The 106,683-nt window shown below is 45.4% G+C and overlaps 3 protein-coding genes across 6 annotated transcripts; 2 read left to right on the forward strand and 1 right to left on the reverse strand.

Annotated features, from left to right (window-relative positions):
- Nucleotides 1-8,169: 8,169 nt before the first annotated feature.
- Nucleotides 8,170-50,193, forward strand: GPR89B (G protein-coupled receptor 89B). Its single transcript, XM_075909471.1, has 14 exons — nucleotides 8,170-8,331; nucleotides 13,459-13,518; nucleotides 15,510-15,613; nucleotides 18,741-18,847; nucleotides 19,701-19,802; nucleotides 23,053-23,173; nucleotides 23,459-23,539; nucleotides 32,066-32,175; nucleotides 32,977-33,065; nucleotides 35,788-35,880; nucleotides 36,255-36,350; nucleotides 48,007-48,096; nucleotides 49,351-49,416; nucleotides 49,523-50,193. The coding sequence occupies exons 1-14, from the start codon at nucleotides 8,290-8,292 to the stop codon at nucleotides 49,727-49,729; spliced, it is 1,368 nt and encodes a 455-aa protein (XP_075765586.1). The 5' UTR covers nucleotides 8,170-8,289; the 3' UTR covers nucleotides 49,730-50,193.
- A 176-nt stretch (nucleotides 50,194-50,369) lies between these two features.
- On the reverse strand, nucleotides 50,370-65,354 carry PDZK1 (PDZ domain containing 1). Its single transcript, XM_006124248.4, has 9 exons — nucleotides 65,213-65,354; nucleotides 61,324-61,535; nucleotides 60,742-60,982; nucleotides 59,711-59,847; nucleotides 57,512-57,707; nucleotides 56,515-56,711; nucleotides 53,999-54,190; nucleotides 52,971-53,270; nucleotides 50,370-51,448 (listed from the first exon to the last, which is right to left on the reverse strand). The coding sequence occupies exons 2-9, from the start codon at nucleotides 61,531-61,533 to the stop codon at nucleotides 51,365-51,367; spliced, it is 1,557 nt and encodes a 518-aa protein (XP_006124310.2). The 5' UTR covers nucleotides 61,534-61,535; nucleotides 65,213-65,354; the 3' UTR covers nucleotides 50,370-51,364.
- Nucleotides 65,355-76,716: 11,362 nt separating this feature from the next.
- Nucleotides 76,717-85,389, forward strand: LOC106732098 (uncharacterized). Of its 4 annotated transcripts, none has more exons than XM_025185245.2 (4): nucleotides 76,717-79,204; nucleotides 79,940-80,275; nucleotides 83,153-83,298; nucleotides 83,965-85,389. In XM_025185245.2, exons 1-3 carry the CDS (start codon nucleotides 79,039-79,041, stop codon nucleotides 83,293-83,295), a joined length of 645 nt encoding a protein of 214 aa, XP_025041030.1. In that variant the 5' UTR covers nucleotides 76,717-79,038; the 3' UTR covers nucleotides 83,296-83,298; nucleotides 83,965-85,389. The 4 variants fall into 4 exon arrangements, with proteins under 4 accessions (XP_025041030.1, XP_075765604.1, XP_025041031.1 ...); XM_075909489.1 differs by having other exon boundaries at nucleotides 84,311-85,389; XM_025185246.2 differs by having other exon boundaries at nucleotides 83,192-83,298.
- The last annotated feature ends 21,294 nt before the right edge of the window (nucleotides 85,390-106,683 follow it).

A 106,683-nucleotide genomic window follows, 5' to 3' on the forward strand; every position in this document is an offset into this window, starting at 1 on the left:
TAGTGTCCTGTTAAATGAACTTCAGGGGGTAGCTGAGTTAGTCTGTTACAGAAAAAAACAACGAATGGTCTGGTAGCACTTTATAGACTAACAAAACATGTAGATGGCATCATGAGCTTTCATGGGCACAGCCCACTTCTTCAGATGAGCAGAATTATGAGTTTGGGATATGAAAACTCAAAATAAATAGGAGAGGGGAAGGGGAGAGGGGAGAGAAAGAAAAAGGGAGGAGGTGGGAGACAGGGCATCATTAAGTATCTGGAGAATGGGTACTTAAACCTAAGCAGATAAAAATTAAAGTCAATAGATAGATTCCTAAGACAGGAAGGATACCACTCAGAGAGCTGTTAGCACCTTCAGTGGTTATTAAGTAGGTAGTGTCACAATTGAGTCCATTCCCATGTGAACTGAATTCACGGATGAACTGTGATTCCAGGGCCTCCTCATTGTTTTTTTCTATTAAATGAAGGTTCTCCCTCTTAGAACAAGGATCACGCTGACCTGGGTTGAAGTAGAACTGGGAAGAAATGGTGATTTCAAGGTTATTTTGGAAGACATGAGAAAGAAGAATGATGTGTGTTGACTTTCACTAGTACAATGTTTACATTTCCTAAATCCAGAACTGTTTGGTTGAAGGAAACCAGACCATTTTTCTGGTTAGCACATTGGGAAAGGTTGTATGGCATTGGGAGTTAAGAGTGGACTACCAGCAAGATGGTAAGTCAATGTCATGAAGGTTTGTGGCAAGGAAATAGTTTAGTAGAATCACAAAATTGAAAAGTCTGTTGAAAGCTCCTTTCCTTGGGTCTTCCTGCAAATTAGGAGAATGAAACTGAGCGGAAAGTAAAAAGAACAGCAGGTTACAAGTGAGCACAAAAATATTAGATTGCACAAACCCACCAAGCAGATATCAGATTGCAGATGGGCACCTGTACATATCAGCTAGCATCAGATGGATGGTGGGTTCCAGAGCAACACAGCAAATAAGTATAAGAATGCAGGGGAAGACTGAGGCTAGGTTGTGGCTGAAATCACCAGTACATTACCCAGGTAAGAGGTATGAACAAAGGAAGGGGAAAGGAACTTTAGCCTTTACTGAATTCATTAATTGCATTGAACCCAAGCTTTTCTGAGGTTTTAAAAAGTTCAGAAACCATTTTAAAGCATATATATATATATATATAAGATGCATACACCTCTTCTGGATTTTCCGATTTTGGCAAAATTAAGAAACAAAACGAACATGAGGAAGGCTATTCTTGATGTCATTACAGCCTAGCTGATGTTCAGAAGAACTAGAACAAAGATGTTCAGAAACGTTTGGATAAACGTATACAATTTTCAGTACTTATCTGGGTGAGTCCATAAATAAACTTTGGAAGGTTCCCCAGTAGCTAGTAAGAGCCAGTTTGCAGTTATACCCTAAGCTGGCACCAAATGAATTTAGAAGAGTTCAGAAATCATACCAATGTCTGATTCTTCCAAACTTCAGATATCTTAATCTTGAGATGCACTGGAGAGAAAATGAAAGAAAATAGTCAATTGCCAGCTAAGCCTAAATTTAATTAATATGTCCTGTAGACATTTGCCAATATACGAGCTATATTGACACATTCTCTTGGCTTATAGATTGTATAATGCTAGTTTTCTGTAGGTCATTCATTCTGCTCCATCTCCTTCCTTTGCTTGGTGGTCTTGTTATCATCAAAGTATCATGTAACCATCCTCTACCACTTGAGTTGGAGTATCTCCATTACCAGGTACAATTATGGGCTCTGTATTCCAGCCACTACAGAGGCATATTAGTGTGACATAAATTGACATAGTGAGCTACAACTGCACTGGTTCTTTTTCTATCCAAGATTCATTTTTCAAAAATTAAAATAAAAGTGATACGAAAAGGTATATCACTGAGAAGGTAAGAAGATTTCAGCCCTCTTTAGAAAAAAACACCAGACATTATGAGTCACGACTGTGTTTCTATAAACAGTTATTTTTATTTGCACCTTCATTATCAGCACATTTCAAATGATTTCTTCTGTCATCCATCTAATAACATAATAATGACAATGGGGCAGGTGGACTTCTAGTTTTTGTAACAAAAAGAGAAAACGCAAAAATACTCAATGCTGCTACCTTACAGTTGTCTTGTTTATTTTGCAGAAACAAATGATTATTTTGCTTCTCTGTGGATGACCACAGGATCTTTTCTGAAATGATGTTAAGTAGTTGCCCAGTTTTATTGGGTTCCAAGTGATCAAGAAAGGTTTGGACTCCTGGAGTAGCAAGGAAAAAAATGAGTGGCTATAATGTAGATTCCACAGAGTCTTAGTCTGCTTTCATTTACCCCTGGTCTATGCTAGGGGATAAGTTTGAATTAAGATACGCAATTTCAGCTACATTAATTGTGTAGCTTAAGTCAAAGTATCTTAACTTGAATTTTGGTGCCGTCCACATTGCAGGAAGTCGAAGGGAGCACACTCTCCTTCGACTTCCCTTACTCCTCGTAGAAACAACACTACTGGCATCAACGGGAACACCCTCTCAGTTTGAATTAGCATGTCTCCATTAGACCTGCTAATTTGAATCCCAGAAGATCAGCTGCGACTGCTTCAATCTTGTCTGTAGTGTAGACGTGGCCTTACAGTATAGCCAGTATATTTAACATTTGTCTAGTCAATATGCACTGAACTGAGAGACAAGAGATGTGAGTACTTTTCCTGGCTCTGCAGAGGACATGATGACCTTGAACAAGTCATTTTGCTCCCTATCCCTCAGTTTTCCCATATATAAAATGGGGATAATGACACTCACTTCCTTTGAAAGGTGCTTTGAGATCTACAGATGAAAAAAATTAGGGATTATTAGGTCTGTATTTTGGCATTGTTATCAGAGCATCCAAAATTCTCCAAATCAGAAGGGCTACAGATGATCATCACCTCTGAAATCAGGTCACTTATTTAGTAGCCTCAGCATGCACTTAGATATTTACCTTTAGACAGCCAAATTGGAAAAAAAAAACCTCCATATCTTATGTACATAGACTGAATCCTGCACTTACTGAAATCAATGGCAAAATTCCCATTCATATTTCAGGTGAAGGATCAGACTCCTATTTCATGTTAAAGCTTTAAATGTGAATGGGAAAAACAGCAGCAAAAGCCACGTGGATGTGGTACCACTTGCAGGACTCTTAACAAGAATTCAGAGGTCAGCAAATTCCAATAAGATAGACCTTATGTGGTAATCGTCATACTGGAAATCCAGTGTGTTTTGTGTCAAGTTCTTCCTTAAAAACAATACAATTCTTGGGTTAGTTTCCCACCACTATCAGTCCACCCAGCTTTCATCACTTAGCTCAGATCCTTTAATTTAGCTCCCATTACAAACTAAACATAAAGGGCTCGTCTACACTGGCCCCTTTTCCGGAAGGGGCATGTTAATTTCAGAGATCATAATAGGGAAATCCGCGGGGGATTTAAATATCCCCCGCGGCATTTAAATAAAAATGTCCGCCGCTTTTTTCGGCTTTTAGAAAAGCCGGAAAAGAGCGTCTACACTGGCCCCGATCCTCCGGAAAAAGCGCCCTTTTCCGGAGGATCTTATTTCAAAGTAGACTTTGAAGTAGGAATAAGATCCTCCGGAAAAGGGCGCTTTTTCCGGAGGATCGGGGCCAGTGTAGACGCTCTTTTCCGGCTTTTCTAAAAGCCGGAAAAAAGCGGCGGACATTTTTATTTAAATGCCGCGGGGGATATTTAAATCCCCCGCGGATTTCCCTATTACGATCTCTGAAATTAACATGCCCCTTCCGGAAAAGGGGCCAGTGTAGACGAGCCCAAAGGCTGTGTCTACACTGGCCACATATTCCAGAAAAGCAGTTGCTTTTCCGGAATAACTTGCCAGCTGTCTACACTGGCCGCTTGCTTTTCCGGAAAAGCAATGACGATCTACTGTAAAATTGTCAGTGTTTTTCCCGAAAAACTATGCTGCTCCCGTTCGGGCAAAAGTCATTTTCTGGAAAAACTGTTCCTGAAAAGGGCCAGTGTAGACAGCACAGTAGTCTTTTCCACAAAAAAGCCCCGATCGCAAAAATGACGATCGGGGCTTTTTTCCGGAAAAGCGTGTCTACATTGGCCACGGACGCTTTTCCGGAAAAAGTGCTTTTCCGGAAAAGCATCCTGCCAATGTAGACGTGCTTTTTCCAGAAATACTTATAACGGAAAACTGTTCCGTTTTAAGCATTTCCGGAAAAAGATGCCAGTGTAGACGTAGCCAAACAGTTTGAGTTTTTTAATTTAAAACATGGAACTATTAAGAAGCATGTTCAATCACTTCATTTTTATCTTATACCCTTCTTTGTACAACTCTTCCCACCAGCTCCATGCATGTTCTGTTCATCAAGATTGTAATCCCTTCAAGGCTGGGAACTTGTCTTCTTAAATATCTGTGAAACAGCATGGATACAACTGGTGCTATATAAATAATATTATCGAATAAATATCCTACCTTCTTTTTGCCCTCTTTTTTCATCTCCCACAGCTCTTTTGGAGAAGGTATGAGTTTGAGGTCTTACTTAAAAAAACCATCTTTTCCCCTGTGGCTGTGTCTACATTGGCATGATTTTGCACCAAAGCTGCTGCTTTTGCACAAAAACATGCTGCCTGTCTACACTGGCGGGGAGTTCTTGCGCAAGAACACTGACGTTCTAATGTGTAAAATCAGTGCTTCTTGCGCAAGAACTATGATGCTCCTGCTCAGGAATAAGCCCTCTTGAGCAACTGTTCTTGCGCAAGAGGCCAGTGTAGACAGGCAACATGAATTTCTTGCACAAGAAAGCCTGATGGCTAAAATGGTCATCGGAGCTTTCTTGCGCAAGAGAGTGTCTACACTGGCACGGATGCTCTTGCGCAAAGGCACATGCCAGTGTAGGCGCTCTCTTGCGCAAATACTTTAATGCAAGAACTCTTGCGTTAAAGAGTATTTGCGCAAGATCATGCCAATGTAGACGTAGTCACTGTGTATCTTCCATTGCTCAGGTATCAGCCATTTAAAGCAAAGGACAAACACTTCAAAGATTTTCATAAACACATACAATAACAGAACAATTAAAAATCAAGTGCCAAATTCTGCTCTGAGTCATCTCTATGGGTACATCCAGGGCTCGACAAATAATGCAATCTACTTGCCCGTGGCAAGTAGATTGCAAACCGGAAGAGCCGGGTTCGGACAATATGTGCATGCGCAGTACGATCTACGCATGCGCAGATCGCCGGACAGCGTGGCTGGTGAGCAGGGCTCGCTGTGGTTCAGTGAGCCCTGGGTACGTCTATATTGTGGTGCTATTTCAGGATACTTCTAGTATCCCAAAATAGCTATTCTGTGTCTTGACAGCGTGCTCGTTATTTCAAAATATCTTTCAAAATAATGGTTGTGCTATTCCGACATCCCTGTAAAACTCATTCCATGAGGATTAAGGGACATTTTGGAATAGCGTTTTATTTCAAAATTTAGTGCTGTGTAGACTGTACCAAATTATGAAATAAGCTATTTTGAAATACACTCAAAAGCTATGCAATTTGCGTAGCTCAAATTGCATAGCTTATTTCCATTTAAGGATGCAGTGGAGACACACCATATGGGTGTGTCTAGACTGGCAAGATTTTGCACAAAAGCAGCCACTTTTGCGCAAAAATTTGCCACCTGTCTACACTGGCCGCTTGAATTTGTGCAAGAACACTGACTTTGTAATGTACAAAATCAGTGCTTCTTGTGCAAATACTTTCACGCTCCCGCTCGGGAAAAAGCCTTCTTGTGCAAGAATACTTGCGCAAGAGGGCCAGTGTAGACAGGGAAGAACTGTTTTACGCAAAAAACCACCATGGTTAAAATGGCGATCAGGGCTTTCTTGCGCAAAATCACGTCTAGACTGACTATGGATGCTTTTGCGCAAAAGCATCTGTGCCAATCTAGACCCGCTTTTACGGAAATACTTTTAACGGAAAAACTTTTCCGTTAAAAGTATTTCCGCAAAATCATGCCAGTCTAGACGCAGACTATGTGTTTATGTCAGTAGGATGTGACCAAGAGCAGAATTTTACCTTGTATAATGGTCATTTCTAATATAAAATATCAAATCCAACACTTCCATGGAATTAGTGAGGATGTGTTTTTAAGTATAAGTACATAGAGAAAGAAGTTGGAAAACTCAGACATCAACCTTACAGTTGATAATAGCAGTATCAGAACCAGATTTTGAGCAGTGACAGAGCCAGAGAGGGTCATGGGTCACTGCTATTAAACCAGTCTACCTATTGGCTTGAAAAGGTACTGACATACACCTAAAGGTGGCTGGGCAGGTGGGGCAGTCATACCTTTACCCTTACACTTCAGTCAGCTCTACCACTGGATGGTAGTAGGTTTCATTATAAGAAAGGACTCAGATCCTGTAATCTCCTATGTTAATTTCCCCACTAGAAGTGACATTTTGCTTCTTCACAATGTAATGGAAAAGGGAAAAAAATCAAAGCAAGAAGATTTGCAACGTGAATTCCCAAATGGAGTGAGACTTTAAGATCTATCTGGTGACTCAATAGCACACAATGGAGATTAATTTTAATAATAAAATACACTGTAATTAATAAATGTCCCTGACTTTCAAACAGCAGTATGCTGTGCTTTGTCCAACTCCAAAACCATTAGCCTCTTTGTTTACAGTTATTTTTTAAATTTCTGACTAAAGATGGCTTGGCCCAGATTTTTGAGAGACCAATAAATAATACTATTAAATACAAATAAGTGCATGATCATAATATAATGGGCTGACCCTCAAACTGATCAATCCCAGGAAATTCCATGGCTGAACTTTCACTTCCCTTTTGTGCTATTTATACTAGACTTATGGGAAAAATTCCATCACTCCAGTTTACAATCTGGATTTTTTTAAAAATATGTAGTTAATAGGATCTTGTATGGGAACTTATTATTTGCAGTGGAATTTGTTCCCCTTATGTAGGATGATGTCCCTGGATCACTCAGATGATGTATGATGCACTCAGAACTTGTGTGATAATGTAACTGGAATAGAGGAATCAAAACAGGGAAAAAGCAATGGGACTCTACTCATGCCTCTTATTGATCTCCTGTCCTTTGGTTTGCTGGCCCTTTCCTTTTGCTGCCTCCTGTACACATTCTGTGGTCATATATTCCCTATCAGTTGCTGGTCTCATTGCTTGGCATTAGTTAGGAAACTGAATTAAGCTTCCTCAATGTTCCTTATGAGCACTCTAAAAACAACTATAAAGTCTAGCATTCAGATCCTCTACTCAACATTTAACTCATTGTCAGCAATAATAGTGCTACTAGCTCCTAATAGCCCTACTCTAATGGCCAGAAACTTAATTTTTCTGAAATGGAAAGGTATGTTAGGAAAAAAATATTTCCGGTAGTGTTCTGGATGGTTATTTTTTTTATACACTAAGATGTTTACTTTAAAAATAGTGCCATTTAAATAGGTGGGCATACAGAATGGAATTTCAAAAAATAAACCATGTAAATATAGGGTGTTTTTCAGCTTTCCCTAACTTTTGCACAGCATGAACCACAACTCATGGAGAATCACGATCCTTTCTCTTCATAATAGCACTTGCCTCCCCTCCCATTCCCAGTAACATGTCAACTACATGGAAAAAGTGAAACTGGGAACGTGTTTACTGTGTTTTCAGTTAATGCAGCTGAGCTGCTAGAAATAAAGACAAACTGTGCTCAGTTAACTGCCGGCCCAGACACTGGCACAAATAATAAGTAGGTGAGTTGCCGGGTTTATGTATTCTCTTAAATCCAACAAGATTTTATGAAGGCCTTTGTGCTTTAAGACCAAAGTTTGCCACCACAAAATGCTCCCTAAGTCATAGCATCAAACGCTTCCACTAAGGGGGTGGCTGGCTTGCAATGAAGATGCTCCCAAAAATGAGGCAAATACCACGCGCTAGAAGGATAAAGACTTTGTTACGATGCCCCAGCTCCCGCCACACCCCTGCCTGCAGAGCTGCCCTGCCCAATGGCCACGCCCCCGCAGAACTCCCAGGCCCCGCCCTTTTTTGCCTGGCCCCGCCCCTCCCCTCAGATTCTCGGGCCTCGCCCACAGCTGCGCAGCCACCGCCCCTTGCCCTCTGGCCCCACCTCGCGCAGACGCCGAAGCGGAGGGGGGCGGAGCCACGCCGGGCCGACGGCGCGCGCTGGGAGTCGGAGCAGCCGTTGGTGGGTCCGGGTAGCGCCCCCCTCCCCCCCACCATGAGCTTCCTGATCGACTCCGGCATCATGGTCACCTCCCAGGTACCGCTCGGCGCGCGCCCGCCCCTCCCCCTTGCTGTGTGACCCCGCGCGGCCCCCCAGCGCTGCCCCACGGGGGGGGCCCGGCTCCTCCAAACAGCTGCGGCCCCGGCCGGCTCGAGGCGCTCGGGGGCGCAGGGAGCGTGGGGCGGGGGGGGGCTGCTGCGAGCCATGGACCCGGCAGCCAGGCACGGAGGCAGCCCCCGCCTGGGCGCGCACTGGGGCCCCAAATGTCTCCGCACGGCCCGGTCCTTGGGCTAATCCCTCACGCTGCGTGGCCTGTGGCGGGCTCACTGAGCTCCCCGAGGTTATGAGGGGGAAGGGGCTGCACACGGGGAAGGGGTGTCCCAGTGTGAGAGCAGCTCCACTGCTGCCTGCCCTGTCGCTTGCGCTTATAGTTCCTGAGCTCTTCATGTAACGATTCACTGCTTCACTGGGGGGGGGGGGGGGGAATCAGGGCTTTCCAGAGTGTAAAGCCGCCCAGGATCTTTTGGTGATTCCTCTTGAGAACCTGGTGAAGTTGGCATCAGAATAAAATTACCCAAAAATCTCAAGATGAATCTGGATCTTTTCATTACTAAACCGGTATTCAACTGAATAGAATAATCTCAGGATTGTCATCGCAAGGTGGATGGTGTGACTGATTGCTGAGACTTGAATTCCTATAACCCATCATAATTGGTAGAAATCCAGATTTGCCATGTGTGGCAGCCCATGGAGAAAGTTCAGCCGGCTGTCCTTCGAACTGGCTGTCTTGGCTCTGTCAGTGTCCAGAGCACTAGTTACTCATGGCCACTGCCTCCTGTTTAGCACTGAGACATTTATAGCAATTTCACTTTCCAAGTTTGAAAAATTTTAATCTATTTCTATTACGTGTTTTCTTGACAAATAGAGCTCAGACACATCATTATCCTTTCAGCCACCTGCAACCTACACAGCTGGCCTTACCATGAAGCAAACTGAGGCTGCTACCTCAGGTGCCAGACTGGGGGGGGAGGAAGGCCCAATAGGACCCAGAGTGTAGAAAATTGTCTGCTGATGGTGTAGTCTCTCTGCTCTAGATGCACAGAGATGGTGGAGTGCTGTGCTGGAGGAAGGAGGGCATAAGAAAGGAGGGCATAAGAGACATAACAGGCAGGAAAGAGAAAAGGTGACATGGAGGTGTCATTTGAGCTCCCTGCCTCAGGTGCCAAAATGTTGTGGGCTGGCCCTGGCAACCTAGGACCATCTGTATCACTTTCATTTCCTCCAGTCATCTTTTATAATAGCCATATTCTCACGTGGAGTTCTTCCAGTTAAAATGGATCATTGCCCTGTTACAACTAGGAATATTAAAAATCATGTAATAGGGTAACCCTGTAACCTTTGAAAATCTCAGTGGTTACATTACCTGTACAGCAGGCTCTGCAGTATAAAGCTTAGTTTATACCTCTGCGCCTCCGTGGCTTTGCTCGGGTCTCCCTGGTCTGCTGTGGGGGGAAGGGGTGTAGCTAGCTGTGGGGACCTACCGGGCAGTGCCCCAGCTGTTCTGTCCCAGGAGTCCAGATTCAGCCGCTGTTGAAACTGATCAGCGGCTGATTCCAGGAAGCCGGGGGCAGAGCAACTCTGCCTAGGGCTTCCTGTAGTCAGCCGCTGATCAGTTTCAGCAGCGGCTGAATCTGGAGCCAGTTCCGACTTCCATACAAATTCAACTTAAGAACAAACCTATAGTCCCTATCTTGTACGTAACCCGGGGATGCCTGTATTTCTTTCTCTTCTAAGCCCTTTATATTAATACTCGTAACATCTTAAATTAGACCATGAACTCTTCAGATTGTGTCTTCCTGAGTGTTTGTCCAATGTAAGTATCAAATGAGTCCTAATCTTTATGACATTAGGTAAAAATTCATCTGTGTTCATAGTTTTCTAGTATGTATTTCTCTGTTCCCTCTGTACTTGTTCCTTGTCAGCCTCAACATTGGAATAAACACTTTATGTTGGTAACACCTATAATACTTTCTTAACTCACCCTCAGACAGAAGGCTTAGAGAATAAGTCATACCCCTTTCTTACCCTTTTGCTATCGGTTGCTTCAATGAACACATTTTTTTGTCACATTTTCTCTGATTGCTTTCAATCACTCTCTTCAATTCAAATGTTAATTTGCTTTCCAGGCAAAAATGTTTGGTGTTCCTTGACTCATTCTTTCCATGTCTTCCTTATCTCTGACTGTCGTTCTTCCATTTTGGGAGTCTAGACAGAATTTGTCCTCTTAGTGCTCATTTACTGTTTGTTACTATTTATTTATTTGTTCCTCCTCAGTCACTGCTCTGTCTGCCATAATGCTATTACATTTTTAATGTGTTCTGGGGATAAGAGTAGTCAGTAGGTGGACCATGGGCAGGGCCGGCCCACAACATTTTGGCACCTGAGGTGGGGAGCTCAAATGATACCCCCATACCCTCTCACTGCACCAGCAGCAGACACAATTTTCTACTCTCCAGGTCCTAGTGGCGCCCTCCCCTCCCCCCCAGTCTGGTACCTGAGGTGGTTGTCTCAGTTCGCCTTATGGTAAGACCAGCCCTGACCATAGGTCAAATCCAGACCACGGAAACTTTTGCATGGACCTTGAAATCTTTTCATTTACATATTATTTATTATTTATTATTACTACTATTTTCTTCTCTCTTCTCTCTCTCCTCTGGAGTTTGGACCCTGCCTATACTTTGGCCAAGAAATTTGGACTTTGACAAAAAACAGGCTACCCCTTATTTTAGGAAATGATGCAGTATCACTGTCATCCGGTTTGGCTTTCGGATTTTGTCATCTCATCAAATTATCCTTTTAAGATAACATGGAAGATTTTTTTTAAAAAATTTCTTTGTGTTCATCTTCTCTTAACTTATACCCACCTATTTTTCAGACTGATGATTTTGTGCCATTTGAGAAACAGATGTGAGATCCTGTGGCTAGAGGAGGGTATTGGCAGTCAGGTTTCTAGATTCCTATTTTAAGTTCTGCAATTTACTTACTCAATTTTGAACAAGTCATCTAACCCCTGTACACCTTAGTTTATCCATCTCCTAAAAGGATATGGTATTCTGTCTTCCAAAAACTGAAGCCTAGCTAATGTAAAGTAATAAAGTGTTTCGCTTTGAGAATCTCTGATGACAAGTGCCATGTAAGTGAAAAGCATTATTGGACCGGATCTGTCTTCACTCTGTAATTTGTTTATAGATGAGGATCTGGCTTTCATACACTCTGCCTTACTTGTAACTCTTTCCCTACCTTTAAGCTGCCTCTCACCTTATATTTTTTCATTTAAACCTCTTTCTAAAACATGGATTCCCAAACTGGGGATGTGCCCCCTGGGGGGGGGAAGGGGCTGCGAGGCAACCTAGCCTCCATCTCCCCATCAAATTTTGCTGCCCTGCTCAGTTCCTTTTTTTCCCCCTCAACAAGTTTTGCTGTTTGTGTTTGTGTTTTTTTTTTTTTGGCAGGGGGCATGAGGGTTTTTTCAAAAATCAAGAAGGGGGGTGCGTGATGCCAAAAAGTTTGGGAATCTCTGTTCTAAAATATTGTGATAGTGTGTTAAGGCAGCTATATAAAAATAAAATTTATTCTAGGTCTTCATTAGTCTAATGAAAGATGATTTCGTTAGTAGGGATGTTAAAAAGCGGGTAATTGTGTAACCACTGAAAAGCTCAGTGGTTACACAGTTACGTGCACCTGCAGTGGCAATCCGTTTCCCTGGCAGCAGTCCTGCACTGCTGCCTCTGAAAGCCGGCTTCTGGCATGCACCAGCTCCTGCCCCATGCTGCTGCCTCTGTATCAGGCAGCAGTGTGGGGCAACAGCCAGTTCCCAGAGCGTACCAGCTCCTTCTTTCAGCCCCACTCCTGGGGAGCTGGCTGCTGCTTCTGCGCAGCTGCCTTGTAATATAGAGGCAGCAGTGTGGGAGCCGCAGCCAGCTCCCAAGGAGTGGGGCGAGTGCCTATGTGTAACCATGAATGTTAACTGATAACCCCAGGCTTATTGGTAAACCATTTCCACCATTATGTATTCATATCCCTATTCATAATGTCTGCTTATAATTAGAAGAAGCATGGATTGTGGAAGCCAAGATGCTTGTTTTGCCTCTGCTTCCTCTCATTGTAAAGTTGTGCATTACTGGGTCTGCAGTAAGACAGTGAAACTGTGTGTATTATATTTCATCTCACTTTAATATTTCCCTCTCCCAACATTAATAGCCATTTTGGACCTCCTAGGTCAGTGGTCCCCAACCTTTAGAGGCTGCCGGGCGCCCCCATAGCCGCGTGCTGGGGGGCCCCCCCCTGCAAGGGCCGCGCTCCCGGGGCCGGCGCCCCCCCCGCCAAGCGCCGCGCTCCCGGGGCCGGCGCCCCCCCCGCCAAGCGCCGCGCTCCCGGGGCCGGCGCCCCCCCCCGCCAAGCGCCGCGCTCCCGGGGCCGGCGCCCCCCCCCGCCAAGCGCCGCGCTCCCGGGGCCGGCGCCCCCCCCCCGCCAAGCGCCGCGCTCCCGGGGCCGGCGCCCCCCCCCGCCAAGCGCCGCGCTCCCGGGGCCGGCGCCCCCCCCCGCCAAGCGCCGCGCTCCCGGGGCCGGCGCCCCCCCCCGCCAAGCGCCGCGCGCCCGGGGCCGGCGCCCCCCCCCCCCGCCAAGCGCCGCGCGCCCGGGGCCGGCGCCCCCCCCCCGCCAAGCGCCGCGCGCCCGGGGCCGGCGCCCCCCCCCCCGCCAAGCGCCGCGCGCCCGGGGCCGGCGCCCCCCCCCCCGCCAAGCGCCGCGCGCCCGGGGCCGGCGCCCCCCCCCCCCGCCAAGCGCCGCGCGCCCGGGGCCGGCGCCCCCCCCGCCAAGCGCCGCGCGCCCGGGGCCGGCGCTCCCCCCCCCTCACCCTCCAAGCGCCGTGCGCCCGGGGCCGGCGCTCCCCCCCTTCACCCTCCAAGCGCCGCGCGCCCGGGGCACGAGCGGCCAATTCGCGCTCCCACGGGCACCGTGTTGGGGACTACTGTCCTAGGTTATTGCATACTTAGGAACTGCTTTCTGTGATTTGTCTGGTATAGTGTTAACAACAAGTTTGGGACTTACCATTTTGGACGTTTCTTCTTAGCTAATACCTGCGGATTGTCCTTTCTCTTACAGGTACTCTTCTTTGGATTTGGATGGCTGTTCTTCATGCGCCGGCTATTCAAGGATTATGAGGTGAGCGGGAGCGTTTCATTCAAATTGTTACTCTTTACGTCTTGAAATGAAGCTGTCACCTTGAAATAAAATGAGCAAAAAGCAGTTTGGAATACAGGCAGTCCCCAGGTTACGTACAAGATAAGGACTGTAGGTTTGTTCTTAAGTTGAATTTGAATGTAAGTCAGAACTGGTACATATTGTAAGGGAAACTCTAGCCAAACATTTCTCCAGAGCTCAATTTTATTCTCCCACACCTCACTTCCCTCAGTCCTTTATTCTCAAGCTGAGGTGTCTGCTGAGAAAAGCTGCTCTGCGTCTCCCTGGTCTGCTGGGGGGGGAAGCAGCTAGTGCGGGGTTGCCTCACCCCGTTTGTAAGTAGGGATCCGATGTAAGTTGGATCCATGTAACCCGGGGACTGCCTGTATTTCCTTTGGGTTCACCTTCTTTTGTGTTCTCCCAGCTGTATTTTTGTGGTTTTACAGTTACATTTTCCTGTTTTTTAAAAAGATTACTTTTCCTCTCCTGTTGCTCTTTGACAACAACTAGACAACAGAGGAAATGGACTATTCCAGGAAAACTAGTGAAAATTACCATACACAGTGCTGTTAAATATAAACAAATTGAAAATGTAGAAAATGCTTGTCATGTTTATATATATTTAATATTATATGTAATATTTATTCCTCATCTCTTTGGGTTATATTCATCTTTGGTCTTCCTCATAATAGTAGTATGTATAAAATTTTCAGACAAAAGACAATATTTTTGAGTTGATAGCGTCCCTTGATTTTAAATTTTAGAAAGGTGTTTAAAAGGACAGTGTGACTTGACTGTTAGGAAAAAGATGATACAGGATAAAACTGTGACAGTGTAGCAAAATGAGAGAGAGATTGTGTAGACTGGGAATGGTCAAACTGCAGGCCAAATGCAGTCCCAGAGAGCATTGCAGTGCAAGCCATGACTTCCCATGTCTAGAATTTAGAGTTTGGACTAGCTAAGACTACAGGAGTCAGCAAGTGATGTACCATCTTGATTCACATGGCCTGGCTGCAGCATGTAGTCCAGGGGTGGGGAACCTCTTTTGGGTTGGGGGCCACTAATCCACAGAAAAATCAGTCAGGGGCACACAAGCGAGAACCAAAAAAACCCCACAAACAAACCAAGTCTCACTGATGTGGCCCCCATATGAGGAGAAAGACACTTGCACACCAGAGCCCAGGAGGGCCCAAGCTAGGAGACTTTATGTGCTCAAGCCCCATGGTGGGGTGGCGGGGAGTGCCCGGTAGAGAGAGGGAGGCTGGAGCACCAGGGCAGGCTCCCCAGTGCTGAGGGTGGAGCTCTCAGCCCCGGGGGCTGGATTTGGCCCCCAGGCCTTAGGTTCCGAACCACCCCTGATATAATTTCTCTGACTATGTCTGCACTGGCACAATCTTGCACCAGAGCTATGTAAATGAGGCTGTGTGGACTATCTAATGAGCTGCCATTTTTGCGGAAGAGGCTCTTGCGCAAGAAGGAGCTGTCTACACTGCCCCTTCTTGCACAAGAAGAACCCTTTTGCAGAATGCTGTTACGCTGATTATTTTCAGGAATAACGGCATTGCGCAAGAGGGTTTTTCTTGTGCAAGAAGGGGCAGGGTAGACAGCTCCTTCTTGCGCAAGAGTCTCTTCCGCAAAATGGCGACTCATTAGATATGCAAATGAGGCTCGGCGATATTCCACACTTAGCCTCATTTGCATAGCTCTGGCGCAAGATCGCGCCAGTATAGACATACCTCTGTGTACTGTACCTCTGTCTTAAGTACAAAGGTAACTGCAGTCAGCTTAAAGTTGTACAAATTCTGTGTAATCCTCTGACTCCTTGCAAACTGACCTTTTTTTGGCAAGGTCCAGGCATCTCAAGTTTTGACCTTTTTATGCTGAGGCTGGTTTCCCCTGTCTGAACTATACATAGCCGGTACCCTGTGAAGATGGAAGTGATTCTTGTCTCTGACTTGTTTCCTCCATCTCAGGTGCGACAGTATGTTGTGCAGGTGGTCTTCTCTGTGACTTTCGCCTTCTGCTGCACCATGTTTGAACTCATCATCTTTGAGATCCTAGGGGTGCTAAATAGCAGGTAGGTGTGGGGGCTGCCAGCCCATGCTTTCCTAGATAAAGGCCTAGCTTTTCTCTTATTCTCTATCTGCTTGGGTACAATTTCTGAGTTAAATGTCCACATATCAAGGTGTAAGCAACAATGTGAATAACTCAGTGAAGACATCTGAGCAGTAGGATCATGCATGATTGAGCACAAGATTGGAAGCCAGGAGTTCCCATCCAGTTTCTGCTATCATCTTGCTCAGGGTGGTAAATAGAGATGTAAAATCCCATTTAATCAGTAACCGGTTAAATATTAGTTTTATCTAGTTAACCTATTAAGTGGGATCTTGGGTAGAGGTTTGCTCCAGCCTAGCTGAAGCAACCCCCAGCCCTCACAGGTTTTCTGGTTTGCTGGCCCTGCATTGGACTCCCAGCTTCTGCCCGAGTCTGCAGTGTGTTAGGCCCAAGTGGGGGGCTGCTCCTGGGCACCAGTTAACCGTTATCTAGGGATGTTACATTTTGATTAATCAGCTAAACGAGTAGTCAATGGAATTTCCATCGACTACTCATTTAGTTGATAAGGGGGGAGGGGACGCTTGCTATATCCCTGTGCCTCTTCCTTTGAAATGTACAAGAGCTGCCCACATCTCTTGTACATTTCAAAGGGACAGAGGCAGCGGGAACCCATGCCATCGGGGACTGATGCAGCAGTCCCCACTGGCACAGGTTCCCCTCTGTGCCTCTTCATTTGAAATGTACAAGAGCTGCAGGCGGATTTTGTACATTTAAAAGGGAGAGGAGCAGCAGATGGATCAGCAGGAGTGGGACTGTTTCAATTCCCGCTCGCACTGTTTCCACTGCCCTCTTCTTCCTTTGCCCCCTGCAGAGATGGTGCATGGGGGAGCTGACTTGTGCTCCCCAACCTTTCTGCCTCTTTGATAGAGGCGGCAAGGGGGGAAAAGCAACTGGTTGAGTTCCTACTCAACTACCTGCTTATATCCCTACTGTTATCTGGTAAGCATCACTTGATAAGGGTGGTGTTTACTGGGTACAGTAAACTTCCGATAATCCGGCACCTTTAGAACCCAGGGGGTGCCGAATTATCAGATATGCCGGACTATCAGAAGGGGGGCTATGAGGGGTCTGAGGTGGGGTGGGGGGATGCTACCCCAGACCCCCTCATAGCCCTCCCTTCTGATAGTCCGGCTCTGCCCCAGGAGTCCCTGATTCAGCCACTGCTGGTCAGTTTCAGCAGCGGCTGAATCGGGGCCGCCTGCAGCAGAGCAGCTGGAGTGCTGCCCGGTTGGTCCAGTAGCGCCGGCCCTTGGCGCCGCGAGACCAACCTGTCAGCACCCCAGCTGCTCTTGGGGACGCCTGGGGCAGAGCAGCTGGAGTGCTGACGTGTTGGTCCCACAGCGCCGCTCCTCGGCGCTACTGGACCAACCCGGCAGCACCCCAGCTTCTCTGCCCCAGGTGTCCCCAAGTCAGCTGCTGCAGAAACTGATCAGCGGCTGACTCCAGAAAGCCAGAGGCAGAGCTGCTCTGTCTCAGGCTTCCTGGAGTCAGCCGCTGGTCAGTTTCGGCAGTGGCTGAATCCGGGACAGCTGGGGTGCTGCCGGGTGGTCCCGCAGCCCCGAGGGGCAGCGCTACTGGACCTACCCGGCAGCACTCCAGCTGTTCTGTCCCCTGCTTCCCGGATTCAGCGCTGGTCAGTTTTAGCAGCGGTTTAATCGGGGAAGCTGGGGGCAGAGCAGCTCCAATGGTCCGGCTGCCCGGAGCACTTCCGGGTTCCTGATGGTGCCGGACCATCAGATGCCGGACCATCGGAGTTTTACTGTAATTGGTTAAGTCCCGTACCTCCCTCTCAGTTTGTCCATCTACAAAATGATGATTCTGTTTATGCTGTTTCCCTCAGACAATGTTTGCAAAGTGGTCTGTAATTATAAAAGCTGCAGAGAGTATTTGCTCAGTGTTTTGTGGTGATGAAAGTAGCAAATAAGATGTTATGTTTGCTGAAGAGTAAGAATGATATGGCAGTAAGTTTTAAATTGATGATACATTCTCATCTTGTAATCACTATTGCTTGACTAATCTAAAATGACTGAAGACATGGAGTGATGACTTCCATAGAAAAACAGAGTTCAACATATCAGGTCTTCAAAAAACGGTAGAAAAAGGGGAGATTAAACAGAAATATAAAGACTGGCAACTGGATGCTCTTACTTACCTCTTTCCATGGTACAAGAATAAGAGTGCACACATCTAGGCTGTCTGCACTGCAAGGTTTTTGTGCAAAAACCCATGGAGCGTCCACACCTCAAATGCGCTTTTGCGCAAGGAAATCAAGAGTAAAATGGCAGAAGAGAGGCCTTTTTCCACCGTAGGTAAACCTCCTTTTATGAGGCATGACTCCCGTTTGTGCAAGAATTCTTGCACAAGAATTTGTGCAAGAATTCACAGAATGGCTATCAGAGCTTTCTTGCGCAAGAGCGTCCATGCAGTGAGGACGCTTTCTTGTGCAAAAGCACATCACTTTTGCAGTGTGCTTTGATGTGTGGGCGTGCTCTTGTGCAAGAAGTTTTTGTGCAAAAACTCTTGCATAAAAGGCTTCTTGCTCAAAAAGCCTGTAGTGTAGACGTAGCCTTAAGGAAATGAAAAGGCAATACATTTAAAATGGATATACTGAAATCTACTTCTCCCAATACAAGTTCCAGAGACGAAGAATACACTTAAGTGAGAGAGATATTTCCACATAAGTACTACTGTCAAATAAGAACATATATAATTAAAGTGGTTAGGAAAAATTGACAGGCGTTCTCAGATTTTCCTGCTTTGGGACATACATTGATTGTTAGCTAGAATTAGGATTTTTTTTTTTTTTTGCTTTACTGCTCAGTTAGGTGCTCAATTATGGAGTTGCATTGACCATTGTGGACATAGGGTACTTGATTAGCTAGCCCCTTGCTGTGTTTTGGTATGCTAATTCCTTACCTTGCACATTTGTGACCTCTAGAGTAAGATACAGTATGGGGTGTCCCAGAGTGCTGCTTTCAGGGCAGGTGCTACCTAGCTATGTAAAAGTGTGAAGGAGGGGGATGAGTTATGTTCAGCTTTAATCCTTTGATTATGATCAGGCCCTGACTAGTCTTCTGATTTCTTTTCAGCTCCCGGTATTTTCACTGGAAACTGAACCTGTGTGTGATTTTGCTTGTGCTTGTCTTCATGGTGCCTTTTTACATTGGCTATTTTGTTGTGAGCAATATTCGACTATGTGAGTATGCAGATTTACTGAAGTGAGATTGATTAGTCTGAGAATTATGCCTCAGTGTGGGACAGGCCCTTTTCTCTTTGAAGGATACCTCCCATTTTTCCTCCTACTGTGTCAGTTCTGATTGGGTAACTCCTCATCTCAGAAAGTTTTCAGGGTTTCCAATGTGACAAGACTGTTCAGTCTGAAAGTAATTTAATTAACCATTGTGGAGGATCCTTAATATTTAGCAACATGTTTCCTTATTTGTTTGGGAGCTCACTCTCAACTTCCACAAAGGGACATCACTGCATGACTCCTTACTCTTGATTGTGCCTGTCAGGTGACTGAGCCATTTTTATGATTGGTCAGTTTCCTAATCAGTAAAGTACTAGATCAGGGGTGGTCAACCCATTTAACAAAGAGAGCCAAAACAGCGGTGGAAGACATGCGAAGAGCCACACCAGAATTGTCAAGCTTCTCTCCCCCCCCCCCCCCCAAAAAAATTAAAAAGGAGGCTGCCCCGTTAAGACAGCCGCCATCTTGGGCACCATTTTTAAAACCCTGCAGCCCTGACCTGATAAGCACAGGGAAACCTGGAGGAGCCAGCAGGGAGCGGGGGCCACTGAGGGATGTGGGGACGCAGGAGCATCTTCGTGAGCTGCACTTTTGGGGGGCAAGAGACTCATGCAGCTCGCGAGCTGTGGATTGACCACGGCTGTACTAGATACTGCTAGCATTGTAGCAGTGCCAGATTGCTCTCGTTTTGTATCTGTATGCAGCACAGTTTTGGGACCAATGCAGTGATTCTGCAGCCTTTCATGAAGCCTAGACCGAGGAACTTCCTAATACTGCCTTTTTTTCTTTCTTTTCTCAGTGCATAGACAAAGATTGCTCTTTTCCTGTGTTGTTTGGTTGACGTTCATGTATTTCTTCTGGAAACTAGGAGATCCATTTCCTATCCTCAGCCCAAAACATGGTGAGTTTCATATGCATATATTCTCCTCCTCCTTTGCAGAGATAGTGCTTCAGCATTTCACTGTCTGGCTCCTGGCAACTCTGTGAACCAAAGTACATTTCATAGCTGGTTGCTTACTCCTGAGGATAAGCTCTGACAGTCAGGAAACCCCCATGAACCTTTAGTGTCACCGCAACACAGGTTCAAACTGGACTGCTTGATTCATCAGGATTGTTTTCCTTCCTGAAAACAGCAAAAATCTAGCAGGCCAGGAAGTGATGGGCAAATCTGGATTCCAGAGGAACTTAACATACTTTTCCTGCTTATTTGGGAGTACTGAAAATGTAAGCCTTAAATGTTGATCACCATATTTACTCTTTCTTTTCTTGTGGATGCTAAAGTAAGTCCATGTTAGAAAAAAACTTAGAAAAATCAACAGCCATTACTGAATAGTCAGTACTGAATTCTTGAGGCCTGATATTTATCATTGTGTTCTCCAGCTTCTATTGAAACGAGAGAATTCTGTGCACAAGAATGTCTGCAGAATCCTTCCTTCAATGCTTAATGGATGAATTCTCCCTCATTGGTGAGCCCCATCCTTGAAAGGACCAAAGAAAAAAGGGAAAATTAACAGTGCGGTCTGACCTTATAATAGCTGAGGGTATGTCTACACTAGCCCCCTACTTTGAACTAGGGAGGCTAATGTAGGCATTTGAAGTTGCAAATGAATGGAACGAGGTGTACCGGTAGTTCGAATTAGAGATCCTAATTCGAACTACCTACTCTGTGCCGCGGGCGCGGAGTTCGGACTAAGGGACATTTAAAAATGGCAGCGCCCGGGAAGATGCAAATGAAGCCTGGGATATTTAAATCCCGGGCTTCATTTGCAACTTCGAATGCCTACATTAGCCTCCCTAGTTTGAACTAGGGGGCTAGTGTAGACATACCCTGAGATACTTGACCCATGATTCCAAAACATTTTTTTATCTCTGTGAAATAGTGCCTGATTATTTCACATCCCACTGAAATCTACTTTTCTTTGGGTTTGAATATAGTAGCTTTTCAGTAGTGTAGAGCAACATTGCACAACAATTTAAGGAGTAGGGGGAAAGTAGTTTAAAACTACAGGAGGAGCTCGGTTTGGCAGATTGTAGCCATCCAACTGGAATTTGGCCAGGATGTTTTATGTGCAAAAGTGCCATTAAATCTTTGACCATTAGAAATTTCAAGGATCTCATTTTTAACGTTTAGTCTTAAACACAGCACTTTCAGTCACATAGTGCCCCGTAGCATTATATGCAGGCCTTGGCTCAAAGAAACTATGAGAGAAGAGTGCCTTCTGCTGCATCACCAGTGTGATAATATATACTTTTAATTAGTTTTCCACTAAAATTTTTGTTTCTCCCATTCTGGCTTTATAAAATGAATATTGTGTATGTCTCCTCTCTGATCAGAAGAGGAGAAATGCTAGGAAAAGCTAGGGATATCTTGCTTTAAGCAATTTAACATGTCATTTTTAAAGGCATCTGTTTTTTACTTGCTAGTATATAACAACATGTGGGGCAAAAGGCCAGTGTATTGTTCTCTAATTGGTGTAAATCTGCATTGGCTGCACATGACTCTGTGGTCTCAGCCCCTTTTTGTTAAAGCCCTTTCGTATTGTTTTCATCATTTATTTCCCTTCTCTGAAGCATGAAATGTGGCCTGGCTGTCAGCCACCTCGGCTTCACATTCATATAAACTTCAAACCTGCAATGTGTGGCTGCTGCTTTATAACCCATTTCCCAAAGGTGAGCAGTGTTTACGAGTCTATGGTACTAGATACCTATGAAAACCTGGTGTGTGCTTGTGACAGGCAAGAGAAAATTGGGAAGGACAATTGAAACTTAATCCCATTTTTTGATAAAATATTAATATTAAAATATTAAACAGCATTGGCTGCAATGCAGAGCTTAAGTCTGTGTATTTTTATTGAAGTAGTATTTTTAGTGTGAAATTAGCAGTAATATAAAATGTCAGTGACTCACACTTCATGGCAACTGCACCTGTATTCCTCCTCTGTGGTCCCTTGAGGGCACCCATGACTGCAAAGGTGGGCAATAGGGCATGTCTAGACTGCCTGTGACTTTCAAAAGAAGATATGCAAATTCAGTACATTTTCTGATCCCGTTTTCAGAACAGTTTTTTGGCGGGGGGAAAAAAAGTAGTCTAGACACGGTTCTTTCGGGGGGGGGGACTTTTTTCAAAAGAACCCCTCTTCCAAAAAAAAAAAAAAGAAGAGGTGTACAGGGTTCTTTCGAAAAAGTGGGTTTTTTCAGAAGAACCACATCTAGACGGCTTTTTGTGTGTGTGAAAAACTCTTCTGAAAATGATCTCAGAAGAAGATATGCAAATTCACGCCGAATTTACATATCTTCTTTTGAAAGCAGTGCACAGTGTAGACATGCCGCAAGCAGCCTGCAGGAAGTTCGCCAGGACTAGCCCCTGGTGGGCCGCTGGACACTTTATTTACCAGGTGTTTTAGTTTCTTGAGGAGCTGAGGGAGTCCTGTTCCATGTAGTAGAACTCGACATAGTTATTCAGATGAAACAATGGATCTCAAAAGTACTGCTCGAGGCTGTAATATTTGTCATCTCTCCCTCAAATCCTTGCTCACAATAATATGTAAATGTAATTCCATAAGATCTTCCATAAGAGGTACCACAGTACCTCTGATAATGTGTATCTATAAGTTGGCTATAGCAGAGCCAGCAGCAGCGTAAGCATCTCCCTGTCCATATCAGATCTGACACATGGGTGTAGGAGAGCTCACTTCTGCAAGTGAGGGGCCAGTTTTGATCTTAGAAGTTTCATCAGTTCTTGGCCATTTTGCTGAGAATGATACCCTTTGTTGCCATATAGTGCTAGTTGTGAGAGTGGACTTGGTAACATGGACAGATGTCTGCTAGAAAATGAAGCCCAACAGCCATCGTGTGACTAAAACTAGTCACTTCTGGGCCAGTGATTTAGTCTCCTACAGACTCTTTTTAGCTTTAGTTTCCTGTCCTATTTTAAAACCTGAGTTTTCCATGTGCTTCCCTGGGAGATCATTCTCTTCCTCTTCTCCCTACCACCTGCCTCATACGTTTTGAAATACCTCTGACACCTGGACTCTGAAACAGTTAGTTTGGCTAAGTAATCAAATAATTGCTGTATTATTTCATGAGGATACCAAAGTATAAAGCAATGCAGTAAAAATAATCCCTTACTGACATTGTTTTGTGTGTCTCAGGAATCCTGTCCATAGAGCAGCTCATCAGCCGTGTGGGTGTGATTGGAGTGACACTCATGGCTCTGCTTTCTGGATTTGGTGCTGTCAACTGTCCATACACGTACATGTCCTACTTTCTCAGGTAACCACAGCCTCTTGGAATTTTATTCTGTACATTCCTTGAGATTTTTCTATCTTCCCATATCTGTTCCCCTAGGCCTTTGCACAGGTTTCGTTCTGGTCCTTCCTTTCCTAAACCCAAGCCTGCTGATTCTAGCTGTCCCAGCTACAATGCAAGACCCTTTCCATCACTGGTGTATGCTCTCTTAACGTAGGCTCTTCAGTTCCAATTTGTTGTCCGACACGCTTGTCCTTATTCACATTTTTTTTTGAGTGGAGTACCAAGGATATTGTTTGTAAATTTCAGGAATGTGACAGATGCAGATATTTTAGCCCTGGAACGTCGTCTGCTCCAAACCATAGACATGATCATCAGTAAGAAGAAAAGGTGAGTGTGACATTATGCCCCCGTATTTTTTTATGAAAATGTAGCCTGGGATATGAACATGCATAATTCAAATATGCTTTTTGCAAAATGGGGCAAGTAACCTATCGTTCAGGAATATCTATATTTATGTGTATGGATTATTCTTGTACGTGAAGTTAGAAATATAAAGTGTAAACCTGTTTATTAATATAGGTCTTCTAGTGAAAGCCATTAGAGGCGCTTTAGGAACGTAATGGTTCGGTTCTGAAGACAATGATCTGTAAATACTTTTGTTTTATCCCATAAGCCCAAACTGTGATTGGTTCTACAAAGACATGTGACCATGCCACCTGGTGTTGGAATCCATCTTGAATTTCGTATTCTTCTGGTAGGGGAGTGGCGGGGAGAGAATTGAACAAAGGATTCCTGCCCTTGGGAAATTCTGTTTAAGGGATGAGGAGCAAACAATTATTATCTTCAGCTGGTTTTTTAAACCGTTTCCCCACGATAAGAGGATACACAAGAATACCTGGAAAAACTACTTTTTTCCTACTTTTTATACTTCACTTTCATTTATTATTAAACCCAGCGTAAATAATTGATACTGGAGAGGAAGACAGCGGTTGTGCATATCTCTTTCATTGATAACAAGAGCGAAGTTTGAGCTTGCTCTGTGTAAAACTTTGATACAAAGACCGATTTATTTGCGGTTTTTGTCCCATTTGGGACTGTGCTCCTGGATGCTTACAAGTCCCTGTAACTAAGTCTTCCTAGAGCTGAGTTGCTCAGTGCCTATGTTGCATGCTAGGGGGCTGTTACCACAACTCTGTACCTTTGTTGGGGGAGACCAGAGTTTCTGGCCCAGCAGGACAGAGCGGTGGGCAATGTTCCCTCTAATCTTTTCCATACACATGAAGAACAATTTTTTTTATGTACGCTGAGGCATGTGTCAATGTGCACCACCAATAGAAACTCAAAACCTAGTTGTGGGTGCTCTGCTAATCATCTGGGTGGTGTGTTAATTTCTCCTGAGTGGCCTCACAAGCACATAGCTTACAAGGAACACTAGGAAGTAGTTGCATAATTGTATCAGATAAGATTCCTTGCGCTAGTGCAGTAGTTCCCAACTTGTATTAAACTGTGGACCGGCAAACCCATTCATAAACTTTTTGTAGACCAGTAACATTTTATTTGCATATTCATTATTCATTATTGATTATGTGTTATATTCATTATTCACTAACTGCTAAGGATTCATGTCCCCCCCCCCAGCAAAATCCCTCAGCCCCCCCCCTTGGCTAGTTTTCGGCCAAGAGGCACTGAGAAATTTTGTGGAAATCAGGGTCAACGAATGAAGCCTCTTCACTCCCCCGCTCCCTCCTTCCCTCCCTGTGCTGGAGCAGAGCCACGTGAAGCAGCCTGCCCAGCTCATAGACAGGGAGCTCATCTTAGGTACCTGCAGAACTGCTGGCTGGGAGCCGCCCAAGTGTGTGCCTCCCAGCCAGAGCCTTCCTATGGCATCCCAACCCTTCCCTCCCCTCAACTCCCTGGCCCAGGTCATCACCGAAATCCTCTGTATCCCCTCTCCCCACCTCTTCTAGGTCACAACCCCCTCCTAGACCCTGCACCTTCTCCTAGAAACCTCCCTCAGGCCAGAATCCTCTTCTGCATCCATAACCCTTCCTGGATCCTGCACCCCAAGTCCCTGTCCCAGATCACAACCCCCTCATTCAATCTCCCTCTCAGAACCCACACTCCCTCCTGCACCTCAGTCCTCTATCTCAAGCTCCCTTCTGTACCCCAGCCGCCATCCCAGGCTCCGTGTCCTCTCCACAGAAGTGCTCCACTTACCAAAATCTTGGAGTGGCCCTCCATTAAAATTATTGCCACCCCTGTATTACCCACTAGCTAACATCCCTAATATAGATCTGGCTGTAGCCATTCTGCAGATTTACAGGGGACCTCACTCTCCTAGACTGTCAACCTGGCACCAAATTTGCACAGCAAAGAAATGGGAGTAACCTTCCCTCCCCTCACCCCCCACCCCAAATAACTGCTTTTGGAACACATTATAATAGTGTTATAATATATCTGCTGCACAAGGGCTTCTAGTTTACTGCTGGCTGATTCACTGACGTGGCTGATTAACTCCCCTTCAAATTCTAGATCTGATTTAAATTGTAAAGGGAGAAGATGGAGAAATTCCAAAACCTGTTAGTGAACTAAAGTTCAGTCAGTAATTGCAGAGACATTTTAGCAGACAGTAAGTGGGAAGAGACTTAATCAAACCCAAAACCCAGTGGTTTAATGTGGATTGACTGTTACACAACACAGTTAATAGCTGCTCTCATAGTATAGAAGAGTGGCCTTCATAGTTTACATACAATGCTGCATCTTGATCCAAGTATCTTAGCTGCGAAGTACAGTGCTTTGGGACCTCTAGTCACTGGTTGCCATGTTGCTGTCAGGGTTGGTAGAGATGGTTGGGACTTGCTGCTGCCAGATCAGGCCTGCTTTTTACCAGTAAGAAAACATTCTGGATACAGAGCCACCCGTAGACTATTAGGAAATGGCATCTGTAGTGTGGTAAACACCTGATATTTAAATCTCTTGCCTGTCATATAAAATGCAAATTGCTATGATCATACAGTAAGATTATACTGAGATTTTGTTTGTTTTTCCAGACAGATGTCCAATCACATAATTGGACTTGATGTGTATATAAGGAAAAGCTTAAAACAGAGTTCTGTTAATCTGAGCATAGTGTTGTTTGGTAGAACTGGAGGGAAAAATTGCAATTTGTTCTCTACAGTCGCTAGTCCCAGCAGCTTCTCTGCTTTGTTACTAACCGTTATTAATGGCCTCTTTCTGTTCAGATATAGAAGAGTATTGCAAATAGGTTTCCCACTGTTTGTTTTGCTCAAAAATTGTTCTCTAATGTGCTGCTCTTCTTAGGCCCAGTCATACAGACTAATCAGACCCCAGCCTCAAGGCATACAAGAGGATATCATTTAGAGGCAAATCTTTCATGATGGAAGCACCTTGGGTTTGAATTGCATAGATTCTCTAAAACTATAGTTAAAATTATGAATAGGTAGGGGCAGCTCAGCCCTTCTTCCTTCCAAAGTAGATGCATTGGGTTCCATGCAGATTGGGTCTGGTTTTCAGTACAGGCAGTCCCCGACTTACGCGGATCCGACTTATGTCGGATCCGCACTTACGAACGGGGCTTTCTCGCCCCGGAAGTCGGGGCGAGAAAGCCCCGTTCGTAAGCTGCTCCGGTGCCCCTGGTCTGCTGGAGACCGTCTCCAGCAGACCAGGGGCACCGGGCGGGTTCCCGCGCTTCTGAGGCTTTGCCAGAGCAAAGCCTCGGAAGCGCGGGAACCGCTGCTGCTGCCACTTGGGTGCCGGTGCCTGTGGTCTGCTGGGGACCGTCCCCAGCAGACCACAGGCACCGGGACCCAAGCGGCAGCAGCGGGCGGGTTCCTGCGCTTCTGAGGCTTTGCCAGAGCAAAGCCTCGGAAGCGCGGGAACCGCTGCTGCTGCCACTTGGGTGCCGGTGCCTGTGGTCTGCTGGGGACCGTCCAGAGCAAAGCCTCAGAAGCGCGGGAACCCCCGCTGCTGCCGCATGAGACCCGGTGCCTGTGGTCTGCTGGGGACGGTCCCCAGCAGACCACAGGCACCCGGACTGAAGCCGCAGCCGCGGGGGGGTCCCGCGCCTCTGAGGCTTTGCCAGCGCAAAGCCTCAGAGGCGCGGGGAACCGCCGCTGCTGCCGCTTCAGTCAAAGCGGCAGCAGCGGCGGTTCCCCGCGCCTCTGAGGCTTTGCGCTGGCAAAGCCTCAGAGGCGCGGGACCCCCCCGCGGCTGCGGCTTCAGTCCGGGTGCCTGTGGTCTGCTGGGGACCGTCCCCAGCAGACCACAGGCACCGGGTCTCATGCGGCAGCAGCGGGGGTTCCCGCGCTTCTGAGGCTTTGCAAGCGCAGGAACCCGCCCGCTGCTGCCGCTTGGGTCCCGGTGCCTGTGGTCTGCTGGGGACGGGCCCCAGCAGACCACAGGCACCCTGACTGAAGCCGCAGCCGCGGGGGGTCCCGCGCCTCAGAGGCTTTGCCAGAGCAAAGCCTCAGAGGCGCGGCACCCCGCTGCCGCTGCGGCTCTGCTCCCCGTGTCCCTGGTCTGCTGGGGGAAGGGGGCGCAGCTAGTGTGCTCCCCCCTCCCCCAGCAGACCAGGCTTTTGTTTTGGACTCTGGGGCAGAGCAGCTGGGGCGCTGCCGATTGGTCCTGCAGCGCCCGTGGGCACTATTGGACCAACCCGGCAGCACCCCAGCTGCTCTGCCCCAGGTCCTGATTCAGCCGCTGCTGGTCAGTTTCAGCAGCGGCTGAATCAGGACGTCTGGGGCAGAGCAGATGGGGTGCTGCTGGGTTGGTCCAGTAGCACCCCAGCTGCTCTGCCCCAGGCGTCCCCAAGTCAGCTTCTGCTGAAACTGACCAGCGCTGACTACAGGAAGCCCCAGGCAGAGCTGCTCTGCCCCGGGCTTCCTGGAATCAGCTGCTGATCAGTTTCAGCAGCAGCTGACTTGGGGACGCCTGGGGTTCTTAAGTTGATTCTGTATGTAAGTCAGAACTGGCCAGTTCCGACTTACATACAGATTCAACTTAAGAACAAACCTACAGTCCCTATCTTGTACGTAACCCGGGGACTGCCTGTATTTCGTCTTACAATTTGAGTTCCTACCTTTTCTTTGTAGGCATTAAATAGCCCACTTTTTATGAGTTGGGATTTGCCTTTGTATTGTGGACCACATGTTTCCTTACTTCCCGTGTTGCTGTACAGAATGTTGTGTGCTGGTTGCACTTTACCCCAGAAGTGGCTGCATTTCACTTTAGCACAGTATAGCATCTAGACACTAAAGAAATTGGAGATTATTTGGGATTAAATGTGTTGTACACCTGTCAATGTTAGAGGTGAGTGGAAGAGAGCTTGATGAAAACACCCTGATTGTTCTTTCTTAGGGGCATTGTCCTGCTCTAATTGACACTGATGAGGCCCCAGCTGGAGTATTATGTCCAGTTCTGGTTACCACACATTAGGAAAGATGTGTATAAATTAGAGAGAGTCCAAAGGAGAGCAGAAAAAAAGAAAAGATTTATAAAAAAGTATGAGGGCCAGGTTAAAAATCTGGATATGCTTAGTCTTAAGTAAAGATGACCAAGCTGGGGACATAAGTCTTCAGCAACGTTGAGGACTGTTATAAAGAAGATAGCAAGCAATTGTTCTCCATGTCCATTGAAGGAACAGGGTTAATGTTCAGCAAGGGAGATATAAGTTAAATATTAGGAAAAACTTTCTTACTTTAAGGGTAGTTAAACTCTGGAAAAGGCTTCCAAGGGAACAAGAAAAATTGGACAAATGCATGTTAGGGGTTGTCTAAGTCAGTGGTCTCCAACCTTTTTACACCCAAGATCACTTTTTAAATCTCAGAACAGGTGAAGATCTACCGCCCCGCCCCATCCTTGAAGCCCCGCCCCTTCCTTGAAGCCCCACCCTCTCTATTCTCCTCCTGTCCATCACTTGCTATCCCCAGCCCTTACTTACACACTCTGATAAACAGTTTATTTTTAAATTATGAGATACATACAATTAAAATCACGTGTTTATAGTTATGAAATAAATGGTCTGTTTTTTATTCATGCTATTTAAATCTAAAATGAAGCATTTATAATTATACATTTTGTGGGCACAGAGTACTGCGGCTGGGGGTAGGGGAGAGGGAACAGGAGGGCAGAGGACAGAGTTCTGCAGCAGGGGACAGAGTGCCAGTGGGGACAGGTTTCTGCAGCTGGAGACAGGGTGCCAGTGGGGATGGGAATGGGGACAGAGTTCTGTAACTGGGGACAGGGGAGTGGAGACAGAGTTCGGGGAGTAGGGACAGGAATGGGAACAGAGTTCTGTGGCTGGGGCCAGGGGAGTGGGGACGGGAGTGGGGACAGCGTTGTGTAGCTGAGGACAGGGGAGTGGGGACAGCGTTCTGTGGCTCGGGAGTGGGGTGCCAGTGGGGGCAGAGAGTCCCCTTCATCTCCCTCGTCCCAGCATTCTCCTCTTGCCCCACCCCCCAGGAAAACCAGTGCGTGCCTGCCCAGGGGGCCGACCCCCCCCACCCGCGCAGGGAAGCCCCGCGCACGCGCCTGCCCCGGGGCCAACCTCCCCCCCCCCCCCGCGTGCCGGGAAATCCCCTGCGCGCCTCCCGCGGGGCTGACTCACCCGTCCTGTGCGGTGCAGGGGGCCGGCAGAGCAGCTAGTGCACTTCTGGAATTGCCGGAAGTGGCGCTAAGCTGCGGGACTTCTGAAGCCGACACTACCTCCGTTTTCTCTTGAGGTAGGTAGTGGGGCTTCTGAGGGGTGGGAGGGAAATGGGGGCGGGGCGGACAGGATGCCTCGCGAGCGACTGGTCAAGGCCTCGAGATCGACCAGTAGCTCGCGATCGACCCGTTGGTGACCACAGGTCTAAGTTTTACTTGGTGCTGCCTCAGCACAAAGGCTGGGCTTGATGACTTTTCAGGTCCTTTCCAGCCATATATTTTTGTGATAGGGAGGAATTAGATAGTTATAAGTTCTCTGTTTTTGGAGAACTTCTCCTCTGTGCTGTGCTAGGTGTCATAAGGCTCCATATTTTGAGTTGGGAGGGTGGGCTGCTTTAGCTTAATAATTATCAAGCCCTTAAAAAGGGCATGATGCCAAATGTGGCAGTACTGGCTGCGGATACAAAAAAGGGGACCAGTAAACACAGTGGAATCATAGATTGCATCGGCAGTGCTAAGAATAGGTTTCAACTTAAGTCTGGATAAGTGGTTCTCACATTTCAGTGTAGCAAAATGTTGAAGTAATGAGGGTGGGTGACAGCAGTGATTATAGGGATTATGTTGTAGTCTAAATAGGAGCATGAAGCACAGTATACAGCAGCTGATTTTGTATTTGATCCAGTTCTTGAAGTCTTGTATAGATGGGCTAGACTAGAGCAGGGCTACTCAACTTTGGAAGCCCCAGGTGCCACAATGATACTCACAGCACATGCTGAGGGCCTCAACTTAAGTATATTTGCATGTATATGCAACTAAATATGCAAGTATATGCAAATAGCTTCTTTCACATAAAGCACCTCCTTCCTGGGGCTAGAAAAGCCGACATCCTGTTCCCATCTGTTCCAGCCAGCCCATCCACATGTGTTTTTCAGTGCTCACTCCACCTGGGAGATGCCTTGCCGTTGTGGAGTGTGTTCCCAGTAGAGGCCATGTTCAAGGAACCACTTGTTGAGCCCCACATAAACACAAACCGGATCACAGGCTGCAAACAAATGGGCAGTGGGTCGCATGTTGAGTAGCCCTGGTCTACAGCATTAAACAGTCTAGTCCTATAATGGCTTTATATGATTCTGCTTTATGAAAGCTTGTCTCACAGCCCAGTAATGATATTCAGTCCAGTCCTTATAGCTCTGGGGAGAAGACAGTTATATAGTGACTGAGGTTCCATGGAAAAGAGGCATTTGATCGGTTGTGGGGTCACGGAAAGTCACATGATCTGGAAGAAGACATGGAAAGCTGACAAGTCACATGATTGAGACACCATTTGAATCTTTATTTTTAATTGGTGTGAAATCCATTCTGTGTTGTTGAAATATGAATAGCTTGGCAGCTTGTTTAATTAGGTTTGGATTTCGTTCCTGAGCTGAGTGACATGTCTGTTTTGGAGCAGGATTGGTGGTTGGGTGGATGATTGGGACGTCTCTCTGCCCTGAGTAAGTTTTACAAATGGCTGCAGCAGAATGCATCTTATTCTGCGAGTCAGAGGTGACAGTAAGTTGGAACACCCCCATGCACTGCTCTGGCAAGAAAGAGCCATCTGGGTGGGGCACTCGCTGCAGGAGGAGGCATGGCATGCTCCCAGCTGAGCTCCAGTGGCTTTCTACTAAACTGCAGGCAGTCAGACAGCTTAAAGGGGCTGTCTGGAAACCTATTCTTCCACTGGTCTGGGCCTGCTCAAGCCCCAGCTCCCAAGAACACCATTTAGGGAGTGCAGGGGAGGCTGAAACCCACTCCCACCGAGAGTCATACAGGAATGTTGCTTGCTGTTCCTCTTCCCATCTGGGAGAAAGAAGAAAGCACACAGCATGCCTGCATTCCTCTCACTCCTGGCTGGGGAGTGAAGGGGGCAGAGGAGTGAATGACCCATGCTGTGAGATTCCCTCTCGCTCCCCAAGAGTGAAAGAGAATAACAAGCAGCATCCTGGTATGAATCTTCAGCCCCCCTAAATAACACCCTTGCCCCTCTACACTGCCCTGACTCCTGCACCTCCCAACACTTGACCTGAGGCTCCCACACTCCATTCCACCTTTAATATTTCTTACAGGTGCTGTTGTATCGCAACCCCCCCCCCATCTCATGTTCTGAGCATCCCCCCCCCCACTGGGGTGTGTGCACGCAATACAACGGTACCTGTAAGAAATTTCAATTGCTTTCACCTCTGCTGAGAACTGAATCTTTTCTCTTTTCAGGATGGCAATGGCCCACAGGATCATGTTTCAAAGAGGGGAAGTGCACAACAAACCCACTGGCTTCTGGGGAATGATAAAAAGTGTTACATCATCGGCCCCTGGCAGTGAAAGTATCCTTTCTCATGTCCATGTGGCTCCAGGCTATTTCCTGCTGAGAAGAAATGGTATTTAATTAGGAAAAAGGATGGGGAGGCCAGTTGTTAAGCATGAATATATCACATAGCTCATCACAAAGCAAAGGAACATTTTCTGCCCCAAAGTGCTCACAGTAGAGCACAACAAAAATATTGAACATCTGCTCAGGTAAGGGTTGGTGTAGAGAGAGGGTTGATGAGAACAGGGTAGAAAGAAATCCTCTTGAGTTTTGGGTGGATTTGGCAAACAGTGGGAATTACAGAAACCTATTGCTAACCTATCTATGCTGAGCTTTCAGATTCAAATCTCCCAAACTGCTTCAGGGGGGCAGGGAATGTTGCTTAGAGCCATATGGGTAAGGTCCTGGGCCATCAGAAAGGTGTATAAGGGTATTGGATGGTGTGGAAGTATATTCAAATGAATTGGTAACCAGTCTGTAACTCTCAGCAGAAGTCCTGTAGATGATGATGGAGGGCCAGTTGCACAAGGAAGATTTAGTGGAGATTAAAGAATGGAGATGTTATAAAACAAAGCAGTTTTTTTAGAGACTTGGTAGTGTGTATTCATTTGATTGTTATACAGAGAACAGTTATCTTTCCCTGCTGAAGGGAGTATGCTACCCAGTGTGGTTATAATGGAGTGCTTTGAAATGTATCACATGAGGGGGTTTGGTTCAATTTAAACTGAAGTTGTGTCTGTGTAGGGAGCCCCAGAATGGAGGAACCTCAGGATGTTTGTTTTGCAGGATTCTACCCTTGACTCTTTTGGTTTCCCAGATCTATCCCTTATCCAGCAAGAAGTGGATGCATTGGAAGAGTTGAGTCGGCAGCTTTTCCTGGAAACTGCTGACCTGCATGCAACCAAGGTACAGCTCAAAGCGCCAGTACAGATGTCTGATGGACAGATTGATAGTCTGGGAGAGGATGAATCAGAGTAGGCCAAACATAAAAACGACCATACTGGGTCAGACCAAACATCCATCTAGCCCAGTATTATGTCTTCCCACAGTGGCCAATGCCCAGACACCCCAAAGGGAGTGAGCAGAACAGGAAGTCATCAAGTTATCTCTCTTCTGTTATCCATTTCTAGCCCCTGACAAACACAGGCTAGGGACACCATTCCTACCCATGCTGGCTAATAAATACCGATGGACCTACCTCCATGAATTTATCTAGTTCTTTTTTGAACCCTGCTAAAGTCCTGGTCTTCACAACCTCCTCTGGCAAGGAGTTCTGCAGGTTGACTGTATGCTGTGTGAAGAAAAACTTCCTTTTGTTTGTTTTAAACCTGCTACCTATTAATGTCATTTGGTGACCCCTCGTTCTTATGTTATGGGAACAAGTAAATAACTTTTCCTTATTTACTTTCTCCATATATGTCATGATTTTAGAGACCTCTATCATGTCTTCCCCCTTAGTCTTCTCTTTTCTAAGCTGAGAAGTCCCAGTCCTTTTAATGTTTCTTTATATGGTGCCTGTTCCAAACCCCTAATCTTTTTTGTTGCCCTTTTCTGAACCTTTTAAAATGCTAATATATCTTTTTTTGAGATGAGGCGACCACATCTGTACACAATATTCAAGATGTGGGTGTACCATGGTTTTATATAGAGACAATATCTTATTGTCTATCCCTTTTTTAATGATTCCTAGCATTCTGTTTGCTTTTTTTTGACCTCTGCTGCACATTGAGTGGAAGTTTTCAGAGAAGTAATTTTAAAGCCATTCAGCTGTTGTCAACAAAAACAGCAGCTGGTTTCTCAGATTTAACACAATACAGGCAGTCCCCGGGTTACGTACAAGATAGGGACTGTAGGTTTGTTCTTAAGTTGAATCTGTATGTAAGTCGGAACTGGCATCCAGATTCAGCCGCTGAATCTGGACACCAGTTCTGACTTACATACAGCTTCAACTTAAGAACCCCAGGCTCCCCAAGTCAGCTGCTGCTGAAACTGATCAGCAGCTGATTCCAGGAAGCCCGGGGCAGAGCAACTCTGCCTCGGGCTTCCTGTAGTCAGCCGCTGGTCAGTTTCAGCAGCGGCTAACTTGGGGACGCCTGGGGCAGAGCAGCTCGGGTGCTGCTGGGTTGGTCCAGTAGCGCCAAGGAGCGGTGCTGTGGGACCAACCGGCAGTGCCCCACCTGCTCTACCACAGGCCCCGGGCTTTGCTCCACATCTCCCTGGTCTGCTGAGGGGGGCACTGGCTGCGTCCCCCCCCCCCAGCAGACCAAAGAGACGCGGAGCAAAGTGGTGGAGGACCCGGGCCGGACCCGCTGCGCTTCCAGATCAGCTGGAAGCGCCGCGTTCCGGCCCGGGTCCTGCGCTGCTTTGCTCAGCGTCTCCCTGGTCTGCAGAGCAGGGAGATGCTGAACAAAGCGGCGGAGGACCCGGGGCCGGACCTGCGGCCGCTTCCAGATCAGCTGGAAGCGCCGAGTCCAGCCGGGTCCTCCGCGGCTTTGCTCAGCGTCTCCCTGCTCTGCAGACCAGGGAGACGCTGAGCAAAGCGGCGCAGGACCCGGGCCGGAACGCGGCGCTTCCAGCTGATCTGGAAGCGCAGCGGGTCCGGCCCGGGTCCTCCGCCACTTTGCTCCCCGTCTCCCTGGTCTGCTGGCTCCCGCAGCAGACCAGGGAGACGGGGAACAGCTTTTCTCGCCCCGGAGGAGGCGGGCGGCGGGACCAGGCGTCCTGCCGTTCCAGTCCTCTGGGGCGAGAAAATCCCCGTTCGTATCTGCGGATCCGACATAAGTCGGATCCGCGTAACTCGTGGACTGCCTGTATTGGGAGAGTTTGTTTCTTAGATATTTAAGGTCAGATAGCAAACACTTTTCCCCAGTTCAGATGTGCAGTGGTACATGTACCTTGTCTCGGGCCAGAAATCCCTAACTGTTTTGGGAGAGGGGAGTGAGTAACCTAAGGGCCTCTGCTCAGTTCCCTTGTTAATAAGGCCCTAAGCTAGTCTTTTCTTCTGTGGATTGGCCTCACAATGTACTGAGGTGATGAGTTCTTATGTTCTATAAAAGTTCATATATTTTTAATACACATCAATGCTAAAATGTAAGGATGTGGCATTCGGATGTAAGAGTGTAACTGTTCAAATGGATTAGTTTCTATTATGCTGGCTCCCGGCCCTGCTCCTGGGGAGCTGGCTGGCACCCCACGCTGCGGGCTATGCAGTATAAACTTTATATTGCAGAGCCTGCAGCATGTGTAACCACAAAGATTTTTAATGGTTATGTGGTTACCTTTTTAACCATTTTTTTTAACATCTCTAATGTGGCATGGCTTTATAGAGACAAGGTATTTTCTTTCCAGATCTTTATTAGCTATGACACCATGGCACTTAATTAGTCACTGCTTCAATTTCCCCATTATAATAAGAGGAGCTACAGTTACAGTCTCACACATGGGACTTGAGGTAAATTTATAAATGTAAAGTGTTTGTAAATACTTGAGTGGCAAGAGCTGTAGAAGGACAAAGTCATTGCTGTTTTTACTGGTAATTGCTAAAACGTATACATTTGAATTTTATTTAAACCTGAAAATATTAAACGTGTGGATTGTTTTTTTTTTTTTTTTTTCGATTCCCTTTCAGGAGAGAATAGAATACTCCAAAACTTTCCAGGGGAAATACTTTAATTTCCTGGGTTACTTTTTCTCCATCTATTGTGTCTGGAAAATCTTCATGGTAAGTAAATATTGTATATTGTTGTCTATAAACATTTTGCTTGGAGGCTTCCACCTTGTTTAGATTGTGTTTGACACACATGGATAGTGAGACTTTATACACAGATTCTTGCCTGCTCCTGAAGAGTATTCTTCCAGATTGCTTTCAAATGTCCTGCTCCTGGAAATAAGTCTTTGAACGAAATTGACATCTCTTTGGGATAACTCTGTTTTTTACTGCATTGTGTGCTTTCATATAATTTGTAAACTGTCAATTAACTCTATGGGACTGTTCTATGATGAAATACAGAACAAAGGCCATGTATGTGTGTCATAGATACAGTTGTGCTGTGTATCACATTCCTTAGTGCTGATGCACTGCTCTCTCTCCTGTAGGCAACCATTAATATCGTATTTGATCGAGTTGGGAAGACTGATCCAGTCACAAGAGGAATTGAGATCACTGTAAATTATCTGGGAATCCAGTTTGATGTGAGAACCATTTAAAACCCCACTTCCATCAGTAATTTCTATTTTTATCTATTACTAACTGAACTGATATTGTGGGAGCAGCTGGTGGGATTATCAGTGCTGTGAGAAGGTTCTTAGATTTCTCCATCAGTTTCTAATGTGGGAAATACAATGTGGACAAAATAGAGTGAACAATATCACTGATTTAGATGAGAGAGTACACTTGAAGTTTGTGGATGACATCAAGCTGGGAGGGGTTGTAAGTGGGAGGATAGGGTTAAAATTCAGAATTATCTGGAGAAACTGGAGAGAAAGTTGGAAATAATTTGAATGAAATTCAGTAAGAACAAATGCAAAGTACTCTAGGAAGAAACAAATACAAAATGGGAAATGACTGCCTATGAAGTAGTACTGCAGAAAGGAATCTGGGAGTCCTAGTGAATCACAAGCTAATATGAGTCAGCCGTATAACACTTGCAAAAAAGTGAACACCATTCTGGGATGTATTTGCAGAAGTGTAAGCAAAACATGGAAAGAAATTCTTCCATTACATTCCATGCTGATAAGGCCACAGCTGGGCTATTGTGTTCAATTCTGAGTGCCACATTACAGGAATATGTGGACAAATTGGCAAAAGTACAGAGAAGAGCAACAAAGATGATTAAAGGTCTAGAAACTTGATGTGTGAGGGAAGATTGAAAAAAAATTGTTGTTTAGTCTGGAAAAGAGAAAATCGAGAGGGGACATGTTAACTCTTTTCAAGTATTTAAAGGTTATAACAAGGAAGAGGGAGAAACATTTGTTCTTTACCTCTGAGGATAGAACAAGAAGCAATAGGCATAATTTGCAGCAAGGGAGGTTTAAGTTGTTCATCTCAGGGTAGTTAAGCACTGGAGTAAATTGCTAAGGGAGATTTTGGAATCTCCATCATTGGAGATTTTTAGGAGTAGGTTAGACAACACCTGTCAGTCTAGATAATATTTAGTCTTGTCATGGGTGTAGAAGAGGACTGGATTAGATATCCTCTCAAGGTCCCTTCCAGTCCTGTGATTCTATGATTAACGTTGTTAGCACATTAGCAAATGTAATGGACACTCCATTCGCTGTAAACTTATGACTTGTCTGTGCAAGTATCTTTTATGATATCCCAAGTCTACACCTATCCCCTTTCTAGAGATGGATATAATGCAGCATTATCCTCTGGGTATCACCTCAAGAAAGCACATCATTTTAACCATGTTTCTAGTTAAGTTAATGCTGGAGGAAATCTACTGTCCACAGAACAGAGCTAGCACATGCTAGTAGCGCTCTCTGCTGCATTCCCTGTCTTAGAGGAAGGAGAGGGTCTTTTGAGCTTTAATGTCTGAGCTTCATAAGGTGTGAGCATTCCATTCGCCCCATCTTAATGGAGTTATTACCATATGTGGTGGTTTATAACACTGAAGTAGAAATTCATGGTTTGAGCAGAGAACTGGAAGTCAGGAGAGTTGGATTTTTGTTTGTGACTTTGCCATTGACTTGTGTCCTTGGAGAGATTGCTTAACCCTTATAAGCCTCAGTTTTCCCATCTGTAAATTTATAATACCACCTGTTTTATGGAATGTAGAGACTTCATTAACTGTTTACAGAGCACTTGAATGGAAGGCACTGTAGAAGTTACTGTCCTTGACATGTCAAAATGTGAAGGGGCACAGTGAGCAATGTGTGTGTTTGAATTTACAGCTCATGTGAATAGTTGTCTGAGGACTTAAATTAGCATTTGCTAATAAGGATGGACAAATATACTCAGCTGTGAATGAGATAAATAGTCTCTGAGCTGCGGAATTTACTGTCCATGTTAGTGTATTCATTGGATAGACAATATTTACAACGAGCATTCTGTATAAATAGTAATGTGTGTACTTGCAGTTTCTATACTAGTTTTTTTTCTTGTAAATTCTCTTGTGCCATAAAAATAATTACACATGCAAAACTACACTAAAAGGTCATGTTTTAGGGTGCGAAAGCACACAAAAGTTAGGAAATGCCAGCATTAAGGTTGTCTCTGCTGACTTAATTCAGCTTCCTTGTGCATGTGCATTCTGGTACAGTTTGTAATTATATGATCATATTCTATTTTCTCCTCTCTTTTTTTTCCCTGTCCTGGTACAGTCTCTCCCCATTCCTCCCTCAGGCTTCCTGGACCAGCTTGGGGAGGAGAAAAGAGGAATAATTGAGAGCCCAATAGAGACAGGCTCCCTGATCTCAGTTTAGGAGCCTGAACTGCAAGGCAATTTAAATCACCAAGTGGAAAGTCTCTATTTTAATAATTAATTTTTAATCATCTTTTCCATTTGTGCTTCAGCTATTTTCTAAAGGAAGGTAATTCTCATTGGGTGATATAATCATTAAATGTAGATTTACAACTAAATATATCCCTATATATAACACTAGTTTTGATGTACCTTTTTGCTACCTAGGAAGGTTACAATACTACTACATATATATTTATTTAAGCAATTACATAGCTTAATAGTTTTAGATTCTTATTAATTCTATATTTTAGTATGCTAAAATGGTGAACGATATATTACTTGTTTACTATATATTTAACTTTTTGCTCAATCATTTGTATCAAGCTGTATTAGGATGCAACTGGAATTTATTTAAATACACAAAACAGCATATGATATGTATATTAACAAAACAATCTTAAATATTTTGTATATATAAATGTCTCTTACCAAAATACTTCCCATTTACAACAAATAAATTTTAGAAGGCTAGGCCTTAATGCAGTGTGTATTAAATTCAGATTTTATTTGAATCAGGTTTATTTTAAAAAGAAAAACTTATTAGACTTTAAACAATTAAAAAAAATCTGTTTTAAATAAAAATAATTGATTTTCATCTACCCACCCGGCACAACCTCAGCAGCTCAAGAGCTTCAGTTGCAGGCAAAGTCCTGCTGAACTATGGCTGGAGCATTTTCAATAAGAATTTACTAGGCAGGGAACATAATGGCATTCTAGCAAGTTTCCACCAATCTTTGTAACCTGCAGTTTTCCACAGGTTTATGTAACTTGGACACATTTGGGCGGATTTTCACAAGGATGTCAAAAGGCACGTTCTGGACCACAACGATCACTCCTTCCTAAATTACTTCTGCGTATTGGGGCTCTACTGCTTTTCAAATAAAGGTCCCAAGAATTTTTAATTTTTTTTTAAAACAATGTATTTTCCCCCATCCTTTTTCTTGGTTGAATTGTTTGGACTGAAAGTTTTTGGATTTTTGAGGTAGACACCTTCCATGGAAACTTTAGCCCAAATAATTACAATTTGACAAAGTTATAACAAATTTCTTATAATGAAATATGTTGGTCAACTTTAATAAATGGGGCTACCATCCCCTCCTAAAATAATAATTCCCTCTGTTTGCTGCAGTCTTATACCATCTACCCAGAAGAGGGCAGTGGTTCACCTCTTTATTGTGAGCAAATGGAAACGCTGGCAGTTACCTTTCTATACCATATAATATGTGTTCTTCTGTATTTACTTGATAAATATTCATATCTGAACGCCCAGTTCTTCATTGAATGCTTGTTCATGTCGATTCCAATTTAGGTGTATGTGCACCGCGTGCACAAATGTCGGAAACTTTTCCCATAGCAGTTCCTATTGGGTCACTTTTGGAGACCCCTAGAGTGGCGTGACTATATCGGCACATATATAACACTGCCAACCCTATGCTCCCTTAGTTCCTTCTTACCATCCGTGGCGATGTTGGAACTGTAGTTGACGTTTGCTTAGCAAATGCCTAGTCCCTAGTAGTAGCTCTCGTTTTCCTAGTCTTCAGCTTGGTTTTATGATAAGGATCTTCAAGCAAATAAAAGAACAGTGAGCAAGTTCCTAAGTGTTAGCCCCCTGAGGTGCCGGGGCATGCCTAACACCCTAGGCTTTAAAGCATGCGCAGATTGTAAGTGCCATATGCCCAACAGCACTCCACAGGATGTGTGCCTTTGCTGTTTGGGTGAAGAACACCATACTGAGAAGTGCAGAATCTGCAGAAGTTTCAAGCCCTGCACCAGAAAGGACAGGAAGCATTGGCTCCAACAGCTCCTGATGGAAGCAGTGCTAAAACCCCCTCAGACTGAAAAATCAGTCCTGGGAGCCAGCTTGGTGTGCAGCATCCCAGCCTTCATGAGAGACGTGGCACAGAAGCCGGGCATGGCTGAAGATTCTTGGTGCCGGGGATCCCCAGCACCAAAAACAACAGTGCCAAGTCATAAATCCACCTTGCCAGCACTACGGGGCAGGAGAGAGGACAGAGGCAGGTCCCCCCACAGGCTCCGGCAAAGACAGGACCATGTCTAGAGGACATCCCTGGTGCAGGAGGTCCAGGACTTGCCATTGGCTCTGACTCCAGGGTTGTCGAGTCCAGCACATGGCCACCCCCGAGGGTATGTCTACACTACAAAGTTAATTTGAACTAATGGACGTTAGTTCGAATTAACTTTGATAGGCGCTACACAAGTGCTCCGCTAGTTCGAACTTAATTCGAACTAGCGGAGTGCTTAGTTCGAACTAGGTAAACCTCATTCTACAAGGACTAAGCCTAGTTCGAACTTACTAGTTCGAATTAAGGGGTGTGTAGCCCCTTAATTCGAACTAGTGGGAGGCTAGCCCTCCCCAGCTTTCCCTGGTGGCCACTCTGGCCAACACCAGGGGGAAACTATTGCCCCTCTCCCGGCCCTGGCCCCTTTAAAGGGGCACGGGCTGGCTACGGTGCCCGTGCCAGGTGCAAGCCTGCCAGCACCCAGCTAGCAGACCCTGCACCTGGCACGGCTCGAGCCAGCCACCCGATGCCCCCCAGCCCTCCCCCTCTTCCTGGGACCGGGCTGGCGGTTCCCGGGAGCTTGCCCGGGACCGCAAGAGGCGGGCACCCGCCTGGTCTAGTGCGGACATCGTGGACCTTGTCCACGACCTCCGCACTAGGCACAGGAAAGTGGCCGTCTAGGGCAGGAGAGCTGCCAGCCTGGCCACCCAGGAGCAGGTGTGCATGAAAATCAAGGTGGTCCACTGAGACCCCCGATCCTGAGCCCTGAGCTTACAATGGCCGTACTGGGTCAGACCAAAGGTCCAGCTAGTCCAGTAGCCTGTCTGCCGACAGCGGCCAACCCTAGGGACCCTGGAGGGGATGGACCGAAGACAGTGACCAAGCCATTTGTCTCGTGCCATCCCTCTCCAGCCTTCAACAAACTTTGGGCAGGGACACCACTCCTACCCCCTGGCTAATAGCACTCCATGGACCCAACCTCCATGACTTTATCTCACTTCTCTTTAAACTCTGTTCTAGTTGTAGCCTTCACAGCCTCCTGCAGCAAGGAGTTCCACAGGTTGACTCTTTGCTTTGTGAAGAACAACTTTCTGTTACTAGTTTGAAGCCTGCTACCCATTCCTTTTCTTTGGTGTCCTCTAGTCCTTCTATTATGGGAACTAATGAAGAACTTTTCTGTATGCACCCTCTCCACACCACTCATGCTTTTATAGACCTCTATCATATCCCCCCTCCGTCTCCTCTTTTCTAAGCTGAAAAGTCCCAGTCTCTTTAGCCTCTCTTCATATGGGACCTGTTCCAAACCCCTCATCATTGTAGTTGCCCTCCCCTCTCCCACCCTCTCTCTTCCCCTCTCCCACCTCCTTTTCCCAGTCCCCCCCAGTTTTGTTCAATAAAGAGAGATTCTGTTTTTGAACACAAGTGTCCTTTATTTTGTACATCAGGAAGGGGGGCTAGGGAGGGGTAAGTGGAAGGAGGTGAGGGAGGAATGGGGTATGAGCCCCTGATGGGGAGGACTGGGCTGGCTCTGCGGGCTTCTGGGGGTGGAAGCTCTCCTGCAGCCCCCTAATTGCCCCCTCTCCCCAGATGGCAGCCTGCGGCAAGTGCAGCTGGTCTGATGGCCGAGTGCTGTGATGTGCCCAGTGTGGGTACTCCAGGCAATCCAAGCCGGGACTGCTTTGCAAGCAGGGCACCCCTGAGAACTGTCTGTCCGGGGTGGGGGTCGAGTCCCTTTAAGCACAGCCCTCGGCTAGCCTGAGACAGCATCTCCACGCTCTAAGTCCTCATCTGATGCCCTGCCGGCACTGCTTCCGGCCATCCTTAACCCTGGCTAAGGGTCCACTTAATGTGGACATGCTAGTTCGAATTAGCAAAACGCTAATTCGAACTAGTTTTTTAGTCTGGATGCGTTAGTTTGAATTAGCTTAGTTCAAATTAACTAATTCGAACTAAGTTAGTTCAAATTAGCACTGTAGTGTAGACATACCCTGAGAGACATGAGCCCGGTGCAGGTCTTAAACTCCTCTTCAGTGCCGGACACTTTCGAAGTGGCCAGAGACCTGATATAAATCTCAAGAGGCCAAGGTGTCCACGGTGAGAGACAAAACTCCTAGTACTTCAGGGACTGCACCATTCAAGGGGAAAGCCTGCTATGCTCCATCAACCAGAGTCCACTGAGAGGTCCTGGGAGGGCTTTTCTTCCTCCGAGGGTCCTCCATTGCTGGCGCAATGTTCCCTGCCGCCGGCACGACGAGAGAGTCTGGTACCGAATACTAGACTGGCATTCGGCGCAGAGCTCGGTCTCCAGGTTAAGGTCACAATCTAGGAGCTTGAGATGCTGCTCCCCTTCCAAGCTTCCTCCGTATCAGTCGGGATCCCAGACACGGTCCTGTAACTCGGCATCGGCACCACCACGGTCGTCCCAGTTGGGATTGGAGTCAGATGAAGTGTCGTGCAGGTCTTGGCGCAGCTGCTCTTGGTGCAGTGCAAGGGACCAGCCAGTACAATGGCAACAGCATTGGCCGCCACCAGCACAATGGTTCTTCTGGACCCCCGGGCATACCATCAGTACCAGGGCGCTCCTTGCTTATTGGTGTTCATGAGTTGCAGATCCCATTCCCCTCAGGACGCCATCTGTGGAGTCCTGCCCACCTCGAGGGGACAGCCCACCTCCTGAGGCTAGAGAACAGCCACCAGGGAAAGGACATTGAGTGGATCTCGAAGACAGAGTCCAGGCACCGGTGGAAGACAGTGCCCTGGCCCAGCCCTATTCATCGTCCTCCCCAGATGAAGCAGTGGCAGGCATCTCCATGTCAGGGTCCCCGCCTGAGGGCCACAGAGCATATCAAGAGTTACTGCTGAGGGTAGCACAGAACATGAACCTCCTGTTGGAGGAGATACAGGAACTCGAGGATCCAGTGTTAGACATCCTCTCGCATGAGGGGCCATCCAGGGTGGCTCTGCCAATCATAAAGACAATACAGTTGAATTACATGATCCTGTAACAGACCCCATCCTCTATTCCTCCGGCTGCTAAGGGTGTTGAGAGGAGGTACTTTATCCCACTCAAAGGTTATGAGTTGTCATACTCCCACCCTCACTTCTTATCGATAGGGGTTTCAGCAGTCAACAAGAGGGACAGACAAGCGCAGCAGGCCTTGGCCCCCAAGTCAAAGGAGGCCAAAAGAACCGACCTGTTCGGAAGGAAGGTCTACTCAACAGGGGAGCTACAGCTGACGATCACTAATCAACAAGCGATCCTTAGCAGGTATAGCTTCAAGTCATGGGACGCCCTAGCAAAGTTTAGAGAGAGGCTGTCCCACAACGATAGGCAGGAGTTCAGTGCCTTGTTAGAGGAGAGCTGCGCAGTGGTTAGAACCTCTCAAGGCAGCCCTAAACACTGCGGACTCAGTGGCATGAACCCTCTCAACGGGAGCAGCCATGTGCCTGTCTGCATAGCTCCAGACATCAGGCCTCCGCCCCTCCCTTCCCCGGGGTCCAGTCTACATTGCAGGACCTACCATTTGAAGATAGTAGCCTGTTCTCAGACTGACAATAAACTACACTCCCTCAAGGACTCCAGGTTAACCATGAAGTCTCTGGGGTTTTATTCAGGTTGCTTCTTCATCTCAAAAGCAAAGGGCAGCCTAAGGCCTATCCTAGATCTAAGGAACTCAACCGATATATGTGAAAAATGAAGTTCAGGATGGTCACCCTAGCCATTATAATTCCCTGTCTGGATCCGGGAGACTGGTTCACTGCCCTTGACATGAAGGAGGCATATTTCAGTCCTTCTTTGTCACAGGCATTACCTCAAGTTCACATTAGTGGGGGAACACTACCAATTTTGCGGTACTATCTTTTGGCCTTTCCTCAGCACCACGAGTGTTCACCAAACGTATGGCAGTTGTAGCAGCCTTCCTTCAAAAGGAAGCCTTCCTTCTTTTACCTAAACAACTGGCTGATAAAGGCCTGCTCCAGACCTCAACTCATGACTTACATAGACCTCACCCTAGAGCTCTTTGAAGCACTGGGTATCCTCAACAAGGAGAAGTCAGTGTCGACCCCTGTGCAGAGGATAGAGTTTATAGGGGCAACCTTGGACATGTTGCAAGGGAAGGCTCTGCTGCCGGAGTCCATGGCCCAGAGCCTTAGGGACCTTATAGACTCCCTCATGTGGTATCTTATCACGACTGCAAGGATGTGTCTCAGGCTTATAGGCCGCACGACGTCATGTTATTAAATGGTGAGATTGTGGCGTAGTGGCGGTGCTGACTGCTCTGTATCCCGGTGTCCCCCTACGATGTGATGTGTGATACCCATTGACTCTCCCAGATGTTGTGATGTAGTGTCAGTACCTTGCTGGTTGCTGTGCTTGGGTTGTGGGCTGTGAGTGACCCCGACTGGACTCTGCCTGTGAGCACTGCCCAGCAGGTGGGCTGCCCAAGTCATGTGGACAGAGACCCAACCGGTCAGATGAGTTGGGGCAGCAAGGGAACTAGGGAAGTGAGTGTTCGGAGGAAGAGTTAGTCTGGGCTGGAAACATGATGGAGATAGCCTAGGGAGTAGGCTTGGAGACTAGGGGCTCAGGCATCCCGTCTTAAGGGGTCTGGGGCATCCTAGCCCCCCTCCTATTGCCACATCACGTCTATGCTGTGCTGTATTCTGGAAAATCAGTAAACCCCTTTCTATTCTTCTGGCTGGTGGAAACTGTTCTGGCTGGTACAGGGGTGCAGGATCGGGGGAACCCCGACTGCACCATCACAGAGATACACTCATTTACGCCTATGGCCCCTTCAAGAGTGGCTTGCTTCGATCTACGTGTCTGTATATCACAACCTGGACATGGTGGTATCCATTCCCCAGAAAGTGTTGGAGTCCCTCAGGTGGTGGGAGGGCATACAATTTGCTCCTCTAAACCCCACTTTGACTCGAGTGACAGATGCATTAGACATGGGGTGGGAAGCCTACCTGGGCATCCTAAGGACGCAAGACTATGGTCCCCCATGGATACGAGTCTTCACATTAATGTGAAGGAACTGAGTGGTCGGATTGGCATGCTGGGTGTTCTGAATCCAGATGCAGGGCCAGTGCATATCGATGTGTACGGACAATACAACTGCGATGTTTTATATAAACAAACAAGGGGGGGGCGAGGTCATCTTGCCTGTGCAAAGAGGCACAGAGGCTATGGCGCTATTGTATCAAACACAGTATCCATCTCGAAGCCCGGTACCTCTCAAGTCTACAGAACATGTTGGCAGATGCCCTCAGCAGGACCTTTATGATCCACGAGTGGTTGGTCAGGAAAGACGTGATCAGATCAATCTTCTGAAGGTGGTGGACTCCCCGTTTAGACCTGTTTGCCACCCCAGAAAACAAGAAATGCCTAGCCTTTTGTTCATTCCAGAATCACTATCAGGGTTCCACAGAAGATGTGTTTGCGCTCCACTAGGGGAGGCACCTTTCCTGTATGCTTTTCCCCCAGTCTCCCTGATAGATTGGGAAGCTCAAAGCGATGGGGCCCGTCTAAACATGTTGGCACTTGCATGGCCATGTCAGCATTGGTTTTCCACCTTGCTCATCCTGTCGGTGGAAATCCCAATAACCCTTCCCCTGTACCCTGACCTGATGCAGCATCGGGGGTCCCTCAGGCACCCAGATCTGTGCTCCCTCCATCTAACTGTGGAAGCTGGATAGTTCAATCTATTGGAGCTTCAGTGCTCAGCCCAGGTACAGGAGGTCTTATTGGGCAGCAGAAAGCTCTCTACCAGTGGTGTATTTAGCCAAATGGAAAAGGTTTTCTAAATGTTGTGGGGAGTGGGATGTGTCCCCAGGGCAGGCGCCCATCCCAGAGGTGTTTGGAGTACTTGCTGTACATGTGATATTAGGGGTTGGCACCCTCTTCAGTCAAGGTGCACTTGGCGGTGTTGTCCATTTTCCACTCTGGTCGTTCCCAATACTCCCTGTTTGGCCATCCCACAGTGACCTGATTCAGAAAGGTGTTGGACAGGTTGTATCCATATTGTCATCCACCTGTACCTGTTTGGGACTTGAATCTAGCGCTCAATAAACTTTTGCGTCCACCCTTTGAGTTGATGGCTCAATGTTCTTTGCTGCAACTGTCTATGAAGGTAGCTTTCCTGGTAGCAGTCACATCAGCAAGACAAGTGTCTGAGTTTAGGGCCCTATCCTCAAACCCATCATACACAGTCTTCCACAAAGACAAAGTGCAGCTTAGGCTGCACCCAGCTTTTCTGCTGAAAGTGATCTCCCATTTCCATCTGTTGCAAGAGGTCTTCCTCCCAGTCTTTTTCCCTAAGCCTCACAGTAGTAATAGGCAGAGGGTATTGCATACACTGGATGTAAGGAGGGCTTTAGCCTTCTACATTGACCGTACTTGGCCATGTAGGAAATCCACATAGCTGTTCATGGCTATAGCAGAACGGATGAGGGGAGATCCAGGCTTCACTCAGTGCATCTCGTCCTGGATGGTGCGTTGCATACGCACTTGCTATGACCTAGCTGGGGTTCCTCCCCCTCTAGTCACAGGCCATTCAACCAGGACCCAAGCGTCAACTGCGGCTTTTGTAGCACATGTCCCCTTGCAGGAAATCTGCAGAGTAGCTACCTGGTCTTCGATTCACACATTCATGGTCCATTACAAAATTGGTAAATCCTCCAGGGAGGATGCAGCAGTTGGCAGGGCAGTCCTTCAGTCAGTGTCTCTGAACTCTGACCCCACCTCCATAGGGTAGTTAACTTGGGAGTCACCTGAATTGGAATCAGTGTGAACAAGCACTTGAAGAAAAGACAGTTACTTGTTCTCACAACTGGTGTTCTTTGAGATGTGTTGTTCATGTCCATTCAAATACCCATCCTTCTTCCCCTCTGTCGGAGTAGCCAGCAAGAAGGAACTGAGGGAGGGTATGGTCGGCAGTATTATGTATATGCTGATATAGTGGCGCCACTCTAGGGGTCTCCACAACCGACCCTACAGGAGCTGCTAGGGAAAAAGTTTCCGATGTTTGTGCACACGGCATGTGTACACCTGAATTGGAATGGATGTGAACAACACATCTCAAAGAACACCAGTCACGAGAACAGGTAACTGTCTTTTCCTTCCCTAAAGTCCATAAAAGCTAGATCTATTCATCTCTCATGTGTGTAGAGTAAGTACTTGCACATGAAAGTACCCATGTAGGTCTCCTTCCTGGAGAATATATACTGGTTTGTAAGTTTCCCTGTGGTGAATACCTGCATGGTATGTGAATTCAGAGATCCTGTTAAGTGCATATCCCCACACATTCTTCATCTGCATGGCTCCAGGGATTTAACAGTTTCCTTTTTCTATTGGTGCAGGTAAAATTCTGGTCTCAGCACATTTCCTTTATCCTCGTTGGAATAATCATCGTAACCTCCATCAGGGGCTTATTGATTACACTCACAAAGGTATGGCTGGCTAGGGACCTCTTTATGCAACAGTAGTCCAGGAGAGCTTGTATCTATTTCTAACACAGTCAAGAGCGCATTATATAAACAAGAAATTTTCAACCTTTTTTCATTTGTGGATCCCTAAAAATCTTGAATGGAAGTTCGGCCTACTTTGGAAACCTGAAACACAGTTTTTGGACCCCAGGTTGAAAACCAGTGGTATAAAACTTCAGTACAAAATGTAGGATCTTTGATTTATATTCAGTTAGTGGACAAATAGGGCATTGAGAACTGGAATAGAAATTCTTGCAAGGAGTGGGATGGAGAAAAAAGTTACCTGTGGCAGAATTAGAGGAGGATAACTTTTTCTGGTTTACTTTTTCTGGTCCTCTTGAGAATTCTTTCATCAATTTCAGTTACTATATGCAATGCATAGTCTGTAAGTGCCTCCAGTCAAAGTTGAGTAGGGATAGTGTGGATGTTGGGGTTCTAAATAGTATTATAAATATTTTAAAACTCTTAGTATAATTTGTGAGACTGACTCTGCACTAGATTCCTCTTCCCCGCCCCTCCCCCAAAGTGGCTACCTATACATTTTAATTTGCAGGCTTTGTAACTGTTCAGAACATATCTAGTGATTAAATCCCTGGTTGCTGCCTGTGGGCAGTTTATATGAACCATTCCATTTTTTTTTACCATTAGTAGTAGAAAGATTAGGAAATTTTAAGAGAGGAAGTGTAACAGTGCTTAACAATGATATGGCAGCCTTGGTTTCTTAGTATTGGGTATTAAATGGTGATTAAGAGTTCTTGCATTGCCTCATTTAAACAGCTGCCTTTTTCTGGGGAGCCAGGTAGAGGATTAATTCTTTTATATAACCATGGGGCTAATTGTTACAACACATAACGGGGTGACCCTGATGCTGACCTGTAAATTTAGTGGTATGCTTAGTGGTATGTTGGTTAGAATTTTTTTTAAACTTGATTCTCCACACTGGCTGGCCATGCAGTATTAATAGCTGGGTTAGTGGGACCCATGTAAAGATGCTTAACTTGTAGCTCTACTCGGGTCAAGGTCCAGGTGTGTACCGTTTGAAAAGTGTGATGTACATACACATCTAGGAAGCATGTCTTTTTTTCTTCTTCAGTGCTGGTTTCTAGGACTAAAGGGGAATGATTAGAGCATGTTTTAGTTATATGCTCCTATAGATGGGAGCACAAAGTTGTCTGGTGATCAATTCAATTTTCAGTACTTTTTCCTCCTCTGTTACAGTTCTTTTATGCCATCTCCAGCAGCAAGTCCTCCAATGTTATTGTTCTGTTGCTGGCACAGATCATGGTGAGTATCCAGAGCAGGTAGTGAGCTTTTGTCATATTGTCCCATCTCAACAGTATAGCCACCCATGGATTGGAAAACTGATGTACTTCCTGTATCTTATCTCCAGGGGATGTACTTCGTCTCTTCAGTGCTCCTAATCCGGATGAGTATGCCCCCAGAGTATCGCACTATCATTACAGAAGTCTTGGGGGAGCTGCAGTTCAACTTCTATCATCGTTGGTTTGATGTGATATTCCTGGTTAGCGCTCTCTCCAGCATCCTTTTCCTCTACTTGGCGCACAAACAGGCCCCAGAGAAGCACATGGCACTCTGAATCTATTCCAGTTCTGCCTACTGCTCTGTAATCACTTCTGGCAGACTACTGCAACTCATCAGGGGTGACAGGATTTTGAGAGTGGAAGGGCAGCTGTGTTCTGATAATATATCAGTCTGTTCTGACTTTCACAGTTGCTCTTAGAAGCTATATGGTTCATCCTGAGAGGAGGAGGCCATGAGCTGAAGAAACAGCAGAAGTGGGAGAATAGTGGAAGACAACTGAGGGCCATGGAATAGGACATTCCATGGGACAGTGGTATCTTCTGATATTGAAAAAACTGCAAAGGATGGTCCGAGGAGAGGCCTCTTAAAATCACGGGTAGAAGAATTCTGCATAGAAGGCACCGAGGAAACATGATTTTAGTTTAAAAACAAATCAGTCTTAATCCAGCATTGGAGGATGTTGATCCTGGATCTGAATGTCTGAATCTGTTTAATTAAATCAGCTTCTGTAATACCTCACACTAGCATCACAATTGTTTGTGTCAGTCCCAGAGACTTTAATGTGGATGAGCAAGTGTGTGAATGTGTCACTGTTGGCAAAAGGGGAAATGCTTTGGGATTCAGGCGAGGTCTGTGTGATTAGTATAAGTCAGTCCTTTGTTACCATTTAATGCATAATGAATTAGAGTCCAGCCTTGTGTTACTATCACTTAGAGTTTAATGTGAAGTCAAAGATGGCAGCTATAACAAGTTTACATTATACACTCGAAATTTTGGGTTCCCCACCAACCTATATAGGCTACATCAGTTCATGCTCCTTAATGCAAGTCACTATGGAAAATTTCACCTATGCAAATAAACGTATAGCTTCCTGAAAACCACTCCTAGATTTTGCTCATTTCAAAGTTGTTTGTGGAGTGTACATCAGAGCAGGAGTGTAAGACCCAGGAAAGAGAAATAGCCACTCTGATTTATTTATGCTTTGTCTCAAGTTTACAGCAAGGAGGTACAGCATATACTGTTGGTACTACAGAGCTGGTTCATATTTCATTGATTAGAGACAAGATGTTGGCGTGTAGTCAAACAGACTACATATAAATTACAGATACTGTACAATCTGAGCTACAAGAGAGGCGTGGAGGGAATGATGCTTGTACCTTCTGGCTAGCGAACAGTTAACTGGTTGTTTGGAAGAGACAATATCTACAGCTTTTTAACAAGTGGAAGGAGTGTTGTTCACAATGATTTAGCTGATGGGGTTTGATTAGAGGAAAAAAGTCTTTTGTGGGGAATATGATAAATCAGTTTTTATATTTAGGATCTTCCTTGTTTTTAAAAGGCCACAATACTTATTGATTTGTGAATCACATTTCCTCCCCCCATAAGGTGGCAGAAATTCCTTATTAGTCATTTAAGCTTTTACAGAGCAATATAAGTAGTAAAGAACTGTCCGCTTCTCCAGGCAGAAGGCCAATAAACTCCCATTAGGTAAGTGGGAGTGGTGGTGGGGTGTTCCTTTTCAGGAAAAATTAAGTAGAAGGAACTTGCTGTTCCAGCCCTCACAAGTGTGAAGTTCCATAACATAGTGTGGTTCTGAGAAGTGAAAGAACAAAGACCGCTCAGAGGAAGCGAACTTCTTTTTTTAAGCTTTGGAAGATGTCTCTTTGATTAGCTTCTGTTGTAGTCTGTCTCATAACTGGGTGTTTTCATCCTCTTCTGCTGAAGCTACTGAGAGGGAGGAGGAAGAGGAGGAGGAGGAGGAGGAGGAGCTAGCCTGTGGAAAAGCAATAAGTAGAAATTTATTATTTTAAGGTTGCAGCTAACATGTCTGATAGTTTACAGTGGCATGAGGAATCTCTATCAGTCTCTTCCAAATCTATGCCCATTAGGTATTTGCCTTTGCATGGGGAGTTAGTGAATTATTCTTCTAAGTGCACTTTACAAAGCAACTAAATTGCCTAGTGGGAGTTCCATGTGCTTGTTCAACTTCCCTATCAAATCAACCAAGGTCACAGATAAAAAGAAGGGTTTAACTATAGCTCTGCAAATCCAGCCTGGGGTGTAAGACATCATTGAAAGAATCTGCAGTTGGAACTTAAGACATGTCTACACTAGACCAGGCAGCTTGGCTTAAGGTATGCAACTCCAGGTATGTAGAATACGCTCCTGTTGGCTTCCCTTACTTGTCGCAAAATCAGGAGTACTGGATGCCAGTGGGGGTGTGCTCTGAGTTTGATTTAGTGAGTCTTAACTAGACTTGCTAAATCGAACTCCGGAAGATCGGTCACAGTAGTGGCAATCTTCTATTTACTGTAGACAAAGCCTTAGTTAACAATTCTGGGGATAATACATGTGGAGGAATAGAATCCAGTTTGTTCCTCCCTAGCTGTGGTGTCTCTTCTGAATGAACAGGAGTAAAAACTTGTTTATTTTTCACAGCAAAGTAGATAAAACTCTGAATCCACACAGGAGTCAGAGCAGTTGAATAGAGGTTTCATTTTTTTTTTACAATAGCAAATGTCAAACTTGTTACTGGCACCAATATTTTTTTTGGGACCTTCGTTGGTCACAGTGTGTCACAGTGTACCCATCTCATGCCCACCAGAGTCTGCATCATTTTAGAATGTTTCCCATGGTTTCCCCATGGTCATAGTTGTATTTAAATCCTGTTTGTGGCCTGTGCTGCCTGTGGTTGAACAAAAGATTCCTGATTATGTCATTCTCATTTACAGGACAATGTAGAACTTTAAAGACTAACAAGATGGTTTATTAGATGATGAGCTTTCGTGGGCCAGACCCACTTCCTCAGATCTGAGGAAGTGGGTCTGGCCCACGAAAGCTCATCATCTAATAAACCATCTTGTTAGTCTTTAAAGTGCTACATTGTCCTGCATTTTGCTTCAGCTACCCCAGACTAACACGGCTACATTTCTATCACTATTCTCATTTACATTAACGAATGCTATATTGGTAGACCTACTTGCAACAGCATAGTATCTCCACTTGCCTTTTATGTTCTCTCTAACATTGGCTGGCACGTGCACACAAACACACATTCTTTCTCTTCTCCTCCCTGGATCCAGTAGATAGTCTGGTGTGGCTTAAGGAAAGGAGGCAGTTCTATCCTCTGTAACCAGGCTTGTGCCATTGCATACTATTTATTGTAGATCAGGATTTTGTAAATCCAGAATACAAATAGAATTCATAGTTCCTACCTCAAGCAAATGTAATGTCTTATTCAGGTTCTTTTCCCCACCCCCTGCTCCCCAAGATTTGGTTACCTCAAGATTACCTACCCTGTCTCTTGGTTCTGAGGAGGTGTTCTCTGGCTCTGTTGGTGGGTCCTCTGTATAAGCAGGAGGATCAGTAGTGTCACAGAGCTGATCTGCCAGAGGGGCAGTAATTGGAATATTCTGAGACTTAAAGTATTCATAAGTTGCTTTGCTGCACACCAGTAGAGTCAGGCTGTCACTGCTGTCTTTGATTTTTGCTACAACCTTGTCATAGGGTTCATTCAACATGTTCACGCCGTTCACTTCTACCAGAATGTCCTCTTCTTTCAGTCCTGCTGTGTCAGCTGGCCCACCTTTCTGTATCTGTAAATAACAGGCTCTCAAGCTGTGATACCAGCACAGTACCATTAAAGGTGCATTAATGCTCAAGTATAATAAATAGAAAATGAATGTTATGTGGTTTTTTTCCCTAATACAGGGGGTAGAGTACAGACTAGAAAAAAATAATTTGAGCAAAACTTATCTGGAGAAATGTCTGTTCCGTAACACATTCCAATATATATTTTATTAATAGTCCTATAAGGGGTTTTGACTTTGTGAGGAAGAGGCTTAGGACTCGTGCTAACTGTGGTGCTTAGGGAATGAGAGAATGGCTTGCTGTATTTTACATTTTTATAGTATCTTGTCAGACTCAGGTCCTTTACAACCATTAATTTAATATTGCACCGCTGTGGGTTAGATAAGTATTAACGAAGAAGAGAAAGAGAGACAAAAGTTATGCATTTTACCCCAGAAATCTTGCAGAGCTAGGAGTATACCCCAGGTCGTCTCACTCTTGCTCCTGTACCTTGATCACAAGATCACCCTTTCATCTCTAGGGATATGACTTTATCCTGAGTTCATGGACTAAAACTCTTTATCCTCCAAGAGCACATAGGACAAACCTTGCCTTTTTGTTACATATAGTTTAGAATGACTTGTTCCAAGTTCAGTCACAGCACAGAATGAAGGAAATGGATGTCTAATTGTAGCCCATACTCTCCCTTCTAGTGTCTCCCGCTTCTCCCAATCTAGAAGCCCTAGGTTAGTACCTCTTTGAACTGTGTGGGCATATTCTCGTTTCTATTTAAACGGAAGCCGAATCCACTAGAACCCTTCACCAGCCTGAAGATTTTGGGCTTGTGGTTGACCTCATGATCAACATGTGATATCGGCTCTTCCTCTGTTTCAACTGGAGAGGATTTTTGAATTTCCCGGAGGTACAAACATGGGGAAACTTGAGCCTGAAAGACCAAAGCAAAGGAAAGTCCATATTAATGTAATAACTCTCACAGATATCTGTCTAAACATTTTATGTTTGAAATCTTTACAATAGTATAGATCCGACCCTATGGATTCTACTTGCTTATTGAAACCTATCCAGTAAACGAGATACAAAGCTGCAATATGGGCACGAACGTGAGCAGGGATCTCTTGTCTAATACAGAAACTGCCTCATAGTTGCATTTGATTAACTTGTTGCTCTCGACCTCCTCAAATCGGGTGTTTCAACAGTATATAGGATGGTGTAGGGCAGGAGTGGGCAATAATTTTGGAAGGAAGGGCACTTCACAAAATTTTGGAAGTGGCCACAGGAGAACTACCCTGCTGGGAGCTTTGATTGACCTGGGGTCCCTGCCCCTTCACTTCTGGCCAATGGAAGGGACCTGGAGAGAGGTACTGGGGGCTAGCCTCCTCCCAGAGTTGTCTGGGGCGGAGGCTTAGAATTCACATAACATGGCTGGCAGCTCCTGGCCATGCTGCTAACCTGTTACCTGGCAGCCGCCCAGCAGGCACAAACCCTTTGAATAGAAGCAGTTGAAAGGGCTCATGCCTCCCAGGCAACGGGACAGTGGGACTGAGAGCTGCGAGCCCTTGCAATTGCTTCTGTTCAAAAGGCTTGCACCTGCCAGGCAACGCAGCCACCCAGCAAGCAGTGCGAGCCCTTTAAATAGAAGCGGTTGAAAGGGCTCGCATATCTCCGGCTCCTAGGCAATGCACTAGGGCAGGGGTCAGCAACCTTTCAGAGGTGGAGTGCTGAGATTTGACTTATTCGCCTCTATGTACGGGTCTGAGTGCCTGTGATACTTTTAAAAGTCAATAATAGTCCTACTTACAGCAGCTTCATTAATAAATAAATAAAGATGCAGATCTTACCTTTCAGTGCAGGGGTCGGCAGCCTTTCAGAAGTGGCCTAATGAGATTTAACGTATTCATGGATCTGTGTGCCAGGGGAGGGAAGGCAAGGGCAGGCTGGGTACAGTGACTTTATTTTCTGAACCAGCTGCAGCTAGTGAAAATGGTTTAATTTAACTTATGAAACTGATTAAGCGTTTTAACTTTCTCATGTTAGGTTATCAAATAAAGTAAAATATTATGTCCAACACAAAGTTTCAACTTTTTCTTTATTTATGTCTGGGGTGGGGAACCCTTTTTTTTGGGGGGGGGGTGTCACTGGCCCACAGAAAAATCAGTTGGGTATCATGTATAAACTGAAAAGCAAAAAAACCTCCTTCAAAACCCCCCAACACTCACTGATATAGTCCCAGTTGAGACACCTCACTCCTCCCCAGGTTGAGGGGAAGGGAAGGTAGGGACTGAGGTTCAGGGCTTCCCATAGACCAGATTTACTTTTCTGGTGTTCCAGAATTAGTGGATTTTATGGACTTCTTTAGGCTCTGGGGTAGGAACAAAAATGTGAGGGGTAGAGTATGTGGGACAGGGCTGCCACAAGTAGGATAGGAATAGGATACAGGATCTGGGAGGGAGGTTGGGTGCAGAAGCTGATTGGGAATAGGGTGTTTGGCCAGGTGAAGGGAGCTGGCCCCACAGTCCAGGGCCAGCCCCGGAGGCACCATTGCCACAACCATGCAGTCTGGGGCTGGTCTCGGAGGCTGGAGGCGCCGCTGCTGCATACTCACACAGTCCAGAGCCAACCCTGGAGGTACCGCTGTTGCAACCCTGCAGTCCGGGGCCGGCACTGCTGCCATGTAATCCAGAACTGGCCCTTGAGGCTAGAGGTACTACGTGGCTGGAGCAGTGGCGCCTCCATGGCGAGCTCTGGACTGCATGGCTGCAGTGCCTCCGGTCCCTGCTGAGGAGTCTCAGCCCCAGTGCTGCCTTGTCCCACTGCAGCCTAATCTGCTTCAAGGAGGAGGGAGTGCTCTCCAATGGCTGTGCCGGGGAGGAGGGGCGGGGCTGAGCTCCCTCAGCATGCGTGCCCTAGATTGCCGACCCCTGCACTATGGGGCAGGGCCTGGAACTGCCTCGCGGGGCCATATCAAAGCCCTGGTTAGGCTGGATCTGGCCTGCGGGGAGGGTTTTGCCCACCCCTGGTCTAGGGCAAGAGTAAATTGGGAAGTTTAGTGACCTATTGTAGAAGTCTCCCCTGAGTAAGACCGAAATGAGCCCATCTCAAATGTTCATTGTAGAGAGTAGTTGAATAAGAGCTATTAGAAAGTCTCTGTAATGGTGCTTCTTTCAAAATGGACCCATCTTTTCCTTGCTTGTTCATTCCTTAACCTAGTGAGGAGCTATACAAGCTTGACCCCAGTCTGCATTTCCTTACCAATTTATACATGGTGTCTGTCTGCTTATCCACTACCAGCAATGTGGTCTTTTCCCCACACCTCTTAATCCTCTCCACTGCAGTGTCGTGATCCAGTGCCTCCACTGACTCCCCATTTACAGCCACCAGGATATCATTGTCCTTTAGACCTGCCTTGGCTGCTGGGCTGCCAGAATCAATGTCCTTAATTAAATGACCTGACCTCAAAAAAACAAACAGAAAAAAAACAGATCTAGTTTTAATAGAGAAAAGCAGATATTTCATGGGTGAAGTTTGGTTAAGATAATGAAAGACATGTAGGACAGTAGAAACTCACTCTCTGACTTCAGGTTGAAATAAGATTCCTGATTTTTAGCTCATTCTATATTAACTCTAGTGTAGAATCTAGATCTCCTTCTAAGTGACTTGAAAATGTTTCCCCAAATTAAAGTTGTGATTTACTTGGAGGCAAAAATGTGGTCTACTTAAACTTGAGAACTTTGTGGTTTTGGTGAACCCAGTTGTGAGAGAGCATCTGAGGATCCTTTTCAAGTTATTCAGATAAAGTAGAGTTCTTTTGTAAAAAACCACCAGACGTTACTCTGGACATGTTGCTGACCCTCAAAAATGAAGGGGTTGGAGACTGCCTCGTAGTGGTAATTACGGGAGCTAGATTGTAGCAGGTGGGGAGGGCCACAAACATCACAAGTTCCACCTCAGATTGGAAAGTTTGATGGAGATTCATATATTCCAATGCCAGGAGGGGCCATTTGTGAATATCTAGTTAGGTCTCCTGAATAACATAGGCTATAGATTGGGGTTGTTTGGCTGTGACAAGGTGTGCTTTGAGGGATGGTGTGATGAGGTGTGTGGTGGGGTAAGGGAATTGGGTTGGTAGCAGGGTAGAAAATGATCTGTCCAAGATGGACACTGGGCACTGGAGTGCAGGAGTCCTTCAGGGCCCCATAAAAGAGTACTACAGAGCATACAGGAGGATGGCTGATGGCTGAGCTCTCACCGTTACCATTTTGTTCCATCCTCAGATAAAACCCATAACCATCATCTCCTTTTTTGAGCTCCACTATTCGAGGTTTGTGGGGAAGCAGTTTCAGGCTGGCTGTCTCTCTCTTCATCATCATCTGGTGGTTGCTGTAATACTCATCAGTTTCATTATCTGACAGCAGAAACACAATGTGGCTTCCAGACTTCTTCACCTGTTAATGGTGCACACACACAAAGGCCTTTGAATGGAGTGTGGGGGCTGTGGAGAGCTTTATGTTGGCATGTTCTTTAATGTACAATGCTGGGCTGTAGATAAATGGGCTGTAGGGTCTACAAAGACTAGACAGCAGGGTGGTGTTCTAATACATGCCTATATGACTGTTGACTCCACTAAACCTACCACATGTTGCTGTAACATTCATCTCTAACTGCTCTGGAACTACTTCCATCACCCTACACTGCCATCACCATTGCATGTGTTTTTTGTCTATCCCCATTGTACCTCTGCTTCTCTACCTCCATCTTCAAAATTTGTATGTTTGGTCCTGCCATGAGGGCAGGGGACTGGACTCGATGACCTCTCAAGGTCCCTTCCAGACCTAGTATTCTATGATTCTATGTTTCCTCTCCTTCTAAAAAGTGTTGCAATAACAGCACACAACACAAGCACTACAGTTTTTTGTAGTTAGTATAGTGATTTGGATCAGTATGGCGCAGTGGTTCTAAAACTTATTTAATTGGGCTTCTCTTGTAGTAGTTTGTCCTGCCCCTCAAGTACATATACTGCCACCTAGCTCTGATAGCAAAATGGATAGCAGCGGCTGGTGACTGAGTGCCCCGCTCTGAAGACAGCACTGTGCCAGAAGCAGCACAAAAGTAAGGGCGGTGATGTGAAAAGAAATATTCAGCAATATCACTTTTCATAGTAGACTTAGTGCCCTATTTGCCATCCTTATTTTTGCACTGACAACAGGAGCCCTGCCACCTCCAGGTGTGGGATTGGGAGGATGAGGAGGAGACTCTGAGCCTTGTGGGATTTGGAGGGTTGAGGGGGCAGGGAGAGGATAGTCAAGCCTGGGAGATGAGGCTCTGGTTGTCCCTGTTTCTGCTAGTTCATTGGCTTCTACATGAGCCCCATACATCCAGGGCTGATAGCCAGAGCACTTGTAAACAAAACAAAACACACAGCTCACATCTCCCATGACGCATCCTCAGGCCTGCCCCATAATTTGAGAAGCACTGTTACAATGAAATGCTGTAGGATTTTTAGTTTAGATATTCTAAAAGCCTTTTTAGCTCAAGTTGCTTCATAGGCATACTGGTGTTTGAATGCTTAAAGCATCCGCATATGTGATTTTTTTTTTTCCAAAAGAGACTAATGGAAAAATCACATGTTCTTTTCTTTCTATCCTTACCTCTGACACTTCTCTCAGTGGATCAATGTAGAGTTTGATTTTTCAAATGATGTTCATTATTTTTCCTAACACAGAATAGATCTTTAAACCACCTTCACCACAAATAAGAATATACCAGTTGTATATTGTGACAACAGGACATTTCATGCAAGGTTTGCTATACACTTTGTTTTTACTGATCGCTAGGTTACGTTGTTTGGCTCTGACTGAGTCTGTAAATGGCACTGTTGAAATTAGTTTTGCATTTCTTAGTAGGAGAGAATCCCATCCTCCTTTTTCCCCCAATTATCCAGATCTTCACATGAACCCTCCTCCCCCTTCATCTAACTCATGGAGTACAATCTGCTTTGCTTTCCAATCTTACCATCTGAATATCAGAAAGATTCCTCTTTTACTGGGCTCCACCCCAGACATGCTGACTAACTCATCTTCCTAAGCACCGGAAAGATTTTCAGAATTCCTAGGCCTGTGCCACCATTTTTTTTTCAGATTTATGGCAACAGTACAGTTATGGTGCTTATGTCACTCAGGCCTGCCTCAAGGGCAGTGTTCTTCCAAAGCAAGCTTATAATGTCTGATGCCAGACTTGTCAAGAACAACCAACTTTTTCCGCAGCCTTGTACTCTGTCCCTGACCCACCCAAGAAACAAAGCCAAAGTAGTCGCCTACATTAAGACTGCAATACTGCAGATAACGTACTGTATTGACTTCACTTGCTCTCTGAATGACATTACTGACTAGTAGCCTCAGGCTGAGGAAATGGCTTAAATGAAGGAAGAAGAGGAGTTCTTCTAACATACCTTTTCAACCACTTCCTCATGTGTGTCATTTTCCACATTCTTCCCGTTCACTTCGATCAGGCGGTCATTATGTTGGACTCCTGCTTTCGCAGCCACTCCTTGTGGAGACATACCTATTATGAAGATGCCCTTCTGACCTAGAAGAGGCAAGAGAACTTACTGCACAGAGCAAGTCACTGGAACATGCCTGCACAGATTGCCAAGCAAATTTCATGCTGATGTAAGGTTCTGCAATGACTGCCTTGGAGACCAAGGGGCTCTGTTTATCCACAGAACAGTTACAATGACAAGTTTTCTCAACCCAGCCACACCTGTGTTGCCTCATTCTGGCCCTGGAGGGATAACCTCTAGAGAGGAGAGGGAACTTCATCTGTGACCCAAACTATTGTGCACCTCTCTTCTGATTATTGCTTGACCCTTAGTATTATGGAGAATTGAATTATTTTCTAAAGCTAGAATTGATTAAGGCCCACTTTTGTCATTCAATGTGACTTATCCACATTTCAGAGTTTCTTGTGTTTGAAAGACTTCCACATGTGGTCCCTGAGTTATTCTAGGCACGGTGTTATTTACATTGTATTAGCTTCATGGGAGAAATTCAGTACAGGTCTACAGAATCCTGCCCATTCTTTTGACTTGCATTGTGGAAAGAGGGTTCAAAAGAAAAAAAAATCCTAAATGTCTTGCTTCTCATGTGAATACACATAGATTGGAAGAAGCTTTTTTCCTTTTGTACACTGTGATACTATGGTTCAGCCCCTCTCAGATGGTTGCCTTTAAATAAGCTCCAGAACCCTGAGGTAATTCAAAGAAGGTGCATTGGACTTGAAGCCATCATTTGTTGGGTGCTTTTGGCAGCTGAGAGCCTGGTGCAAATGGTTTTAGCAAGTCTGCTTCAACAGCTGGCAGAAAATAGGACAGGATGATGAATCAATTCCTATCCCCCCACCTAACCAGAGAAAATATGCAGTCAGGAAATTATAAGTTGTATGTTTTGGCACTTGCCTACCGCCTACGCCCATTGTTCTCACCAACTGTGGTTTTCAAGGAGAAGTTATAACTGTTTCCCTCCTTCACCAGGTAGCAGAGCCGAGGCTGTGGAACTGGAACTGTTACTCCATTCATGACTGGAGGCTCTTTCTTTTGCTGCTGAGTTGTCTTCTGACCCAGCTCTTCAAAGTTCACCCCTTCTTTCGCTGCCTTTTCATAGGCTGTCTCATCCAGAATGAGGACGGTTACAGAATTCCCACTCTTTTTCATCATCTCCACTACCTGCAATGGATAGAATGAGCCTGGAGGTGGTAAAGGCAGAAAAGCACCCAGATGGCCTATATAAAATCTCCCCTATCACTGAAGCACAGCACATGGGAGTTCTGCATCTTTCCCTGCCCACTGGGGCATTTCATCAAAGATCTTTTCAAGCTCCTTTGGAGCAACTTGAGGTCTGTTGATGCCTGAAAGAGAAAAATAATCCTGTATGCTCAGTTATTCAGCTCTTAGCTTTTGTAGCAGGAATTATGTGAGAAGTGGCGGATAAAGGTTTGCTGAACCAGATATCCAAAGCGGGGCTGAAGTTTTGAGGACTGTCTGAGGACTAATATAATTAGACTTACTTGTGCATGTTCTTCTTTGTCCACAAACAACCCATTGACCCTCAGAAGTCTGTCTCCATCCTTCATCCCAGCCCTGTCAGCTGGACCGCTGTCCTCCACATTCCGGATGAGATGACCCAATTTGTTTTTTTCAATGCGCAGATAGAATCCATAACTCTCCCCTTCTTGTTTGGTTACTTTGCATTCTCGAGGCTGGGGAGCAAAGGTCATTTCTGCCAAGCAGAATGGAAAAGGGGTATGTCAAAACAGGACTAGGTGAAAGGAGGCATGTCATTTGAGCCAAAGTGCTTTTAACAAAGTTAAAGAAGAAAATGCTTTTGTCCTCCAACTCTGATGTTGTTAAGGACGAGACTGAAGGCAAAATGATAAAGAAAATAAAATGGGAAAACTGTAATCAGAGCCTATTCCAGTGCTGAGTAAAGAAAATTGAGGTGTGGCTAAAATTGGATTCTTAGAGGAGGTCAAGAGAAAGCAAGCTAGATAGCTTGCTTGCTTGTTTTGAGCAAAGTGACCCTTTTAGTGTTTTTGGCTAAACAGAATTAATCTGAAGTGAAACCAAGGACTTCATTGGTCCCCTTTAAGTGCTGACAGTCCCACATATGAAATTCAAATATCTGAGACAGAAGGGGCCGAAAGTCCTTTGGCTCTGATAGTGTTCTTCATACTCAGACTTCAGGAGCAGAGAACTAAAGGTAGGCATTGCTATTGCAGATGTTTCTGCTGTAATGGAGGAGAGAAGAAAAAGATGCTAAGGAAAAAATGTGGGTGTACTAAATATTTTGAGTCCCTTCTATCCTGAGCTATACTTAAAACTTATACTAGCTTAGCTATGTTGGTCAGAGGTGTGAAAATCCACACACCCCCGCTGACATAGCTATGCTGCCAAAGCCTTCAGTGTAGATGCAGGTATATTAACAGAAGTGGGCTAATGTCCCTAAGGGTATGTCTACACTACCACCCTAGTTCGAACTAGGGTGGTAGTGTAGACATACCCTCAGGTAGTAATATTACACCTGTGGAAAAACTCCTTTGGATGCACACCTACAAAACTGGGCTGTGCTAGCACAGAGAAGGCTTTGTGGGTTTGGAAAGGGGTTTTAAATCTTTTGCTGCTGGTCATTAGAGCACAAATGTCTAGATAATGTGCTTATACCACAATCTTAACCTGTATTCTCAGGTACCAAAGATCTCCGCCCACTACCTATCTAATTGCCAGATCTTCCAGCTTTCTGCCCTGATGACCTCTACAGTGCAATGATGTACAAAAATATTTTCACACTTTGGAGGAAGTTACATATCTTGAAGGAATTACAGAAACAGTAGGTTGCTGTATGGACTGGGTTCATTACTTTCCATTTAATTCATTGAAAAACTCAAGTTTTTAAGTATTAATTGATGCTGAATTTCCAATCTGTTGCCCCAGCCTGCCATGCAAACCAGAGCACTTTCTGGCAGAATTCAGGGCCAACTGACTGTGTAGCCAGATGGGTCTTTGGGATATTACTAGTCGGTGGGATGGAACTCTTCTTTTTTTTTTCTTTTCTGTGCCTGACCATTATAAAATGCACAACAAGGGAAAATGTAATACATGGGAAATAAGGTTCACTCTGGGGAGCAGGTCCAGGGGGAGGCAATTTCACTGTTCAACAGCTCCTGCCAAAGAGCTATCCTAGTGAGTGTTGTGGTTTACTAACACATCTTTCTCTGACTGGCTCTTCAAAAAAATCTGTGTAATTATGTAGTTAATGACTGATAACCCTTTGGATGGACTTTTGTCTGCTTATCACTAAGAGAAAAAGCTGTCATGTGACCAAGGCAAGCTGTGATGTACAAATTACACATTAATCGCAGCCCAGATAAATACGGTCCATGTGATCACCTGTCCTGCTGTAAAGATTTCCTAGGTACTCTGTGTTTCTCTCCTTATGCGCCAGACCTTGTGGATGATATATGTAGAAACTCTGTCTCGTTTCAGCTGTCTGGTATTCTAATCAATTCAGGTTTGTGACTCTGAACTACTCTCTCTGACCACCCACAGGATGCTAGCCTAGGTCAGCAGAGTCCATGAGAAGCTTTGTGACTAGAGAGAGAGCTATTCAAAATAAATTGGGCTCGTTTATAAAGAAATAGGCCCATGTTGCAGGGATGGTCTGGCCTGGGACTTTGTGGGTGTGGAGATAATTAACAAGACTATTTCTAAGAAGCATTGACAAAATTTGTCCAAGATCCCATTAATGCCAGCGAAGCTCTAGCTGCTGACTTGTCCCTCCAAATTGTTCTCTGTATTGTTGCTATCCCCCTAAAGATGGATAGACAGGCCCACATGCACATATCACTCTTAACAATCAGATTATAATCTGGAATAATTATTCCAGATTAACTCTCTGTGTGACCCCTCTCATTCTGGTGCTATTTAACAAAGTCAGAATTTAAGATACTCTTTTTCTTGAATAAGAGTGCCCGCAAAGGTTTGCAAGGAAAAGATGCTTTAAATTCACACCAGATTTCATAATAAGTTAATTTTCATGTATAAACAAGCTCAAAAACAATCTCCTCCTCCCCGTTTATTAAAAGATGATTGCCCCTATAGGTGAAAGGATATGGGTGAGTTAGGTCAGCTAGCATATTGAAAGTCAGATGGGCACAGATGTGTTATGGAAGCTGAAGGAAGATACAGTTTTGTCAGCTTAGGACCCTGCCCATAGCTGGAAAGATTGAATATACTGCAATACTTAGCACTGAACATATCCACAAAAGAGAAATTAAGACTGAAGTAAATTCAGTTGTAGCAGGTGCATCCTTTCCTAAACCCAATTTTGAAAATTTCTCCTGGTAGAGATTCTAATCCCAAACACAGCTCTCCTATAGGTAAAGAGGAGACCACAGCACACAATTTACCTGCCTTTCCTTTGAAAAGTCACGATTTGCCCTGATTCTATCCCCCATGCACTGGTATTATGACAAATCCTCCATGTAGACAGGCAAAGCAACCACTTGCCCTTGTGGAACTGACCTGCTTTAAACTGGAGCAGGCTGCATTTGTGAAAATTGCAGCGCATAGTGGCTTGTTCTAAATACTCTAGGGCAGCGGTTCCCAACCTTTTCCAGATGGGGACCCATTTTGACAATGCAGGAAGACTTGGTGACCCAAGGCAATTCAAAAATGGGGGGAGGTGGGGAGGCAGAGCCACCTGTGGAGACACTTTTGAAATGTAATGGCGACCCATATTTGGGTCCCAACCCATAGGTTGGGAAACCCTGCTCTAGGGCTATGTTTACACTGCCCCCGTTTTGCACAAAAAATATGCAAATGAGGCGAAGCGTGGAATATCGCTGCATCTCATTTGCATAATAAATTAGGCTTCGTTTTTGCGGAAGAGGCTTTTGCGCAAAAACCTCTTTGTAAGAGCTGTTCTTCCGCATTTTTTTTCAGGAAGAATGGCTCTTGACAAGAGAGGGTTTTTGCGCAAAAAGGAGCTGTGTAGATGGCTCTTTTTTGCGCACAAGCCTCTTGCACAAAAACAGAGCCTCATTAATTATGTAAATGAAGTGCTGTGATATTCCATGCTTTGCCTCATTTGCATATTTTTTTGCGCAAAACGGGGGCAGTGTAGAAATATCCTAGGAGTTTTCACCAGTCCCTGAAATAGAGATAAATCCCAGCGAAAACCAAGCCGAAGAAATCTGCAGGTGCCGGAAATGGCAGATATTGAACTCATGCACCTCAGGGGGGGAGTGGGGAAGCTAGCATGGGGCTTAATGCTAATACTCCTTTTGCTGCACAAAAGCTTTGAGGAATAGGGGTAAACAACCTAAAAAGGTAACCAGGGTAGTAACTCCTGGGAGGTTTGGGGGCAAGGGTTAGTAAAGAAAGAAGGGAAGTTCTTACCCGTGTCTGCAGGGTGCTGTCCCCTAGGGAATTCTCAGCAGTCTCTCCTGTGGCTTTGCCTGTAGGTACAGCTGAATTTGGACTGTGCAAAGGTTGAGTTAAAAGATTATCTATTTAACTGAGTCTTACTTCATGTATTCACCTCCTTGATAACCTGCCTGCAGTGGTGCAAATCACTTCTCCTTTCTCAGCAACTTTGAATTCTGCTCTGGGGTTTTATTGATCATTATACTGTCAAACTCAGACTTTTACAGGGAGCAGATCCAAGATAAGCCTGATCTTTGCTCTTGGTAAGAGCTTTCCCCTAAAACAGACAAGGGCTCACATAGAGCAGATCCAAGACAAGTTTCAACCACTAGAAATGAGCATTGGCAGGCAGGCTCTGGTGACAGGGACTCAGCTATTGGAAAGAACGCGTCTGTTGTACCTCTACTGGTTATAGTCTCCAAATTAATAACTGCCTTAGTTACACTGTTGCAAAATGGCATTGTGAGGTTCCATGGTTAATATCTGATTGTTTCCTTAGCAAATCAGCTCCGTTGACAAGGAAAAGTAAACTTAAGATATTTGCCTGTGTAACCGTGAGCAAATTTTCTGTGGAATCAGCAGTGGGGCCAACAGCCTTGCTGGGCCCTGAGCAAGGCAGAGCCCCCTACTCTGTGCCCCTGGAAGGGGCGGGGCCTCAGGTGGAAGGAGGCATGGCTGTGGATAGCCACCTTTCAGCACTGCCTGGACCACAGCCTCCCTACCCCTCCTCCCAGCCCTCTGGCAGTGATTTAAAGGGCCCAGAGTTCCAGCTACTGCGGTAGTGGTAGATAAGACCCCAATACTCTTTTGTATTGCTGGGCCCGACAACAGTTGCTCCTTTGGCCCCGTCCTCTCCATGGGCAGGCCTGGGAATCTGTGATGCATTATATCCATGTCTGTTATGAGCTAAAGAATAGGAACAGACAGTCCCAAGAGGCTAGAGGGGTGGAAGTAAAAGGCATCGAAATCTGTCTGAATATTGCATTAATATGATCTTTGCATATAGGCAGGATGAATGTGGAGATGCATGAAAATCTTCCTTCTGGATGTTGGGCATGGGACTCCATATGCATTCTGAGGGTAGGAATTATTTGTATTACAATAGTGTCCAGAGGCCTCAATAAAGATTGAAGCCCATTCTGGTAGGTGCTAGACAAACACATGGTAAGACAGAATCCCTGCTTCAAACAGCTTGCAATGTAAACAGGTGAGTGACAAAGGCTAGATAAGGAAACAGAGGCAGAGAGGTGAAAAGCAACATGTCTGAGGTCACCCAGAAGTTGTGGAGGTGGGACTAGAACCTAAGTCTCTAGGAGCAGCATGCTATTTGGGTAATGTGTCGGGAGGTTTTGTTGATGCAAAGTAGCTTCATTGATATTCACTAAGGGCCAGTTGACTCAATGAGCTTGGTGGATACAGATGAGGCTCTAACAGCCCATGTATTGTTTTGAGAACAGTAATTTGCGCCTCTATGGGTATGTCTACACTGCAGGCTAAAGTCAAGATATGCAATTTCAGCTACATTAATTGTGTAACTGAAGTTGAAGTAGCTTAACTTGGCTCTTGGCGCTGTCTACGCATCAGGAAGTCGAAGGAGGAACTCTCTTGAACTTCCCTTGCTCCTTGTGAAACGAGGGTTACGGAGCTCGGACTAAGAAGCCTGTTATTTCAAAATAGTTTTGAAATAATGGGCTTGCTGTGTAGACACACACTCTGTTGTTTTGAAATAAGCATGCAGTGTAGACATAGCCTATAACATCTTCCAACTGAAGTAGAGGCAGAGATGGCCAGAGGGGCAGAAGAAGGGGGGTAGGCTGTGTGGGTAGGTTCCAGAGGGCAAGCAGGGGTTTGAGGGAGGTAGTGTTGGGGAGTGTCTACCAGCTGAGGGTGAGGGATTGGGATTCTCTTCCTATGGTGAGTGAGTTATAGGAAAATTGGTAAATGGGAATGGGGCTGGCAATGTTCTTTGGGAATGAGTGTGGTGGGTTTGACCCAGCAGCTGGGTAGGAGAATGCATGTGGGTGCACGAACAGTAGAGCAATGAGGTCAGGGCATGGGGCTTTGTGGAAGGATGAGGGTGCAGTATTGAGTGAGTAAGCAAGCATATGGGCCACATTAAAGCATAGACAAGCTAGGCATGTGCCTAGGGCCAATTTGGGGGAGGCAAAGGGAGTCAACCAGAATTCCATTGCACTCTGCATCAGGTTGCAATGCCAATCACTCAAATTTTAACATACTGTCCCTCCTTCATGGCAGAGGGGCCAAACCTGAGTGGGTAGTGAGGTGGCCAGTGCTAATGCTTTTTGGCACTGCAGTGCAGCTAGTTTCTGCACCAGACATCCACTGGAGCTTGACTGCCATCCAGGCTCCGGATGGGGGAATGGGCTGAATTAATAGGCATCATGTAATTGCCTGAAACACCTGGACCTCATAGAATATGTCTAAGGTTGCTGATTTTGGTTGGGTGATTTCCTGGAGGTTTCATCACATGACAGTCTTTAATGAAAGATTAATCTTTAATTCCTGGAGACTCCAGGACAATCCTGGAGGCCTGGCAACCCTATATACCTACACAGCAAGTGGCAGGGATTCTCAATGCCCGAGACTAGAGACTTGAGCTCATGTTACAGTGCTAAAAATAAAAAACATGGACTTTGTAGCTTAGGGAGGAGTGTGTGCTTCATGGGTCATGCCACAATGTCTATACTGCTGTTTTTAGCACCATCACACAAACATGAAGCTGTTGCCCCAGGCTCTGAGACTTTCTGCCACTTTGTTGTATAGATGCCCCCATAAGAGGGGCTGGAGGAACTGATTTTGGGGGAGGAACTACAGTGAGCAAGTTATACTCCTATAAAGGGGCCCTGAAGCAGGGTCTTCCAGAGCAGGGAAGACTCAAAGATATCCCAAAGGGGCCAAGACTGTAAGAGGATTTCAAGGAAAGAGCTTGGGAGAGGCCCCTGCATCCCAGAAAGATTAAAAGATAGCCTGAGCCCAGAGGGTGGGCTGAGGGGGGCCCAAGCCGGGTGTGAAAGAATGTTTTGTTTTGTTTGGACTTCTCTGATCCCAGAAGAGAATTGAACTCTGAGCGTGACCCAGCTAGAGGGCTAAGCCACGTGAATCCCAAGGGCAACAGAAAAAGCCTGGTTCCACAGGTCAATTAATACTGGAGTACTTTTTATCTACTAAGATTATCATTAAGCTGTAAAATGCTTCTGAAGATTTGTGTTATAAAAGAATAAAATTTTAAAAAATGGAGGCAGGGAGTGGTTGCAGTGCCACATTCAGCTGGCAAGGAGAGGCACATATTTGAAACCTGAAGTGTTGCTGATTAATACAGTATCTTGCTTATCTATATCTATCAACCTCCCCACCTGCACACCCTATGGGAAGGCTGGTTTACAAGCATATCTCTAGAGCCCTGCAAATCCACAGATATGCACTTGATATCCACAGATGCGGATATCCATGACTCATTTTTGCAGATACGGGTGCAGCTACAGATATCATTTTGGATCTAGAACCAGGCATAATTTGCAGATACTTGCCTTATGTCCATGGGCAGGGTTCGCCAAGTGGCGGCGAGCCCCACTCGCCAGCCGCACAGTTCTGCAAGCCGCGCATGTGTAGATCGCGCTGCGCATGCGCAGATCGTGTGACGCTGGCTGTGCCGGCTTGTAATCTACTCGCCACAGGCGAGTATATTACATGATTTGTCAAGCCCTGTCCATGGGCATCTGTGGATCATTTTTGCAGCTGTGGATCCCAATTTTGTCTCACCACAGGGCTCTACATATCTCTGCCATTGTGGGGTCCAGATGGTTAGTTCAAAAATAGAAAGTTGATATTCACATAGAATCACCTGATTCCAGGAGCAGGAGCGCTAAGGAAACATCAAGTATGGCACGACTTGTCAATACAGAGGCAGGACAGTTTAATACTGTGATTCTAATATTCCAAGACAAGCAGTGAGTTCCATTTATAACAATGACAACCTTGTCATTCTCTCCTTGATTAATTCATCTTTACCTAAATCCTGGCTGTGGTAGCTCAGGGCCTGGTTAGTGCACTTGCTCGCTCTTGTTCCTTCCCATCTTAGCTATTTGCCTTTTCAGGTTCTCCCATCTGCTAATATTTATGTACCCCAGCCCTGGCCCCCTGAGCCACCGCACAGCAGCCAGCTTTAGCTGCAGCATCTGCCTGCACGTGGCATGAATTTCCCAAGCACTTTGGGTGGGAGGGGAAAGGGACCAGCCAGTAGCCAACGGGGAAACTAGTGGGAGGTGGGTCTAGTACCTACAGCTGGGCTCTGCCCCCTGCCACACTCACCACCAGCAGCAGGCCAAGTGGAGCAGCGGCCCCAGCTTGCAGTGCTCCTTTGGTCACATCTCTTACGGGACAGACGGGACGGCTCCACACTCACTGCCGGAAAGCAGAGCATTGGGGCTGAGGAAGCAGAGCAAGCTAGGGCCACCTTGCTCCACTTGCCTCACTGCTGCTGGTGAGTATGGGGAGGAGGGAAGAGGACAGCCCCTGCTGCCAGCTCTGCTAGTCCCCGAGGCCGCATAGCTCAGGGGAGTGGAAAAAGGTGGAGCAAGGGTGGTGAGAGGCAGGACCTGAGATGGAGGGGAGTTGTCCCAGCCTTTCCTCAGGCTGAGGGGGCACATGGCTGGTGCCCCCTCCTACCATGTTATGTTTCAAGCTTTGCTCTGCAACCATGTAGACTAGAATTTTGGGGTTTTTTTTTTTTCTTTTAAGGGGGAGCAGAGGGGAGAGAAATCAAGGATCTCATACCCCATGACTCCAGGATCTGGGAGCTTACAAAACACATCCACTCTCACAAGCCTTGCAGTAAATCAGAATAACAGATAATTTCAGAATTAATCTGGACTTCTGCATGTTGTTTCTGCAAGCTTTGGCACTGTGGTGGAGTTCATCTGAAATCTAAATTCAACTGCACAGTCTACATTTTCAGAGTTGTGGGTGGGAGCCCAAGTTGAGTCGCTTTAAATAGGGACCCGATTTTTCAGAAAGTCCCGAGCATAGGGTTAGCATATTTCACATTCCCCAAAAGAGGACATAGTGATGGTCAAGATATCTGCAGCCTCCCTGTCGAGGTGGGGAGAGTGTCACTCCAGTCAGCGACAGAGCAGCTGATGCAGGCCCAGGATGCAGTGATAGCTGTCTGTCAGAGCCTTCCTGCCTCTCCTTCTCCCCAGTGCCAGGAGCCAGGACCTGGGTGGGGGGATCCAGCAGCTGCAGATGCAGGGGAAGAACCAAATTGGGGCTGTTTGTGAACATTTTGCAATGTTTGCTTGCAAAAATCCTAGACCTCTCCTCATATGAAAAATCCACCCGGACTGAGTATCAAACAAAGAGGAAATGTCCAAGAAAACCTATACATATGGTACTCCTACCCACATACTTTGCCTCTGGAAAAAAATCAAGCCCCTTTAAAAAGGAACCTGGGGTTCGGCCCCCAAAGTCATTTTCTGAAAATTTAGGGTGGGGTTATAAATAAAGCTGTGATTCGTTCACAGAGTCCGAGACTTTCCATGACTTCTGCAGTGGCTGTCTCTAGGGACAACTGCCCCAGGGCAAACTGCTTGAGTCTACTACAGCCAGCTGCACCAGCTACTCTATTGTACCTGGGGTCAGCTTCACCCACTGCTGCTCAGGACGCTCCAGACAGCTGGCTCCAGGACCACCCAAGCAGCAGCCAGTGTGGCTGGTTCTGTGGACTGCCCAAACAATGGTTCTGGGGCAGCCCCAAGGAGCACCTGAGCAACAGCGATTTCAGGGCACGTGGAGCAGCAGCCACAGGGGCATCTGGAGGTCCAGCTTGGGAGTGGTGTGGGGGCAGGGAGAGTGTCAACCCACAGTTCTGGAGCAGGGGCCCCACAGACCGGCAGGGCACTAGAAGTAGAGATGTAGCCAGGAACTCTTTTGGTAGAAGTCACTGACTGTGAATTTTTATTTATTGCAGTGACCTGTCCTGACTTTTGCCAAAAATATCCAGGACTAAATCTTAGCCACATGGTGGCGGCTATGCATCGACTCTGAGGGCCTGAGTTGGGGTACATATTTTGGCAGATGAGAAACATTTTATGTGCATATTTGCATTTTCATGATTTGCATAATGAATATGCAAATACACAAATAAAATGTTACCAGCCTGCTGAAAGTTTGTGAATGGATTTGTAGGCCCGTGGTATAAAAAAGGTTGGGAATCACTGAGTTACAGGATCGTATTTGCACGATGTGTTAAGAGAAAAACCTTTGTTTAATTGTAGAGTGTACGGGTAAGTCCAGGTTTCAATAAGTGTAAAGCTAGTAAGTAAAATAACATTTAGAGCTTCTTTAACACCTCCATCCAGATTACATGTAGTAACTGTTATGTCCCTGTCTTCAAATGAAATTGAGGCTCAGAAGGTTTAAAGGACTTGCCTGAGATCACTGAAAAAGATAGGAGAATCTGTGAATAAAACCCAAGTTTTGTGAATTCTTGCCCTGTGCTCTAACTCAGTGGTCCTCAGTAGGAGAGGTTGTGCAGAGATGTATTGGGCAACGGAGTGACTGCTACTGGAATGCTGTGTCTAGTTCTGTTGTCCGCAGTTCAAGAAGGATGTTGATAAATGAGAGAGGCTTCATAGATGAGCCACAAGGTAAATTAAAAGATTAGAAAACGTGTCTTATAATGATAGACTCAAAAAGTTCGATCTATTTGGATTAACAAGAGAAGATTAAGAAGTGATTGACAACAGATTATACATACCTACATGGGGGACAAATATTTGATAAGCTTTTTATTTTAAATCTAGCAGAAAAAAGTATAGTACAGGAAGTTGAACTAGACAAATTCAGACCGAAAATTAGTTGTAAACTTTTAACTGTGTAAGTAATTAAATGAATAATTGTTCCAGATTATCATGGTAGACTCTCCATTGCTGGCAATTTTAAAATCAAGACTCTGTTTTTTTCTAAGAGATGTTCTAGTACAAACAAGACTTATTTTGGGAAAGTTTTATTGTCCCTTCTGGCCTTGGAATCTATGACTCCATAAAAAAATCTCTCTTGTTATTTGTCATAGATATACAATCATGATTTTTTTTCCTGGTCTGTGTACTGAAATGACTATTTAATTGTTGGGGCTGTCTGTGGATTTAAAAATGTAGGTTTGTAATAAATAAATAAATAAATGTCTTTTTCTCCTTTTACAATGAGTGTCAAATGAACACTATTTTGGTTTCTGCTCAGGTCACTGGAAAACAAGTAAAAATGATTGCATTAAAAAAGGCTTTTGATAATATGCTTGTCTTGAGACAGAAGGAAGGAAGATGCAGGAATAGATGCATGAATGTGTGTTTCAGCAATTAAGACTTAGAATTCAGTCTCATGTTTTAATTTTAGTTTAGTTTAGTTTTGAATTTAGTGGATTTTTAAAAATCTCCGGTCCTGCTCATTCTCTTCCCACCCTGCTCCACCTGCATGGGAGTCTTGCAGAGGAGGGGGGGGGTGAAGTTGCACGTGTGCAAGTGGCTGGTAGCCTGGCCAGCTGGTTTGGCTGGCTGGCTGGCTGATGGGCAGGTGGGTGGCCTGGGGGAAAGGGCAAAGCGGCAGGAGCAACAGGATGGTGAGGGGGCTAGCTGAGGGGGATAAGGAGATGTGAGTGGTGGGGGGAGATATCAGGGAGGGGGCCAAGTGTTAACCAAGTTTCATGAGGAGGAGGAGCAGGGTAGTGTTAGGCCTTGGGGCAGGACCACAATCTAGGAGTCGCACATCACCAATGCTGACCAGATATTAACAGAGAAAGCTGAGTGAGGTATTATCTCTTATTGGACCAACTTCTGTTGGTGAGACACACATGATTTTGAGACACTTAGGCTTTGTATACACTGCAGGGTTTTTGCGCAAGAAGCTTTTCATAGAAGAGATCTCCTGCAAAAACTTTTCACAAAAGTGCATCCACACCTCAAAAGTGATGTGCTCTTGTGCAAGAGAGCGTCCACGCTATATGGATGCTCTTGAGCAAGAAAGTTCTGATTGGCATGCACAGAATGGCCATCAGAGCGCCTGTGCTTTTTCTGATAGGCTCTTTTTTGCACGAGAAATCCCTGTTGAGCATCCACACACGTCTTTTTCCGCAAGAGTTCTTGCGCAAAAAGGAGTTATTCCTCATAGAAAGAGGTATAACTACACTGCAAAAACCCCTCTGTTCTGCCATTTTACTGTACATTTCTTGTGCAAAAACCAGATGCTTGTGGATGCTCTGTGGGTTTTTGCACAAAACCAGATGGTTTTGCACAAAAACCCTGTAGTGTAGACACAGCCTTAGGGATTGAAAACTTGCCCCTCTCACCAACAGACGTTGGTCCCATACAAGATATTACTTCACTGACCTTGTCTTTGTAATATCACGGGACCAATTATATTGCCTGAAGGTATGAATGTGCATTTTTAGTGGTGTGTGTTAAAATGAGTATGGATGTGAGAGCGTAAACGAGCTTTGTAAAAGCTCACAGAGATGTGGCACATAACTAGCCTGAGAATAGCTATGAGTAAAAATAACATTTTACTCTGAAAAGTGTCACAAGCATTCATGTTTGAGTCAAAGGAAACTATATTAGATAGTGTTGAGAAACGTCGTTTCCACCTGCTTTTTTGTTTAATCAGATAGCATAAATTGGGTTTAACTTCAAAATTTTAATTATAAATGATACGGAAACATTTTCAATTACCATTCCATTGTGGGAGAAGAGCAAAAGTTTTGGTATTGAAAAAAGACAAAGTCCCCTGCCCACATGATTTTCCAGCCTGTGAGCAGAGTTAGGGGTGGGGGCTTCCCCAGCTCCTCTTGCCTGGTGCTCCTGCTAGGGAGAAGCATCAAAGTATGGGGGCTTTAAGCCCCTGATTCCACTCCCTGGCAGGAACACCAGGTAAGTAGAGCAGGGCAAGCTGCTGACCCTTGTCCCCAAGCCCAGCTGGAGTCCCAGGCGGAGAAGGGAATGTTCCCTGCAGAGGCAGGGCGAACTCCTGGATGTTAGGTGGGTGGGCTGTGGCCCATCCAACCCACCTATAGCTAAGCCCCTGATTCAGAGACCTTGATGCATCCAAAGGCACAACCGAGGTCTTGTTCCCAATTCCATATTGAAGTTTCTGCAAAGTTGATATTAAAATAGCTGTGAGCTGGAAGAATACGCTAGGTAGTACTGTGCGAATGAAATGTACCATGTGTCATATTTTGGGGTAGAATTCCTAATGAGTGCACCCAGTCCTGCCACAAAAAGTAGCTTGACCTGCAGTAGGGTTCACCTCTTCTCACTGCTGTGGGCGCACTGGAAAGTCTAAACATGTTTGTGAAGATGACGAGGCAACCTAATTGCAGCCCTTTGAGTGCTAGTTTCCTGTTATCTTTGAACTTCTGAGATGATTTGTATTTGGCTTTGTTTCTGAGGTAATGCATGGCAGTGTATCTACTATGTGGAACTGCTAATAAGAAATGTGGGGGAGGAGAGTGCCTGCTCTCCCTGAGCTATTGTCGTCTTGTGGTTTTGAAAGTCTTGTGTCTGACACTACAGGCAGCATGGTGGTCATGGGAACAAACCCTCAGTTCTTCAGAGTTATGACCGGGGACAGGATGAGGAGACGATAAAGGCTGATTATAGCCTGCTGCAGACTCTAGATGCAGGTGCTAACTCTCCCCAGAGCAGATGCATGGCCGAAAGATGCATGTCAAGAAGTAAAAATAACCAATGAGACATTTAATCAATAGGGTTCTTTTTTAAAAAAAAAAAATCCCAGCGAACTAGGGGATAATGTGGGGAGAAGCAGTTTTATAATATCAATACAAGTTTTTAGTTCTCATGGAGGTTGGAACTTGTTATGTGGTTGGTTAGCCTACACATCTAGATACTTGAGTTACCTTTTTAAGCTATTTGGTGGAATCTTAGTGGGCATTTACTGTGATTACATCGATGTGTAATTGTAGAATCCAGCTAGATACCTGTCACTGTGGTTGCAATCTGCATCATCTGAATGGAATAATTTTTATATCCAGGTAATTATGCTTTTTTCCACTCACAACAGTTGGCCTTGGGGAAAATATACTCTCCTCTTTTCCCCCTCTTCAGGGACAAAAATATCTTCATAAAAATGCAAGGAAAATACTCTCCATTTTATAAAAAATTGAGACGTTCCAAACTCTCTCATCCATCTCATATGGGTGCACATAGAACAGTTTGTGACAAATTATGGAGCTTTTAACTGTCCATTAATCACTAGAGCTGACTAGATGATGATAATTCTGTTTGATGGCAACTTTTGAGTTTCAAAATTTGTTCCACTGAGACCAGTACACCTCCCTGGCCTGTAGTCTTCTCATTCAGCGATAGCCTCATTTATCCTGGCATTCTTCTCAAAATGTCTTTTTGGTGAATGTCTCTTGGAAACCAACGTGTCCTCCTGGAACAGTTTGGCTTAGATGAAACAGAACATTTTGCCAAATTTTCATTGCCAAAGACTCCAATCAGTTCTAATCATTACACAATTTGACTTTTTTTTTTTTTTAGCAAAGTAATTTAAAAGTGACTGCATTTAAATACTTAAAGTTAGGCTTTGAAACTAACCCTAGTTTTGTGATATAGGTGCTATTTGATATCTGTGCATTATATAGAAGTACTGGACTCTTAATATTTTTTCTGTGTGGAAAAATTCTGCAGAGTACAAAAATCATGGAATATATGAACACGCTGGAGCACTTCCACAATGGCAAGGAGAGACTAGATCATCTTATATTGTAGATCATTTCCTGTCTAATTTGCCCTTCCCTTGCAAAACTGTCATGAAAACATTCATTTTGGGCAAAAATTGCACTCCACACTTTAGTATGACTGAGGAATTACAGGTACTGGTAAATCTAAAGAGATTTTATTTGCTTTAAAACAAACATTCATTTCTTCATGTGAATGGGGGAATAGAATTTTGCTGTTCATTTCTTTAGTTGAGGATTAGAACGGGTTGATTGAATATTTTTTTTTTTTGTAGCTCTATATAAAGTAAGCTGGCATGTTTATGTTTCACATGCTGCTCCTGACACCTTGCTGCTTCATTCAAAAATCCAACAGCCTCATGGGAAAGTGGGTGGCTCAGGGGAGTGGTAATAGGCTTCAAAGTTGCCAGCTTCAATTAGCCTGAAGTTTCTTAGTTAACCTTCTGAGGTCTGTAGAATGGTTGGTGTGAAAAGAGGGAGGCTTTTCTGTTCAGTTTCTACTGGATGGCTGTGTCTAGACTGGCAAGTTTTTCCGCAAAACTGTTTTTGTGGAAAATCTTGCCAGCTGTCTACACTGGCCACTTGAATTTCCGCAAGAACACTGACGATCTCACGTAAGCAATCAGTGCTTCTTGCGGAAATACTATGCTGCTCCCGTTCGGGCAAAAGTCACCGTGAAAATGGTGATCGGGGCTTTTTTGCGCAAAAGTGCGTCTAGATTGGCACGAGCATTTTTCCGCAAAAGCACTTTTTGCGGAAAAGCGTCCATGCCAATCTAGACGCTCTTTTCCGCAAATGCCTTTAATGGAAAACTTTTCCTTTAAAAGCATTTGCGGAAAATCATGCCAGTCTAGACGTAGCCGATGTGTATCCACATAATTGCATCCCATCACAGTGACTATGATGTAGTCACAGATGCCCCTTGAGGGTGCCTGTTGGGGTGCTGACCCGGCCACTGCCACTCACCTTCATGCTCTCTGGGGCTCTGAGCTGAGGTCCCTGCCCCCACTGAGAAGCAGTACAGACACTGAACCACTTCAGGTCCAAGGAGAGTGCAGTTTAGGGCCCAGCCTCCTGGGATATCACTCCCCAGATGGGATCAAACCCCAAAGAATCAGGTAAGCCCCCTTTATCAATGAAAGGGGGAATGTGCACACTGGTTGCCCCCCCCCCTCCCCCCCCCAGGTAACACTCGCTTACACTGGGTTTGAGAGAAAATAAAAATGGTTTTATTAAGTGGAAGCAGTAGGATTTAAGTAGTAATAAGTGAAAGTAGGCAGAGCAAAGTAGGTTACAAATGAAAAGAAACAAAACCGCTTGGCTAATTCTCCACTGAAACCTCAGTGCAAACTTAAACTCACCCTAAAACCTCTTTTCCAGCTACCAGTCTAAACCAGGGCTCTCTTCCCCACCCTGGGGTCCCTGGCCCCTTCCTTCAGGTGCAGCCCAGCCAAAAGACCCAGGCCTCTCCTTTCCTATTCCTTTTGTTAAGGAGTTGAGGCCACTCCCTACCAACCACTGCTCAGACTTAAAGATAAAAGATTGTTTAACAGTGGCTCATCTAGAAGTTGCAGGTAACACCCTCTATGTCTCCCATTCATACATTTGAAACTCACCAAGTATTCCCCACTCCATGTGTCTAATTTTACACACACAAATGATACATACAACAGAGTAAGATAAACAGAACCAGCAGATCATTACATGAAGATCGATGAGTTACATGAAATAATTCACTCAAACCACCTTTGAGTTATGTATATTCATGTCCGTGAGTCCATTTCATAAAGAATGTGGTGGGGGGAGGTCCGTCACAGTATATTATCTGGGTGAGCACTCTCAGCGGAGGCCAGATATTTAATGGGCCCTAGACGGTAAATCCTTTTCTCAACATCAGAACTTGCCCCTCTAGGGTAGTACTGAGGCATGATGAAGGATGGATAAGATAGGAAGGGCAATGTGGGAGAATCTTCAACTGTTGCTTGAGTCTTCTGTGCTCTGCTGGCAGAAGATGTCTTGTTTAAGGGTTGTCCGTCGGGCACCTTCACTAACATTAAAGTCGTTCACATTTAGTTTGCTGCTGGAAGCTGATTTGCTAAGTAGAGGATTTTATTTCTCAGACTCTGAACTAGTGTAGGAGGCTGACCTCCCCTCTGCAAACACAGTCTATGGTCTTGATTGCCTTTATGAATTATTGAAACTGCTGTGGCTTCACTAATTTCTCCCCCCCCCCTCCACACACACACGTTAAGCAGCACCCTTTAAAAAGCTATTGAAAAAGCAACAGAATTCACACTATTTTTTCATGCTTCGTAACAACTAAAATTAATCAAATATTTGTAAAAAGTTACCTGGGCTATCAGTTTAAATTGCTCTGAGCGTTCAAATGAATTCATAAGTGGAAGCAGTAGGATTTAAGTAGTAATAAGTGAAAGTAGGCAGAGCAAAGTAGGTTACAAATGAAAAGAAACAAAACCGCTTGGCTAATTCTCCACTGAAACCTCAGTGCAAACTTGAATTCCGTGGGAAAAAGAAAGTCTGCCTTCTCTGGTACGTGGTAATGAATGAGACAGAGAATAAACTGGGATTTTTTAAATTTTTTAAATACAGTTTGCTATCATCAAGCCATGCTGAAAAAGGAGAGAAGCTATAAAGACTATGGTCAAATACTTGAGAATTTCTACAATGTCACTGAAGTTGGTGCAAAGTGAAATGATGATGATTATTTAGCTCCATTCTAGGAATATGTGATTCTCAATGCTCTTGGCTGCAGATGGCCAGCCTTGGAAGAAATAGAACTTTGTGAGGCCTCCTTTGGTTAGGTAGGTAGGTAGGTGTGTGTGTGGGGGTGTGTGTGTGTGTTGTGGTGGACTAGCTTTAACGGTCTTCTGGCTCTTTAAGAAGATCTCTACACCATGATATCTGTTAAATGAAGCTAAATGACAGTGTGGTTTAAATAGTGAACACGGAACTCGTAAGGGGAGAAGCTTGTACTTTGCAGACAGCTCATAGGTGACAATACAGGTTTCTAATGCACTCTCTCTGCTGTGAGAGGAAAGGGGTGCCGAAAATTGTCCAAGATTTCAATCTGATGGCCATCCAGAAAATGAGAACAATCAGGGGTTCACTGATTGAGTGTGGAAGAGGCAGCCTTATTGTGGCTCTCCTGCTGACAGCATTGGGAATAAAAGATATAGGTAAGTAGAGTCCTGCAAATATGCCTTCTAGGTACCGTATAGACATACTCTGTTAGCCTGTGCTGAAACTGTGCCCTATCTCTACACTGCTCTTGTTACCGCTGCTGGCTAGATTACAGCTAAGTGGGGGGAGGGTGTTTGACAGCCCATGTTATAATTGCACCTTTCACTTGGTTTGTGGATAAAGCCTGAGAGAAGCTGAACTCTGCTCTGAGGGGAAGGAGTATCTAGAGCTGACTGGAAAAAAAAAGTTTATTTTCCCTGTAAAACAATGAGATTATTCTTTTAAAAAACTGGACATTTTCAATCAAACTGAAAATTAAAAATTTTGGGCTTTTAGGCTTTCTGACAAAAATACACTTTTTGGGGGGAGGAAAACTTGACATTTGTCAAATCCAATCTTCTGTCAAAGCTTGCCTTAGCAAAAAATATATGGCCAACCTGCATGTCTAGACCTTGTAGGACAATACTGAGGGATATCTCTTCCTCACACCTTTCTGTGGCAGGGCCGCCAAGTAACACTGAGGCTATGGGAAAAGCCAAATGATTAATTATTTGTATTAGAACAGCGCCTGAGAGCACTAACCAAGATCAGGGCCTTATTGTGCCAGGCACTGTTCCCACAGAGTGAGAGACACTCTGCCCCAAGAGCTTGCAAGTGACTTGAAAAATACTAGGCAAGGTAATGCACATACAATAGTTAATGTGTGTTGTGTCTTCTCTCTTACTCCCCAGGATGTGACACACTTGAAATCATTTACCCATCAAACAGCGTTACCCTTAAAGAAGGTGATTCCCTGACCTTGAATTGCACAGTGAGGTACCAATTGAACCAGTCTTCAGATCCGAATGTCTATTGGTGTAAGCATGTAGACAATCAGAACGACTGTGCTAAGGTTGGCAGAGAGCTGGAACACTTCCCATCAACAGAGCACTCCAATCCCCAAGCAAGGGTCATCTTGTCTCTGCAGCTTCATAATGTAAGTCAGTCACACAGCGGTGGTTACCAGTGCAGAGCAAGTGGGAGAGACAAGTCTGCAGTGGGTCACTATATCAGAGTGAAAGTAATTGGTAAGTAGCAGTAGCTTTACGGTTTGCTTGGGCCAAGAAGTGCTAGAGGGGCAAAAGCAATACATTCTTGTCCTCAACATTTACCTTTGATTAAAAAATTTCAGTGAACCCTGGACTTTAGAAAAGCGGACTTTGACTCCCTCAGAGAACTGATGGGCAGGATTCTCTGGGATGCTTACATGAAGGGGAAAGGAGTCCAGGGGTATGTCTAGATTACATGGCTCTATCGACGGAGCCATGTAAACTAGTTTATCCGGCATAGACAAAGAAGTGGGGATTTAAATAATCCCCGCTTAATTAAAATAAACATGGCTGCCGCGCTGTGCCGACAATCAGCTGATCCGACACAGCGCGGCAGTCTGGACACGGATCTGTCGGCTGGGAAAGCCTTTGCCGACCGATCCCTTATGCCTCGTGAAACAAGGTTTACAGGATCGGTCAGCAAAGGCTTCCCCAGCCGACAGATCCGCGTCTAGACTGCCGTGCTGTGCCAGATCAGCTGATCGTCGGCACAGCGCAGCGGCCATGTTTATTTTAATAAAGCAGGGATTGTTTAAATCCCCGCTTCTTTGCCTATGCCGGGTAAACTAGTTTACATGGCTCCGTCGATGGAGCCATGTAGTCTGGACATACCCCAGGAGAGCTGGCAGTATTTTAAAGAAGCCTTATTAAAGGCACGGGAAGAAAGCATCCTGATTTGCAGCAAGAAAAGCAAATATGGTAGGTGACCAGATTGGCTTACTGGGGAAATCCTTGGTGAGCTTAAACACAAAAAGGAAGCTTACAAGAAGTGGAAACTTGGACAGATGACCACTATCTTTGGCCACTATCTTTGAAAACTCATGGAGATTGGGAGAGATCCCAGATGACTGGAAAAAGGCAAATGTAGTGCCCATCTTTAAAAAAGGGAAGCAAGACAATCCAGGGGACTACAGACCCATCAGCTTTACCTCAGTCCCTGGAAAAATCATGGAGGGGATCCTCAAAGAATCCATTCTGAAGCACTTGGAAGAGGGGAAAGTGATCAGGAATAGTCAACATGGATTCATGAAGGGCAAATCATGCCTGACCAATCTGATTAGCTTCTATGATGAGGTGTAACTGGCTTTGTGGATATGGCTGGTAGCCCCACTTCATCTACAGGAGGTGAGAGCAGCCTCCAGTGTGGTTTGGATTTTCAGTACCAAAGCAGTTCCTGTAATTATGGGGGTTGAGGAAGAAACAAGGGCATGATGAGAGGAGTGTGAGAGTGCTATGCTGCCAGTCCGTAACTCAGAGGCAAAGCTCACTCCCACACTGGCTTGCCCGGTATTCACTCTTGTTTTTAACCCAAAACCTGATAAATTAACACACGGCAAAGAAATGCTTTAAAGTATATGAGCATTCACTCCTTGGTGGTGTTGGTAAGGATCACCCACCCCTTCGTTGAGCTGAATGTATGGTTTGGGAGGGTGGGTGCTCTCACACATGGAGCTCATGAGGTCAGAGCCAGCATTGCTGAACTACTTCTCACAGAGTTGAACTACATTTCTGTTCCACGTGAATAAGAAAAAAAAATGCTGCATAGAGGACAGGAATGGCTGAATTATACCAGGGTCCCTGCCACTTTCCCTTCTAAATCCTTATGGGTGATCATGCAGAAAGTTCTCATCTGAGATTTCAAGCGACCCCTGCCCAATGCTCGAAAGAAAGCTCTCATCCCTTCCCTTGAACCTTCCAAAGTCCCTGCTGATATCTCTGAGGCAAAGTCATTTCTGACACAAAGTGGATGTTCAGTACTTTCCTGCGCTGGATATAGAATGCTCCTGAGCCAGACAGAGGAGAGTGCTTAAAAACAAACTGCAGAAGTTCAGGGTAGAGGTTCAGGGCAACTAATCTAACAGGGAAGTCAAAGAGAAAGGAGACCATGTAGAAGCTCAGCCTAGGAGGAATCATTCATACCATGGGGTATAGCCAGCTGGTTGCAAGGCATGTTAAATGCCACAACTGGAATACACCCTTGAGTACAGGCAATACACTGTGGACTTCTATGCTGCAATTTGAGGGATGAGGGCCTGATACATGTAGCACGTGTGTGTTTGACATTATGACAGTGCTTGGCCATTTGCTATGCATTTAGGCAATGCCAAAGCTGTTGCCCCTGTGAATCCAAGCAGTTCCCTAATCTAGACATTCTCTGTTCCACCTCCTTGTCCACAAACATGAACCAAAATGCTATTCTATCTTTAAATGTCTCTCTTCCTACTTCAGCATCACCCTCTCCTTTCCTTCTGTCTGTGTTCCAGAGTCCAACTCCTCTAGTCTGCAACCATCAGTTGGCTCCACTTTTAAGTTACACAAAGAAAGAATTTGTCTTGCAGTCATAATATTATTTTATCCTTGCTTTTGCTCTCCCCCCATCTGTACACACAGAGTGAGCTCTGCACCACAGCTACTGTAAGCGATGACCAAACCTGAACTCTGTGTCCACACTGGAGTCACCTTACCAGTTCTCATGGATCGTCTTCACAATGCAATGCAGCATGGCACCACCCCAGCGTGGTGGTGGGTCAAAGCCTGCCAGTCACATCCATGCTACAGTACTCTGATTTGACATGGCTGAACTGAATAGGGCAAGAAGGAGCAGGTTCATCTTCTTTCCAAGCAGTTCACCTAGTTTAATTGTTAACAATGCATCAAAATTATATTCTCATTCACTGTAGTGTCTTTCATGCTGCCTGGAGCTTTCTCCAAAACATTTCATCTCACTTTTCAGTTTTTTTTCTTTCGTTACCTTCTCTGTGGCTTAAGAAAGCCACTGTGGTTTGAGTTTACAGCGAGATATAGAGTAGTTCCACCAACTGTTTTTGCTTACCCTAATTTTGTTCATGCTTGTAGCAGAAGAATTAAACCATGTGAGTTCTTTGAACGCAACAGGGAATCCAGAGGCTGTGTCTGAAGGCAACAAAGTTCTGAGGATGGATTCTTGGCTGGAAAAGATACGGACACTCATCATGATACTCTGGATGATTCTTCCTTAAAAGGTAGGAAAAGAAAGATGCATAAATTCTCTTGGGAGAGAGATCCTGTGATGTGCCATCCTCTAAGATTATAATAGAGCCACACAATGGGATTTCCAACATGACCCTGCTTTCCTTTTTCATAAGGAAACGACTATTTTGTAGAATACTGCCGGTCCCATTTCTGCCATATCATAGAAGTTAATGGACTGGAGTCCCCAGCCAGGAAGTCAGAGTGAACCCTGCTTGTATTAATGCCTATTCTTTCCTAGGCTTGGGACAAGGTGACACTGCTCCAACCTTGGTCTCCTGCAGACAGCAAGAGTGACATCTGTGGTTATCTGACTTGGTGTATGAAGCAGGCCATGTGGCTTTGGAGCAGATTTAGCTTATGGGTTTCATTTGTTGCTTATTAAGTGTGACCAGGAGGCTGGTGGGATTCTTAGTCCTGAGTTGTAGTAATGTAATCTGAGCCATTGTGCAAACAAGTACTGCGTATGGACTCTTTGTAGTTGATTTAAAGATGAGATGGCCATCTTAGGAGTGTGATGGCCCTTCAGCATGAACTCTGGGATGGCTTTTGGGGATTTAGGCTGGTCTGTGTTTGGACAAACATATGCTCTGTTAATGTGGACATAACACTCGACTCATTAATGGGCTGCTAGGGTTTTTTGTTTGTTTGTTTCTTAGGACACGTGTGATGAAGATGTGGTTTCTGATGCTTGGGAAGAGTCCACTAAACAGCAAAGTAACAGTTAATAGACTAAACTTCTATAAAGTTGTAATAGCAAATTCAGTGTATCAACTACAGAGCCAGTTGTATTTCATCATTTCTTGGAACACTGCTTCTGAAGGATTTTCAGGGGCTTAATGTCTGAGCACCTGGATACTAGCTTTGCAGGATTATTTACTGCACTAGTGGTTAACCTGTCAACACTCCACATCAGCCAGAGGGATTCACATAGTCATCAGCATCGCAAGTGAAATTCTGTAGTCTGTGATGCCAGTCTTGTGTGTTTTGTTTTCACTCTTTCAGAGAATGGATGTCTCCGTGTTTACATTTAAAGGGCAGGAAGAGATTTCTTTCCATCTCTTCTTTCTGGACCAACCCAAAGAGATCTTCTAAGCCTCGTTGCCTCAACGTGCCATTCTCTCTCTCTTTAAAGAGAGATTCTACAGTGCTTCTAGCCTGCCGCCATTTTCTGATCTGCATTGTCTTTTGACGTGTTCTGTCCTACCACCTTCTCTTTCTGGGTTGCTCTGAAGGTGCTGGAAGCTCTTCTTTAATCCCAAGCAAACTGGGGTTAGAATTCTGTAAAGAGGGTTTTGCAGGTTTTGTAGCATTAGGATAGATTCCCACTGGATTTATACTATGGGTCTGTTTGGGGGGGAAGGGGAGTGGAAAGAAACCCTCTAGGGATTTAGCTCCTAGATGTTAGCTTGTATGTGTGTGAGGAGAGAGAGCAATGGAAGTCTTTAAAAAAAAATCAGTTACAACAGCTTCTTTGGGGAGAACTTGAACATCCTCTCTGAGTATGTGGTGGGCTCCTCAGAGCAGGATTAACACCTTCTCTATTTGCAAAATTAGCACACCATGGGACCTACCGGAAATAACGAAGTACTAACTGTAAATCTAAGCACAGTAGCATTGGACTAGTGCATGAGAACTGGAAAATGAAAATGACCAAAGATTAAAAGACTAAAAGTTAAAGTAACTTTTCTATGGAGATTATAAATGTGCAAATGATTTTTTTAAATTCTTCCAATTAATTAATTATAGGATTTTAAATACAGTATTTTATCTTGACTGTATGCTTTTAAAAATATGTTTGCAAATATAATTGTATATATCTGCTTGTAGGGGGTTAGGGAACTCTTTTTAGAAAGAGCTTGCTATCAAATCTATGTGCGATGGTGCTGTGTTCATATCTGTTGGCACAGTTTTGAGCATGAAGCCTCTTGGTATCATTTTGTTTCAAAGTCCATGAGGAGCTGCCCTGAAGCTGCTGTTTGATCACCATTTCTAACCTGTGCCATGTTGTAATAGTTGTGCGGGCTATGTGGAATGTAAAGGCAGAGAATTATCCTATAAATGAATAAAATACATAAGTCATGTGATGTCTATCTCTGTTTATCACTGTCAATTAACCTAGTTATTTATCAACTGTGAGGGGCTGTGCTTCTTTTTATGTATACTTTGTGGTTCCTTTCATCATAAGTAACCTGATAATAAATCTCTATCTGAGTTGTTCAAATAATAAAGCGTTTGTTTATGCCTGACAGAACCTGGTGCTTAAAGGGCCTCCTCACCTTGCAGAGACAGTGTACGGTATGTGTGCATCACTAGCCATGTTGGACAGGAAGAACACTGTGTTGCTACCATTCAGTTTTCACTCAGTCCTAGTATTCTAGGATTCTATGAGAGGACCAGGCTCTACTGGAGGTGTTTTTAGGACTATTAGTCAGCTGACAGTACTCCCAAAAGCTACACTGGAGCATTATTCTATTTCGTTAGCATGGTATATCTCTACTTCCATCTAGTGGTGAATATATGGGTATCAATTAAATAAAGAGACTAATGAAAATTCTTGTATTTTGAACTTTTCCAGACATTGGAAGAAAAAGTAAGGATTGTACCCACAGAGAGAGATACTTTACTTAAGAAGTTAAAACCTCTTTGAACGCTCTTGCATTTTTATATTCTATTCAACATACCAGGTTGATGCCTTTTCATATACAGCATCACCAAAACAATTTTCTGCAGCCTACAACCCCCAGGTTATCTGTAATCTTTTCAGTAAAATGCACAATCCTTCACCACAGCAGGGCCACAATCAATAAGAGACTGTGAAGCACTTCTTTAGAGAGAGTTGTGTGTGTGTTTATAGGATGGCTTGAATAAAACAGTCTATTCCTCAGTTAAGCCACAGTCACTATGACTCCTGTTTCGATGGAATAGCTACAGATTATATGTCCAATATTGACCAAAAGCGGGGTCCCTGATAGATGTAAATATCCACATGCAAAAAACCTGTAACATGCAGCTAAGGCTGTAGACAGGCTGTAGCCCTGTGTTCCTAGAGCCCTTCTAGCATGGGAGAGCTTGATTTCCCGATTTCAACCATTGGTAAAACAGGGAAATGCAGAGTTAAGGTGACAGGTCTTACCAACACAGTCTCTAGGAGAGCACAGTATTATTCCCCTCCCTCTGCCAGCCAGCAGGTACTCAGATCAGTGGGATTCATTAACCATAATGAAGGTCTAGAGGACTGTATCTGTGGGAGCTCTGACATGGGGATCTGGGCACAGATAAAATGGCAGTTTTGGATAAGGGGGTTAAGGAACTGTTTTATTTCTGGTATGGGATGGGGAGACACACATGTTTGGAATGTTAGTTACAGCTGGTAAAAATATTTTCCATCAAAACCGTTTTTCAATATAGTGATTGGATCTCCCTGGTCTGGCACCCTGAGGACCTGAGCAGTCCTGAACAAGGGAGTTTGCTGGACCAGGGGAGGTCAAGCTTTGGGCTTTCCCAGCGCTCCCCTCCTGGCTGCAGCCCAGCCAGTGTGCTCCCTGTATCCCACCTGCTGGGCTCGGCTGCCCCTAGCCCCCTAGTTGGTCTCCTCACAGGGCTGCTGGCACCACTGTATCCAGGGGCTCCCTCCCTGCACCTGGTCAGGCTCTTCTCTGGGTGGGGCTTCTCTCTGGGCCAGCCTCACTCTGGCCACAGCAGGACTCCGGACCTCTGGCTAGCAGGGCTCCCTGCTCTCGGCTGCTGGCCTTGAGGCCTGCCAGCCCCTTGCAACCTCGGAGGCTGGGGCTCTCTGGGCCAGAAACATTTGTGGTCCTGCCATACCATGGATGTTGCTGGACCAGAGTGTCCTGGATCATAGATGTTCAACCTGTAGAAAACTGAAATTTTGAATTAATGAAGTTTTCATTGGAAAATGTTCACTTATTCTAAAACAAGACAAACACTATCTCCCTCCCTCTCACCCTCACAGACTTTTGGCTGAAAATTTGACATTTTTAGTGGAATTTTTTTTTCTGATCAGCTGTGCCATGGGCCAAGCAGCTTCATGCTGTTAGTATCTTTTTCTGCTGGAGGATTTCAAAGCACAACTGGCTGGGACCAAAGGTGAAAGTAAGCCCGTGTGCCCGAGTGCAGTGCGTGAGTAAGAGGTTGTCCAGCTGGGGATGGGGTTCTGGATGCTGCCAGCTACTGTCCATTAGGGTTGCCAAGTGTCCCATTTTGAACTGGACAGTGCAGTATTTGAGCTTTCTGTTTGGGGAAACAAATTGAGAAAATATAAATGTCCGGTATTTTCTAAATAAGTTGTGATGTAGATTGTGATGTAATGTCAAGTGTGTCCGGTATTTTTGTTGAAACCGTCTGGAAACCCTACTATCCATGGGTAAGGTTCCTGTGCCAGTGCTCCTTTCTGCCCCCTACAGGAGCTTCTCCCACTCTGCCCCTGGCCCCAGTGCCAGATAGCTGTGGGGAAAAGCAAACCGCAGCCCCTGGTGGGCCCAAGCCAATATCCACAGCTCTTGGGTTACATGGCTACAGTGCACCCAGGTTCCAGCCCCGGAGGTCAGGTTTCCAGGCAGTGCAGTAGCTGTGCCCCAGCCAGCCCCAAGGATGTGGTGGACACACTCTCAGCCCCAAATTCACCCCAACCTCCTGCCATGAGATCTGACCCACCCAATCCTCTGCCATGAGCCCCTCCTGCCTTGACTCCTGCAGTCCCCACCCCTGCTCTGAACTCCCCACTTTCCCAACCGCCTGCCCTGAGTCCCCTAGGGGGGTTGCAACATGACAATACCTGTAAGAAACGTAAGTTACTCTCACCCCAACTGAGGGACAGCATTTTTGTTGTTGACCCGCTCTGTCTCTTTGTTGAGAAAATTAAGTGTTAAAATGTTGAGTTCACAGATTATGGATGAGATTTTCAATACAAGAGATTTTTTGTTAAATTTCAGTGACTTCCATGCGGAGATCAGAGAAGGCACCATCAATTTAAGTTACAATACAGTTTAAATAGAGCTATAAGGTAGGTAACAATGTAATTAAAAATGGCTTGCTAAAAGCTAGCATAACACAGGTAGAGCCAACCCTAGGATCTCTGGAGCTTAGTGTATAAGCCTCTACGCTACAGCTTGAGCTACAAAGCCATTTGGTTTTCAGCAAAGGCTGTTGAGCCCACGCATTCTCTCTCTGTAAGTGCCACAACATGGGACAGTGATCCACACCCAGTTGGTGTGTGGGTTACACTAGCATAGTTCAAAAGTTCAGCTAATACCTCCCCATGATCCATTTTTATATCTTTTTGGCTGTTCAGCTGTTGCAGACATATACAGCAGTGTCTCAGAAGCGAGCCATAACAACATGCAGTGTAACAATCACACACAATTCAGGTACTTGATAAAGAGACAAATGCTCTAACGAGCCTATTTCAGTTAGTCATACACAAGGGCCCACACCTCAGAGGTTGGGCCCTAACACTGGTTTCTCCAGGGTTGTAGCTAGGCAGCTTGTACTGCAGCTGGAGAGCCTAGGGCTATGTCCCATCTAATTGCATAATGAGTCCCACATGAGAGGAATCAGGCAGTTTTCTAGGAAGAACAGAAGGTGGCTGTACCAAAAGGGGAAAGCTCGGGGAAAAAAGCATTCTGGTAGGCTCATGATAGTAGAGCGTGTGGAGGGTAATGCCCAGGTGAGCAGGAGCCTTCTGAGGGGCAGAAAAATCTTGTTTTGGGGGATTGGATGCCAGTGTTCCTTCTACCTTTTTTCCATTTGTGTGTGGAATAAATGTTATGTACACCGTTATGAGCAGATGTGCACGGTCAGTAGAAATACATGCTGGATATGCTCTGCTAATCAGTTGGGTGGCACTGGAATCTCTCCTAGATGGCCTTTCAAGTGGTGCACAGCTTACATGGAACACTGGTCAGCCTCCTAGCGAGGAAGGACTGGCTGAGAGATCAGACCCAGATGGAAGAGGAGTCCTGAAGCTGAGAGAACAGGCTAGAGCAAGTATGGACTTTTCTTTGTGTTACTAGACTGGAGTTAAGTGTGCGGTTGTAGGTTGTTGTAAACGGGTTCTGGTATTAACAGTATCCCTGAAGGGGACTCGTTTAACTAGAGAGAGCCTCTGTGGGTCCTTAAGGGCCTAGAACAGAGGCAAAACAAAGAAGTAGAGCCTCTGGCGCAGGGGTGGGAAACCTCAGGCCCATGGGCTGGATGTGGCCTCTGGCTTGCTGAGATCTGGCCCCGAGGCTCAGGGATTCCCTCCTTGATTCGGGGAGCATATGCTGGTGTTCCAGCCCCCCTCGCTACCCACCCATAGGGCTGGAGCACACAAAATCTACTAGCCTGGCCCCCCACAGGTGCTGATGTGTGAGGGGAATGTGAGGAGTGTCTTTCTCCTTCTCACTTCTCACTGGTGTGTGGCTCCCGACTGATTTTTCTGTGGGTCAGTGGCCTCTGACCCCAAAAAAGTTTCCTCACCCCTGCTCTAGAGACACCTTTGGCAAGAATAGGGACTCAGGAAGCAGCTAGAGTTGCCAGGTGTCCAGATTTGAGCCAGACAGTCCGGTATTTGAGGGTTCTGTCCAGGAAACAAATTGAGAAAATAGCGGACATATAAAATGTCTGGTATTTTCTAATTCATTAAGGTTATTATTAGGTGTATCAGTACGTACTTGAGAACTGCCTGGCTGGTAGACACGCTCATGCTGCATGCGCATGTCTACTAGCCAGGCAGTACACAACTACGTGGGGCCAGGGCAGGAGGGAATCCCCGGGGCTGGATTTGTTAGTGATTTGCCGGGACTGTCCCCAGGACGGGCAGTACCCCGGGACCTGCATGCGTCCGGGTAAGTCCCGCTCCCCGCTGGCCGATTCTCTCCCCCTGCTCCTCCTCCTGGCCAGCCCTGCTGCCTGCCGGCCTGTCCCCGCCCCCCATCTTGCTCCCCCCTACCAACCCTGCTTCCCGCTAGCCGGTTCTCTCCCCCTCTTCCTCCCGATCTCCCACAGCCAGCTCTGCTCCCCTCAACTCCCTCCCGGCCAGCCCTGCTTTCCCACCAGCCGCCCTGCACCCCGATCTCCCCCAGCCAGCCCCACTGCCCATGACCCTCTTCCCCCCCCCCCCCTCAGCCCTGCTTCCTGCTGACCCGTTTCTCCCCCCCACACACCTCCTCCTGGCCAACTATGCTCCCCTCCCGGCTGGTTGTCTGCCTACCCCCCATCTGAGATCAAGTGTGTCCCGTATCTTTTTTGAAGCCACCTGGTAACCCTAGAAGCAGCAATCCTGTTATAGCCACAATGTTTCTTTCTCTAGGCCTGTGGTCATCAACCAGTCAATCGCAATCGACTAGTCGATGGTGAGGGCTTGACCAGTCAATCGCACCACCTACCTGCAGCGAAAACGGAGGTAGTGGCGGCTTCCTGTGGGGTGGATGTAAGTCCTGCAGCTGCACGCCACTTCCGGGGGTTCCAGAAGTGTGCTGGCTGCTCCCCTACCTCAGGTCTGTGGTATGCCGGAACTTGCGGGGGGGTCCACAGAGGAGGTGCGTGCTGGAGCTTCCCTCCTCTGCGGGAAGGGGAGTTGGCCCTGGAGGAAGCGCACACGGGGGCTTCCCTCCTCTGGGGGGAGAGGAAGTCCTGGGAGGAGGCTGGTGCAGGGGACTCTCTACCCCCACTGGCACCCTGTCCCCTCCCAGAGCTTGCCCCTCTCGCCCCGTCCCACACCCAAATCCCTCATTCCCACCCCAGAGCCCACACATCCTGTCTCAACCCAGTGAGGGTCCAGCTAGGCTGAAGGAGTTTTTCTGGGATTCCAGAGATATCCCGGAAAAACTCTTCCGCATCCAGGGTGCATTTGTTCTTCTGCTATTTTTAGTGGAAGAGCAAACATGCTCTTTCAGTAACCCCTATGTTCCTCGTTCCACGAGGAATAAGGGGGATTCCAAAAGAAGGGGGGTTTCTAACATTTAGTCCAGTCTAGACAGGCCAAGTGTTGGAAAAACCTCTTCCTACAGAAGAATTGGGGGGAAAAAGTGGCAGTGTAGAGTGTATAAGGGCTGGGGATAGCAAGTGATGGAGAGCAGGAGAATAGAGAGGGCGGGGCTTCAAGGAAGGGGTGGGGTTTTGGGGGAAGGATGAGGTGGTAGATCTTTGCTTGTTCTGAGATTTAAAAAGTGATCTTGGGTGTAAAAAGGGTGGAGACCACTGCTCTAGGCTTTCTGCCTCAGAGCAGGTGTAGTCATTGAAGCAGAGGGAAATGGCAGATTCTGGCCAAGCAGAATTTCAGGATCCATTCAGAACATTCCCCAACTTGCTGTGCCCTCCCTTGTGCCACAAGCCCAGCTGCACATGTTGCCCTCCTGCTTCCTGACAGCTTTTCCTACTCGGCTATACAGACTGCCCCGCTCCCTCCCATCCAACTGCCCCTCCCTTGGGCTATATACTTTGTATTCAGTTTTATGGAGCCTCATCACTGTCATCTCTGGCCCCAGGGACTGTGTTTACATTTACCCTCATCTCAGAATCCTCACCCTCTATCCTCGCTTCTTCTCAAGGCAGCCAGTGCTGCATTCAGCAAGCCCCGCTTCATCCCCAGTCGTGTCACTGCACCCTAGGGTTGCTCGGTGCTCTCGCCTCTCCCTCAGGTCACTCCCATGGAATGATGGGGCACTGGTAGGACTTGAAGGACTGGGGGAGGGGAACTGCATTCATGGTACTACTTCTGTCCCTGTCACCTATGTAAGGCCACTAGCCAGCAAGGGTGGGTCGAAAGATGTCCCAATGGAATAAGGAGGCCAGACCTGACCTGAATCAGTACAGGAAAGGAGTCATACTGGCCAGGCCTCATCTCCTTTCCTCACCTGGTGCTAAACTCTGGTCTCCTAGCAGCAGGGGATGGGCAGCAGCAGTCATCTGTGAGGCTTACTAATGCTTACCTGCCACTCCTTGTACACAGCTATATCTGACTGGGTGCAGGAGTGCCTGCAATTTTGGGTCTAGTTACCAGTGATCTATTTTTATTTTCTTATACAGCATCCAGAGTGCATTACAAGTCCATAAAAAGTCCCTGCCCAGAAGAGCTTTCAGACTAAATTGATGGTTCCTAACATTTTGTTCAAGGAGTGTCCCCTTAGGATGCTTTGGCAGATGGATATCCTCAACTTATCTATGCCCCAGTTCAGATTCGTCCCTGTGCATTTGGTCTCTGTTCTTTTCTGCCTGTCTTTTCTTGTTCTCTTCCCTTCTGCTTCTCTTCTTTTCTCCAACCCTGTCTCTGCTTTCTACAGAATCCTAGCAATGCAGAACTGAAGTCTCAGTAGATCATATAATCCAGTCCTCTGCACTAGTGCTAGACAAATTGTTATGTATAGCAGTGGTACTCGCAGTTATGTGACTTGGGAGCCACATTTGCAACTGCCATGAACCCAAAGAGGCACATGACTAGTGTATGCCCTGCACGCCTCCCCACCGAACACACACATACAATAATATTAAATACACATCTATAAATATAACTAAATACTCTAAATGTTTCAAATGTTCAGTACAATTAAAAACTAAATGTAGCTCACTTATATTTATTGCATGAGGGTACAGAATGTAGGAGGGAGCTCCAGGCTGGAGCAGACCTGAGTGTTGGGGTGTGGAAGGGTATGAGGGAGCTGATTGGGGTGCAGCCTCTGGGCTGGGGATGAGTGGTTTGGGATGTAGGAGGGGGCTCCAGGCTGGGACGAAGGGGTTTGGAATGCAGAATGGGGCTCAGGGCAGGAGGTTGGGGATGCGTGGGGTCTGGGTGAGATTTAGGATGTGAGGGCTCTCAGGATTGGGGGTGGGATACTTACCTCAGGCAGCTCCCATCTGGTGATGCAGCAGGGTTGAGGCAGGTTCCCTGACTGCCCTGGCCCTCTGCCACTCCTGGAAGTGTCTGGCACAGGGGAAGGCAGGTGGCTCCACATGCTGCCCTTGCCTGCAGGCTCTATCCCCACACCTTCCATTGTCCATGATTCCCAGCTGATGGGCGCTTCAGGGACGTTGCCTGTGAGTGAAGGCAGCGCATGGATTGAGGGTTGGTGCCTCCATGATCACTGTGCAGCTCCAGCCCAAGCGGGTAGGTGGGAACAGCAGCACACGGTGCTGCCTCCCTGACAGCCAGATCAATTCAGGTACTATAGTGGCTGCAGCCTGGAGCCCCACAAAAAGATCTGGACTCTTAGCAGCCCAGAGATATCTCCCTGTGGTGGGCCTCCTTAGCTGGCGGCCCTGGGTTACAGCCCCTAAAACTCCTGCATTAATCCTCCTGCGCTCCCTCCAGGAGCGCCACGAGTCAGCTGTTTGCAGCGCTCTGGGAGGGAGCCCTGAGGAGCTGCAGGCAACATCTCAAAGAGCTGTATGTGGCTCACGAGCTGCAGACTGAGAATCACTGATGTAGACTATCCCTGGTAGTTGTCCATCTGGCCTGTTCTTATAAATCTCCAGTGATGGAGATCCATAGCCTCCTTAGATAATTTGTTCGAGTGTTTAACTGACCTTACCACTAGGAAGTTTTTCCCAATGTCTAACCTGAACCTCCCTTGCTGCAATTTATGCCCATTGCTGCTTGTCCACTGTGGACAGGACAAGGAGAACAATTCATCATCATCCTTTTCATAACAACCAGTTAGCTCTTTGTGTACCTGTGTGGCCCCTCACCCTCTGTTTTCTCTACTTCATACTAAACAAACCCAATTTTTTTCTCTTTCCCCTCTGAACTATCTTTAATTTGTCCACATCTTTCTTGATGTGTGGCACCCAGCACTAGATACAATGCTCCATTACAGGCCTTATCAATGTCAAGTGTAGTCGGAGAATTACTTAGACTCACAGAATACTAGAACTGGAAGGAACCTTGGGAGGTCATCAAGGCAGGACCAAGCACCACCTAGATCGGGGTGGGCAATAATTTTTAAAAAGGGACACTTCAGAAATTTCTGAAGCGGTCCTGGGCCCCCCCGGAGTGGGGCCTTGGGCAGATGGGTGGGGCCAGGAGACTTCTTGTGCCCTTCCCCATCCCACTCCATTGGCTTGGGGTGAGGGAGCGTGAGAAATCTTCTCACTCCCTCTCCTGCCCCACCCCCTAGAGAGAAATGCCAGCTATTTTAAAACAGCTGGCGTTCCCTCTAGATGCCTAGTAGGAGGAGACCTCAGATGCTCTCCCTGCTCCCAGGCCAATCAGGCCTAAGGACTGGGGCGTGCGTGAAGTTTCCTCATTCCACAAGAGTGTGCAGTGGGTAGAGAGACACGTCGGCAGTTTTAAAACAGTCGGCATGTCTCTCTAGCCCAGGGTGGGGAAAGGGCACTCTGCAGGCTGGATCTGACCTGCCAAGTCAGTGGATTCAGCCCGCAGCCATCCTGCTGCTCCCCCACTCCCAAGCCAATCAGGTTTCCATTTCTATTTTTATCAAAATTAGTTGATAAATAAAAGAGAGATGGGGGGTTGGGGGGAGAGAAGACTCTCTCTAAATACAGACATTTTTGTTCATATATGATAAATATACACAAATACCCTTTTCCTTCATTAAGGTTCACGATTAGCAGGCGGGATGCTGGGACAGAGAGGGGAACAAATCCAATAACTGCACTTGCAAAATTAGTATATCTGTAAGTAAACCAGCTATCAGTCTCCTAAGGAAGCCTTTTGTTGGGCAGCTGTTACGAGTAAAACTCTGATCATGCCTTCATAACTTTATTTAAATACACAAATAATCTCGCTGCTGGTAAAATTAGGAAAAATGTGAGGTCAGAGACATCAGTGTTGTGAAGCAATCGTACCAAGCGCTTATTCATATGGGACTCGTTTTAGGAGTATGTATCGCATCTCGCTTGGCTGGTAACAGCTGGAAGGCAGCTTGCTCAGCCATATAGTGCTTTTGCTCCTGTTTTTCTTCATTTTCTTAAGTGTGAGTGTGTTCTTCTCTTGCTCTGTACATCTGTACAATTTTATAGTTAATGCACATATCACTTTCTCCTTCACAGAACTGAGTTTGTAGGTGATCATCTTATGGGCTTGTGTTGAGGAGAATACATTCGTGTTGGCTTCCCTCTGTCATTTTTGGGAAACATCACTGTATTTTTATAGTTTTGCAACAGAAAAATCACAACCATTCATTGTTTCCTAGTGGAAATTTAATCATTTGTAAATATTTCATATACAATCTGTATAAACATATTTCCCTAACAAAATTGATCTTACATCTTCATTTATTCATATTGAAAGAAGGATAATTCTTCTTATTTGTGGTGCAAAAAATTATATATCCTTTCTTGTTTTCCTGTAAGAACATAAAATGTTTGTTTACTGTTTTCACAGAAAGGACATTGAATATATAAATGCACTTTTGGGGGCCTCTTACACTTGATTTTAGAGACTCAGAATACCATAGTCTCGCTGGGGTGGGGAAGCAGAGAGGTGTCCATTAGTGATTCCATGAGTCTAGACACATATTGTTGAAGTTTAGGTTGCCTGATTCTGCAGCCCTATTGATGTGAGCTGCTCCTGTGGTCACCTGCTTTTGGGGCCCGTGGGAGGGGGGACATGAAATACTTCCCACTGCATAACCCACTCTCTCTCACAAGGGCACATTGGTGAAGGACAGAACTGAGTCTATAGAACTTTCTGCACTCCCAACGTTCTTTTTCCTCTGGACTAGGAAAGGGCCTTCCCAGGCTGGTGAGCTCTGGTTGGAATGAAGACAGTGCTATATCTGCTTGTAACAATCTGTTGTGCAATCCGAAAACCCTCATTAGCACAGCCAGTTACCAGAAGTTCCACTAACTGCTGTACAGACAAGCGAGACGATTGATGGGGAGATAAGATAATCACATCTCAGGTGTGAATTGCTCACAAAACACCAAGCCTTGCAACTTCACAGGTACTGAAACTGTTCCTAAAATTGCAAGCCTATTGCTGCAAAGAAAGCTACACCATTTTGAAAAAAGCAGCTGTGGTTAACATGTCTTTAGAAGTGTTGATGTGTATAAATAGAGGACGACCTTGCTGTCTCTGACGTTGAGCATTGGCCATTTCTGGTTCACTTTTACAGGGGGTGTGAGGTTTTCCATCAGAGATCTTGTATTTCAAGTGTTCCTGCACAGGCATTGACTTGTTTTTCAAAAGAATGCTTTTGAAGATGTGTATATAGGGAGGGTGGGAGTGGCTACTTTTAGTATATTTATACATTTCTTTCATATTCTATTTATTATGAGTCTATCACTAGTATTTTAGTGGGTGGGGGAGTTAGGGAATGGGGCAAAGATTTTATATATATATTATATAATTAAATTTTTTATTTATTTTTAGGAAAGTAAGCACTTGTCATAAAAAAGGTTTGTTTTGTTAAAAGTCCGATTTTCCTTTCACAAATTTTCAACCAGCCCTGGTAAAGAACAGTTTTTAATCAGTATGGTGAGACCAGGCTGTGCTGTCCATTTTCCCCTACTCCAGTCTTGCCACCATTTGTGCTTTTTATTATGGGATTTGCATTACTTAAAGCCTTACTGGAAACAGTGGCTGTGGCAAGTGGCAGTTTTCAGGGTGTGGCACAAAGCAGGAATAAAATGCTACCCAGAGAAAACTTTCTGCTCACGCCAACAGTAGCATTTTTGCACTTACTGTGCTCGGGAGCAAATGGAATCATGCTGGCCAAGGCACAAGAGACTCAGGCCGTGTGCACACACTTGTTCATCATACTTGAACTTCTAGTCCTATCAGAAAACTTATTTTTTGCAAAGTACTCTTTTCTCAGGCAAACATCATTTAACAGCCAATGGAGAATTTTGTATGATCTTTTAAATTCTTGTTAGCTGAAGCCCGGTACAGCTGGTGCTTGAGCATTTACCCCTAGTGAAATCTGGTGGTAGAATGAGAGAGTTTGAGAGGCTATGAAGGAAGAGAAATTGTTTTAAAATCTTCAGAAAGTGACACTCCCACAGCAGGATTTTCAGGAGTATAAAAAAGTTTTAAAAATATGAAAAAAGAGGTAGCAGCCACTACAGCTAAAACCCTGGAAATCTTATTTGACTTTCTTGAAAGCAAAGGTGGTGAGAAACAAATATAGACTGGCAAACAGCCATAGTAAAAGAACTAAAGTCATTGGCGAGATCAAAGTCATTGAAGATGAAAGTGGAAATGTTAGTGAGAACCAGATGAAGGAACAGTGAAGCAATGACTTCAAAAGGATTATGAATGAAGAGAATCCAAAAGAACCCTGCCATATGATAAAACCAAACTAGGGTCTGATAGCACCAATCCTAGGAGCAGAAGTTACAGAAGCATTAAGCAACACGAAAAATAAAAAAGCTCTTGGCCCCAGTGACATATGAATAAGAAGCATGGAAGTGCCTGGGACATGTAGGCATAAACATATTGACACACGAGCATAATTTCATCCTGAGGGCTGAGAAGATGCCAGGTCACACAGCCCAAATCCCCTTCTGAGGTAAAATGAACTCAAGTAGAATGAGTTCCTTGCCCTTCAGGGCCAGTTACAATCAAAATAATTTCTTACCACAGTGGGTCAAATTCCTTGTCTGGGATTGAATCAGCAGGGTTCCTTAGACCCCGCCACTGACTGTGGCCAGTAACAGGCCCTGTTCTGTCCTAGTTCCTCTGGCTTTAACCTCAGGAACATCCTTCCTCAATATCCTGGCTCCTAACAGGAACTGACATGCAGACAGCAAACCTTTAGACCTGCTGGGCATTGATTAGTTGTTGCTAGTCCCCAGCCCTTCTGGCTGCTGAAGGACCCGGTCTCATGGCTTTCCAAATGCTGCTCTCTTTCTTAACATAGTTTCATGGAATGGGGTGCTGCAGAGCAGTGTAACTTTGTGGTAGGAGAGTCAAAGGCCTGCTTCCCTCCATCACAATATAAGACTGTGGTGACTATTGTGGCGCTAAACTCATGAGCCACATGCACAAGAAGATTTGGGCAAAAGTTATGGATAAAAGGCTATAAAGAGAAATGAAGCTCAGTGACGATCAGTTTGGATTCATGCTGGACATGTCAACAATGGATGCTATCTAGGATTGCCGACTTTCTAATCCCACAAAACCAAATGCCCCTTCTCTGAAGTCCCGCTCTCTGCTTGATCCATCTCCCTCCTTCACCCTTCCTCACTTTCACTGGGCTGGGGCAAGAGGTTAGGCTGAGGGGAAAGGGCTCCGGCTGGGGGTGTGGGCTTTGGGATAGGGCTGGGGAGGAGGGGTTTGAGGTTCAGGAAGAGGCTCAGGCTGGGGGAGGTGTATAGAAGAGTGCAGGCTCTAGGATGGAGTTTGACTGTGGAAGGGGACTCTGGGTGGGGGCAGGAGTTTGAGGTGTGGGAGGAGTTTGGGGATAGGGGTCCCAGCAGCGCTTACTCCCAGGAAGTAGCTGTCAGGTCCCTGTGGCCCCTAAGTTTCAGGAAGGTCAACAGGCACCTTGCCTGCAGCACCCATTGGTTGTGGTTCCCAGCAACACTCAGTGTGGGGTGTGGAGCCAACACTCAGTGCGGGGTAGTGAACAGAGCCTCTCTGCACCTAGGAGCCACAGGGATCTGGTGGCACTTCTGGAAGCCAGATGGAGCTGGGGCAGGTAGTGAACCAGGCCCCTGCTCTGCCACCAATTGGACTTTTAAAGGCCCAGTCGGCATTGCCACCAGGGTCCCTTTTTGACTGGATGTTCTCCTGGAAACTGTAATGCTATCTTTGCACTAGGATTGCTTGTGGGAAAAATAGAGAGAGAGGAGGGAACTACTACTACTACGCATGTAGTATTCATTGATCATGAGAAGTTTCATGAGATTACATTCTGAGAGAAATCATCTGATGGTGTATGAGAATGAAAGAGATGAAGACAGCGATGTTAAAATGGTTAACTGGATAGATGGTAGTACTTAAAAGGTTAACCATTTCAACCTAGATCCCTGTGGGGCTGTTCCACCCTGGCATGCATGGCGGCTGCGAAGTTAACCTGTTAAACCAGTAAGCCTAGTTAACCCTCATATTTATTGGTATAGTTAGTGATTAACCAATTAGCATCCTTAGCTGAAGACTAAATCAGACTTGCCCAGGACATGAATGAGGGTTCTGTTACCATAGTTAGGCTAGGGGGAGAAACTGAATAGTCTTGAAGTACATCAGGACTTGGCACTAAACCCCTTTTTGTTCACATTGGCAATCATGTAGAAAACATACAGGCTATGTCTAGACTACATTCCTCTTTTGAAAGAGGAATGTAAATGAAGCAAATTGAAAGTGCAAATGAAGAGCGGATTTAAATGTCCCGTGCTTCATTTGCATATTTGCATCTGAGTGCTTTTTCGAAAAAGGGTTTTTCAAAAGCGAAAGAACAGTCTAGATGGGGTTCTTTTGAAAAAAACTCTTTTTGAAAGAACCCAAACTCCTGAAAAAATGAGGCGTATGGGTTCTTTCGAAAAAGTTTTTTTTTTCAAAAGAACCCCATCTAGACTGCGCTTTCGCTTTTGAAAAACCCTTTTTCGAAAAAGTGCTCGGATGCGAATATGCAAATGAAGCACAGGATATTTAAATCCATGCTTCATTTGCACTTTCAATTTACTTCATTTAAATTCCTCTTTCAAAAGAGGAATGTAGTCTAGACATAGCTACAGAGTGTTACCGTGGTACATGCATTCTGAAGATGAAAATGAGGAGGAAAAGATAAGCACTACAGCTACAGTGCCATTGATGGTTCTAGTTAAGGTTCCTCCAACTCTTCCATTATAATTCCATTTTCAGGTCACTTGTAACTTTCCAAAATTATCAGCTCTGAGGCTGAATTTTTCCCAGGGCTCATCAGTAGCTGTCTTTCAGAAAGTGAAATTTTCTGGGGAGTTTGCATAAAAATAGCCCACTGCCTTAGGCGTGTGAGAAGAGGGTTGGGGTATGATGAGGATTACAATTTTCCCCAGCCCCAGGCCCCCGACATGTCTAACTTCTTATCCACAGGGTCATACTAAAACTAAAAGAATATATAAAAATGAACACTTGAGACACTTATTTCCACTGCAAGCAAAATTCTTCTAGGAATTAGCATATTCCTTGGCCAACACCTCTCCTTTCTGGGAAAGTGTTCTCTGGTAGCAGGCCTCTGGAAGAGAGAACTCTGTGTATAACTGAAACTGTACCTGGGTGATAGCCAGCATTACACAGGGATAAATCAACCTTGTAATAGTACATTATAATGAGCTACTTTGGAAAAAGTTTAAGCTTTGAAAAAGATGGGTGGGAAGGGATTGATACAAAGTGTTCTTGTGGTGGGTGGCATAATGCCTGCCATCAGATCTAGGATAGATCCACACACTGTTGTGTGAGGACACCAATTTCATAGAAAATGTGTGGGATGTTTAGGCAATGCAGCCTTGTCTTATTCTTCTGGATACCTCTGCTGTTATATACTACAAGTTATGCTCTGCATTTAAAAGCAGGGAAAGTTAACATTGCTATGGGCACCTTACATTTTTTTGTAATTTTTTGTGTGGAATCTCCACTAAGGACTCACTGAGACCTGAGTGGAGCACCCACAGGGACACCACTTAAAGGAGAATGATTAATTTTGTTTGACAATTTCATGAAAAAAAAGTTGGAAAAGAAATTGCCGCTTATGTATTAGAAATTCTGGAAGGCTTCAAATTAAATTTTCAACTCTGCATTGGCCAGTCCTATGACAATGGATCCAATATGGCTGGGAAGTACAATTGAGTACAAACAGTTCTTCTTGAGCAAAATCCAAACCGTATTGTCTCCCATTGTGGCAACCACACACTAAATCTTGTCAGTGTTGATTGAACTGAATCATGCAAGGAAGCAATCACATTCTTTGGAACAATCCAGCAGTTGTACAACCTCTTTGGTAACAGCCCTTAAAAGTGGGAAATTCTGAAGCAGTATTTGCCTGTTTCCCCTCATGGCATGTGGATGAGATGGCCAGCACAAATTGATGGCATTAAACCAGTTGCACAGTATTTGGACTTTATGAGAGAGTCTTTAAGTGAGTTTGAATCTCTTACTCTCCCAGCACAGGCTCACACTGAGCTTAAGTCAATTCAGTATACTTCCAAATTTGAATGCATTTTAATGTCCATGTGGATGAAGCTGCTAAAAATGATTCACAAAACTAATCTTGTAATTGAAGGACGTAATGTTATATTAGATGGTGGCAGGGATAACAATGAAAGACTTCTTAAAAGATATCCGATCAGTGGGATGCAATCCTTTCTGAACCAAAATCAGTAGCACAGGGTATTGACATTTCATCTGAATTTTCCACAAATCACAGCCTAACATCTCAATCTGATGGAGAAAGGCAGAACCGACTCAATTTTTTTAGTTATTAATGACTCCATCAAATCTGGTCTTACATATCGATTTGAGTCACCGCAACAAATTTGTACCCTTTTTGGATTCCTTTAGGAGTGTGATGAAGATCTATATTCAGCAGCTGAACAGTTTCAACAAAGGTAAAACAATGAAATTTTAGAGAGATCTCTCTGACGGCATCATCTTCCTGAAATGTATATATTCCACCAAATGTAAGTTGGACTGTAAACCGAAAGAACTGCTTCAAAAAATAGTCAATCTCAGCTTATCAACACTATTTTCTAATATCGCAATTGCATTACATATTTTTGTCAGTTTCCCTGCATCAGTGGCATCAGGTGAATGCACATTCAACGTGTTAAAACATGTAAAGAACTGTCATCATTCTACAATGGGAAAGAGCATTTGAATGGGCTCTCAATGCTTAACATTAACGATGTTGCATGTAAATTAGATTTTTTTTCTTCAACTATAAACAAGTTTGCACACACCAAAGTCAGAAAAGCAGTCCTAAAATGGAGAGTTTTGCTTGTCCTGTTTTAAGAAGTTATAATAATTATATGCAGGTGCTTTATTAATAGATGACTATAATGTTCCCTTCCCTTCTGCCCTGACAACGTGTGGTTCTGTGAAAGAGAAGCAGCCTGGCCTTAGAAGATGGGCATGTGCTTTATGAGATGAATGGGGCTTTGAAAAAAGCAACAGTGAGTGAGGCCATGGTTCTCATGATCTGTATTGAGTCCTATCTAAGGATCTGTCACAAAACTGTGGGACTCTTAAGATGTTTTAAATTCTGATAGGATTGGTGTTGGTGCCTGCCTATTGACAACACAAACTAAGAGAAGCTATTCTACATATTTAATAAACAACCTGCAGAAGCCCGTGCAATACAAAACAGTGGAAAGTAAAGTGAAATAAAAGCAATTGTTCACTTAACTGTATGCCCACATCCTCCCACACAAGTCTGGTCTGAACTGAGCTGAGTTGTAGCTGCAGGACAGTGTCTCCCAAACACCACGGCAAGACATAATGGTTTTGTGAGAGGTCAGTGATCTTAATTGTTTCTCCTTTAAAATCACAGAGATGCAGATGATAGGATTTTCTGTCTAAGTAGGTGCACAGCATGGAGAGAGGGAGATTGTGATGCCTGTCTATGAACAGAACGGGATTGAAATGGGTTCAGGCAGATGAGAACAGTCGCAGAATCATGGAACCGTTTGGTTAGAAGGGACCGTAAGGGTCTTTTAGGCTAATCTGCTGCCAAGATAAAGGATGTTGTTTAAACTGTCCAAGACAGTCATGGGTATTACAAGAGGAAAGAATGAGCAATGAGGATTGAGAACTGAAAGAAAACAGAAATTGCTTTTAGCTCAGTACTAAGAATGAATTTGAATAGAACTTTACACAGAGTTTTGTGGAAAAAGAGCACCCTGGAATATTCTGAAGAGGTTCTTTAGAATTACTGGGACAATTGGATCTGTTGGGTGCCTGTTTTTTTTAAAGGGGCTTGACTGAAAATAGGATTCCAAATATTTCATAGTTTTGACAGTGTTTAAAAGCTTGTTCCTCTGTACTGTCTGCTTGGCCTGTGGAGATGACTTGGAGGTCTCAGGTCAGTTTCTAATGGACAGGTTATCCACATAATAAATCCCCATGACTACTCTACCTTGATAGGATTTTAGCAGAGGGCAGCGGTGTCAAAAATTGCATCGACCCTGTAACGTTTACTTTCCCATCCCCAGAGGTAGTGCTTTCAAAAGGCTGAAGCATACTAGCACTGCTACTGCCCATGCTGCTCCTTTTCTGTGACTCTACTCCAGAGCTGACAGAGATACATTTCACTAGCACTAAAATTCATTAAAAATTAAACACAACATGAGCAGTAGCGTACTTCTATTGTTCTATCCATTTGCATAGATGCTACAGTGCCTATATTACAAAGGCTTTATCTGGATGTTCTGGTTAAGTCTAAGTGACAGTTGCGACATTTAAAATAATAAACCATAGGCTCAAGACACTAGTTACAGCAGAGTAAACAATACAAACCCAAATCTCAAAATAGTCGTTTGTTGTTTTTAATAAATTCATGTTTGCTATCGTCAGTTCCCTTTTGTGTTTTGCATTTCATAACAGGCTACGCTATTCAGGTAAAGTGAACCATAATATTCACAAAGTTTTTTTTTTTCCCATCAAATTTGGTATGAAGCTTCCTCTTATCATATCTAGGTACCACCTCCCCCCACCATCTGGCCCCAAGCCCTCTCCACCACTCTGTGCAGGATCCAGGCAAGTCTTTTAGTAAAATCATGCAGAAAAAAGACAGAATTACCAGGCAGGTGAAAGGGGCTAGAAGGAGGAGGCCGGGGGAGAGGGGTGGGGGCTGGGAGAGAGGGTGCCTGCTTCTGTTTGGGACTGTCTAAGATCAGAGCCACCCTCTCCCCATGTGCCCGGGAGGGGGGGGCTGAAGTCCCTTCCCCTTCCCCCACCAGTTTGTATGGGAACGTTACTGGCGGTTCCCTTTTGTCAAGGAGTGAGGGGAAAGTACACAGTCTGCTGCATTCCTCACTGGCTGGGGAGCACAGACGGCAGATGAATCTGGACCATGGCCCCCCAGCTTGGAGACATGCACCTTCCCTGGCTGTACTGCAGCCGCAGGGAGAGGCGCTTCTCACAACCTGGCCCCGAACTCCTGTGATGAGAGTCCCCTCTTCCCGGCAGCCTGCATACTGAACCCCTCATCCCCAGCCCTGTCCCAGAGCAATGATTTAAATGAAGCATGTACATTTCATTTTATTTTCCAAAAAACAAAAATTAGAATTAAGGATCCTCCGACGCTAGGTAAATCTTCTAGTATATAAATATATGAATAAATTCAGGAAAATCATAATCTCCTAGTATTCCACAAGCAAATAATAAGGCTACATTTAAAATAAATAATACCTTTTTGCAAATTATTAGTTGCATTGTAGCAAAATGACGAGTGAATTGATAAGGCTGAGTTGATGCTTGATTTCAGACCCTGCTTTGTAGCTCTTTGAAACTGTATTTAAAAATAGCCTGTCACATGAGACTCTTCAGCTCAGGTTTGCAGCCCAGATGTGTGTGTGTGTGGGGGGGGGGGGGGGGGGGTTTGTAGGAGAAAATTGTGAAGAAAATCCATTTAGCTGTTGTCTGAGCATACATAATATTTTATATATAATAAAAATTAAGGGAATTGGTGATATTTCCTATACTCAGAGATCAGACCTGTGGATTTATTTGTTTGTTTGTTTATTTGATTGATTGGTGTACACCAAACATCCTCAATAAAGCTAGTCAGAAAAATGGATTTTTTGCATATGTTGAACAACCCTCCATTCAAAATGGTGAGCTCATTCGTGTAAGGCTTAAGAGAGTGGCCTTTATGGCAAGTCCCTTCCTTGACTCCAATGAACTAGCACGTGAGCCTGATCCTAAATCATTATAGCTCCATTCAGATCAGGTGACTTGCCAGTTGACACCACCCGAGGATTTGACTCACTGTATGCTGATTGTTTAGTGCAACGAGACTGACGTCTAAGCTGTTCTCTTTTTCCTTCATACCCCAAATGAAAAATAAACTTGTTTAAATGTAAGGATGATCATTCCCAGTATGCACAGATTGCCCAGAAGAAAATTTCTGTTGTAACGTATGTGTTGCATCAATATCATTGTTCTTGTAAATATGGTGAATACTTGTAAATACAGAAGCTATAATGAGAACATAGCTGACATGAATAATGAGTAATTCATGACTTTCTCATACTAATACATATACTTACAAATGTTTTAATATTTTGAATAAACATTTATATGCATCATAACAGCATGGTGCCCTACACAGATGATAAAAAATGGTTCCTGAAGCAAAAAATGTACAGGTTTTGCCTTGATCTTTCAAATAATGCCAGTGTATATAGTTATGCTCACAGGAGGGGAGATGACAGCCACCCCGGGCTAGGGATGTTAATTGCGATTAATTGACTAGTTAATTAATTGCGATCCATCGACTGGTCTATAGGTACTTCTGCATTCCTTCTTTGAAATGTACAAGAGCCCCAGCCCCTGTACATTTCAAAGGAGGAATGCAGAAGTCCTGCTTTGAAATGTACAAGTGTCCACAGCATGGGCTCTTGTGCATTTCAAAGCAATGGAACATGGGGTCAACTGGGGACTCCCCCGTTGATCCCAGATTCCACTGAAATGCTGCGGGAAGCCTGGGATCAGCTGAGGAGTCCCCAGCTGACCCCGGGGTCCGCAGCACTACCCCTTTGGATCCCAGGCTCAGCTGTGCGGCAGCTACCCCTTTGAAACGCTGCCTTGGTTGAAATGCCTCTAGCTGATCCCGGGTTCTAGGGAAATGCCTCTCAGAATCTGGGGTCAGCTGGGGAGTTCCCAGCTAACCCCAAGCTCCTTGGCAGCTGCCCCTTTGAAATGCCAGAGGTGGCATTTTAAAGGGGCAGTTGCCACACAGCTGAGCTGGGGCTTACCTGTGCGGTGGCTGTCCCTTTGAAATGCTGCCTTGGGGTTTCAAAGTTGCAGTGCCACACAACTGTGCAGCACTGTCGCTTTGAAGTACCCCTTCTTCCTCCCCCCCACTTTGCTGCCTCTATCTGATAGAGGCACAAAAGGGGGAGGGGGAATCAACTAGTCCACTGACTATCCGATAAGCATTTGCTTATTGGATAGTTGACTAGTCTTTAACGTCCCTATCCTGGGCCCCAGGGTAAGGTGGGGGGAGGGCCCAGCTCCATGCTCCCAGAATGGGCAGGGCCTCAGGTGGAAAGAGGGCCTGGGGAAAGCCAGGAGCAGGGTTAGCCAGGATTTCACCATGCCCCCCTAGCCCTTAAACCTGCCTCAAGTGTGCTACGTAGCACTCCTGTGGAAATTTAAAGTGTCCGAGGTCACTGTGGTAGTGATGGAAGCCAGGAGTCCAGGGCCTTTAGAAAATTGTTTAGTTTCATGTTGTAAATGTTGCTTTCACTGGGCCTGGGGAAAATTGCCCCTATTA

The sequence above is a fragment of the Pelodiscus sinensis genome, chromosome 1 (genome assembly GCF_049634645.1).
Source record: "Pelodiscus sinensis isolate JC-2024 chromosome 1, ASM4963464v1, whole genome shotgun sequence".
Taxonomy (NCBI): domain Eukaryota; kingdom Metazoa; phylum Chordata; order Testudines; family Trionychidae; genus Pelodiscus; species Pelodiscus sinensis.

Bases quoted from the DNA above. Each gene is read 5' to 3' on its own strand.
- GPR89B (XM_075909471.1), top strand. From the start codon at position 8,290: ATGAGCTTCCTGATCGACTCCGGCATCATGGTCACCTCCCAG. The intron at 8,332-13,458 runs GTACCGCTCGGC...TTTCTCTTACAG, and splicing joins GCATCATGGTCACCTCCCAG to GTACTCTTCTTTGGATTTGG. The intron at 49,417-49,522 runs GTGAGTATCCAG...TCTTATCTCCAG, and splicing joins TGTTGCTGGCACAGATCATG to GGGATGTACTTCGTCTCTTC.
- PDZK1 (XM_006124248.4), bottom strand. From the start codon at position 61,533: ATGACCTTTGCTCCCCAGCCTCGAGAATGCAAAGTAACCAAACAAGAA. The intron at 57,708-59,710 runs GTATGTTAGAAG...CACCATTAACAG, and splicing joins ATGAGGAAGTGGTTGAAAAG to GTGAAGAAGTCTGGAAGCCA. The intron at 53,271-53,998 runs GTACTAACCTAG...TGTTATTTACAG, and splicing joins TGCCCACACAGTTCAAAGAG to ATACAGAAAGGTGGGCCAGC.
- LOC106732098 (XM_025185245.2), top strand. From the start codon at position 79,039: ATGCACTCTCTCTGCTGTGAGAGGAAAGGGGTGCCGAAAATTGTCCAA. The intron at 79,205-79,939 runs GTAAGTAGAGTC...CTTACTCCCCAG, and splicing joins ATTGGGAATAAAAGATATAG to GATGTGACACACTTGAAATC. The intron at 80,276-83,152 runs GTAAGTAGCAGT...TCATGCTTGTAG, and splicing joins TATCAGAGTGAAAGTAATTG to CAGAAGAATTAAACCATGTG.